The following is a 144179-nucleotide window of genomic DNA, read 5'->3' on the forward strand; positions in this document are numbered from 1 at the left end:
CATGGTGACTCTTTACTGACCTAAACAACTCTCTGAAGACCCTGGGGCCATTACGCTCCTGCTGGGGTAAAACTGACTCTTTTACCACAGTGGTGAAAGCTGCGCAGCAACTTCACAAAGATCACTTTGCCCCTCAACACAGCTTCATTCCCTACCAACATGCTCTACCATCAGGGGACTTCTTACTTTTCTTTAGCTACCAGCTAGACATCAGCTTGTGGTTAGCTAAGCCAACTCTCCTAAGAACCAACCTCATAGGAAAGATACACTTCAACTGAATTTGGACTTTATTTCTCCTATCTCCCCTTGCCTGGAACAACAGTGTAACCAATCTATCATTTACAGTAGGTTATTTCTTTATTGGCTTATTAAGAGACACATCCTGTATGCTATTGGCTTGTGAAATTATAATTCTCAGTGAACCTACAGTAGATAAAAATTAGCAACAATTTCAGTCTCGAGCATAATCTGCCTCAAAAGACATCTCTATCTCTGTGTCCATCTCTATCTCAATATCTCTTCCTCAGTGGGTACACAAGAAATTGGTAACAGTAATTGCTTAAAGTAAGGAGTTAGGGGTCAGTGAGAGATTTACTTTTCACTATTTATCTTCTTATATTGTTTGAATAGTCTTTTCTTAGGGGATATATATGCAATGAATTCCAAAACGCTTTATAAATCATACAGCATTCTACAGTTATTAGGGTTTTATTGTTAACTAGTATTTACTAAGGCTTCCCAGGTGACACTAGTGGTAAAGAACCCGCCTGCCAATGCAGGAGACATAAGAGACCCAAGGGTTCATTCCATCCCTGGGTTGGGAAGATTCCCCCCAGAGGAGGGCGTGGCAATCTACTCCAGTATTCTTGCCTGGAGCATCCCGTGGACAGAGGAGCCTGGTAGGCTATACTCCAAAGGGTCACAAGGAGTTGGACAGGACTGAAGCAACTTGGCACGCGGGCAAGCACCAGCAAAAACATCTCAAACATTTAGCCTTTGTGAAAATTTGAATGAGTTAACTTACTACTACATATGTTAGAATATGAGGCCGTTTTTTCTTTTTAAAGTCACCCTTTGGCATATTTAATGACGTTGGAAAAATACTCAAGGTGAAAAATATAAAAATTGTTCAAGTGTCTGATTCCAATTTTGTGTGTTCCCTGTGTAAACATAATATATAAAAAGAGACCGGAAAGAACCATCCACAATGCTCTGGCGGGGAGAAGGGAGACATCGTGTTAATTTTAATTATATTTTCCGATATATACCACGTTTTTTACAGCAAATTAACAAATGCTATTTGGAAAGAAAAAAATCACCATTAAACCTTAAAACTTGGCCAGAAATGAATTTTTTTTAATTTCGTGAGAATGACTTGTTGCAGACCAAGAGGACATATGGCAACAATCAAGAACAGTGCTAAGGGAAGACTGGAACCCTCCTTCCAGGCCCGGAAGTCAGTTACAAACTACAAGGAGAGGCAAGCGAGATGCTGGCCTCCACTATGGCTAGAGCGACCACGAAAAGACACAGGAACTTCCGGGGCGGAGCTCTCTGTTCCTTTCCCTACCTTGGGGGAGATGTGGGCTGCTGGCGCATTGAAAGTTCGCGATTGCTTGGCTGCTACTTCCGTCACTCTGAGACGGTGCTTGAAATTGGGAGCGACCATGGCAAAGAGCAAATTCGAGTACGTGCGGGACTTCGAGGCTGACGACACATGCTTGCCCCACTGCTGGGTGGTGGTACGACTGGACGGCAGGAATTTCCATCGGTGAGCGAGCTCGGCCCGGGGTGCGTGCTTCGCAGGCGTTTCCGGTGAACGCGGCCTCTCCGTAGCCGCCCGTAGCTCGTGGTTACCGTGGTAACGCGGCAGCCAATGACTGCGCGGCTTTAAGCATCACTCTGTGCTGGCTACAAGTGGCTTGAACGCGAGTAGTCTGGATAGTTAAAATGAGACAGGTTGCTCCCCTGGTGACGAGCTGTCCATTGGCAAGGCTTTGGTGGGAGAAGTCACGCTTGGGCGCTTTATTTCAGCTCTTCAACCGATGGCCAAACTGGTTGTTAGGTATCTTTGAGGGCTTGCTGTGGACAACGCTATACAGAGCATATTCTTGTTTCATTATAAGTAACAGGGCACATGGACTGGATTCAGGAGGGGAAAAGTCAGAAAAAAACAAAGTAACAGAAAGATGGGAATTTCTTTAAAAATACTACTTTGGTAATGATTACTGTAGTTAAAATTTATTGAGCAGTCCAAGGAGCCAGGCATAGTTATGTTTGTTACCTCCCTCTAACCTGCAGGACAATCCTATGAAGTAAATTTATCCCCATTTCACAGAAAAGGGAATGGAGAATTAGTATATATGTTCCTTTTTCTCAGTTGGTCAGAGCTAAAAAAAAAAAAAAACAAAAAACTGGAGCTGTTAACGAAATGGATTGGGTTGTGGCTCCTGGATTGTTTGGACTCACAGCACTATTACAGTGTCTTCCTTTATGAACAGCCTATTTAATCTGTGTATTAATGACAGAGTCTCTTGCAGCCATGCCCTTTTCCCTTTTCTTTTTCCCATTTGAAGGTTTGCTGAGAAACACAGCTTTATAAAACCTAATGACAGCCGTGCTCTTCATCTAATGACCAAATGTGCCCAAACTGTAATGAACGAACTGGAGGATATTGTGATTGCATATGGACAGAGTGATGAGTACAGCTTTGTGTTCAAGCGAAAAAGCAATTGGTTTAAAAGAAGAGCCAGGTAATTATGTGGCCTAGCTCCTTCAGAAAATTTCCTACCAGCATCTGGCTTCTGCTTGGGCTTCCCTAGTGGCTCAGCTGGTAAAGAATCTGCCCGCAATGCGCGAGACCTGGATTCGATACCTGGGTTGAGAAGATCCCCTGGAGAAGGGAAAGGCTACCACTCCAGTATTCTGGCCTGGAGAATTCCTTGGACTATATAGTCCATGAGGTCGCAAAGAGTCGGATAGGACTGAGTGGCTTTCACTATCTTAATCATAAACTTGCAGACTGTAGTATTTGCAACTGCAGAATGTGTGTGTGTGTGTATGTATGTCTATATATGTATATATACACACGCACACACATTGGTAAACTGATAATATGTATAGAAGTTGACTGTTGTACTTCCATATGTTATCTGGGCATTGTATGCTGCTTCCATTTCACATCACCTTAGCTTCTAAGCTGAACATGAAAACTAGAAACAGAAACTAAACGTTTAAGTAAGGAGGATCTCAGTACAAATTAGATCTCATATTTAATTTGGCGGTATGTTGAAACTTTCACAGAAAACAGGTCATGTAATGAATTGGTGTGTTTTTAAAACAGTGATGTCCCTCCTCCCAAGACTTGAAGAAAATCCTCTTGAACCATCAATTCACATCACATCCTATAGAAAACCATTTGATAATAGTAAACTACTTTATAGGACTAGAAAGAGAGGCAGGCTGCATTTTAAATATATAACTGAAATATTAAAATAGTTTTTCTTGACTCAATTTATATTATCTCTTGGCTCTCCAGACAGTTTGTGTTATCACTGTGTTGCACCCACAGACCCTGTCATGGCGTTGAATTAATACCATGTATTTTCTTTTTTCTTGCTCCACCCAACCTGCCTTCTGCAAGTAAGTTTATGACTCACGTGGTTTCCCAGTTCGCCTCCAGCTATGTGTTTTATTGGCGGGATTACTTTGAGGACCAGCCCCTTCTGTATCCCCCAGGCTTTGATGGAAGAGTCATAGTGTATCCTAGCAACCAGACTCTAAAGGACTATCTCAGCTGGCGGCAAGCAGATTGTAAGTGAAACCAAATAAACAGATGTATTAATAGTTACATCACTAATTCGTTATATTAGAGGTGATGCTCTGAAATAGTTTTGGCTCGTGTATTTTGTTTGGAATGCAGTATTTCAGGTTTTTAAAATTAGTTGAAAATACTTGAAAAATTGGGTATTTTTATGTAAATATTCCTTATTTTTAGCTTTTTTTTTTTTTTTAAATCAGAAGATCTGGCAATACTAAGTCTGTATTTCCACTTAGTATTGGTCAGACCCTGTATAGTGACTTCTGCCTTTATACACACACACACACACACACACACACATGCATACACATGTGCATGTACACAGGAGCCAGTGTGCCTCTACTTCTCTGTTGTTCCTCTGGGATCACCTACTCTGCTTTCCACATTTAGGTTCATGCTGGCTTTAGTGGGTATTTGAGTTGTAACCCTGCCTTACATGATGAAATATTTGTGAGACTTTTACTCATTTGATGTGTCTTGATTTTTCCAGAAGAGTTGGAAAAGAGGTGGGAATAATACACATCAAATAACTTTGAAAGTATTCTTTAGCTTAATGCACAAGTCAACAGACTTGTGTGAAGCATAGCTGAAACGAAAGGATAAAACTGTTAGAAAATAAGTTTTTTTTTCTGCTTCACTGCTTCCCTGTATGTTCCCTGTGTGTGACTTTTGACAGGTAACTAAATGTTTCTGAGGTCTCTGTACTTTAAAGAGGAGAGAGATTGGGCTCTAGTACTCTTGGAAGGGTGAATATTAAAAAAAAAAAAAAAAGATTCTATATCCCTACACAGTGTTACTCTGTTTTCCTTACAGGTCACATCAATAATCTTTATAATACGGTGTTCTGGGCACTTGTACAGCAGTCTGGCTTAACACCATTACAAGCCCAAGAGAGATTACAGGTATATAGATCTTACTGCATTAAGACTTCAGGGGGGACAGTTTATGATCTCTCATGACATTTTGCCTTCTTTTTAAGCTCTTAAGTTTTTACAGCTTTGTTTTGAAAAGTTACAAAGATCACACTAGTAGCAGATCCGCTGCTTGCTTGCTTTGTGACTGTGGGTAAGCTGTTAACCACTCCCTGAGCCTCAGTGTCCTCTGCTGGAAAATGGAATTAATGGCTCTACACTCCCACATGGTAATGCTTGGCTGGAGCTTGATATTGGCTGCCCTCTATACAGGGCACATGCTCGTCTTTTCTGTCAGCCCCACCTGGCTGCTGGGGACCTGGAGTTTGGGGTTAGGACTCTTGTATATCATTAAGACCCCAGACTCTGGGGAGTCAAATAATTGTACTCAGATGTTTTTGTTTAATTTTACCTCTCTGCCTTAGTTTTTCATAGGTAAGATGTGGACAATAATAGTTCCTACCTTACAGGTTTATAGTGAGAATTTTAAGTGGCATGATGCATGTAAAACACACATAGACTAGTACAAAGCACACTAAGTAACTAATAAATACTTTTGTTATTAGATGCTATTTTATTATTAGATGCTACTTGCAGGTAAACTGTGAAATGAGATGTGTTGTAATAACTCCTAATACAATGCCTGGTACATTATAATGACTCAGTAAATGGTTGTCATTATTAACAACAGTGATAAAGATGGGTAGCAATAATAGGAAGACTGGTAGATGTAGCCAGAGTTTGGAAGCGCTGAATTTAGATTTTGATTCTTATTCTTAAGTGTAAGAGCACCGTTGGCCTTGGAAACTTTATATAATCTTTCTAAGCTTCTGAGCGCTCATCTCTAAAATGGAGATGGTTATGAGCGTCAAATAAAACATACAAACTATCCAGTACAGAATCAATGCTCTTAACTATTAGTGCCTCTCACTCCATCACAGTAGTGATTGGGGAAGCCAGTTACTTGCAACAGAAGAGAACTTTATGGACTTTTGTATTTAAATAAGATTTGAACTGCTCTTAAAATTCATTAATACCTATATGATGTTTGATGAAATGCTTCCGTTTCTTGATTTGTTGCTAGCAGTTTAGATAGAGAGTGGAATGGATAGGTGGAGCTAGGGGAGAGAAAAGACCTACAGAGCCTTTTATATTTGTTTTTATTTCTTCAGGGAACTCTTGCAGCAGACAAGAATGAGATTTTATTTTCTGAATTCAACATCAACTACAATAATGAGCCACTGATGTATAGGAAGGGGACTGTGTTGATATGGCAGAAGGTAATGCTGTTATGTATAAGGGAAAACGAAGGTCAGAAAGAAAGCCTGTGCCTAACCCATGCTTTGTCTTGCCTGCTGCCTGCGTGCTGATGTGACTCCAGTCATTAGCACAGATTAGACCCTTTCCAAAACGAGATGCTATAGATTATTATTATGGATGCTTGCTTCGTCAGTTCATCAGTCAAGTTTGTGATCTGGACTCCCCCCTTCTGTAAGCAGAATTGCAGAATTTTAGAATTTATTTTTTTGTGTCATAAGCTCTCCCCAAATCCAATCAAACCCCTTTAACAGGTTTAGTGCCGATAAGAGAATTTTTGCATTCAAAGAACATTTAAAAAAATCCCACACTGGACCATTAAATGGCCCACCCATCCCATGAGAACTATAATTTGAGGAACTGATGTTGTATGTGAAGGTTCTGTCCCTTACAGAATGTTTGAGAGATTCTCTAGACAGTCATAGTTAACTTAATATTCTGTCTCCTTTCATCTAAATCCTTAATTCTACCAATATTTTCTCTCTGATCCAGCTCCTGGGCATAATGATGTCTCTAAATTTATTTCCTTCCGTCTAAAGTATTTTTTTCTGAAATGAATGTTTTTAAGTATTAAGGGAGTAAGTATCCTAAGAGCTCAGGATCTCACTGGCAACTTCAGCTCTTTTATTAGTATTTTTTAAGTATTTGTTCTTTGGACCTACAGGTGGGAAAGCAGAAATATCTTTAATTCTATGGTTATTGCTAACAGGTAACAAAGAGTCCCTTCTGTGTTCCTAAGATCTCCTCTCAGAATAGAGCAGCATAACTGTTTAAAAAGTGTTTTTAGTTGTAAAGAAGTTCAGGCATAGTAAGATATGTATCTGTCTGAAAATATATATTTGTCTGGGTTGGCTAAAAGTTTATTTGGGTTTTTCGAAAAACCCAAATGGATGTTTTGGCCAACCAAATATATAGCCCACTTCTCCGTCTTCTGTCCCAAAGCCACTCTCTAGTTAACAATGTCAGTGTTTTAACTTTACCTATAGGTGGAGGAAATCACAACAAAAGAAGTTAAGCTGCCAGCAGAAATGGAAGGAAAAAAGATGGCGGTGACCCGGACCAGGACTATGGTGGTGCCCTTACACTGCAATATCATTGGGGATGCTTTCTGGAAGGAACATCCAGAGATCCTGGATGAAGACAGCTGACCCTTTGCTTTTCAGTCCTGGCGTGCTTAACCATCTCGGCCCCCAAGTCTCCAGGCCTTTGCAGGCCCTAGCATCTGTGCCATGCAGAAGTGTCCCGGGAGTGACATGCCTCTGATTGGGAGGGGAGCAGAGAGAAAAGGGGTGGATGTGGGTGGTGTATCTTGTTCTGCTTTAAGTGGAACACCTTTTTTGCAGTGTTCAAACGTGGTTCCTTTGGTAGAAGTACATTTAAAAAAAAAATTGTGGTACTCTTTTTATAAAGCAAGAACTATGTTATGCCTTGTAGATGAATCATTTTTAGATTGTGGCATGGGTCTTACAAAAACCTGTCAAGCTTTTTTCACCTCTGCTAGAAGATGAGCCCAAACTTTACTGTCACCTGCTCTTTCTTTACCACAGAATCCAGTGACCCCGGTCACCTCACCTTTCCCAGCCACCTAATTGCATTCGTCTTTGGCAGACCTGGAACTAGTATAGGTTGATGCCTTCCCAGTGCCTCTGAATGCAGGAATTCCAGGGCAAACTCAGGGCTTTGTGCCATTATCCAAGTTGGCAACCTGCGCTGAACTAACGAGTTGTAGCTTGGGTGTCCTTCATAAATATTGCGTGGACTGATGTTGTGGAGTTGTCAGCATGACCCTCCTCATCTCACCAGGGGCGGTGATCACAAGGCTGCTTACTCTTTCTCAGGAGAAAGAGAGTTACATGTCTATATGGGAGAAGGAAAATGTGAGATTGAATGAGCCAGGAGGAAGATACTCTCTGTCGTCTTGGCACTTCAGTTTTGAAAGTCACCTTCCTGTTGGACTTCCTGAAAAAGATTCTCAGGTAGCCTCTGTATAATAAAACAATGGCATTTGACTTGGAGAGCAGAGGGACCAACACTCATCTTTGGGTCACAGGTAGTAGAGGAGCCCTAATGGTTCTACCTGCTGACGTGGAGTTGGGCGAGGAGCCGCAGGAACTGCATGTTGCTCGTGGCCTTCGAAGCGAGGAGGCAGTGGGGATTGTTGGTAGAGAACTCACATTTCCTTTTATGTTCATTTCATATTTTAGAGGGAAAAGATTAATTTGGCTCTATAAAGAATTAATTAAAAGCCCACATTAACAGTGCCTGGTCTTACACTGTAGAATTTACAGCCAAGAAAATGTATTTTTGAAAGAGCGATGACTGGTCTCATCTCACTAATTGACACCCCATCTGTTGATGCCTTTTTTTCCCTCCCTGTTCTCACTCCACGGGAATAGGAGACATGGCTTACAGTTGGTAATTGATAAAATTTCTTTGAGAAGAAAAAAAATAAAGGTTTCAACTCCCTTGGCCTGATTTTTCTTTTTTCTTTTTTTTCATACAAATTCAGTATATGAGTCCAACTTCCATGTGTGAACGTCCTTACATAAGCCAGGCTCACATCCCTTCATCACAGTGGTGGTTCACAGACTTCTGGATACAAAAATTTACTTGAAATGCTCTTTTAAAATGCCAGTTCCAAGCTCTCTCCCCATGAAGAGTTTGGGATTCAAAGACTTGATGGGTGTAGTCAATATACCACACTTTGGGTAACTATACTAAAACCTAGACTTGTACGTCTAGATACACTGTGATAGGCCAAGTAAGGCAGTAAGAATGTAGCTCTTGATTGGCAAACATAATAGTAAATAAATTTCAGCGTTCTATATCAAAACAAGTATAGATAAGTAGGTGTTTGTACAAATTTTTAAGACAGCCACCCAAGAAAGTTTTGTTTTCTGTGGGTGTTATGTGATACTACAAAGGTATCACTTGATTTTGTTATAAGATAGGACATGTGCTTGCTGGTTGAATTGCCAGCAGTTGGCAGGAGCGAGGTTTGTCTTGGGGAGGGTGGTTTTGAGCGGAGGAATATCCTGGGTTTAATATTTATGCTGTAATACCTATTGAATTAAGTAATGCTGTCAGAAGAGGTAGTATCTGGACCTTTGATGTAGACTACACTATTTTAACATCAAGAAACAAAAAAGGTTCTGCTAAACAGAGGCTCTAAAGTACAGCCAGGTTTTATAAATATGCCATCCCAGTTGGATCCTCCTTTCCTCCAGGTGCTTAGCAATACTTAGAAGATCAGTGGTGGTGAATTTTCTTTAATACTAGCATCTTTCTGGGGTATGTGTAAATTTCTTTTTGCCTAGGTGTAAGAAATGCAGTACTAGGGTCCACTCATCATCCTTCACTCTCATTGTACACTTAATATTCCTAGAGCATTTATTACGCCCCATATGCATATCTTTCGTTCTTCAGACAGTTCCTTGAAACAGTTTCTAGCAAAGAGTCAGACACGACTAAGCGACTGAACTGTTTGTATCTCAAAAGAATGTAAAGCTCAGAGAAGCTAAATAGTTGGAGCCCAGGCGTCTGAACTCCAGTGATGCTCAGCATTAGAACAAATTGGGACATTCCTTGCCCTCTTCCTCGGCTTCCCTGATAGCTCAGTTGGTAAAGAATCCGCCTACAATGCAGGAGACCCCGTTGGATTCCTGGGTTGGGAAGATCCTTTGGAGAAGGGATAGGCTACCCACCCCAGCATTCTTGGGTTTCCCTTGTGGCTCAGCTGGTAAAGAATCTGCCCACAATGCGGGAGACTTGGGTTCGATCCCTGGGTTGGGAAGATCCCCTGGAGAAGGGAAAGGCTACCCACTCCAGTATATGGGGTCGCAAAGAGTCGGACGCGACGCAGCGACTTTCACTTTCACTTTGCCCTCTAGCCACTGCTTCCCGCCAGTCCAAGCTACTAGTAGAACATAATACCAGAGAACCGAGAAACACCTGGGGAGCTTGTCAAGCTGACGGGCCCAGCCTCCATCCCCAGGGAATCTGGACTATCAGCAAACACCTAAAGTGATAATGATATTGATGGGAAAACGCTGCGTTAACACAAATGAACCTCTTCCCCCGCACGCTGATGCGCTCCGAGCCCCGGGCGAGTAGCTGCCGCGCACCACACCCCTGGCGGCGCAGAGCGCAGGCAGATGCTGCCCCCTGGCGGCCGCCCGGGCGCAGTGAGACACCCCGCGCCGCGGCTGCGCAGTGACGCCCTCTGGCGGCCCCGCTCCTTCTTCCCATCGGCCTCGGCTTGCGGGCCTTTCAAACATGGAGGAGCGGGAGCGGGGGGCGAGGTCGGCTCGCGCTGGGAGCCCCGCGCGCCCGCCCAGCCCGCGGCTGGATGTCAGCTCTGACAGCTTCGACCCGCTGCTGGCCCTGTATGCGCCCCACCTGCCTCCCATTCCCTACCCCAACGCGCCCTGCTTCAACAACGTGGCCGAGTACGAGAGCTTCCTCAGGACCGGGTTACGGAGCGGCGGGCGCGGAAGGGCGCGGGGCGCGGCCGCCGGCTCAGGGGGCCCCGCTGCGGCCGCCGGGCCCTCGGGCAGGACCCGCCGCCGCCCGGACGCCCCCGCCCCGGACCCCGAGCGCATCCAGCGCCTCCGCCGCCTCATGGTGGCCAAAGAGGAAGGGGACGAGGCCGCCGACGCGCGGCGGCGGGGTCCGGGTCGGAGCAGGAAGGCGCCGCGCAACGTGCTCACGAGAATGCCCTGTGAGTCCCGCGGGCGGGCGGGGGCCGGGCCGGCTGTCCGGAAGGCGGCGGCCCTGCAGGCGTGTCCCTGGTGACAGCCGCTTGGCGCGGACCTGTGTGTGTGTCAGGGGGAAGGTCTTGGTGAAGGCTGAAGAGATAACCAGCGACCGTGGGGAGGGTCAGCTTGAGGAATTCAGGGTCTGTACGGGCAGTGAGGGAAGAGTGGCAAGGCTGTAGAGGGAATAAGTAGCCCTGGGTAAGATCTGCATAACATGCGTAAAGGTGATGGGGGCCACAGAAGTGACCACAGAGGTGATGAGGAACCTGCTGAAATCGATCTGCAGGAGTGATTGGGGGGTGGGGGGTGGCCGGGGGATTCTGGAGAGGTGGTGAGCCTGGAAACGGGACATCATGGGGAAGGTTTGCAGAGGGTGATGAAGTCTTGGGGCCACGCATGGTGAGAGGAGGGAGGGCACAGCCAGTATTAGGGGAGGGAGAGTGGTTCGGTCAGTGAGATTTGTGGGTGATGGGACGCAGTATGAGGAAATTGTTCAGATAGCACAGGGGACATAATCTCATGACCTCTGCACATTAAGTGACAGCTCGTTCTCAGTGCTGTAGGCAGAAAGGGCTGCAGGGTCTTGACATACATGTGTTCACTGGAATGCAGCAGGCACAGAAGGCCACTAAAGGGCAGACACTTTTACAGCTTCGCTGCCGGGGTGAGTGCAGGGACTCTTGTCTGTCAGGCTCCTATTACCATATGCACAGGTTATTTTGAGTTCTGAAGGTGTAAATGGCACTAGGGGATTTCTTGCAGCCTCCTAATAGTTCCTTAGAGTAAAGCTGTAAATAGCAGAGATTGCTAAGTGTGAGTTAGGTCTTGTATAAACGGAATAGAAACAGCCCAGGGTCATATCTTTGTCATCTGGCAAGCAGTTCTGACATCTGCCCCATGAACACAATGACCTACTTAGCCATTCAGAGCATCTGTATCCTGATAACTAAATTGTGGCATTATTAAATCACTGCCTTTGGAATGGAGGGTTTTGCTACGTAAAGGAATATTTTGTTTATTTCCTAGAAGTGTGTTAAGAGAGCAACATCCTAAAAAACTGAGTGCTGTTAGGGGTGCCTTTGTGATTCCAGTGCCAGAGCATCACTGCCTAAGCTAGGGTTTACTCCAGTTTGCTTGCCCAGTAGTGACACAGATTATGCGTGTGCCTAAATTAAGAGCAGTTTGGGGGAGCTTATTTTGCCCGTAGTTTTTGCCACTATCAGATCTTTGAAATGCCCTCCAAGTCTCAGATTGTAACATTTATTTCCATTTTGCCAAGTATTGCTTTGCTGCCAAGATTTTCAAGACAAAAGAAGTATTTCTATGTGGTCAGTGGTTTTGGCTTTACTGGTGGAGCACTTTGCCATATTTTTAGGATGAAAGAGTGTGAGGGCCAGCTTTATCAACTTTCCACAATTAAATGTATGCCTGGAATCAAAGTCTCAAAATGTGCTCTAGGCATTGAAAATTTTAATCCTACCTCTGGAAACAGTTGGATGTATATGGTAGAGATGAGTAGATATCACAAAAAATTGATGACCTTCAGGAAGCAAAAAAAAGTATAGAAGCAGGGATGAGGATTAGGTTTTTTCCAAAAAAGAATTGATATAGAAGTCAGCTTTAGGTCTTGAGGTTAAGAAAGGGCATGCTTGACGATAACAGCAATTACTTAAAAATAAGGCTGTTGAGCATGTAATATATGCTAAATAAGCATATAAGATATGCTAAATTACATATAGCAAAATTCACTCCTCAGGTGAGTAAAAAGGTTGTGAATTCATCACCACATTCAAGATACAAATCAAGGAGTTCCCCAGTGATCTAGTGGTTAAGATGCTACACTTCCAATGCAGGGGATGCAGGTTCAAACCCTGATCAGGAACTAAGATCCCACATGCTGTGTGGCAAAAAAAATAAAATAACATGTAAAGTTAAACTTACCATAGGGCCTGGCCCATACTGAGGGCTCAGTAATTGGTGATAATATTGGTGACAGTGATGCTGCTGCTGCTGTTGATGTGAAGGAGAGGAGCTTGGAGACTCTTGAAGTGAACCAATAGTATGATGAGGCTCTGGACTGTATTGTTGGTTGTGGAAACAGAAAAGAAAGGTCAGGTCTTAGTTATTGAGAATCTCTTGTCTGGACTTAGTATTGGCTATTCTGCTGCTGCTAAGTCGCTTCAGTCGTGTCCAACTCTGCAACCCCATAGATGGCAGCCCACCAGGCTCCACCGTCCCTGGGATTCTCCAGGCAAGAATACTGGAGTGGGTTGCCATTTCCTTTTCCAATGCATGAAAGTGAAAGTGAAGTCACTCAGTCATGTTTGACTCTTCACGACCTCATGGACTGCAGCCTACCAGGCTCCTCCGTCCATGGGATTTTCCAGGCAAGAGTAGTGGAATGGATTGCCATTGCCTTCTCCAAAGGGAAAGATAAAAGAGTGGGGTTAAAAATGACCTGAATTTGGAAGGATGTGGCCCAAGGGTAATGGCAGTGGAGAGCGGGATTTGGAAGAATAACTTCTTCAAAGATAAGGCATAGATATAGTTTTAGAAGCCTGGCTCATATCCATTTGGAGTTTGTCACAAATACTGCTGAGAAGAGATTCAAAATGTGCCTTGTGATTCTGAATGTGGAACTTTTTTTATCTCTTGGGATTTTTCTCTGCTAGGTGGTGTGCCAGTGTTGTATTTTTGATCACATGAGAGAAATATTCCCTGGAATTATACCTTGTTAAATCTTTGGAAGAAAAAAAAATCAAAGGTACAGATATGAAGGTTGAAAACCTGAGTTTACCATTTGTTTAATTAGAATAAGAGATTTTGTTAAGGTACATGCTTGTCCTTTCTCCCTGATTTGGGGGTGTGTGGGGAGTAATGCCCCTGTTTTCTTCCAAGTTAGAAAAAGAGTGGCCTTTCCAGCCTTTGTGGAACATATGTGTATGGTGGGAAAGAGGAGTGAATGTGGAAGGCAAGTAGAGTAATTTAGGCATTGTGACCAGTTTCTAAGAAATTTAATTATTGGAACTTATTCATTACATGAAACTAGAAGTTACCTAGTCTAACCTCATCTTATGAATGGGGAAACTTGGACTTGTAGAGAAAAAGTTGCCCACCAAGTTCACACAACGAGTTATAATGACCTAAATGTTGTTTACAGTGCTTGATTTGACACCATCTGTAACATGTATCCGGATATGTGTATATACACACACCTTAGTATGTCAGAGGTTCACAGAATTTTAAAATATGGCTAGAGGAGGGATGGATGGTGAAGGTCAGGCCAAGGTTCTCGTGTTCCTTTCTAAGGCCACTGTTTATGACACTCTGCCTTCTTGCTGAATCTTCAATCTGACAACCTCCTATTTCTCATCTACAAAGTCACTTAATCCAAGAGTATCTTCTTTTATTAACTTATCCCTGCCATCTTTTATAAGCCAGTTCGTGAGTGAGGGGTAAGGAGGTTAAGAGTAATCACCTTAGGTATCCAAATTGAAGTGCAAGACACTTGTTCTATTTTATGCTTATACTAAAAATAAAACATATATTTTTGTTTGTTTACTATCAATGACAATAACTTCCAAAGAACTGTGCCTTTCAGACTTGAGGGGAAGAGTGAGATTGTGTAACTGTGAGTGTGTGTGTGTGTGTGTGTGTGTGTGTATGTGTGTACGCATGCATGTGCAGTTTTCTTTAGGGAGGTTTTATGTAGTACAGTCACCATACTGTGATGGCTAAATTAATATAAAATAATAAAAATAAAGCTCAGTCTTGCTTTCAAGCTCTGAAAAAAAAAAAAAAGAATCCATCATAATAAAGGCTGAAGATTATAGTCCCAACATTCTTTATATGAATTGTCATACTCCTCTTTTCATATGATGCTTATCAGCAATTTCATTGGAGTCAGATACTCGGCAGGTGCCTTTACATCAGTGAGGCCTGGAATACAACCAGGCCTCCTCTTCCTCATGTGAAAATAATGTTCACTGAAACGCTAGTGGCCTAAGAGCATGGGCTTCTGCGTAATGTAGCTTAGACCGAGAGGGCCAAAAAGCCATTCTCTCTCAGATGAGATTGCATGTGTTTCAGGGTGGACGAGTCACACGGTTCGTTTCCTTTAAACCTATGACCAAAGTTCTTGGTTCTTTGGAAGGCTCAAGCTGGATGATATGCAGTTCATGAGATTTATCCTGAAAAAAGGTTGTTATACAAGGCAGAGAACTGAGAAGAATCTAGCTGCTGATGTGCACATTTAGTATAGTGTTTTTTTGCCCCCAAAAGTTTTTAAATGATGCTGCCTCTTAGAATCAGAGACATCATAGAAATAGCATATGGGGGTAGTGAAACATTTGGATGGTAGCCACGCAGGGGGTTTATCCATGTTCCGGGGAATCTTGTCTCATTTCAGTGTACTGTGCCTGCACTTGCCATGCTGCCCACTGGGCCTTCCTGCTCCTGTGGTGTGGTTGCCAGTGCCATACCATGTTGCCTTGTGTTGCTGGAGATGGCTGGGTGGTCTTGGTTGTTAATTCTGGGAATGAGAGCAAGTATTCATTCTGTGCTGATGGTTCTTCTTGTTTCAGTGCACGAAGGCAGCCCTCTGGGTGAACTCCATCGTTGTATCCGGGAGGGGGTGAAGGTGAACGTTCACATCCGCACTTTCAAGGGACTTCGGGGCGTCTGTACAGGCTTCCTCGTTGCGTTTGACAAGTTCTGGAATATGGTAATTAAGCCTTCCTCAAGGAACTGGAGCACCTCCTAAGGATTAAATCTTTTATATATCTCAAGGACTTTATTCAGCAAAACCTCCAGAATAACTTCCTGGAAGCCCTAGAATCTTTGAACTTTCTTGGACAACAACAGAAAAGTTCTTTTTATTGTTTTCCCTAAAGGCAGTGGCTTTCACCTGGGATGATTTTACGTATGCCTCCTTCCCAGGGACATTTGGCAGTGTCATTTTTTGATTGTCATGACTGTGGGACAGAGTACCACTGGCACCTAGTGGGTAGAGGCCAGGGCTGCTGCTGCGCACCCTACAATCCACAGAATATCCTGCCAACAACAGAGAATAATCTGGTCCAGAATGTTACTAGTGCCAGGGTTGAGAAATCTAGGGATAATTACTTATTTCTTCTTTTAGTAATTTTATATTGATTTCTTACTGGTTATTTTTCGTTTGTTTAAAAATATTTATTGACTTCCTACTTTGGCTGGGCATATAGGTACAGAAATTTCAGGAAGGAACTTAAACTGCAAGTTTTGGAAGGAGAGATGAGGATAGAGGGGAAGCAGCCATATTAATAAGCCAGACACTTTGCATGGTGTTTGCTTATGAAGGAGTGTATCATGCGCCCTCAGTCTTCTAGAGGCTTACTGTCTATTTACTAGACAGACATTTGAAGAGAAAAAGGACACACAGCACAACTACGATATGAGACCGTTAGAGTAGGAGCCACCGGGCCTTTCTAGTGTTTCTTTCCATATGATCTTCCGTCGCCAGTTTTTCTTCTCTTTGTGCTTTATCTTCCTCTGTGCATGCCCCTTGATAAGCACTTGCTATATGCCAGATCCTGTACAAAGGACTTTATATATAATAACTCAGTAAATGAGTTGTAAGTCTATCACTGTTTTATTTCACAAATGAAGTAACTGAGGCTGGAAGGTTGGTCCCAAAAATCACACTCTTAGTAAGTGAAAGGGACTGTAACTTTATCTTTTCTGGCTTCTGAGACCATGTTTTAAACTGTATGGAGTCATAAAACTTGGATTCAAATCCTAGCTTAACGTTTGGTGGCTGTGTAACTCGAGGCAAAGTAATTTCTCTGAGCCTTAGTTTTCTCATTTCTAAAATGTAGGGGGAAAATGTTTTATTATTGTAAGTTTACCTTTGAAGGGAGAGATTTAAGAGAATATATTTGACAGTGGTGGCAATAACAATACTGTCAGCTTATGTTTGTAAGATGATTCACACTTTTCAAAGTCATTTCTCATCCATGATCTCATTTGATCCTAATGGCTGTCCTGTAAGGTTGATCTCTCATCAACAAGAATTCACCGGCATTTCTGTGTATTACCCTGGCTAGTCTCTTCATTGCTGTCATAAAGCAGAGAGACTGAAAAGGGAAAATCAGCAGTAGTGTTCTTAAGGTGTGGTCTGAGGCTGTCCTGCATTCTAATCATGGGGTTTCTGGTTAAAACAGAAAGTTCCTGGGCTTCATCCCAGATGTACAGAATCAGAATAGCCTTAGATTTATATTTTGCCACATTATTGACCAGAGGATTTTTGCAGAAACTAATGCCTGTGGTGGTAATGCATCTCTGGTCAGTAATGTGTTAATAAGCTTCCTAGATTATTCATGCTCCCTGAAATTTAAGAGCCTCTACCCTACATTTGCAATGGCCCCTTACCATAGGAGAACCCCATCTTACATGGTCGTAACAGCTTGGCGTTCCTATTCAGAGGGGACCGTGTATTACCATTTGTTCCTGCCCAAGAGCTGAGTCACCTGTTAAGTTTAGACTGGTATAATTAGATGGTATTCTGCCATTTAAATTTTGTCCTGAAAGCTATAAAAATAATATTTTGAATGATACCATATTTTTCCTTCCTTTGGTCTCTTTTTCTCCAGGCACTTACTGATGTGGATGAGACCTACCGAAAACCTGTTCTAGGCAAAGCATATGAACGGGATTCTTCGTTGACTCTCACCAGGGTAAGCAGTTTCCCCTGACTTTGAGTACCCAGTGTGCTTTCAAGCTTAGGAATTAAGATCACTGAGCCTAGGGACCAGGATTTCCCAGCAGTAAAGCCTTGTTGCTGTCAACCAGGCATGCTTGGACCAAGATCTTCATTAGTCTCTTCTCATGCATCCAGTGAGTAAAAAATGAGTCCGTATTTCTTACTTGCACATTGTTTGAGCAACAAGTTACCTCATCAGGTCTGAATGTCTTTCAGTTTTATACCATAGAAAAAAATGGGTACTTTTCCTCTTGACATACTTACTGTTTTATCTGAGTTATGGCTAGAAATAGAAAATTTGTTACTTTTTTTTAAAATTGCAAAGCAGACAGTCTACAGAGCATGATTAAGGAATCTAGTCTGTCCTTTGTATATTGAAAAAAAGAGATGTTGAAAACTGAAGAGAAGGCTAATACTTGTCATTGCTTTCCTTGCAGCTCTTTGATCGACTAAAACTGCAAGATTCCTCCAAGAAGGAAACAGATTCTAAGTCTGCAGTTGAAGACTCCACTCTCTCCAGATACTCCCAGACATCCACATGGAAGGTGGCTTCGGTGTGGGGAAGAGGAGACACCGACCGGAGTTCACGCAGACGTTCCCGCTCCGTCCCTTCTTCCTTGCAGGCGTCTGCAAGGGAGGAGTCCAGGTCAGAGCTGTCAGGGAGGACTACACGGACAGAAGGGTCCAGTGCGGGGGGTACCTTTTCCAGGGCTACCACCCTTTCCAGGGGCCCGTCCCGTAAGAAAAAGAGAAAGCCCAAAGTGGATTACCAGCAGGTTTTCACTCGACATATAAACCAGATTTTCATTCGAGGTGAGAACGTCCTGCTGGTTCATCTTGCACAGTGACTGGCTCAATCTCACTTGAGCTTTGGTTTTAGAAATACAGTGCATGAATTGCTGCTATGCTTATCCTAGTGTCCCAGTGTAACTCGAAATTGGAGTGATCCCTCTGGTCCAGCATGTGCAGAGCATAGAGCCAGGCTCAGGCCCTCTGGGAGATGAGGTCCGGAAGGGAAAACAGAGCTTGAGAGGGTGGTGGGTGTTTGCATTAATATCACAGCAAAAGTTGTACAGAGCATGGTCCATGCATCTGATTTGGTATCACGGTCTACTGCATACACTCAAACCAAATATAAGATCTTGAATTGGGGAGCATGGTATGAATTGAATTGACTCCACAGACACTATAGCATGGTGAAGGACAAAGCCTCCTCAGGAAGAATGATCTCATTTCTAAAAGCTAGTGCCCTGAGTACTCATCAACTTGTATCTAAGAGTAGCAGTATAAATTGCCTCGAGCCCTTCATCCGCACCTTGTAACTGACCTTTAAGTTTCACTCTACACCACTCTCTCTTGATCGAGGAATGTACTTTGCTATCTCTTAATATCTGTAGGATATAAGAAGGCTGCACATGTATGTAAGAGTGAAATCCGGGTGGGTGGCATGCTCCAGTGAATGCTGTGTCTTCACCCCTCTCCATGTTATGGGAAGAAATAGGGGACCTTGTTGGTTTTCCTCTTGCCAGAGGGAGTTTCTGCAGATGGTGTACCAGTGGGACTGGAAGATGCGCTTGTCCTCTTCTTTCACTTTTGTGGCATGGTGCTAGTGCATGTGCCTGCATATTGCCCCCTGTGTATAGTGTGACCTGTCCTGTGAGCTTTATAGCAGGAGGCTGTCACCTTCATGACTGGCTGCAAAGAGTTCTGCATGAACTCAAGAATACACACACATCATGTGGTTGAGAGTACCCTTTCCGGGCAGGGCTGGCCCTGCCTCGAGTGTCTTTCAGGATGGTTTTCCATGAAACCCGGGTGGAGTGTTATTCCCTTGTGTCAGGCCAAAGAGGTTCTCACAAAGTACAACAGCAGTGTCTGTAAGGGACACGTTAGTCAGCCCGGCTTGAGTAACCAAACACCAGACCACCTGCTACTATTTCTACTTGAATCATATGCTTTTTCAATCACCAGTGCAAAATAGGCTATATCTCGACACAGACTGTTAGGCAATATTGACCTTTTGTTTTGTTAGATTATGTTAGGTTTTATTTTAGATATCTTACATTCAAAGTGAGAATGAGAAATAGCTCGCTAGTTAAAATGTTTGAAAAGAAAAACTTCCTCTGCTGTATTTGTTGTGTAACTTAAATGAGCCTTCTGAGAAGCAGGTGAGTCACGCTCAGAGAGCTGAGCCAGGACTCCTGGTCCTTCGACTGGCTGGGCCTCTGGAGTGAGAGGAGAGCAGACTAACCCCTCTGTGCCTCAGGTTTTCCCTATCAGACACCTACCTCACAGGGGCACTGAGGAACAGAATCTGGGGAAGGCATTTTAAAGTCTTTTAACATACTTAAGTGCCATGAGTAATTTTTACTCACTCTGTTTCATAGCTTGCTAGAAGTTCACTGTCTTATGAGCAAAGTAGGTGCTATATAATATAAGAACGTAATCTCTGTAGGTGTTAGCAGTTATGATCTTCTTGTCATCAGAAGGCAGTGATATCTTCAGGAACTACTTTCCATGTTCCATTCCTTTCTCCTAAGGGACAATGGAAGTTCTCAGAAGAATATCTTTAGTGAAAGAAAAGTAACAATTTTTTTGCTGCTCTCCCATATCCCAGCCCTCACCCTTTTCTGGTTGTGATGAGAGGGAATTCCCCTGCGCTTTGGGGGTTTATATTGCCAGCACTGAAGGAAGGATGTGAATCTAAAAACAGCACATCCCTGAAAGGGAATCTGTGGAAGTTGTTTTATTTGATTTTGTTTCAAAATGGGTTTTAAGTATACTCTTTAGAACCAGATGAGATGCACTAAACATTTAAAGAGGTTCTAGGTTACACATGCAAGTGAACAATTATCTTTGGACACTGCCAGTCTGAGTCTTTTTAAATAGTATGTTCTAAAATCAGTCGTCTTGTTAATCATCAGGCACCCCACCTTTACCCCTTTACCGATCTCCCCTGTTTGGTTGTCCCCATCTGTCTGTCTGTCTTGTCCCTCATCTGGAAGCCGTAATAGTTACTAAATTTTCACAATAAAGGAGAAATTTGGAATTAAATGGAATATAATCAATTTCTATTCATCGTAGTGCCTGATTAAATCTAACCTGACTTATTTTAAACACATGCTCATTTCCTTGTTTGCATATAATTTTCATGTGTCCATATAACGATTGATTTACTGCTTTTCTGCCCAACTTAACAATTCTGACTCTAAAAATTATTTTAAAACTGTGTGCGATCTGTCTTACGTGCCCATATTCCCCATTTATTGGTTTGGACAGTGATTCTGGGATGATTACTGTCTAGTAAATGTGATATTTTGTACAAAGCATGATAATCATTATTTTATAGAAGTAAATTTTTAAAATTATTGCCTTTTCTTTATTATTGGAGAAATTTTTCAAAACGAAGGAAAAACATATTCTAAAAATGTATATGCTGCTCAAAAATGTGATCATCTAAGACATTTTAACAAATTGCTATGGAAATAACTGAAGTCTTCCTCAAGAGAAGGCAAGGAAAGAAAAAGGGGAAGTAACAGCCAGAACGGTAGATTTCTGGAGGCCCCCCATCAGCTCGCCAAGGGGGCCCTAAACAGCGGATATACACCACAACTGGCTTCTAGTATTCCCCAGGGATTTGAGATTGAGACTCTAGTTCTTATTTTTTTTAACATTGAACTGAAGTTCTTCAGAGTGATCTCTAGACAAGGGAGCGTGTTTTCAGGGCAGACCTATGAACTTGTTGAGGTCTTCTCAGGGGTATCCAGGTTTGTTAGAAAGTAACAAGGGACTGAGAGATGGAAGGTGTGGCTTCACCCCCAGGAGGATTTCATGGGCCAAGATTTGTGCACAGAGGTGGTTCTACTGCTTCACCACTAGGAGAGGCTGCACTTTAGGTTGTTTGTGCTGGTATTTAGGAAGTATTTCTGCTTTCTTTCAGAAACCAGTTACAATAGAGGTGGGCGGTTTGCGAGATGGTTAGCTAGAGTTGTCAGTGGCAGGTGGCCCTGGACCAGTTGGTTTCTTCCTCTCTCTGCATGTTGCGTGTCAAGTCAGAAAGCCTAGAAACTGTTAGCATTAAAGTCAAGGTGCATAGGAACCCTTGCCAGTGTCGTTAGTGAATGAAGAAGGGCTTTACCTATCTTCATGGTGAAAAGGTCCAGGAGTACCTTTAGGGATTATCAGCCCCAGCCTCAGAAGCCTTACACAAACCGAGGTGTACTGCCTGTACCCCTTGAGAAAGAACCTAACTTGATGCAGAGTGGATATTTGTATTTCTATTTGTACTATTTTCATAGCAGCAGACATTGGCAAAATCATGAAATAGAATCTGTTCTGTAAATTACTTTTAAAAATTTTCTTTTATTTTTGCCTTTAGGAACAAATTTAAATTATTCAAAGACAGCTAGCTGTCACTGGTGCTGCCCCAAAGCTTTCTAATCCTTTATGTATTTTTATGAATGAAATGGTTGCTGTGGGAAGACCAAGATTCATCTAAGAGTGTCATGGTATAAACAGAATGGTTTGTAGTTGTTTGAATTTTTCTTTTCCTGTGCCAGGTATAGAATGCAGTCGACCCCTTTTCAGTAGCTTCTGTTCATCAGCTTGTGTGTTTCTGGGTAGCAACTCCCAGAAGGCTTTTCTTAGTGTTTGTGAAGAAAGAAAATCTCATCTAGGCCTATGTTACAAAGGTGGATGGTCTGTCGTTACTTCCTGGCAAATTGAGTTGATGGATTTAAGATAAGCCTTTGGGGTTCCTCCATCGTTTCCTGGGCTTTGAGGAAGGGTTGGGCCTCCTTTACTCGTGGTGTTTTGAGTATGTTTCAAATGTTTGTAAGTTCTCTTGCACTCCTCTAATAAAAATGAAAGCTGTCTGTCAAGACATGGCTTTGGATGGTTTGGAGATCTATCAGGAAAAAAAGAAGTACACCTGAGACCTTCAGTTGGTCTTTTATTTATTTAGAGTAAAAAGTAGTTTGATAAGCTACCAGAGCCAGTGCTTCTTTAAAAACATTCTCTGAAGAGATAGGAACTGTCCCACAGGAAAGCTATAAAAGCTATTCCCAGTACATTGCAATTGCTTTTGATTTTTAATCCTTTGGAGCAAATGTCTGATGTTATGTTTTTAGAGCTGTGGGGGTAAAATGTATTTTTAAAAAATTTAGGGGTGTTACTGAAACAATGACTGGCTGAATTATGTGTGAGCTAAGCTCTAGGGCAGCTGTCCAGTTCTTTTTCTGTTGTCCCGACAGTAAAGCAGATAGTAAGTGATGTCTTGAAAAGTGATTTGCTTATTCCATCCTGACATCTAAAGGCATTAGGCTCCTATTTGGCAGCCCTGGGGAAACCCCTTCGCACCGTGACTGATTACCTTGTTTTTTAGACAAGGCTAAACCTGGATGACTCTGTGTATTAATAGTTTCACTCTTCATATACCAGCTGCTACAAGAAAAACCGTGACTTTTAATCTTGTCTTGAAATTACTCCTCATTGTTAAATTCACCTAAACCCTTCCTGTATATGGAGGGTTGCTGCTAGTAACATCAGTTTGCAATGTTCTGCTTTCAGTATTTGTCATACAGGAGTCTGGAAACTGTAATAAATATGATTGTCTTAATAAACTGGCTGCTTTGTCTCTGCTAATTGAGGAGGGATGGGCGGAAAGGAGGTGGCAGGGGAATCTGTTACCCATGAAGACACCCATCTAGAAAGTTAACACGTCACAAGCCTTCTGCAGTCTCATTGTTGTAATCTTGTGCCTTTTCTTTAGCAAAGCACATGTATCTAGATCATTATCCAAGTTTATTTGAAGTTCACACTTAGAAAAGGAACTTGGCCCACGTTTGTGAATTCTCTTCTCTAAGCCCCAAGCAATGGTCATTGCCCTGTGAATTTATCCTATCTAGTAGCTCACTGGTGTTAATCCACTCTCTTCACGACCTGCTGAGATCACCATTGACTCACTCCCCTTGGAGGATTTTACCACATCTCGCTGATTGACACACTTCCAGGAATATCTGAATTTGCCACTGGCTCCTCTGTGCACATACAAGAAGTTGATCTGCCCAGAGATTTGCCACATTGATTACTTGACATCCTCTGTGTGCTTCTAGCCCTGAGTCACCCAAATAAGGTGGGCAAACAAAAATGGCATTGATTCTTAGAGGGGGGAACCTCAAGTTAACTGTAAAGACCCAATTCCCTACTTTCAAAGGATACATTAAATTTGACACAGTTGACATACAAGAAGTTTGTAGCCATCACAGTGGAAAAGAGAGGCAAGACCCACATGTTCCAGTTCTGGCTCTTGCTTGTTTGTTTTATATCTCAAAGACTTGTGATTAAATAAAAATGTCCTCGCTAATCAAAATAGTCAGAAGAGTCTCCTAGCTTGACATACAAAATATTCAGTGATGGGTAAATATTGGCAGGGAGTGGAGGCCAGTGGAATGAAATTTATCATCTGTTACTCTCCTTTTGCTTTCTGGATAGGAGTGGCAAAGAGAAAACAAGTGCTTTGTCCAGCCCCGTTTTCTCCTTGGATAGACGTGAAGGGTATTTCAGTCTGCTCAGTTACCACTAGATGGCAGTAGCTTAAAGAGAACTGCTTAAGTGTAGAATCCCAGAAGGACCTGAGGCTCCAGATCTCCAGTTACTGCTACCATTTATTGCTAAACACTCGCCAGTCTGAACCTAAGTAATCAAGGAAAAGCAAACTGTAATCAACCCAAGTGGCAATATAACCGTCTCTTACCACTGCTGAATTTCCATAATGTGAAAGGAAGCCTGATGGCAGCCATTAGCCAGTGAAAGTGCCTAAGGAAGAGAGAAACAGTGTCCACTATTTTAGGGAGTCTGCTGATATTCTCACATGGTGGAATTCCTCATTTCTTCTCAGAATGCTGTCAACTCCACCTGTCCCCTTCCCGCCTGCTGGCGGGAGATTACTTCAGAAAAACTGACTTGATTCCCCTATTTCTCAGCTGCTGTCTTGCTTTTGGAAACAATTCACTTTCTCCCAGTGTTAATGCCTGATGCTCCTTTATGAGAGAGGTTGCATTTCTCTTGTGATTCCATAACCAGTATAAAACCTCCAGTCCAAGGCTGCAAGCAAGGAAAATTTCTAATAGACACAGAAAAGTGTGGTGTTTTAGGCTGTGCTCTGGGAGCAGGAGAAATAGGTGGGAAGTGCTGGTAAGTCTCCCAGCACTTCGCATCAAGGCCTTCAAAAGACCTTCTTCTCTCTCCATCAAGGAATAATTTTCCAGCAGCCTCTGGTGAAGAGGAATATACAAGTGCCAAACCTATTGCATGCATTACCTTGTTCAGATAAAACCACAGCAAGGGGGAGATTTTATCCCCAATATGTGTGTGAGGAAACTGGAACAGATTAAATAAGTTGCCAACATCTCACCTGGTAATAAATGGTAAATTTGGGGTCTGTCTCTCTGACTCTTAAGTTTGTTGCTAGCCAGTTGTACCTTAAACATATCAAATTTCTCAGGCATTGAATAGGAAGCTTTGAGGACAAGTGGAGTTAATCCCCTTAGATTAATCAGAAACCAGAGAACTGAGTTAAACTAGAGCTTTTGGTTTTTCACATGTCTAGTTCCTTTTGCCCAGTTCTTTGACTGAAAGTGGACATATACACAGGGCTTCATGGCTCCCAGGAAGGACTGTGGCGGTGGGCACCCCCAGGGCAGTGGTCCAGCTGTGGTAAGAGTGGCTGCCAAGTGAGGACCATGTGGTATTTCATTTCACCCACCAGTTGGTTTGGCCCTGGAAGGGATATCAACCTAATAGTCTTGTTAAAAAGCAGGTGGGACAGCTAGTGATCTTTCCCAAGTCTTAAGAACGCATGTAGAAAGCCTGCCAGCCCTTTCTTTCCAGTGTTCTCCAAAACCTGGTAAGAATGCTTTCTGCAGGTCTTGACTTATTCATCTTATTAAAACAAAACAACAAAACTTTTCTCAGTGCTAAACTCTGGATGTGCTAAAGCAGGACAAAAGGATTAGCTGAAGGCCTGTAGTCTTCCTAGAAAGATTGACAAGCTGTTTTGTAAAATTTCCCTTCAACTTGATGATGTGTTAGTTTCCAGAATATGACAATCCTAGAAGAAGCCCTTATCTTAGATGCTTACTAGTGGTTTCTAAACCTCAGTTTCCTCATCTCTAAAATAGGGATAATACCACCTATCTTATAGGGTTGGTGACAAAGTGCTCAGCCCAGACAGCAAGTTTGAATGTCATTTATGCTATGATGAGCTTGCTGTGTGATGCTTAGCTGCTTTCTTTACTTCCCTGTGCTTGTGTTTCACGTCCTGAGACCAGGCAAACAAGTGGACGCAGCACAATGCTGTCATCCTTTTTTTCTAGCACACAGACAGACCTTGAAAGATTGTTCTCAGGCTTCCTGAGTTCTCGGCACCTCCTCAGTTGTTTCTCCCTAGGTTAAAACTTGAGGATATCATCAACTTCTTCACCACTGGGAGAGTGTTGTGCTCTCCCAGGAATGACATTAGGCTCCACGGGACATTCATTAGTTGGGGTTACAAGAGGACCACAGGGCACTGGAATGGTAATTTCCTACATGCGACCCCAGTGACCCAGAGGGAGCTAGCTCAGCTGGTCTGAGCATGTGGTTAATGAGGGAAGGGTCATGGTTTCACTCCTGTGTGGGCCAATTAGTGTCACGTGGAAAAGCATGCTCCTGGGGCCCCAGGCAGCAGCTTTACACTGTGGCACTGGTCTCCAGGATGACTGTATGGCCATCATTGCTATCAGAATCCCAACCCAAAACGTACATCTTCCTTATTATTACATAGCCCATGGTTTCCAAGACTTGGGTCATTTGCAGAGCATCTCCATGATTTTTCCGTTATCCCAAGCAGACCACTGTATTTTTATTTCTTTGATGTTTTTCTACACATTGCCTCACTTTTTTAGCTAATACTTAAAAGGAAGCCGTGCGTTACTACCATCAATGCAAATTAGGGAAATTTGCCTTAAATTGAAAGTACACATAAAAATAAATAGGCAGTAATTGAAATTAAACTGTTTATCTTCAGATTATAGGCAAAGACCTCCTAGGCCACAAGTGATCGATATCCTCCCATGTGTTAATAAATGCATGGATATAAACTGCATGTCTTACATAATAAACATACTGTTCTGTAATAAAATGACCAAGTCAGCAAAAACAATATTCTAAAGCAATTGCTTCCATGGGAAAAGTTGGGATCAGCGACTAGGGAGTTTCACACTTGATGAAATTATTCTTGCAGAAATTTCAGCACCACAAGTCTTTCTAATAGTCTTTCTAATAGCCATAAATGTATAACTATAAAACCTATAGTCTGAACCAATCTGGGGTTTAATTTATATCCAGCTCTTGCTCAAAGTCATGGCTTTTGTTCGCAGTCTCCACTGGCACTATCATTAACACCGTGCTTCTTACACATCCTTATCATTATCACCCATTTTATGATAAACAAAGCACAAACGTGCAAAGCGGATGTGTTGACTGCACAACATCTTTCTTCCCCTCCAGTCATGAGCCAGTGCACGCTTATCTCCCCAGTCAGCCAGTTCCTTATGGAGATCAAGATGTAACCAGTAGTGGTGCTGGTAATAAAAATGTATTCCTTAATTAATTGAGCATGTTACATCCAATCCAGTTATGAAAATGTGCACTGGAGGACAAATACACATAAAAAGACACATAGCAACACACATGGGCCTCTTCAGGGTTAAGAGGGAGCCTGGCCACTTCTGTAATTTGAGGCTCCCAATGCATTTAAAAAGCAAAGAAATATCAAAGAGTTGTAAATGTGTACATTTGTAAACTTTGGGTTGAATGATGGACAGCTTCCAGTCCTCTCTGGACCTGTGAGAGGGCTCATAGCCTCACTGGGAGAGAATCCCAGTCTGTGTGTGAGTTCTTTGAGTGTGAAGTCCCAAGTCCTTGCCCCAAGGTCCGGAGATGAGCCCCACATCTCATATAGAGATCTGGATTCAAATATACCATAAGGTAGAGCATAAAATTTTAGCCACGTGGAAACATGAAGTTACCAGGGACATAGAAGGGTTGGAAAGTGAATAGCTTTTTCTTTCTTGTGTCTTCATTACTTTGTGGATTCTTGCTGCGACCACTCCTGTTACTTCAGTGCCATTTGGGTCTTCCCACTTGGGTAGCTTTCTCATCATTCTTAGAAAGCCATGAATTAGTAGCAAAAGGGCCAGACCATTTTATAAGTGCCAGAAGACTTACTTAGATTTGTTGTTGTTTAGTCACTCAGTCGTGTCTGACTCTTTTTACCCCATGGTCTGCAGCATGCCAGGCTTTCCTGTCCTTCACCATCTCCCAGAGTTTACTCAAACTCTTGTCCGTTGAGTTGGTGATGGCATCCAACCATCTCATCCTTGTTGTCCCCTTCTCCTCCTGCCTTCAATCTTTCCCAGCATCAGGGTCTTTCTAATGAGTCGGCTCTTTGCATAGGTGGCCAAAGTATTGGAGCTTCAGCTTCAGCATCAGTCCTTCCAGTGAATATTCATGACTGATTTCCTTTAGGATTGACTGGTTTGATCTCCTTGCAGTCCAAGGGACTCTCAAGAGTCTTCTCCAACACTGCAGTTCAAAAGCATCAATTCTTTTGCAGTCAGCCTTCTTAATGGCCCAACTCTCACATCCATACATGACTACTGGAAAAACTTAGATTAGAAAATCAAAATACAAGAAGTGAGAATGCAGTATATCAGCTTTCTTCCACTGTATGTGGACCCACTGACTACTTTAACCACAAGAACTACTTTGAATGACTGCATGTGCACACACACACACACAGACTCACAGTAAAGAGAAAGCAGACGCCTCCATGCCAGGAACATCTATAAAGTTCTCATTGCATGATTTTTGCTAGATCAGTAAGATTGTGTGACTGGGGAGTGTTATATGAAATAGTGTGAAAATAGTATTTCCTTAAGACTAATCTATTAGGATTCCGTTTGTACGGCCTTGTTCTAAGACTGATGCTTACTTTGTGCTCATTGTTTCTGAGGGCAGAAAGCAATTAGTTCATTTGAAACTCCATGTGATGCTTCTGAGGCCTATGGTCTCTTCCCGACCCTCGCCTGGTCCAGTTGTCTCAGCAAGGCATTTCACTCCTCCTCCCCATCCCCAGAGTTTATCTGAACATATCTGTGGCTCCATGAAAAGTATTTTGGCAGAAGCTGCTCTGCCCTGGGCTGACTAAGAGTCATCTGTCCTGAATGGCTCACAACTATTTTAACTTAATTTATTTTTATAAAATTATATATAGAGAGATAGTCACATTAATATACCCTTAAATATTAATATATATGTGTCATTTTAATAGAGACCAACATTATGACACCAAACCAAGAGTCAAATGGAGATTCCAACTTCAAAATGGTTGGGAGAAGCTGTTTTAAACCCTCTCATGGCAAAGGAAGCACAGAGAAGGATTCTGAATGTTTCCTTCTAGATCTACCATCCATATTATTCCTTCTAGGATATGACCCTCAGTGATCACACTTCAAATCTAGGCTCTCTTGCACTAAGTGAGTATTCAAAACTGAATACTAACTCTTCGATTTGAAAAAATTTCAGCAAGGACCTGGAGGACCTATCTCAGGTCACAGATCTTACCAGGAAGTAACATGCCTGGGGACTTTCTGCACAGGACTGCCCAGATGGTAAGCTGTGGCATCTTGACTCATATAATTTGAGGCCTTCTCAGTTCTTGGAACCTGTGGGCCAGTCACTTCCAGCCACAAGCATCAGTGGCTCCATCAGGGTGGCTGAATGGAAAAAGGTACAGAGGTGTGGCCCATGGCTATATGAACATCAAATCTGACAGGCCCAGTGACATCTGGATTGTTATGCTCCCAGTCGAGCTGAATGCAGCAGCTCGGAAGTGGCTTCACATCTCAAAAGCCAGTGGTATCCGTTTGCCACTGCCCATTACGAGGACAAAGGCATGGGTTAGCTACTGAAAGAGTTAGTGTTCCAGGAGTCCCAGAGGCCAGCACCAGCTACATTACTTGAAGGGCTCCGTGAACAATGAACAAACATGTGGGGCTCCAGATTCAAAGTTCCTTTCAAGATGGTGACCACAGAGCATTCAGCCAAGCATGAGGTCCTTCTAAGTGCGGGTCCCCGTGCAAGGGCATAGGTTGCACATGACATGGGCCCTGACAGAAGTGTGGCACCGGCCAAGGTGGAGACAGCTGGAAGCTCAGCAGGAGTGAGGAGGGGGCAGGGCGTCCTTGGCAGGACATCGCTGACTCGGTCTTCACACACGTTGGATTCTTTCTTCTGTTGGGAACTGACATGCCCTTTCAGTGGTATCTAACCTACCTGTGCTTAGTAACTATTCTAACTTTGCATGACTGGTGTACAAATTAAAGCATTATCATTGTTTTAAAATACTTTGAGAAAGTTCCCAAAGATTTTAAATTCATTCACACAATCTCAGGGAATTTCGACAGCACAATTGTCAATGTAAGGAAAAAAACTGTTAGATTCTTTAAATATGACTCAAATGTTGTAAAAAAAATTTTGGAAGGGTTTCAAAAAGTTTTTTACTTTCATTTATATCATCTGTGTGAACAAAGTTTATTGTTAGTGATGGCTATCAAAAATTTGAAGAGACTATGATTAGAAAGTCTTGATTGAATTAAAGTCTTCATCAGGAATTGCTATTTCAAGCATAAAATCTGATATTAAAAACTATATTCATAAAAAGCAAATGCAAATTTTTCATTAAAAATTAAAGAGATTATTTTTTAGAAATTTTATACAAATTCAGTATTTAATATCTTCCCTAAATTTGGAATTTTATTTTCTTATAATTATATAATAAAAAGAGTAATGAAGGCTTTTGCCAAGCCCCATAGAGATGCCCAAGTCCCTCCGCATTTACCCTAGGGTGTGCTTTAAAATACTATCATTTCCCTATGTGTGCTATGAAGCAAAAAATGGGAGAAGGCACAATCTAGCCAGCAGCTCTCCCAAGGAGTCTGAAGCAAGTCATTTGCTTTGCCCACTGGTGGTAATAGAGGCTATGGGGATTGACTTGAAAAGTCAAGGCATAAAACAGGATCCACGCATAGTGACAACTAACAGTAATTCATAGAGCTGTTGAAATGAAGACATGAAACACTGCATGTCAAGTGCTCAGAATAGAGCCTGGAATGTAGGAAATAGTGAAAGGCATTTACCGTTACCTGGCACCTTAGATAACTAGTAAGTTGACAAATTCTGTTGATTTGTATCTACAATGCCTTAGCTCTGTTCTTTGTTGTTATTGTACAGTTGCTAAGTCACATCTGACTCTGTGACCTCATGGAGTGCAGCATACCAGGCTTCCCTGCCTTTTACTATCTCTTAGAGTTTGCTCAAACTCATGTCCATTGAATCGGTGATGCCATCCAACCATCTCATCCTCTGTCTCGACTTTCCCCTCCTACCCTCAATCTTCCCCATGATCAGGGTCTTTTCCAGTGAATCAGCTGTTCACATCAGGTGGCCAAAGTATTGGAGCTTCAGCATCAGTCCTTCCAATGAATATTCAAGGTTGATTTCCTTGAGGATTGACTGGTTTGATCTCCTTGCTATCCAAGGGACTCTCAGAAATCTTCTCTAGCACCACAGTTTGAAAGCATCAGTTCTTCTGTGCTCAGCCTTCCTTATGGTCCAACTGTCACATCCATACATGGCTATTGAAAAAACAAAGCTTTTACTAGATGGACCTTTGTTGGCAAAGTGATATCTCTGCTTTTGAATATACTGTCTAGGTTTGTGATAGTTTTTCTATCAAGGAGCAAGCCTCTTTTAATTGTAGGGGTACAGTCACCATCTGCAGTGATTTTGCAGCCCAAGAAAATAAAATCTGTCACTGTTTCCATTTTTTCCCTTCTATTTGACATAAAGTGATGGGACCAGATGCCATGATCTTCATTTTTTGAATGTTGAGTTTTAAGTTAGCCTTTTCACTTTCTTGTTTCACCTTCATCAAGAGGTTCTTTAGTTCCTCTTCGCTTTCTGTCATTAGGGTGGTATCACCTGCATATCTGAGGTTGTTGATATTTCACATGGCACTCTTGATTCCAGCTTGTGAGTCATCCAGCCTGGCATTTCTCATGATGTATTTTGCATCTAGGTTAAATAAGCAAGGTGACGATATATAGCCTTGATGTACTCCTTTCCCAATTCTGAACCAGTCTGTTCCATGTCCAGTTCTAACTGTTACTTCTTGACCTGCATACACATTTCTCAGGAGGCAGGTAAGGTGGTCTGGTATTCCCATCTCTTGAAGAATTTTCCACAGTTTGTTGTGATCCACACAGTTGAAGGCTTTAATGTAGTCAATGAAGCAGATGTAGATGTTTTTCTGGAATTCTTTTGCTTTTTCTGTGATCCAACAGATGTGGCAATTTGATCTCCGGTTCCTCTGCTTTTTCTAAATCCAGCTTGTAGATCTGGAAGTTCTTGGTTCATGGACTGTTGAAGCCTAGCTTGAAGGATTTTGAGCATTGCCTTGCTAGCATGTGAAATGAGCTAAATAATTGTACGGTAGTTTAAACATTGTTTGGCATTGCCCTTTTTGGGAGTTGGAATGAAAACTGACCTTTTCCAATACTCCAAAACCTTCCAATACTTCCCAAACTCCAATTGTTGAGTTTTCCAAATTTGCTGGCATATTGAGTACATCATTTAACAGCATCATTTTTTAGGATTTGAAATAGCTCATCTGGAATTTCGTCACCTCCACTAGCTTTGTAGTAGTGCTTCCTAAGGTCCACTTGACTTCACACTCCAGGATGTCTGGCCTGGGTGACTTTACTTTCCATTTCTCTTGTTCCGCAGTACCATGTTCAGCATTTTATCACTGCTCATCTGACAGTTGTATTTGCCTCTTAATTTGTCTTTTAGCTTCTGTCATCTTCATTTTTGAACCCTCTGGTTCAGTTAAGATGCTTTAAGCAGCAAGTAACAGAATATCCAACTCAAGTGTGTTCTTCCATATATTAAGATGTCCAAAGTTTCCAGAGTCGGTTCAGCAATTCGACAATATTAGGCCTCAGGTTTAGGGAATGTGTTCATGTGTGTGTGTGGCTTTGTTTGTTTTGTCTTTCCCCTCATGGTCTCAGTTTGGCTGCAGTGGCTCCAAGTAGCACCGCTACTCATGCTAACATCCAAAAGCATAGAGAAAAGTCGTGTTCTCATTGTGTACCTCCTTATCCACGGTGGAAATTTCTTCCAGAAAGTCTCTTCAAATTCCTCAGAACACATCTACCTTAAACCAATCATAGGCAAAGGGCAATGGGATTGCAACAATTGGTTTAGATTTCTCATCATTTATCCCTAGGCCTTGGTCTGCTTTCCTTGAGCATAGTACTAGTCCTGTACTCAAACAGAACTGGGATTCTGATAGCCAGGAAGGAATAACAGCTGTTGAGTAAATAACCAGCATTTTCAGCCAGTCCTTCGTACATGCCTCTGGCAGATTCATCAGGGATTTCCTGCTTGAACAAGAGCTCCCAGCAGGCCCTTTGCCTGGAATTAAGTCTTTTGTCCCTAATTTAGCCAGTGAGGTCAGATGTCACCAGCAAAATGCCCTTGGAGTATCCTATATACTTTTCCTTCATAACTCCTTATCACCTATTGTAATTAAACATGAATTTAGGGAAGTTTTTGACTAGTATCTCCACCCAACTAACTCTAGAATATAAATGTCATTAGGACCAGATGTGTTTTGCTTACCCTTACACTCAACACCTAGCAATTCTTGGACAATTCATTCTTGAGTGAATGAATGCCTATACCTGTCAAAAGGGAGCAAGCAATTTCAACAGCTAGATATTTAGACTAGCAAAAACAGGTTTCTACCTAGCTATCAAAAGAGGTTGAAAGAATTTGGTACCTCAGCATCACCAACATTTTGTTAAAGGACTAATTGCCAAGCCCCTTGTGCACGTGGGACCATTAGTAATTCTGTAGCTATGCAAATTAAAACAGTGATGTATGATTTATAGCTTTAATAACATTCTGAAGGCTCTTAAATTTTAATCACTTGCAACATCCTTTTTAATATTCAATTACTTTATTAACTAATTAGGTCACTTGCTGAAAAAGCACATAAGGCTTGTGCTATTTTAATATCAGCTGAGCCTCACAAAATACCTTTGAAATGGTGCAAATGGTTTATTTATTTTAAACAGATCATTAAGATGCTATAATTAATAAACCAATTATGAAAAAAGGCCCAATAGTGATAGATGCACAAGTACAATAGCACTGTCCAATGGGTTAGTCATTTTTATCCACATACATCAAGGGGCTACACTTAAGTGAAAACCCACTGTAAAAAGTGCCTTCCTAAATAATTAATGTGTGCAATGACTGATAACCATATCACGGCAAACCTGACTTGAGGCTTGTTCATTACACAAACCTGTAATGTGTACTTTGGTTTCATCTAATGACACTCACGATGGAAAATCCACAGCACACTAAGCTTGGTGTTTCTTGATTACTTACAAGGGCTTAATTTGCAGACGGAGCTGGGCACTTCACGTCTTATCAGTGCTTTGGAGTGAGCCGAGCCTCCCAGAGGAGAATCAGGAGACACATGCAGGTTTGGCGGCATCCCTGGATATTGATTTCTCAGCACTGTGTTAAGGTCTTCAAAGCAAACAGTGTGAACAAAGAAAGCTGAGGCCATGCCTGTGGGGGTTCTTCACCCAATATTCTCAAAGGAGACCATGGATCATAGTACTAAGTCTGCTTGTCAAAGGCACAGAGATGTTGGGGCTATGGCTGAGGATAAGTAGGAAGCAGCTTGGAATTGAGTTTTATTTCTAGGATCAGGGTGAGGCAAGAAGAACCAGTTCCTTTGACTGGTTTGGGAAAGAATGCTGGCACTTAGAGACTAGGTGATCTTTCTTGCTTCTTGTTGTTTAGTCACTAAGTTGTATCCGACTCCTTGTGACCCCATGGACTGCAGCACACCAGGCTCCTCTGTCCTCCACTATCTCCCAAAGTTTGTCCAGATTCATATCCATTGAGTTGGTGATGCCATCTAGCCATCTCATCCTCTGCCACCTCCTTCTCCTTTTGCCTTCAATCTTTCCCAGCATCAGGGTTTTTTTTTTCCGGCTAATAACAATATAATAATAAAACCATAATAACCATCGTGTACTGAGTCCTTTTTGTCTACTCTATAAACACTGTTGATCACCTGTATCATCTGTTGGATATTTCAGGGTATTTGTTGAGTGAACATTTATTCACTGAGCACGTCCTAGGACCAGGCGCTGTTCTCGGCACTAGAGATCTTGGGATGAATGGGATAGACAAGTCCCTTGCTCTCATGGTGCTCACATTCTATTAGGGAAGAGAAACAAAAATCATACAGCACAAGGGAACAAAGTATAAACAGCCACTTTAGCCAATGCAAAGTGCTAGGGAAAAGGCCAACCAGAAGATGGGAGATAGTAATGGCAGTGACTGAGGCAGGTTCTTGTGACAAATGGCCGAGGGGGTGGGGGGCGGTGTTGGCCAACTCAAACTTTGTTTCCTCCCCTCCCCCACCAACTCCCACTCCCGGTTTCACCAGTTGTTAAGGACAATGGGACATGGCATTATTATGCTGCCGTCATTGGCATCGCCATTCTTTTTGCAGGTTTAGGCTCGTTTTTGCAGTCAGACCCCAATATGAACTTGTGTGCATTTTATTGTTAGTGTGTATGTTGGTAGGTGAAAACTACACAGAGAGATATTTCTCTTCCCTTATGTCTTCCTGCCACTGTCCTGCTCTGCAAATGGTTACAGCTATGTTTATGTATTTCCAGCCTGTTTTAGCACCTACATGATGTGTTGATGAATCTTTAAAATATTCATAAATTTCCAGATTGTCCCATGGATGCTAAATTCTTTGGGAAGAGCAACATGGCCCAAACAATGACATGAGTGCAGCTCAAATACATGGAGGAAGTATCATCCCACCTGGGGCCCTAAGGGAAGACCTCAAAAAGAACCCCTATAATCTCTGTCCATTATAAACTTAAACAGTGTTCTAGCAAAGTGGGATCTTAGCTTGTGAACCACTGGGCCTTTTTAAAATATATATATATATCCATGAGGACCAGTATGTACCTGACTCCCAGCACCAGCTCAATTTATCTCTTAGAGGTATGTTGAGAACATAATTTTTGAGTAAGATAAGAAAAAGTTTAACATAAGCAGGCCCCTTTATTAGTGAATAATCACTTTTGTGGGTGAAGTTCTTTTGGAGTCAAATGAGACTTTGTTCTTTCCTTCTTTTCCAACCCACAAATGGATGCTAATCATGAATGTAAGTGAAAGGAATACACTATTGATACTCTGTATCAAGGAAGAGAAGCGCTGTGAATTTTGCAGTGAACTTGGACAAGAAAAAGCCAGTTCTGTATCTCTTTCTTGTCCTTGAAGGAGACTAGAAGGTCTTTTCAGAAGTCTTCACAAAAGTTTCTATTTTACATTCTCATTGCTTTCTCTACCTATCACATGGTTCAAAATAATTTTTTAAATTTTTGTTCCATTTAATCACTAGTATTATAACAGCACTATAATCTGTATGTCATTGCAAATGTCTATTTCTGCCACACTGAGTATTAATAGATCTTTTCTAAGAAACTGGATTACTATAAACTGTTTTATAAAAAGATTAACTCTGAGTTATAGATGAATACTAGGAAGATTTGGGAGCCCAGTCCATTTGTGGCTTAGGTCTTCTTTCTTTTTTGAAATTTGGAGCTGGAGTACGATGGTTGGGTTTTGAGATCTCCAAAGGACTGTATCAGGGCTTCCCTGATAACTCGATAAAGAATCTGCCTGCAATGCAGGATACCCCGGTTCAATTCCTGGGTCAGGAGATGGAATAGGCTACCCACTCCAGTATTCTTGGGTTTCCCTTGTGGCTCAGTTGGTAAAAAAATCCGCCTGCAGTGTGGGAGACCTGCGTTTGATCCCTGGGTTGGGAAAATCCCCTGGAAAAGGGAAAGGCTACCCACTCCAGTATTCTGGCCTGGAGAATTTCATGGACTGTATATAGTCCATGGGGTGGCAAAAAGTCAGACATGTCTGAGTGACTTTCACTTTCACTTTTCAAGGACTGTAAAAAACAACCTATGATCCTTCCCATGTGAGGGCTGCCTCTTGGACACACATCTTTATTTAAGAGTGGTATCTTCAGGGTTTTCTACCCTCTTGCACTCAGGGATAGATAGAAGAGAGAGCAAGTGTGCCTAGAGAAAACAGTTCACAAACATACCAGTAGTGCAAGTCCTAGTCTTAACAACCCCTTTATCACATTTGGTAGTAATCACACTTTTTTGACTGAACATCCTATTCATAAATGGTGTTTAGTGTCCCACCCCAAACAGACATCTGCTCTATTGTCAGTCTACATATTAGTCATTAGTAAAGTCCAAAATCACTGCAGATGGTGATTGCAGCCATGAAATTAAAAGATGCTTACTCCTTGGAAGGTATGACCAACCTAGATAGCATATTCAAAAGCAGAGACATTACTTTGCCAACAAAGGTCCATCTAATCAAGGCTATGGTTTTTCCAGTGGTCACATATGGATGTGAGAGTTGGACTGTGAAGAAAGCTGAGCACCAAAGAATTGATGCTTTTGAACTGTGATGTTGGAGAAGACTCTTGAGAGTCCCTTGGACTGCAAGGAGATCCAACCAGTCCATTCTAAAGATCAGTCCTGGGTGCTCTTTGGAAGGAATGATGCTGAAGCTGAAACTCCAATACTTTGGCCACCTCATGTGAAGAGTTGACTCACTGGAAAAGACCCTGATCCTGGGAGGGATTCGGGGCAGGAGGAGAAGGGGATGACAGAAGATAAGATGGCTGGATGGCATCACCAACTCAATGGACATGAGTTTGAGTGAACTCTGGGAGTTGGTGATGGACAGGGAGGCCTGACGTGCTGCAATTCATGGGGTTGCAAAGAGTCGGACACGACTGAACGACTGAACTGAACTGAACTGAAAGTTATTTTTCTATATTTTAGACATGATAAATACAAATAGATACTCCATTCTTGTCATGCCTCATAGATCTTCTGGCCTTAATCTGGGCCTGTGTGAGCCTACCTTTGAAGATCACTGCTCTGAACAATTGAGGTAACTTGAGGTAAATGAATAAGTGTTCTTGAAGAAATGTACCTTATGTTGATGGGGAAGAGATCCACCTCTAGGAACACTTTAAGAGCATTTTTGGGCTTTTCTTGCATAGGAATCTGGATGGAAAATGCATTAAATAGAACACTCTGGCCTTTGACCTTCCCTGGAGTTTCTCTTGGGATCAGTGATCAGAGCTTTGAAAAGAGATCTGCAGTTATTCATATGCCAATGTCTCCTCAAGTTCTGCCCCATTCATATTACCATCACAATTTTTACCTTCTCAAAGTACCATGGTATTTTTATTTTAGGAATAGTTGTATTTAAATTTTCTCATTTTCACTTAAATTAAAAAAGGTCTTTTATATCACTATCATAAATGTAAAGTCAACTTTGCTTGCCATAAATAGTGAGAAATTTAAAAAAGAAAAAAAAAGCATGTAATTATTAAACTTTTCAAAACCACAGTGAGATACCACCTCACACCTATGAGAATGGTTATTACCAAAAAGACATGAGACAACAAGTATTGTCGAGGATATGGAAGAAGGGGAAACTTCGTGCACCATTGGTGGAAATGTAAATTGGTATAGCCACTATGGACAAGAGTATGGAGGTTCCTCAGAAAATTAAGAATAGAACTACTGTACAGAATTTTACTTCTGGTTTATATCCAAAGGAAATGAAAACAGGATATAAAAGAGATATCTGCACTCCCAAGTACACTGCAATATCATTTACAATAGCCAGGATATGGAGACAACCTAAATGTCTATCAATGAATGAGTGGACAATGCTATGAAATGTATGTACAACAGAATATTATTCAGGGGTAAGAAAGATGGAAATCTTGCCATTTGTGAAAGCATGGATGGAGTGCTAGGGCATTATGCTAAGTGAAATAAGTCAGACAGAGGAAGACAAACACTGCACGTTATCACTTGTAGTGGGATAAAAAAAAGTCAAACTCATACAAACAAAAAGTAGAAAAGTGGCTGAGAGGTAAGGGAAATAGGGAAAGATTGGTAAAAGAGTACAAACTTTTGCCTATAAGATGAGTAAGTTCTGAGGATCTGATGTAAAACATGGTGACTGCAGTTTATAACATTGTATCGTATAACTGAAGTTCAGCTCAGTTCAGTTCAGTTCAGTGGCTCAGTCATGTCCGACTCTTTGTGACCCCATGAATTGCAGCATGCCAGGCCTCCCTGTCCATCACCAACTCCCAAAGTTCACTCAGACTCACGTCCATCGAGTCGGTGATGCCATCCAGCCATCTCATCCTCTGTCATCCCCTTCTCCTCCTGCCCCCAATCCCTCCCAGCATCAGAGTCTTTTCCAATGAGTCAACTCTTCACATGAGGTGGCCAAAGTACTGGAGTTTCAGCTTCAGCATCATTCCTTCCAAAGAAATCCCAGGGCTGATCTCCTTCAGAATGGACTGGTTGGATCTCCTTGCAGTCCAAGGGACTCTCAAGAGTCTTCTCCAACACCACGGTTCAAAAGCATCAATTCTTCGGCACTCAGCTTTCTTCACAGTCCAACTCTCACATCCATATGTGACCACTGGAAAAACCATAGCTTTGAATAGACAGACCTTTGTTGGCAAAGTAATGTCTCTGCTTTTGAATATGCTATCTAGGATGGTCCTAATTTTCCTTCCAAGGAGTAAGCATCTTTAAATTTCATGGCTGCAATCACCATCTGCAGTGATTTTGGAGCCCCAAAAAATAAAGTCTGACACTGTTTCCACTGTTTCCCCATCTATTTCCCATGAAGTGACGGGACCAGATGCCATGATCTTAGTTTTCTGAATGTTGAGCTTTAAGCCAACTTTTTCACTCTTCTCTTTCACTTTCATCAAGAGGCTTTTTAGTTCCTCTTCACTTTCTGCCATAAGGGTGGTGTCATCTCCATATCTGAGGTTATTGACATTTCTCCCAGCAATCTTGATTGCAGCTTGTGCTTCTTCCAGCCCAGCGTTTCTCATGATGTACTCTGCTGCTGCTGCTGCTGCTAACTCTGCATATAAGTTAAATAAGCAGGGTGACAATATACAGCTGCTTAGATAGTAAAACTTAAATGATCTCATAAAAAAATGTATATGAGGTGATGGATGTGTTAATGAAGTAAGTGGGAGAATCCTTTCACAATGTAAACGTGTATCAATTAAATTGTTACAATGAACGTGTTAAATATCATACAGTTTTGTCAATTATACCTCAATAAACCTCTGTTACCTTTTATTACCTCAATAAAGCTGGGGGGAAAAGCCTTTTAAAATGTCCCTTCCCCCCAAAGAAGAAAGAATTTTCACATGCTACCGAAAATCACCAAACCAACCCAAACAGAAAATCCAAAGCACCACGTGTTGGAAAGTATTGCCTTAAGCTATTTAAAAATTAACTTTGAGGGCTTCCCTGGTGGTACAGAGTGCCTGAAGAACTGTGGATGGAATTTCATAACATTGTACAGGAGGCAGTGATCAAAACCATCCCTAAAAAAAAGAAATGCAAAAAAGGCAAAATGGGTAAGCTAAGGAGGCCTTACAAATAGCTGAGAAAAGACAAGCAAGAGGCAAAGGAGAAAAGGAAAGATATACCCATCTGAATGCAGAGATCCAAATAATAGCAAGAAGAGATAAGAAAGCCTTCCTCAGTGAACAATGCAAAGAAATAGAGGAAAACAATAGAATGGGAAAGACTAGAGATCTCCTCAAGAAAATTAGAGATACCAAGGGAACATTTCATGCAAAGATGGGAACAATAAAGGACAAAAATGGTATGGACCTAACAGAAGCAGAATATATTGAAAAGAGGTGGCAAGAATGTACAGAAGAACTATACAAAAAAGATCTTAAAGACCTAGATAACCACGATGGTGTGATCACTCACCTGGAGCCAGACATCTTGGAGTGCGAAATCAAGTGGGCCTTAGGAAGCATCACTATGAACAAAGCTAATGGAGGTGATGGAATTCCAGTTGAGCTATTTCAAATCCTAAAAGATAATGCTGTTACAGTGCTGCACTTAATATATCAGCAAATTTTGAAAACTCAGCAGTGGCCACAGGACTGGAAAAGGTCAGTTTTCATTCCAATCCTAAAGAAGGGTAATCCCAAGGAATGCTCAAACTGCCACACAATTGCACTCATTTCACATGCTAGCAAAGTAATGCTCAAAATTCTCCAAGCGAGGATTCAACAGTATGTAAACCGAGAATGTCGAGATGTTCCAGCTGGATTTAGAAAAGGCAGAGGAACCAGAGATCAAATTGCCAACATCTGTTGGATCATAGAAAAAGCAAGAGAATTCCAGAAAAACATCTGCTTCATTGACTATCCTAAAGCCTTTGACTGTGTGGATCACAACAAACTTGAAAATTCTTCAAGAGATGGCAATACCAGACCATGCCGGGGTCCAGCCCCGGCTGATCCAGGGTATTCAAAGGAGAGACGGCATCGGCAACCTATTTATTTAAATATTCATCAAAGATATAAAAAGTAATAGAATGAGGATAGCTCAGTGAGGAAATTCAGTGGAGAAAAGCAGCTGAAATAAGGATAGCTCAGTGAGGAAGTTCAGTGGAGAAAAGAGGCTGAAATAAGGATAGCTCAGTAGGAAAATTCAGTGAAGAAAAGAGGCTGAATAAAATTCCAAAGCAAGGAATTTACGTCAAGGCCACAGGCGTCCTCCTGTTCTCCCGAAGGAGAGGAGACACTAAGGCCTCCTCAGTCAGATCTTAGAAGCCCAGGCAAAATTAGTAGGCTTGACGAGCTTCCCGCCTCAGAGGAAAAATTCAGCCAGAAGGTGAAAGAACGACATGGGGAGACCAAGTTTCGGTGAACGAGGCCCGCACTTTATTTTCCAAAGTAGTTTTTATGCCTTAAGTTATGCATAGAGGATAATGGGGGAAGGGGTAGAGTCATGCAAGGACCGCAGTTCCTGATCCTAATCGAAGCCAGGCTTTCAAACTTATCATATGCAAAAGTTTAGTTGATTTACATCATCTTCTGGCCAGGAGGCCTGTTAACATTTTAAGAAACTTATTTTTCTCTAAAGGTGATTATTCTAAAGTCAGGCGCCAGCCTCTAAAAAGCATTGGATAAAGTTGCATTCCTGTAGGGCAAAGGTGAGGTGGGCTCAATCAAGAAAAGAATTAACTCAAGGGTCCAAGGTTACAAACATTGAGGCTACTACTTACATTTCTATACACCCATTATATCAATCAATACACTGCCAAGGACACAGTAGGTAAGGGATATGGAGACTTAGCAGCAAACATTGGCCCAACAAGTGAAAAACCCTTCACCAATACAATTTCTAGTCAATCTTTTAACTGCTCAAAGGAATCTGTATTTAGACAGTTTAGAACATCTCATGCCTCTCCCAGTTGGGAGGCTCTGAGCAATCACATGTGGCCAGAAAAACCTATTCAGGCAGGCTAGAGGATTTCCAAAGGAGTTTGTAGGTTGAAACACTGTCACACCCAGGAATTATTAACTGGAGCTGTAAGCTAACTCTTTTTCAGAGAGAGGTAGTGGGGGACAGCCCCCCGTAAAGTCAGAGGTGTAGGTGAAAGCACAAAGCAGAAAGTAGGCAGACTCTGGTTTTGGGGGTAGATGCTCGAGAATTTCCAGGGGGACTCCTGAGGCTCGATCCCGCCTTTGCGTATGCCAAGCCTCCTTCCTCATGACCTTTGCCACGGGCGGAGCTCGCTCCCAGCAAGACCACCTTACCTGCCTCCTGTGAAACCTATATGCAGGTCAAGAAGCAACAGTTAGAACCGGACATGGAACAATAGACTGGTTCAAAATTGGGAAAGGAGTTCAGAATTACATCAAGGCTGCATATTTTCACCCTGTTTATTTTACTTATATGCAGAGTACATCATGTGAAATTCTGGACTGGATGAAGCACAAGCTGGAATCAAGGTTTCTGGGAGAAATATCAATAACCTCAGATACGCAGATGACATCATCCTTTTGACAGAAAGCAAAGAGGAACTAAAGAGCCTCTTGATGAAAGTGAAAGAGGAGAGTTAAAACCTGGTTTAAAATTAACAAGCAACTCCTACAGCTCAACTCCAGAAAAATAAATGACCCAATCAAAAAATGGGCCAAAGAACTAAATAGACATTTCTCCAAAGAAGACATACAGATGGCTAACAAACACATGAAAAGATGCTCAACATCACTCATTATCAGAGAAATGCAAATCAAAACCACTATGAGGTACCATTTCACACCAGTCAGAATGGCTGCGATCCAAAAGTCTACAAATAATAAATGCTGGAGAGGCTGTGGAGAAAAGGGAACCCTCTTACACTGTTGGTGGGAATGCAAACTAGTACAGCCACTATGGAGAACAGTGTGGAGATTCCTTAAAAAACTGGAAATAGAACTGCCTTATGATCCAGCAATCCCACTGCTGGACATTCACACTGAGGAAACCAGAAGGGAAAGAGACACGTGTACCCCAATGTTCATCGCAGCACTGTTTATAATAGCCAGGACATGGAAGCAACCTAGATGTCCATCAGCAGATGAATGGATAAGAAAGCAGTGGTACATATACACAATGGAGTATTACTCAGCCATTAAAAAGAATACATTTGAATGAGTTCTAATGAGGTGGATGAAACTGGAGCCTATTATGCAGAGTGAAGTAAGCCAGAAGGAAAAACACCAATACAGTATACTAACGCATATATACGGAATTTAGAAAGATGGTAACAATAACCCTGTATGCGAGACAGCAAAAGAGACACTGATGTATAGAACAGTCTTATGGACTCTGGGAGAGGGAGAGGGTGGGAAGATTTGGGAGAATGGCATTGAAACATGTAAAATATCATGTACGAAACGAGATGCCAGTCCAGGTTCGATGCTTGGGGCTAGTGCACTGGGACGACCCAGAGGGATGGTATGGGGAGGGAGGAGGGAGGAGGGTTCAGGATGGGGAACACATGTATACCTGTGGTGGATTCATTTTGATATTTGGCAAAACTAATACAATTATGTAAAGTTTAAAAATAAAATAAAATTTAAAAAAATTAACATTGAAAAAACTAAGATCATGGCATCTGGTTCTATCACTTCATGGCAGATGGGGAAAAAATGGAAACAGCGACAGACTTTTTTTTCTTGGGCTCCAGAATCACTGCAGATAATGAGTGCAGCCGTGCAATTAAAAGATGCTTGTTCCTTGGAAAGAAAGCTATGACCAACCTAGACAGTATATTAAAGAGCAGAGACATTACTTTGCTGACAAAGGTCCATTTAGTCAAAGCTATGGTTTTTCCAGTAGTCATGTATGGATATGACAGTTGGACCATAAAGAAGGCTGACTGCCAAGGAATTGATGCTTTTGAACTGTGGCACTGGACAAAATCCTTGAGAGTCCCTTGGACTGGAAGGAGATCAAACCAGTCAATCCTAAAGGAAATCAACCCTGACTATTCATTGGAATGACTGTTGCCGAAGCTCCAGTACTTTGGCCACCTGATGTGAAGAGCCAACTCTAGAAAAGACCCTGATGCTGAGAAAGATTGAAGGCAGGAGGAGAAGGGGATGACAGAGGATGAGATGATTGGATGGCATCACTGACTTAATGGACATGAGTTTGAGCAAGCTCCAGGAGATGGAGAAGGACAGGGAATCCTGGCATGCTGCAGTCCATGGGGTTGCAAAGAGTCAGACACAACTGAGCAGCTGAACAACAACAACAGTGGATAAGAATCTGCCTGCCAATGCAGCAGACACAGGTTCCATCCCTGATCTGGGAAGATCCCACATACCACAGGGCATCTAAATCCCGTGAGCCACAACTGCTGAAGCCTGTGTGCCTGGAGCCTGTGCTCCACAGCAAGAGAAGGCCATGCACCTCAGTGAAGAGCAGCCCCCACTCACTGCAACTAGAGAAAGCCTGCACAGCCATGGAAACCCAGTGCAACTAAGAATAAATAAATAATTTAAAAAAAAACAATATATTTTGTAGACTTTCCTTTAATTGGTTTTCCTGGCTCTCTTGACACGTGTAATCATGCCACAGATTATATCCTGAGCTCCGTGAGATGTTTTCCTCTTCCATTTGGAAACTGTAGACTGTGCAGGGTGTAGCACTGTGTGTGCTAGGCTTCTCAGGCGCCTTCTAGCTCTGCCACTGATTGCCGTGCTGTGTGCCACAGGACCTCGTTTCCCCAGTCACCCACTGACCTGCATCACTGAGAAGTCTATATTCTCAGCTCTGTCAATGTCAGTGGTTCTCCTCCCACATCATAGGTTTCTGGTTTGTGTTTTTTTTTTAAAGATCTCATCTGGTGTTAGTGGTGCTAACAATTTGAGAATCAACTTGTATATTCTCTGGAAATATTTAGTCTCAGTTTTTTTCCTAGCTCTATCAAGAAAGTTATAGGACCTCAGTTTCTCCTTCTGGAAAAGGAAGCTAGCCTAGTATAACTGAAATATGATGGGCAGAAGAGTCCTTTGTTTTCTGGAAAAAAAAAAAGTATGCTGCACAGAGAAGGAAGAACCAATCTGTATAACAACCAACACCCAGATGGGCGTGAGTCTGGCAGCCTAGCTGTGACATTTCCTCAGGGCTGTGTCCTTAGTGCCCTGGGCAGTGAGTCAGCAGGGCCCGAATGTTCAACACATCTGCTGTTGTGGAGGAAAGACAGCGGATCAAGCACAAGTCAAGGCAGCATGTGGGAAGCAACTTCAAGTGCAGCTCTAAGGGGCCACATGCCACACCTCCAGCAACCTGGGTAACAGCGCAGGCTTGGGAGTTAGGAGAGCTGCCAGGACCATGGGCCATTTTCTTCAACTCTACTGAGCCCCTGTTTGCTCCTAATCTGGAAAATGAGGCCTACACTGTGGATTTGTGTGTTATTTCAGTAGCACTTGATAAAGAGTGTAGGCTCTTCTCTGACCCTTTCGTCTTTGAGCATGTTTGGCCTGCAAGAGATGGTGAGAGGCCCAAGTCTGCTGTTTCCTTGGCTGGGTTCAGTTTCCACCTGACTCTTTGAATGTGTCCTAGTGTTTAAAGACTCAGGTCCATATAATTACACTCCACTTTACATATATTTTATTACGTGCTATACGTAACTCTATATGTTTATGCATATATAGTTGTGTAGGCTTGTATACGCAAATCCATGACAACTTAAGGGATTTTCAAGGGCAATTCTGACACTACCCAATATCTGTCATATTCCTGCTTCTACAATCAAACCCAACACAAGCTGTAACTTCATTGTATAATAATTTCAACTGACAGGACATCATAAATTCAATGGGAGAATGCCCAAAAACTTTTTAGCATAATGCCTGGCACATAGATGATCATAAAGGTTAATAGAACCTTGATTATAATATTATTATTATTTTTCACCCAGAGAGGAAACTATCAGTTGTAAGTGCCTACTCTGTTATTATTGATATCATTATCCAAGGAAAGAGAGAGTGATCACTTCCCCTATGTTCCTCAGTCTTCACAGAGAAGTATGGGTATTTCAACAGACATGCCATGAGTCCAGGTGAAGGCCTCCAGGATCCCAGTTCAGTGACTGGAGAACAGACGCTGAGTGTGCCTGCACTGGGGGGTGGTCTCCCTTGGTTGGTGCATGTGAGCAGAGCCAGTGGATAAACTCTGGAGAGGTAGCCTGTAGTTAGATGGCCTTGAATATCTAGACTTGATTCAGTTGGGAATGTTATGAGTGGAGAAAGATGCATAAGATTTCTGAAATGAAGGGAAGATTAGAAACATGGAAACCAGTTAGGAAGCTGTTACAAGGTGTTTGTGAAAGTCTTTCTGAAATCAAATGAGAATGGTGGCAGAGGGAATGGAAAAGATGTTAGTAGGTTCAGAGCTATGTTAATCCTGTGTATTTCCTGAGCAGATCTTGTATGTTTTATTGTTCTTTTTAGCTACAAAGAGTTATACAGTCTCATCTTTTCAAAGTTTTTGATGTTTTTGCCCATCCAATAACAAATTTTGAAAATTCCTTTTAAAGTATAAAAATATGTAATTTTGAAAGCTAAAATAGGACTTTAAATAATGACTTAGAATTACTGAAGAATTTGATCAACCACACTGATGGCTGATTCCTGAGAATGCACCTGGGAAGCCCATAGAAAATCCTCAGCATGGGGCCCATACTTGCCATATAACAATAAAAATAGTTTTCTCTGCCTTGGCAGATTGCTCCTAACTGAAACCCACTGAACCTATTATCTGCCACCAAACAGTTTTGGAACATGGTGTGGTAAAGGGGGAAAAAAGAATAATAAGAGGTTGCTTCACATATATGTTACGAGGGGTGAATGAATAATACTACTTACATGTTCTGAGTTTAAGCTATTTGTTAGTGTTTAAGATATGCAGTTGTACATACGAGATGCATGATAATTTCTTAGGAAAATTTTTCTTTAAAAACAAAAATTGTTTTTGTAGTTTTTGTATGGAAAATGCTACAAATATAATTACATCCACTTGATAGTATGGCATTAGAATTCCTTCAAATAAATGTCTCCCTTCCCATTCAGAGTTAGAGATTATTATTGCATATCCAAATATATGATTTCCTACTAGTTTGTGACATAGAATATTATCATAGTTACATGAGCAATACAACCTGTTCTTCCCTTCTAAACCACTTTCCTTTATCACTGAGTCCATCATTTGAAGTTTTTGGTATTTGACTTTGCATCTGTAATGTGAGCATATTAAAGGGGGTGGTAGATGTGGTGTCGATTTTTATATAGTTTTTTGGGGAAATGGATCTTACATTCCTACAAATAATGTAATAATTTCTGTGTAAGAATTCAAGGTAATGTTTTATTTAACAAAGGAGTTGCTTGCACAACTGAGAGATTACAGAATTTTTCCTTTGTATTTGATACTATGGGTTCTCTCAAAGACAACCAAAATTCTCAATTTGTGACCGAATACCTCATTTGTAGTAAAACATTTTTCCTGGCATAGGGAATGGGTGGGTCTTAATTCCCATTTTTAAACGTATTCCCATGGTATGCATTTTCACTTATTTTCCAGCCATGAAATGAGAAAAAAATCAAAACAAACAGAATAAAGTCTAAGCGCTTTCTTCTTGAAAAGACCAAGGGGGGAAAATGGAACCCAATCAAGGGCCCCATATCAAGGTAAGATGAACCCAAATCCAAAATAAGCCAAATGACACTTCCTAAAAATTAAACACAGAATTATTGCATGATCCAATAATTTCACGTCTGAGTATATACTAAAAGAATTGAAAGCAGGAGCTTGAACAGATATTTGTGCACCCATGTTCATAGCAGCATTATTCCCAACAACCAGTAAGTAGAAACAGTGTACGTTTAACAGGCAGAATTTCATTCCTCTTAAGGCTGACTAATATTATATTGTGTATACATACTTTTACAACAACAACAACCGAAAGTACGTACACAAAGTAGAATACTGTTCAGCCTTGAAAGGAATGAAATTCTGACATACTTTAAACTTTGGATGAACTTTAAGACATGCTAAGTGAAATAAGTCAGACACAAAAGGACACATACTATATGAATCCATTTATATCAGGTCTCTGCTGCTGCTGCTGCTAAGTCACCCCAGTTGTGTCCAACTCCATGCGACCCCATAGACGATAGCCCACCAGGCTCCCCCGTCCCTGGGATTCTCCAGGCAAGAACACTGGAGTGGGCTGCCGTTTTCTTCTCCAATGCATGAAAGTGAAAAGTGAAAGGGAAGTCGCTCAGTCGTGTCCGACTCTTTGCAACCCCATGGACTGCAGCCTACCAGGCTCCTCCATCCATGAGATTTTCCAGGCAAGAGTACTGGAGTGGGTCGCCATTGCCTTCTCCGTATCAGGTCTCTAGAGTAGTCAAATTCAGACAAAAAGTAGAATGGTGGTTTCCAGGGGCTGAGGTGAGGAGCAAGTGGGAAGTTAGAGTTTAAAGAATACACAGTTTCAGTTGGGGAAGATGGAAAAGTTCCAGAGATGGATGGTGATGATGGCTGCATGATAATGTGAATGTACCTAGGCCATAGAACTGTACACTTTAAAATGATGAAAATGGCAAATTTGATGTTATTTTACCACATTTATACACATAAGTTAACCACATTATACACATAAAATATATTATATATTTTTTTACCACAGTTTAAAAAGATAAGCCAAATAAAATAGAGAAGATAGTTGAATTGAATTTATGAGAATTTCCAATTTTCCCAATTGCCCTTAATATTCTCCCAAATATATATGTAAGCAAGTACTTCAGTGAAAACAAAGTGATGGGTAGACATTTAGTTGTGAAAATGCAAGTTCTCTTAGGTCTAATATCCCCTCATCTAGGATATAATCTCAAACAAGTTTTTCATGCATATATCCCTCAAGAAATCTCATCAATAAACTAGGGAAGTGTGGTCCTGATCACACAACTATTAGATGGGTGCACCACTTACTTGAGGGCCTCATTTAGATTGGTTATCAATACCTGACTCCAACCTGCATGGGGAGTGAGGGATGCCTTTGAGGGATCCAGCAGTTTCCAAGTTACCTGCAGACACATAGCATTTCCATTCTAAATAGTCTCTAATTCACTTCAAGTCCATTTTGTATCAACTTGAGCCTGATATTTCCTGCCTTTCCCATCTGGAAAAGCAAAGGCTTTCCCTGCCTTTCCTTTTGTCGTTGTTGTTTAATTTTATTTGCTTTTGGCTGCGCTGGGTCTTTGTTGCTGTGTGGGCCTTTGTCTAGTTGTAGTGAGCAGGGGCTACTCTCTAGTTGTTTCTTGTTGCAGAACACGGGCATGCGGGCTTCAGTAGTTGCTGGCACGTAGGCTCAGTAGTCATGGTTCCCGGGCTTTAGGGAACAGGCTCAGTAGTTGTGGGGCAGGGGCTTAGTTGGGCATGTGAGATCTTCCTGGACCTTGTGGATCTTCCAGGGATCAAACCTGTGTCTCCTGTACTGGCAGGTGGATTCTTCACCACTGAGCCACAGGGAAAGCCCAAGACTCCTTTGCTTTAAGAGTCTTGGCAAGTATGTGGTTTAGTAGAACACAATGGAAGACATTTTTGAAGCATAGACATTGTAAGCCTCAAATCAGGCACTCAGGAGAAAGAAGTAGTACATAAGGAGTGTGGCCACCAGTCTGGGGAGAGTGTTAGCACGAGTACAGAGCTACAAAGACATGAGTAGCTAACAGTGGATTGTTAACCTCCCAAACTCAATTCAATGTGACAGTGACACTTCACAGCACATTGCATCCAATCTCATTTGAAGCTGACAAAGATTGTTTCTGCTTTACATCTATTGGTTTATTAATGGTCTACAGCCTCTTAAGCAGATGCATATTCATTAGGTAGCCAGCTGTTAGGAGGTTCCCAGATGTCGAATATAACTGTGTCTTGGAACATTTTTTTTTTTTTTCCTTATCATGAAACAAAGTAATTGAGGCCTTATTAAAGAACTAGTTAATTACTAAAGCGATACCTTATGGCACCCTTTTTATCATTCAAATTTGAGAGCTCTTGGGATATCTAAAAATTTGGAGAAGAGACAGCATTTAAGAGCCAATCTTTATTATATAATAGTAAATATATATAGGCAGATATTTTACATGTGGAGATAATACATACATACTTTTCCATGTGGGAGAAGTTAAAAGTAAGTGAAACGTTCCTAACAACTGAAAAATTTCAAAGTATCCTTTCCTTTGTTCAATTAGGTCCAAAGGACAACACTGATAAGCCTACTAAATTAATTAAAGTTACTTTAATATTTCTTTTATCTAACTTTATCACTTTCCTATAAAAGACGACTTGAAAAATGGGTCTTTGTGAAGCATGTCTCACTTACGCTTTCATTAAAGCTCCTATTTTTTCTGTCAAAAATAAGATAGTTCAATTACTAGCAAGCAAACTAGGATTTTCAAATTGCCAAGTATTTCTAAATGCCCTTTATAGCAGTCTGTATACTGCTATACAGTATACAGGAGAGAGACTGTGCCATATATATATGTATATATTTACATATATATATGTATATGTGTATATATATATATGATTGTGTTGTTGATCTCTTAATTTCAAATGCATTGAAAAACCCTCCATTTGTACTCTCCTCCTTTCACATTTACTCTTTTTGATGTCATATTTTACATCAATTGTTTTATATATCCCTTAGCTGCTTATTGTGGATATAGATAATTTTACTGCTTAACCTCCCTACTTAGCTTTGTGTATGGATGATTTCCTGTCTTTACTGTATGTTCACCTGTACCAGTGAGCTTTTTCATTTTGTGATTTCCTTATTTCTAGTTGTGGCATTTTCTTTTTTGCCTAGAGAAGTTTCTTTAACATTTGTTGTAAAGCTGGTTTGGTGGTGCTGAACTCTTTTAGCTTTTGCTTATCTGTAAATCTTTTGATTTCTCCATCAATTCTGAAAGAGAACATTGCTGGGTAAAGCATTCTTGGTTCTCAGCTTTTCATCTTTCATCACTTTAAACATTATACCCCTCCGGCTGGACTGAATTTCTGTTGAAAAATCAGCTGATAGCCTTATGGGAGTTCCTTTGTATGCTATTTACTGCTTCTCCCTTGCTACTTTTAATATCTAATTTTTGTCATTTTGATTACAATGTGTCGTGGTGTGTTCCATTTTGGGTTAATTCTATGTGGGACTCTTCACTTCCTGGACTTGGGTGACTATTTCCTTTCCCAAGTTACAGATGTTTTTAGCTATTATGGCTTCAAATATCTTCTTAGACCCTTTATCTCCCTCTTCTACTTTTGGGACTTATGAATGGAGAAGGCAATGGCAACCCACTACAGTACTCTTGCCTGGAAATCCCATGGACGGAGGAGCCTGGTAGGCTGCAGTCCATGGGATTGCTAGGAGTCAGACACGACTGAGCGACTTCACTTTCACTTTTCACTTTGATGCATTGGAGAAGGAAATGGCACCCCACCCCAGTACTCTTGCCTGGAGAATCCCAGGGACGGGGGAGCCTGGTGGGCTGCCGTCTATGGGGTCGCACAGAGTTGGACACGACTGACGCAACTTAGCAGCAGCAGTAGCAGCATGATATGAAGATTAGTGTACTTGATGTTGTCCCAGAGGTTTCTTAAACTGTTCTCATTTCTTTACATTTTTACTTTTTTCTGATCAGTAGGAGTGATTTCTATTACTCTGTCTTCCAGCTTGTTGATTCATTTCTCTGTATCATTTACTCTACTGTTACATCTTTCTAGTGTATTTTTCCTTTCAGTTATTGTATTCTTCATCTCTGGGCTTTTAAAAAATATTTTCTAACTTTTTGTTAAAAACTTCTTTGTGCATCCATTCTTCTTCTGAATTCTTTGATCATCTTTAGATCATTACTCTGAACTCTTTCTCAGGTAGATTGCCTATCTCCACTTCACTTAGTTCTTCTGGGGTTTTTTCTTTTTCTTGCACATGGAACATATTCCTCTGTCACCTCATTTTGTCTGAGTTGCTATTTGTTTTATTTATGTCTGTGGTTAGTTATGTTTCTTGACCTTGGAGAAGTGGTCCTCTGTAGGAAGTGTCTTATGCATCCCAGCAGTGCACTCCCCTCTGGTCACCCAAGCTAAATGCTCTAGCGGTTCTGCCTAACAGGGATGTGTGGGACCTTCTGATGTGGCGACTGACCATGTGGGTGGTCTGGAAGGCTTGGCTGGCCCCTCACTTGGTTGATTGCCGGGCCCTGCTTTGTGTGGTTGCTGCTGGCTAGAAGGGTCTGGTCACTAGGTGGCTGACTTTTAAACCCTAAAAGGCCCTGGGTCTAGTGCTAACTCACTGGTGGGTGAAGACAGGGTTCTGAAGAAGATTCTGGGGCTGTTGCTCACCCACAGGTAAGCTAGTGCCAGACTACTGTTGGCAGGCAGAGCTGGGTCCTTGAGTCTGGCTGCAGGGCTCAGGGATCCTAGAGCTAGTATCAGATCACTGAGGGTGGGATAAAGAGGAGGGGGCTGGTTCCTAGCACACATTTGGGTATGAGGCCTGGGGTATCCTGAAGCTTTTTGTTGGCCTGCTAGTGGAAAGGGCCAGGGCCCAGCTGGTCCCAGGGCAGGATCTGGCCTGCTCTGGGTGGACTGGGTCTGCAGGCTGTGGGATTGTGGTTTTCTTGTGCCTGGTGTCTGCCCCCTGGTGAGTGAGGCTGATCCAGAGGCTAGTTTAGGCTTCCTGGAGGGCAGGGCTGGTACCTGGCCACTGCTGGGTGGAACTGAGTCTCAGCCCTCTAGTGGGCAGCAGTGTGCCTAGTGGGTGGGTCTGGAGGTGGCTGTGGGCTTGAAAAGTCTTTAGACAGACTGTCTGCCGATGGGTGGAGCTGTGTCAGATCTTGTCCCGCTCACTCTCTTCCTATTTTTCCCTTCCTTCCTTCATCTTACTAAATTTTGCCTGGATCTATATATTCCTTTCCGGTGGTCAAGGACTCCTGCCACTATTCGGCTGGTGCTCTGCAAGATCTTCTGCATCTGAAGATATATTCCTGATGCATCTGTGTAAAGAGATGTGCTCCACATCCACCTACTCCTTGGCCATCTTGTCTTCCCCCTCCAGGGTCTTTCTACTCTGGCATCTTGACCCCTGAATTTCTCCAAATGCCTTATAAAAATCCCGTTCTATACCTGTGAATTCAGATAGTCCCTTAAGAGCACCTTAAATCTAGAAAATCCATTTCTACTTTTATTTGGTGACTGAGCATCTCAATTCTATTTCTCAAATGCAAGGATCACAGGAGCTAATTAAAAATTGCCAAGAGCACATAATCTTTAGAAAATATTGCAGTGCTCTTTTTGGAAATGGATTCCCTAAACAAGTAATCCAAGGCCATCCAACTGTACTGTGGCTTGTTCTTTATATGTCTTCCCATCCCTTAAGGAGCCTTTGTGTTATGCTACTCCAAATCTATTGGGATTTCCTGCCTTTGAGATTTGGTTAATGTCCTACACAAGTTATATCACTATTTCTACAAAAGAAGTAAAAGGTTTTATTCTTCAGAAGAGATTAGTTTTTATTTGCTCTGTGGCTCATATCCTGCTGGTAACCTTTAGAAAATGTAAATAGATTTCAGTGCTTACTTAAAAAACATAGTAGTTAACAGCCATTTACTAGCTGTCTACTACGTACGGCATCTGGCCCAATGTGGTCAGAGATCAGGGATATGCAAGGAAAACCGACAGTATCTCTGTAGGACATGACAGTCTTCAGATTAAAAGCTCTGAAATATTAATAGAGGAGTAATGTGGGATAGTAGAATAAAATTGGATTTGGATTCCAAAAACCTATCCCAGGAGATGTGGTTTCAGTCACAGCTTTGCTCTCCTGGAGCCTGTTTCCTCATCTTTAACAAGGAGATAATAACTGTTTTACCTTCTTCAGTTCAGTTCAGTCGCTCAGTCGTGTCCGACTCTTCATGACCCCATAAATCACAGCATGCCAGGCCTCCCTGTCCATCACCAACTCCTGGAGTTCACCCAGACTCACATCCATCAAGTCAGTGATGCCATCCAGCCATCTCATCCTCTGTCGCCCCCTTCTCCTCCTGCCCCCAATCCCTTTCCAGCATCAGAGTCTTTTCCAATGAGTCAACTCTTCGCATGAGGTGGCCAAAGTACTGGAGTTTCAGCTTTAGCGTCATTCCTTCCAAAGAAATCCCAGGGCTGATCTCCTTCAGAATGGACTTGTTGGATCTCCTTGCAGTCCAAGGGATTCTCAAGAGTCTTCTCCAACACCACAATTCAAAAGCATCAATTCTTTGGCACTCAGCCTTCTTCACAGTCCAACTCTCACATCCATACATGACCACTGGAAAAACCATAGCCTTACCTTCTTAGCTTAGGACTGTTATGAGTATCAAGGAGGAAATGACTATGAAGCCATTCTGTAAACTAATATGCAAATGCAGGTTATGACTATTTGAAATACTCAGCTGGTCTTTCTTTATAAATGCCCCTGAGGTACCAAAATTCATATCTTTCACATATAAATGCACTATTAATGTATTTCTGATTCAACAATAAGTATCAAACTATTGCCATACAGTTTGCCACTCAAGTTTTTAAAGTGAGCCCTATGATACTCTGTAATGACTTATATGGGAAAAGAATCTAAAAAAGAATAGATATATGTATAACTGATTGACTTTGCTGTACAGCAGAAGCTAACACAACATTGTAAAACAACTATACTCCAATGAAAATTTTAAAAATAAATAAAGTGAGCCCTGTGACAACCATGGCAATGAAAACAGGCTAGGGCTTCAGAATACACTGTCTCTGGTGGTCAAAGTTCCCTCTGAGGAACTTTTGAGGAAAGTAATTACTTACTTCAGCCCTCAAAGCACCAATTATTTTTTAAAACTTTTAAATGCTTTAGCATAAATTATTAAAAGATTATAAAGTGTACATTTTTAAAGGAAGGGATTTGTGACTTTTTAAAATTGAGGTATAGTTGATTTACTGCTGTACAGCAAAGTGATTCAGTTATATGGACATGACTGAGTGATTGAATTGAACTGAACATTTAAAATATATATATATATTCTTTTCCATTATAGTTTATAATAGAATAGCAGGAGACCAGGGATCGATCCCTGAGTCCAGAAGATCCTGTGGAGACGGGAATGGCACTCCAGTTTTCCTGCCTGGAGAATCCCATGGACAGAGGAACCTGGCAGGCTACAGTCCATGGAGTTGCAAAGAGTTGGACATGACTGAGCGACTAATACCAGTCCAGACTATTGAATATAGTTTTCTGTGCTAGGACCTTGTTGTTTATCCCTTGTACACATGAAAGTTTACATCTGATGACTCCAACCTCCCACTCTACCCCACCCCTCCCTCTTGGCAACCACTATTTTGTTCTGTCTGTGATTCTGTTTCTGCTTCATAGAAAGGTTCATTTGTGTCATATTTTAGATTCCACATATCACGTGGTATTTGTCTTTCTCTAACTTCACTTAGTATGATAATCTTTAGTTGCATCCATGTTGCTGCAAATTATTTCATTCTTTTTATGGCTGAGTGGTATTCCATTATATATATGTGTGTATATATATAAATGTATATATACACATATATTTATATATACCACATCTTCTTTATCCATTCATCTGTTGATGGCCATCCATATCTTGGCTGTTGTGAATAGTGCTGTTATGAACATAAGGGTGTGTATATCTTTTTGAATTATGTATTTGTCCAGATATATGCCCAGGAGTGGGATTGCTGGATCAACAGGTAATTCTTAGTTTTCTGAGGAACCTCCATACTGTTTTTCACAGTGACTGCACTAACTTACCTTCCCACCAACAGTGTAGGAGGGTTCCCTTTTCTTCATACCCTTGCCAGCATTTGTTATTTGTAGAGTTTTTAATGGCAGCCATTCTGATCAGTGTGAGGTGTTACCTCATCATAGTTTTGGTTTGCATTTCTCTAATAATTAGCCATGTTGAGCATCTTTTCATGAGTCTCTTGGCCATCTATATTTCTTCTTTGGAGAAATGTCTATTTAGGTCTTCTGCCCATTTTTATATTGGTTGTTTTCCTTGTTGTTGAGTTGTATGAGCTGTTTGTATATTTTGAAAATTAAGCCCTTGTCTGTCACATCATTTGCAAATATTTCCTCCCATTCTGTAGGTTCTCTTTTCATTTTGTTTATGGTTTCCTTTGCTGCTGAAAAGCTTGCAAGTTTGATTAGGTCCCATTTTTGTTTTTCTGTTGCCTTGCCTTGGGAGATTGACTGAAGAAAATGTTGGTGCCATTAATGTCAGAGAATATTTTGCCTGTGTTCTCTTTTTATGTTTAAGTCTTTAAGCCATTTTGAGTTTGTTTTTGTGTATGGTCAGAGGGTGTGCCCTAATTTCATTGATTTACATGTGGCTGTCCAGCTTTTCCAACACCACTCGCCAAAGAGACTTTTTCCTATTGCCTCGTTTGTTGACGATTAATTGACTGTAGGTATGTAGGTTTATTTGTGGGCTCTCTAGTCTGTTCCATTGATCCATATGTCTATTTTCCTGCCAATATCATGTTTTGATTAATGTAGTTTTGAGTAGTCTGAAGTCTGGGAAGATTATGCCTCCTGCTTTGTTCTTTTTCTTCAGGATTGCTTTGGCAATTCTGGGTCTTTTGTGGTTCCATATGAATTTTAGGATTATTTTTTCTAGTTCTGTGAAAAATGTCATGGGTAACTTGATAGGTAGATTGCCCAAAGCACCTACTGTCACCATGTCCTTGCTATCTCCCCAATCCCTTTCCTTTCATATGGAGCTCTAGATACACCCTTCTAAACTTCTGTTACTTATCCACTTGGAGTTTTCACATGCGTAGTTATTAGGGCTGGCTCCTTCTCATTATTCTTCAGATCTCTGCACGAATAAACACATGGAAGAAAATGTGGGTAGTCGTTCTCTGGTTAAGTGGCTTATTACCATATCTCAGTCTTGTTTCCCAGCTGGGTGGGTTTGGACTTTCTACAATTCTATCATGACTGTTTTGGGACTGTTTTCTTTGATTTAATTTTTAATGATTAAGTGAAATATCATGAAAAAAAAATCTAGGAATACTTGAACACAGTCTACTACCTAATACTTTAGCTACATTTTAGAAAATACAGTCCAATAAAACAGGTTTATAAATTACCAGACACTAAAGATCAACTCAGAGACCTTCAGCTTTGACCCATTTACTCTTTCTTCTCAAAGGATGGTTGAACCTTGAAAGGAGGCTCAAAAGTTTCATAATTCACTAAGCACTCAACACCCAGTCTCTCATTCTAAGCTTTCCCAAAAAATATAGAGCAGGTAAGAAACTTCATAATTATAAGAAGCTAGTAAATATACACTATGTATCAGAAGAAATAATCTCAAAATCTGAGCAAAAGCTCTAGTGTCAACGTCCAGAGAGCAATTTCATGACAGGCATTTTACTTGTGACTAAAGTGAAAGGCAAAACTAAATTCTTTGTACCTCAAGTAAATCACCTTATAATCAGAATAAATCAAGTAAATGGATACATAGTTACCAGGAAATACTTATCTATTAATTCTCAACAGATAGCAGCAGTTCCCCAAGTGTGGCCAGAGGACCACTAGAAAGCCCTGAGACCCATTCAGGGACTTATGAGGTTCCACCTTTTCCAACCAGTTATTTCTGAGGCCGGATTTTTTTCATGTATTTCCACCAAAACAACATGGCGTAACAGATTGAATGCAGAAGCAGGTTAAGAGAATCCAGCTGTGTTTCATTAAGCCAGGTAATAAAGAGAAATGTAAAACAATGCCACTCTTCCCACAAATTTATTTTGAAAAACATATTTTTTAATAAAAGTGTAATTTGGGAGATAATGGGCTTATTACAGTAAAACCAATTGATATTTTTAAAGACTTCTCAGTTTTTAAAAATGTTAAGTATTTTATTTGTATTTATTTTTGGCTCAGCTGGGTCTTCATGGCTGCATGTGGGCTTTCTCTAGTTTTGGTGCCTGGGGACTACTCTTTGTTGAGGTGCACAGACTTCTCATTGTTGGCTTCTCTTGTTGCAGACCACGGGCTCTAGGCACGTGGGCACAGTAGTTGCGGCACGTGGGCTCGGTAGTTGCCTCGTGTGGGCTCTAGGGCATGCGGGCTTCCATAGTTGTGGCTCGTGGGCTCTAGAGCGCAGTCTCAGTAGTTATGACTCAGGGGCTTAGTTGCTCCACATCATGTGGGATCTTCCCAGACCAGGGATGGAACACATGCCCCCTGCATTGGCAGGTGGATTCTTACTGTGCCATCAGCAAAGTCCCTAAAGTTTCTCAGTTTTTATTTCAAATACAGTTAATATCATTAGCTATGACCCACATAAACAAAAGCTCTTTGGGGTACTCATTAATTAATGGCATTAAAGGGATCCTGAGGTCAAGCTACTCTATACACCAACTATAAGCACTTTTATCTCAAAAACAATGTGTTTGGAGCATATAAAGAATACAGATGCAAGATGGACAGTTAAGAAAAATCAAATGGAAATGTAAGGTTCCATAGTCCAGGACTCCATTATTTAATGTAATGACACTTTATTGTTTTTATCTATTTTTTTGGCTGAGCCGTATGGCTTGTAGGATTGTAGTTCCCTGACCAATAATTAAACCCAGGTCACCACTACAGTGAAGTGCTGAGTCCTAACCACTGGACTGCCAGGGAATTCCTGACATTTTTTAAAGAGTAACAAATTATAATTGCCCATCAGAACTTTCAAATCCATCCCAAATTCCTGGGAAAGTAAACACTGAATTGGCTGCACGCTGATTTCCCACCTACTGGGGTAAGCCAGGGCAGTGTGACAGGGTGCCAGGAGTACAAGGCTGCCACTATCATAGAAGGAAGACACTTAAGAATTAAGGTTATAATGAGGTAAAAGTACACATAAAATTCTTTTTAAAAAGTCTTTATATCAGACTGCTTCTCTGGATGTTAGAAGAACAGTAAGATCTTAGTCAACAAAATTGCAAGAAGTCGGTAGAAAAGTTGAGATCTCTACTGCTTCTAAAAGCTGTGAACATTTAACAAGGGTTATTTGTGTGGCAAATCAAGAGCTCACTTTCATAGTTCTCCCCCTTACATCTGCACTAATGCAGTAAGTAGGAGTCAATACATTAACAAAACAGCTCATTTACAACTTTGTTAAAAATAATTAAATGCAGGCAAATAGGAAAATCCTCAATTAGAAATCAACTTAGTCTCTCAGGCTTTAATTTTTATTTTTGGTTGTACTGGATCTTCGTTGTTCTACGTGGGCTTTTCATTGAGGTGGCTTCTCGTTGTCGAGCACAGGCTCGAGCGCGCGTTTCCGTAGCTGCAGCACACAGGCTCAGTAGCTGAAGCTTCCGTGCTCGAGTGCAGGCTCAGGAGCTGTGTGGTACCAATCTAGTCGCTCCCTGGCATGTGGAATCGTCCCAGGTCAGGGATTGAACTGTTGTCCCCTGCATTGGCAGGCAGATTCTCATTCACTGTGCCACCAGGGGAAGTCCTTCTCATGCTTTCTTGAAAAGTGAAAGTGTTAGTTGCTCAGTCATGTCCGACTCTTTGCAACCCCATCGACTGTAACCCACCAGGCTCCTCTGTCCATGGCATTCTCCAGGCAAGAATACTGGAGTGGGATGCCGTTTCTTTAATTACACTCATATTCTAGGAATATGAGGTTTTGGGGTTTGACATATGGGTTAAAATGACATGTGGTGAAATGGTTGGCACAGTGACTGGCGCATAGGAAGTTCCTGACATTGAAGCACATTTACATAAATGATAAAGACGAGACGCAAAGAACAAACATTTACAGCATATATGTCAGTGCTGCTGATCTCACCATTTAATTACTCAACACTTTTAAATTTTAAGTTCATTATAGAAAAAAATATGAGGGCTCAGAAAAGTCAGATAAATTGATCAAGGTGTCACACAGAAAGTGAGAGGTTAAAACAGGATTAGATCTGCTTCCAAGTCCATGCTCTTTCTACAATGCAATGCTATCTCCTAGGACAGCACACAAAGCCAGTTTGTTTCAGAAATCTATTCACCATTAAGGTGTGTTCTGTGCTTAGGACAGTTAGCTTTATTTCACTATTTCATAAATACTTGAGAGAAAAAAAGTATTAACTCTTCCTTCCAAATATAAGTACCTATAGGCCTCAATTTATTAGTGACTAGCCCCTAACCAATAGCATTATGGATATCATTCAGGCAATTTATTAAAATTAAAAAAAAAGTAAACATCCCAAGTACTATACAAGACCACTGTATACATTTATGGTTCCTGAAGATCATAACAGAGAAGTAAAAAACATCTGAAGAGGGAAAAAAAGTAAATCTGGAATGGCAGTGGAGATTCACACAAGTGTATGTAAATTGCAAGAACAGTAACTAATTCTCCTTCACTCCCCCAAATATTAAGCAAATATTCAGAGATAAATCATTAAACCAAATGGAACACCAATGAGGCAAGTTTTGTTTTCTTTACATGGGCTCTGAAACAAAAACTACTAGTGAAACAGCAAACTGTATGTTGAGACACAGTAATAACTGAGGTAGGGGCTCACTTCTGTCTTCAGAAGTACAACACTGGAAGAAGCCATAGTATAAAAAATGCTTGAGATAAATCTCAGTTTTATTAAAAAATTTTTTTTAAACACAAAAGTTTAGAAACAAACTGTTTAAGGACCGTATATATTTGAGAAGGTGATGCTATACTTCTCAATTTAAAGAAAAAATTCAAGATTACAGATTTCAAATATCAATGAAGATACTCTCCATGCTGCTACCAGAGCCTGGTTTGATTGCTCTGAAGTAACCGCACTTGAAAGCTCCTATTCTTTGAAACTAATTTAAACACACTGAATTGTTGAAAGATTAAAAACCACAGTCAGCTAATTACACTCTCTCTCATCTCTTATTCAGCAAATGAATCACTTTTCATTACTGCTTAGCAGAAGTACATGAATTTCTGCCTAATTAGAAATGTTGTAGATGGAACATTAGCAAAAATGGAGCAGGTCAGGATATCTTTGCTGCTTCATTTTTAATTCCTAACAGTAGAGTCTGATAGGAAGGAATAGAGAAGTCATTAAATAATTTTAAATTATTTATAAAAATTACTTTACCCAAATTATAATTATTTTTTCCCCAAACGGTCTCAAATGTCTAACATAATGAAAGAAAAAGCAGTTCAACATTGATTTTAATGAACATTTTAATGTTATGTATAACAGAACTTTATGAATACAATGGAAACAAAGTTTCATCAATTTAATTTAAAAAATTTCAACACAAAGTGGGGAGGTAATAATTTTATACCTATATTATTCATTTTAAAAAATATTCCCAGCTTGAGGGTGAAACAATTTTGCATTCCAAACTCTAGAATCATGATTTTCATGTGAGCTTAATGCAGAATTACAGCAGGAAAACAAAAAACATCTTAATTAATTTCCTTTATTTGCATTAAATCAATAAAATCTTTGACTGCTACAGGTCTCCTTTAATAATATAGATATTTAACTTGCCTCTATTGGAACCATATTGCTAATGCCATATTATATACACTCAAAACCAAAACAAAACAATACTGTATAAAATCTAAAAGCCAACATTGTTGAGTTCTTACATTTATATTTAAGGTCTTAATGAATTTTCACCTTTTCAATTTTTTTAAAAGACACCAAAAAAAATAAATATTTTTCTCTTTTGACTGTTCCTGACTATTACGTGGTGGCTACAGGGATAAACATGGAAGGGAAGTCTTGCCAAGTTAATCACTGCAAAGTGTAAATAATGACTGCTAAAACCAAAAATACTGGAGGTTTTTTTTTTTTAAAGGAAACCATAGAGCAGTCCCGAAAAAAATATTTTTTCTAGTTCTGCACAGGATAATTATAGCAGAAGAAATGGGAAAAGTCCCATAGCTGTCACCAATTGCTTAAAGAGGTTTTGTTACAATAAAAATTTGGATAGTATAATAGCAGTGTTGTTGGAACATTAGCAAAAGTATATACATTCCAGTTACCTTTGATTTAGCCATAATCACATATGTATGCCTTTTTTGGACAAAAATATATATTTTTATAAAAAACTGATCATCCAACTTTAATGATTTCATATATGGACTCAAGAGTGGTAGTAAAAGGAACAGACCCAATTGTGACAAGGTGATTCAGGGACAGAAAAATCAAGTTCTTCAGGAAAAGAAAAGTATAAAATTAGAGATTCAAACATGTTTATTCAGCCCTATTCTAGTCTTCCCACATATTATGATATTAAAATTGGCTCTTCAATTTATAAAGGCTTTCAACAATTTCACTACCCCATTTGTGGTCTCACTGGAAAAATGTTTCAGACTGCCTCATCTGAAGTGCCCTTGCCTGGCCATCTAAAATACTAGACATTTCACTTTTTTTTTTATAAAACAGCCTTTTTGGCTCTTAATGTAGGTTTATTTTAATTAATTGATAAAAGAAAGGGGAGTTGATTAGCATTTTCCATCCCAACATCACCTATCTACACCGCTAAAAATCCTTCACTCAATCTGTTCCTTTATATTCTCTTATTTGCTAAAGTTGGCGAAATTTGCAAAGGCATCTTGCTTGGGTTGCATAGTTCCAGAAGTCATGGCTAAGTTGGGCATGCCCATTCCCATTGTGCCTGTCAGGCCCATCCCTGTAGTTGACATCCCTATGTTCATATTCATGCCCATCATGCTCTGGTTCATCACTGGACTATTTCCAAGAGGGGCCATCCCCATGGTGCCAGTCATCACATTGGGCATGCTCATAGGCATGGGTCCCCCCATCAAAGGATTAGTTTGAGGCCGGACAGGAAGCATGTTCGATGGAGAACTGAGGTTTACAGCTCCGAAACTTTGGGTCATCATATTCATAGGCTGTTGCATATCTAACAGAAGAAGAGAGACAAAAGAACTTTACCATTCTGAATAATCTTAGACTTAGAGAGCAGAAAAATAATACAATCTTCCTGACCATCAATACTTGTAAGCCTCAATAAAATTACTTCATAGTGATTTTATAAGAGAAGTCAATTGTCAATTAACTTGTATTGATTACTCTTGAGAAATATTCAGTGGCTGTCAGCTCTGGTTTCCCCAAGATGTAGAAACAGTAAGAGTGGCCTGGGGGAAAACATCAGGCAATTTAAAATCATTCCTATAAAATCTATTATTGAATCCAACGTAACAAGTTGTCAAGAGCTATTGTGTATCAAAACCTTTAAAAAGGTTTTATCCTTTGACTTGCTCTATTTTTAGAACATCATACTAAGGGAAAACAATCACAAGTACAAAGATTTACACAAAATCATGGAGTTATTTATGGCAAAAAGCTGGAAACAATGGAAATAGAGGAACTGCAGAGTAACATGATGGATAACTATAAAGATTCAAAAGTCATACTTTCTTAAGAATATTCAACATAGGAAAAACAACAATTTAATGTTGAATGTGAACTCCAAGAAATATAGACATAACACTCTAAAGCATTAAAAATGCGGTTAGCAAAGATGGAATGTGAAGAAATATCAATTAATAGTGATTATCCCTGGATTATGGAGTTCAGATGAGTTTTGTTTCCTTGACATATCTGCCTATGTTAAAAACAGTATTTTTTATTTTAGTGATCAGGCTCCTAAAACTCACCATCATACAATAAATGTTATCATGCTAAGACCAGAATACAAAGCAATTTAATGCGACAGAAGGGATACCAGATCTTATGTGAAAAAAAATCTTAATGTGAACACAAAGCTGCCTTCAGTACGTTTTAAAGTAGTCCTGGCATAAGGGCAAAGGATTACAAGTACACAAACAAATGGATGTCTTGCAGTAACTTACTCTGTTGTTGAATCATTGTATTGAGTGATGGCTGCTGGGGTTTGGAAGGCTGCATACCAGGTAGTAAGTTGTCTAGGCTGATGTTTACACTGGGGTCAGACCAAGTAGAGGGCAGGGTTTTGCTGACTGACTTCTGGACCATATCTGTATTCTGATTATAGAGAGGATTAGGCTTCTGCAGCACTGTGCTAACATTTTGCAAAGGCTGGAAAATAGAAAAATGCTCTAAAAATTAAGTATCTTATCTATAAAGATTATGAAATGGCAATTTAATCACAGTAACTCCAAATACTGATATATACTAGACTTTGTAATAAACTTCTGAAACTTTTAATGTTCTATATTAAGGTCTTCAATACCCTTCCTGTACCACTAGCCTCCCATAATATTCCTCCTGAAGTCCAAATCATATTTGGAGAAAAAACTAAGATATTTATATTAACAATTATCCTCCCATCACCCCAAGTCTAGCAGCCACCATCCCAAGGTAACTACTAACTTCAGGTTAGTACAACTTTAAGGAAATACAGAAGTGGAAATTTATTCTTACAAAATGGAATTCAGGGTATAAGTTCTCATGCTAAAAAAAAAAAAAAGCAAAATCATCAAGACAGCAAATTATACTCCAGAAAACCCGACTGATATATTCTTGCTCCATGTACATTTCTATTCCCTAAAGTGAGCAACACTAGTGGAACTTGGTATAATATGGACCAATTCAGGAGAGATTCAGGAAAAAGCAGCAGAGGTACCTGGTAATTACTACCAGAATAACTGCAGCAAGGACAGAAAAAGGGAAAGAGAGAGGAGTAGGAGGAATAATTAAAAATGGACCAATGCAAAGAATCACAACACAGATGCAATTAAGACTGTAAATAAGTAGACTGGCTTTATGATGAGACCATACGAAACAAACACTATAAAGAATAAACTAGCTTGGGCTTGTTCAGTTCAATTTAATGGCACTGGTATGGGTTTTATGTCCTTTGTTTTTAATGTTAGGTCTAATATCTGTCATACAGATGAGTCACCTTTCTGTTTCTTTCGTCTCTTCCTTCATCCTAACACCCCAAAGAAGATAATCTACACATTAAAGTGAATAATTAGCATCATAAGCAAATATTCTGAATAGCCTGAGTCAAAAATAGCAAGTTCCTGGTACAACTCAGACAAATATACACTTGTTTTAATTCTAAGTGAGTATTAGGTGATTTAGATTTAATTTTTTAAAGTGAATTACAAAGTTCCTATTCAGTTGTTTTTCTTTATGAAAGTGAGAGTTGAAAGCCTATATAAACATTATATAATGTATAGGAGGCCCAGAATAGGGAAGAACATTATTTTAGAGAATAATCTTCTGTATTAGCAATATATCTCTATTCCTTCTTCTTAAAAACACTTTTTAAACTATTAAAATAAATACTATTTGTTCAATAAAATTTTCAGCAAATGCCTCCTCTGTGAAAGGTATCACACTTGGCTTTGCAGGGACAGCCAGATGGGTGAGACAGCCTTGCCCTGGAGAACCAAATGACTATTCCAGGGGAAAGGGCATAATGCAATGTACAAAAGTAATCTATGTATCACATACTTATTTTTCTGTTTTATGCCAATCTTCCGTTAGATTAGTCACAGCACCTCAAAAATTATGAACTACCATTTCCAAGGGAGGCAGGTAACTTACCTGTGATCTTGACATGGGCAAACCCAGCCCTACGGTATTAGTGCTCATCATGGAGAAATTCATACTCTGGGAAGATGTCATGGTTGCCTGTGATGAGCCCATAAGATCAAATAGGTCTGAAGAATTTGAGGCAGCTGGAGGTGGGCCTAAAGCTGGTTGTGAGCTACTGACAAGCTCTACAGCTGGCTGTGAGGCACTGCCGAAGAGCTCGCCACTGGCAGCAACAGGGACTGATGGGGCTTGGTTGAAGGCACTCCAGTCACCAAAGTCTCCATTCCCACTTGTTGCTGTTACTGAGAAATAAAGAATGGTAAGGGTAAGAAAGTTTCGGAGATGCTGAGAACAAATGTAACAATCTACCAACTGAAACAAATTAGAGCTGATCTGTGTCCATCCAAATTAGCATCTGTAGGTACCATCTCCATCTGGACATCATTTTTTCTCATGAATATTCCATGAGTGTTATTTAACAAGGTGGCAAAGAAAAAATAAAAACTTCCACATATAAAGTAAAATCCATCTCTGGCCATTGGCAGGTCTAAGGTAACACCAAGAAATGATAGAAACCAAAAGCATGCATATCAACTATGTTTCTAGCTAAATTAATATGAACTAGCCTGCTGCTGCTGCTGCTAAGCTCCCCTCAAAACAAGAACAAAACTCTAAACTGGTTAAACCTTTTGCTGGGAGGGTTCATTCATTATTTGGAAAGGGTCAAAGAGAAAAGCAAGCTATGACTTATACCATCTCATGGAAATAAAACCCCAAATTCATTAAAACATGAAACAAAAATGCAACGAAATTAAGAGTAGGACTAGTAAATTTCTGTAAGAAGTTCTCACCCATTTGGCCATGCTTCCACTTAAAATATAAAGGCTACAGAGAGCTATGATATTATAACCTTAGAAAACTGCTCACTTCAAATGGAACTGTTCAATCTATTTACGTTAAAAAGTGGGGCAAGTCTTAAGAGGGGAACTCATGCTAATTTTTTTTAAAAAGGAACAAAACTATCACTATGCTTCAAAGTATAATAAGTTTAAGAACTTAATGTATTTAATAATATAAAAATTAATAGATTAATTAATAGACTGAAATATTTTAGAGAATGGACTCTGTCCCTAACTGACTGTGTGGCCCTACTTAATCTTCTATATGCCTTACCTTTGGATTGAACCTGTGCCCCCTGCAGTGGAAGTGCAGAGTCTTAACCACTGGATAGCCAGGCAAGCTCCCTGTGCCCTACTTTTTAAAAAATCTAAGTTGAGAGGATTAAATAACTTAATATATAGTAAATGCCATTTAAGGTTTGTTATTGTTACTTTGGATTAATTGTGAAAAGACAGAGGTGAGCTCAAGTGTCACTCTTTCCTTCAGGAATGCCATATAAAAGTGTAAGTCAAGCTTCTAGAAATTCTGCATACAATATTAAGTATTTAGAACACAATAAAGTCAAGTTATACTTAAAAAATTTTTTTTTAAGTTAGTCTATACAAAATAAACAAACCTTACTTCAAGAAAGGGACAAAGAGATACATATGAATTAATGGAAGTTGAAAAAAGCAAAGGTGAAGAAAGAGCTACATGTGAACTGTCCTCTGAAAGTGAATAGTGTGCAGTTCCGAATTAATCACACCATTGCTTTGCTATCTTCACTTACAACTTGGAAATGCATTTTGTCTAGCCTAAAAGGTAAGCAACCACCATAATACTGTATCTCATTATGCTAAATATCAAAAGAGAACAATAACATTAAGTCTTTACAATTATATTCTTCTATTACCATATTATATTATAAGCACCCTCAAAAGAGAAAATAATTCATTAGAAACCCCAAGCTGTATCAACAATTTAATGTAAGAACTGGGCTAATATTCATTACCTCAGGGTTTTGCTAAAACATGTCTTTGATCTTCTTTACAAAAACGACTGAATTAAGAGTTTTACAATTAGTTCTATATATTAAACAATTTAAATTAATTTAAGGAAGACTGCTGGATAAAGGTAAACTGTATGCTGATTTTCTATCTGCTTGATCTAGAAAAGAGAGTAAGAATGGAAACTGGGGCAAAATGTGTTGCCCCTTCTGAAAACTTTATCTGAAATGATTAATCATGAGAGGAAGAGATTTCTAGTGAGGCATATATTGTTCAGAAATGATTAATCATTGTTCCAACAGTTTCAGCCCCTTGCGTAATGGTGATCAGGTTATATTAATCACATGCATACAGATGAAGAGATGCATCACTTACCAACATTAACATATTTGAATTATCTGCATAGTAGGCAACTTTATATACATAAAAACTTTTGAGAATTACACAAGCAGCCTGTAAAACTGGGGCAATGTTTATTTTCCACTTTGATTTGTCTAAAGTAAGGTATTAATGTTTAGAAGTCATAGTCACACTTTTAAAATGAAGCACTTCATTACTCCACAATGCTAATTTCTGGGAAATACTTGGAATTTATACAAGTTGTCCAAATAACGCAATTCACATTAAAAACTATGTAACTTTCTTCCTAAATCCTCACAAACCTAAACTAGCTGTTACTAAATATAAATTTTAATCTAATTAATAATGGGGACATACAACTCTACTTAAAATAAGACCGAGTTTTTTCTCTTTGCCTCACCTCATACTTACGATTTTTATATGTAAGTTTTTTATATTATCTCTCAAATTTGAGACTGACCAGATTTTATAGAAAAAACAAACATTAGAACCAACACTTTACAACCTAAGAGACACTTAATAATGAACTTAAGACTCCATTCTACACATTTCTATAGACATTATAAAGAACCATGACAAGAAGCATTATTCCCAATCTTAGAAAAGGTAGAGGCTCATATATATGGCAGAGGCAGTAAGATAAAACATATTAATAAAAAAGGGAAAAAATACAAGCCCTTCACTCAATACATGATGTTTAAGTCTGTATTTTGCTTAGATGTTAAAACTTTTTTGCCATTAAAAAAAAATTGAGGTCTAATTGATATGTAACATTCTGTTAGTTTCAGGTAGACAACATAATGATTTGATCTTTACAAATAGTGTGAATCGATCACAGCAATCTAGGGTATTTTAAAATTTCTTATTTAACTAACATAGAATGAGGAAGTTTTATTTTCTTCACATTCAAGGATATGTCAAAATGAAGTTCAGTTAGTTTTCATAAAAATTCTCTTAAGATACCTAAATTTCAAAGAAATGAATTTTGGCAAAATAGTCTGCCCAATTCCAATGTCCCTGAATTTCATTCAAGAAAATCATTAATATTTTCTTTTGCTAAGATGATATTTACACTTATTCACACTCCTACCCACCTACCCCCACCCACTTCCTCCCTCCAGAGAAAACGAAACAAGAGTCACTTATGAGTGAGGAGAATTTTATTTAGGTGTACCTGAGTAGTTTGCAATGAAATTAATTCATTGGGCACATTTAGGATACTGCTGCTGCCGCTGCTGCTAAGTCGCTTCAGTCGTGTCCGACTCTGCGCGACCCCAGAGACGGCAGGCCACCAGGCTCCCCCGTCCCTGGGATTCTCCAGGCAAGAACACTGGAGTGGGTTGCCATTTCCTTCTCCAATGTATGAAAGTGAAAAGTGAAAGTGAACTAGCCTAATAAAATACCTTTGTGAATAAATTCTTTGATAAGTGGGAATTACAAATACTACAAGTAGAAAAATGGCCGAAAGAAGCAGATAGGGAACAGGGTGGGGGAAGAGCTGTTTTGGTAACCTTTTCATTGCCTCTAGATATCTGGCCAGTCAAATCATATCATACCTTGGGAAGGGAAGTTGCCTGATGCAGCAGCTGAGCCAAAGTCAGCAAATCCTCCAAATAAATCAGCTGAGCCGCCTAGAAATTAAATATGAGGGAAAAATTGTTAGGACCACAGCACAATTGATAGCAGTTTTATTAGGAATCTATTTTAGCACAGTACTCAAAAATTACTCAATATATTAGACCCCAAGACCTATCATAAAAGCTAGTTAGCTAAAAAAAAAAAAAGCTAGTTAGCTGATCTAGCTTTTTATGCCACCATGTTCCCTTTAAGCTATCACCAACTCTCTAACACCCTCAGTTCTGTATCTACTGATTGATACAACTGTTATTAAAGTTATCCCTTACTTAAACACTTCACAAACCTAATGTAGGCATACCGATTATCTGGCCAATCACGCCCTATATAAGAATCTTAAATGGATGCTAAAACCTGGGAAACATGTTTCAGGGTAATAGGATAATCACATATTCTCAAATCATCACCCTACAGATTATTTAAAAATAAAAAGGGATGAAGCTATTTTTACAATGCAGAAATTAGATGGATACCATCTTAAACAATGTCAGGTGCTCAAACTTAATGTCACTAATAATTGGAGAAAATAGTACTCATAGGCCTTCTACTTTAAAGGACTAAAAAAGAGATCATCACCCATGTAGAAATTTTCCCAGAATATTTAACCAGAATCCAATCATGAGGAATAAATCAGACAAATACAAATCGAGGGACATTCTGCAAAACAACTCTCCAGACTTTTCAGAACATGTCATCATAAAAGACAAAAAAGACTGGGACCACTCCAGATTAAAGAAGCCTAAAGGAACATGACAAGTAAATGAAATGCATGAAATGAGGTAATTGAGATACCAGGGAAATGTGAATATGGTCTATTATACAGTAATACTGTTTTAATGTTAAATTCCCAAAGTATGATCATTATATTATGATGATAATGATGGAAAATGTCCTTGCTGTAAGGAGACATATACTCAAGTATTTTAGGGTAAAATGTCACAATGCTTGTAATTCTCTCTCAAACAGTACACAATAAGAAAAAAAAAAAAAAAGAACTAGAAAGAGAAAGAAACTGTGACACATTTTCTGCAGCTTGGTATTTAAAAAAATAGAAACAGGAAAAAAAAAACTTTGAAGTTGATCTGCACAGAAGTCAGTTTTAATAACTACAGGAAAAACAATGAATGCAATGATTTAGGTGGACTTTTTTTCTCCTACCATTTACTTGCAAATACTTGCATTTTTAGTATTTGAAAAAACAGTAGCTTTTTGCTACTTCCAGACTCGTGTTTCTAAAGAGGTGAGATTCAAATCATAAGGCTGCAGGTCAATCTCTGCTTGCATAACATCACATTCTCATACAAATTTTCACTTGTAAACACTACATAAGTAAGAATATTTCCTTTTATCTACAATTTGAAAAGTAAATTTTAAATTCTACTTCCCAATTCAGTTACCAAGGAAATAGCAATAGTCAACCGATCTAAAACCTTAAATAGCTGTCCTTGTTTTTTGTTTGTCCTTAAAGATTTCACCTCTTAAAAGAGTCACAACCTTAGAAATTTAGAGCGGCAGTTCAATTATAGTGCTTTTAGTGTTATGTGAACATTATATAGGTTACATCACAGCTGCTTAGCCTGCAGTGCTTAGAAACTAGCCAGGTGGGACTAGAACATCTGGGCTGCACTCAAACACCACCAGGGACAGCTTCCAACATCTGGTGCCATTTCTGAATTGTCTTATCGCTGCAAGACATTCTGCCCCATCTGCTACACTCAACTGGGTTAATTAAACTAGAACCATCTCCCCTTCTTAATAAATGGCCAGCAGTAATGGAACAAATCAGTTTCCGATACATGTATACTTGGTATTTCTTTTTAATGCACATTTACTATAGTCACCTATCAGCAGGTCTAATGAATTCCTCATTTCTTCACCTCATAACAGATGCACAAATTCACATATATACCCATTCACCATGAACTAATAACTTCCGTGAAGGCCGAGGTTCTCTACTCTGAGCAACAATTACAGCTCACATGTCTACTTCTGCTTTATCTAAAGATAAATATCACAATGATTTCTCTCTAAAGGTACATATGTCATAATATATACAAAAGATGATGTGTACAAAAGATCAGTGAGCTATATTTTTTAACTATATAAACAAGCACCTATGATCCAAGTATACAGTTAGGTAACAGAAAGAGAATCTTTTATTATAGCATTAAGGGATTATTAATAGAAGGAAAACTGGGGATTATTTTCATTTTCTTCATTTAAGCAGTGAATAGATATCAATATGTAATTTATTATGCCAAATAAGTTAGGGCTTTTCAAATCTTATCCAGTCCGGGCTACAAAGAAAATTCATGCTGTGAAGAAAAGCACTGAATACCGTGAAATCGTAACTTCATACTGGTGACATGTTTTATTTTTGTCACATCCTGAATTTAATATTTCAAGTGATAATCTATTTTAGTTATTCTACTGCTCTACCTTCTAACACCTAAACTAAAATTATACAATGTTCATAATGTATCTACAGCAAATATTATTATTTTCTCCAACCATACTATAGGGAATTTAATTTCAAATATCACTAATTTAAGAACACTGGAGGGGAAAGAATAGAAACACAAATATAAATATTTTACAAATAGAAGCCACCTTTCCTTGAAAGGGATTTAACTCTTCTACATCTTTTCAAGTACTGCAGATTATGCTTCTACTTATGTTTTACATAATGTGATCCTCAACTTTGGAAACTATCTCAGAAATTAAAAATCTTTTATTTCATTTAGAAAAGTTTCTCACTCTGAGAGGGACTATCCATACCTATATGCATGTTGTTATGCATACCAATGCTTAAATTTAACAAAATTTCTATATTTAAGCATTTTTCTAGATAACATCTATCTAAGGGAATTTAAATAAGAATAATGTACCAAAAATTGCTGCATGGGGAAGACTGCTAAATTTCACAATAAGAGCTATCCTTCAAGATTCCCACATGAGAGGTGTCATTATAAATGAACCATTTCCATCTGCCTTTTCAGGGCAGCAAGGAGGTTATTTACAGTCACCAGCTGGGAACATGTATTTCCAAAGCAATACTGTGAACAGGAAAAACACAGCTGAACTAGACAGTGCTTCAACTACAAATGGACATTTTCTTTAACAAAGAATTTAATCTAGATTATATTTTGAAAACTTTTGCAAGAGGCATTTTAATAATACAAAATGAAAATGCAAAAAATTATAAATATATGATGAATAACTAATATAAATAAGTTTTTTACAAAAATAAGGATAAACAACCCCATTTTTTTAAAAAAAGGACGAAGGAAATGAATAGACAAGTTACAACTGGCATATAAAACATGAAGAGTTTCAAATTCAGTCATCAAACATGTACAAAATAAAATGAAATATTATTTTTCTCCTTACCAAAATGCAGTATTTTCAAAGATACTATTTCACTACTTTTATAACAGAGAAAAGTTTGGAAACAAAACCTAATGTCCAAAAAATAAGACGCTGACCAATCAAGTAGATTACAGCATATTTAATGTTAAGATTATAAAGCGATTAAAGGTATGCAAATATCAACTATCGTTAAGGAATGGTCATGAGATTTTAAGTGAAAAAGAAATTACAAAAAATGTAATAATGAAAAAATCTTTATCTAGAAGCCTGAAAAAGATTTGAAAGATAATGCTTAAATATACTGACTGATAATATAGAAAATATAAAATAAGAATATTCACCCCAATTATTAACAGTTAACTTTATCTCAGTTACAGTGAATTATTTTCCATAAAATTTCTAAAATGAGCATAATTAATTTTAATTAGTGAAAACAGAATATGGTAAAACATTTTATTTTTAGTAAACTTGGTTTAAACTAGAGACAACTCCCATGAAAATTCTAATATATAAATTGGTTTGTAACAACCAGTAACTTGGCTACCTTCTCCAGGGGATCTTCCTGACCCAGGGATCAAACCCGGGTCTCCGGCATTCCAGGCAGATGCTTTAACCACTGAGCTACCAGGGAAGCCCATATCCATGTAAATATCCTCAACTAACTAACTGGATAGAGGGTAACAGGTTAAAATGTATATAAAGTGAAGATTTTGGATTTGATGTATGTTATTCTTATGTATTTTTTTAACTTAAAATCAAAACATATTGCAAGCCTTGTAAAGTCTTTCTATTTTCTCTTCAACCTCATTAATTGTACTAGAAATAACTTATAGAATAGTATGTTAATCAAGACCTAAATTCATTAATTACAAAAGGGACAAAGGAGACAACGTAAACTTTTAGGACAAGATATACTAAAAAATGAAACAGAATGACTCTTGGCATTATATTTGTAACTGGCTTATTTTTTAAATATAGCAAATATACTATACATAAAAGTCATCAAAATATTATTTGAGTACAGATCTTAAAAGAACATCACCAGAGTGGGATATTTATCAAGACAGTCGCAAATAAATCTTGATAAATGGGTTTCATATGTCTATTTTTAAACTTGGTTGATATTCCACAATGATTTTACCACATATACTTCTAAAGATGCTAACAAGAAGGATGTAACAACACGTAAAAAAAGAAAATCCATTTTCTCCAAGGAGACATTTTTCTGGTGAGTGGTACAGAAGTCATATCTGCTTAGGTTTACAGTTCATGCCCATATTACTTGCATGATGGCACCATTATAAACACAGGCACATCTGGTAAATGACACCCAAATGGCATACCAAACAGCAATGCTAGTATGGTAGATTCTTTAAGACTTTCTCACATACAGGTGCTATAGATTTAAAATACAATTTTTTTTCCACTGCTGAATTCAATTTAAAATGTATTATTACTAAAAATATTTAAATAGAAATTCATGGTAATGAAATTCATCTTACTGATTGGAGGGGGTTCTGCACAAACTGGTTAAACAAACTGTTTCAAATAGGAGAGAACTTTAAAAAATAATTAGGTTGTCAACCCACTATCAGATGGTTTTTAGAAAATATTAAAATAAAAAATTAAGACAAGAAGTATTTCGGATTTCATTCAGACTTTGTCTCAATTACTGTATTAATATTAACTACTACTTCTATTTAATTAGTCAATCTACTATTAGCACTGGAAAAGAAAAATCACTCAAAGGTTTCTTGCCAAGTAAAGGAAGCATGTTGGATTTAGTAATTCTCTCTATTCAAAGCAATCCTGATAACACCAAGGAAAAGCTGGATTCACGCATCTGACCTTCCTAGTTAATTCTTTTCTGATTGCTCCATTAAAACTTTCCACAGATGCATGAAAGGGGCTCTTAAATATTTCATATCAGGAAGTCCAAAATAGTTGATATTCTGTAACACTAAGTCTCTACTATATGATTACATGCTAACTACCAGTTAATACTACAGTTAAAATCTTCAGCATACAAAAAGACAGCACATAAATTGTTAAACAACTAATGTGGTTGTTTGTAACTTTGGGCATGACAGTTCAATAGAGTTTAAAGAATAATTTTAGGAACAGTTATAGTTACAGAAAAAGAGAGACTGGAAATTGAAGAATCTCAGACATTGGTTTGAACCAGACACCCTAGTAAGTTAACACCCAATCTAAGAATTAATTTTATGGTAATAGGTAAGGAGCGGGAGAAAATAATCCCACTGTAAATTATTAAATTAATCACATGTACTAAACTATCAGTGAGAAATAATTTTCACCATAAACATCCACTTAAACTCTAATGTAAATTTTAAAATAATTAAGTTTTGAAAAATCATTACACACAACTACAAACAATAGATTTACTTTGACATTTCTATGCCTATCTTGCCAGTTATATTTTAATGTGAAATGGACTTTAAACAAAGATTTATTAAGCTACTTTGACTTGTAGTAGTTTATTATGACCCCACAATCCTCAAATGCAACCCTAAAAATACCAATTTTCTTGAAAACAACTTATAGGGGATTAATTAAAAAAAAATCTACCACATATTAGAAATCAAATTGAAGAAATCATTGAACTTCTCTGTGAGAAAATCATGGTGAATGGACTATTATTCTTTTGATATAGCCCTCTTAAAATATGTAAGGTAGATAGTCACACACTTTCACAGAATGCCCTTTTCCTCTGTATATGTGTAACTATTTGTGCCCTTTACTAAGCATTATATCAATACCTTAAGCACCCAGGCCAGTGTCTGGTTCAATAAATGTTTACTGAATAAATGAATGAAAAGTGTAAATGAACTCTGCTGCTGCTGCTAAGTCACTTCAGTCGTGTCCGACTCTGTATGACCCCATAGACGGCAGCCCACCAGGCTCCCCTGTCCCTGGGATTCTCCAGGCAATAACACTGGAGTGGGTTGCCATTTCCTTCTCCAATGCATGAAAGTGAAAAGTGAAAGTGAAGTCATTCAGTCATGTCCAACTCTTGGCGACCCCATGGACTGCAGCCTACGAGGCTCCTCCGTCCATGGGATTTTCCAGGCAAGAGTACTGGAGTGGGGTGCCATTGCCTTCTCCGAAATGAACTCTAGGCATGGCTAATTTCAGAATATGAAAAGACAGTGAAATGAGAAGAGCAGTATATTTCACTTATAGAGAAAGTAAAGGGACCCCAAATACTCAGTTCTAAGGAAATTGAGAGATTACTGAATTATCAAATACTTAAGTACTCGTTTTCCTTATTTTAGGCAATTAAATATTTCCTCCTAAATAACGCTTAAGGCTCATTAATTTCACTTTAAAAATAAATCTACTGTAAGAAAAATTTTTTAGAAATTTTCATTCCATCTCTTATTTGCCATTAAAAAAAATTACTCTGAAACCAACCAAAAGCCAATGTCGAAGCTTACCTGTTGACTGGCTGGTGCCGTCAAACAGATCGACAAGGTCACCAGATGACTTGCTGCTAGGCACTGAAGTCTGGAAACACACACAGAACTAATAAACTTAGGAAACAAATTTCTACCACTTAAAAAAAAAAATCTGCTCTACTCATCTCTAATTCTCAACTTAGACACAAAAACCTGTAATTATCTGAATAAAGGCAGATTTCCTTTTCTGAAAAAAGAAAAGTGAACTTGAATCCCTTTAAAGAGATATTTTTAAGTAATTATATTCCTAACTTATCCACACTCCTCTTTCCCCTAACTCCTTTCTTTTCGGAAATCAGATGAGTTTGGCATGTCCACTACTCCTGGATTACTTTCTCAATTCTTTTCTTACTGTATTTCACTATGAGAAAACATACCTTCCAGATCCCACTCAAATATTAACGCAGAATCATTTGAGAAGCACACACACACACACTTTATACGCATATATACATATACACATATATACACAATATGCTGAATCGTAATTACCCAGGGTGGGATCCTGGTCTGTAAAGTCTTACAAAGCTCCCTTGGTAATTTCAATGTGTAAGAAGGTCTGAGATCTACTGGACTGGAGGCCAAGATCCCATCCAGCTCTACAATTTTATGATTCTGTGAAGTTTAGCAACACTTTGTATATCATATTTGTCAGTATAATTCTATATTGGTTTGATATACTGTGACATATGTTTTATATTTAGTTTCCAAACTGTGGGGCTAGAGTTGTAATTTCTTTCTTCTCCATAGTCCTAAACACTCTAATACATAGGTCCAATATTTTCAATGTAAACACACTAAATTAGAACAAAAGTGCTAGCAGTAGGGAAATACTGTAAATAGTAGGCATATTAATTTGAGGTTCGAAGATTAAAACACTGTATACTGTGGTTCAAAAAGGCCTTGAGATTGAAAGATATCTGAAGTGGTTGAGTAACTTTTCAAGAACTTCGAGTTCAAGACATCTGTTCAGCAGTAAAAGAAAGTCAAAAAGCGTATATACTACAAATATAAAATATTTTTGGTGTGACATACATTCAGGCTGTACTACAAATTAATATTTAAAATCTTTTTAGATGAAAAAAGTTTGTTTATTGTTTTAAAAAAATATACAGATTGAATGATTTTCCTCATGCAACCTTAAATGAATTCTCCATATGACAACCATCGTGTATTTGGGTTTTAATTATGACTACCAAATCTTACAGAGTCATCAGTAAACTAACTGTATCTACAGCAGGGGAAAGCTAACACACAAAGAAATAACAGCGCCATTTCCCCATTTTAACTGCAACTAAAGTTGAGTTATAATTTTGAATTTTGAGGTTTTCATCAAATCTATAAAGAGGACAATATGAGTGAAACACCAGAAAATATTTGGGAAAAGTTGACACAGTTCTTGCCACTAAGTAGGACTAGCTTTATTTTTAGAGTCACCTGCAATTCACAGAATACACTAGCAAAATATTTTCTGTAGGCTACATTTGATGAGCAGGTACAAACTGTGAGAACACTAGTAGGGGTACAGTAACAAAACAACTCTTTAGCCTTTTGGGGTAAACCTCCCTCTGGCAGATTTCTGCCCAAAAGACTAGCTTGCAGTCAGGTATCTGGCAGCTAGTCAGGTATCTGGCAAGTGGATTTCATTTCTTTGGTGGAAAACAAAATGATGATGGTACATGAAGTAATGCTGCCACTAATCAATACTGACCACAAGGCAAATTAACCTCCCATCACAGGCACCATCCCTGTATTAAACAAGACCATTTCCCCTATATATTAACTTGTCATATATATACATTATCATTGCTTACAACTTCCAAACACTACCATATTTTCCTTAATGAATCTGGCACTTCATACAGTGGTAGTGTCTAGTACGAAATAAAGGCACTACATTCTGATTCACAACTTTTCCCAAATGAACCAAGAGTGTCATTACTATTTCCACAGAAAGTGCACAGATAATCATTCAGCAACTGGACAGGTTTCTTCCTCCAAAGAGATTTCTTATTATTAATGACTGAGTAATATATGCCAGATGATCTATAATTAATAAGATTACCTAGAAATGCCTGAGACTACTAATGCAATAAATCTAAAAGTAATTTTTTAAGACTAAAATTCTGTATAATGTGTAAACTTGTGCCATTCGCACCTTAAGTGAAGACTGAGGTGTATGAGTTGAAGCATTCTGATCTGGACTTGCTTTGTCCCCCGTGTAATGTGCTGCTGCGCCAAGATCAATGGTTTTGGAAGGATTTGCTGTGCGCTTGTGTCTTGTGGTGGTGGTCTCTGTGGCCTGTGTGATATGGATATGCTTTGTCGTCACAGTCTCCTCTTCATCTTTGAATTCACCTTTGGGAGATCTGCCTCTTCTTGCTTTCTTTTCCTCATCACTGTCACTAAAAGATATTAAAAATGAAGGAAAATAATAAGACAAGAGATTATTTTTAAATGGAGCCTTCAGTGATTTGAGGTAAAGAATTTCAAATGCAGTCACTCCAAAATTCTGTACTTTGACTTACTTGACAGTGATCAAGACAATGTTATCTAAGCTATCTGAATATGATATCTGTGCCCTGGGGAGGGGAAGTGGGAATCCATCAAATTCCCCAGGTAAGACTAAAACACTGCTACAAAAAAGCATTTACATAAATGTGTACAAATAAAAAGGCCTGAAATAATTCAGGTGCTTATTTATAATAGATTTAAAGTTCAATTAAAAAATAAATTAGCTGTATATTATCATATCAGAATCAACTAATGAGACCCTGGGAGCTCAAACAACTGCAAGTTACATTTTTTTGAAATGGATTTTGTGCAACAACTACAGTTTCATTTATATAACATAATTCTGTCAGTGACTCCCATATACTAAGCAAATATATAATTATAATTTCAATGGATATCTTCTAAATATCATCCTATCTGAATTCAAATGATTAAACTCTCATCTGTAAATGCAGAAACAGGAGATAATGCACTTTACAACAACTGTGCTCTAATTTACTATATATAGAATCAGGAGATCAAACTTTTACAAAACTATGGAAACTGTTCTACAGAAAATTTAAATGTATTTTAAATGTTTTGAAATAATTCTTTTTTGGGCATATTAAAAAAAAACTTATTTTCCTTAACAGTGTGAAAGTAAAAAAATAAAATAAAAATGCAGAATGAGTAAAAAATGCATATTTCATATGCCACGAATTAAAAATGTCAGCAATAATGTATTCTCCAGTAATGATGTATTGAGGTGTTTTTTTCTGGTGCAAGTAAGACAGAGAAATTACCTGAAATATGTTCCATTACCTTTATTTCTTAATTTTAGAGTAGGTGGTTTAAATTATAAATATTCTGAAATAAAATACTTAAAATTCTCCTTAAAATTATGAGTATTATTACTGATGCAAATTAACTAAGACTAAAGCAATTTCTACTTAAATATAAATCAATTTGGAGCCTGTATAAATCAAGAATCAAGAAGAATGACTTCCCACACTGAGTAAAGGGGTTAAATGTATTTTTATCTACAAGCATTTTAAGGAATCTACTAGTTCTGATTAAGTATTCAAAAGCCCTTGTCACTACCTTCTTAGCAACAAATAACCTGAAGATTCCCATCATCAGTCCTGTATCTAAAACTGAAATTTCTTACCTTTCTCATGTTCAATTTGATTCCAGAGCAAGATAACTTCTTTACAAGTTGAGAACAGAAACCTGACTAGCACACAATGAAATGGAAGCTTCATATATGATCAGTGTTCAAGAATTTCTAAATATAATGATGAATGAAAAGTCTGAAATTCTGATAACATGCCAAAGAGGTCCCATGCAACTTTGTCTAAAAATCCATTCTTCTCTCACAAATACTCCAAGATATAAAGTCCCTAGCGTGCTCTTTAGTAACTAAAACAAACAACACACACTGAATTTTCACTCTTTTAAATCTGAATACTCTATTTAAAAGATTTAGGAACTCTTAACAGATCCTGTCTTAGAGGCAAATGTAGGGGAAAAAAAAATCAAGGGAGAAACAGGAAGAAAAAAAAAGAACAGGAAGACAAAAACAAAGAAAAATTGAGTATGGAGGGCAAAGAGAAAGTAATAGAACAAGAAGGTACATAGTTAGATCTCTAACCAGCCTACCTACCTGACTGCCATACTTCTTCAGGATATAACAAGAGAAAATGTGGCCATTATGTTTTCTAAATCAAACCAAAAATGTAAATGCTAGGGCCACAAGAACACTAATGAGGGAAAAATACCACAGAGTATTTGAAGTAGGCATCATTTTCCAAAGTTCAACTATTTATTATTACTATATGCATATACTTTCAGTATAAAAGAGCTAGAAATCTAGTTGTAAAATATATTCAAACTATTAAAAATAAATTCTGGTTCTTCAAAGACCATATTCCATAAATAGACAGGAATTCCATAGATGAACCTTAATAGTTTCAAAATTGTATTTTTATTTCTTTTCCATGACCCCTAATCTGAACTGTCAAAGAGTTTTTTAATAAGAGAAAAAGAGATGGTACTTAAGTTAGATGAACTCACTTGAAGTTGTGGTTGCATCTCTGTGTAACTATAGGCAAGTTCCACACAGATGATTGGGCCTTAGGTTTTACTTCCAAAAATTAAGGGTAAAATCCTTGCTCTAGACTACCTACTAGCAATATGGTGAGACACAAATGACAAAAATCTTATAAAATTTGCTTTGCAGATTAAATGCTATATATTTTACCCTCTTAACTGGCAGAAAGACTAATTAATAGCTATACTGATAGGTAAGAACAAAAAGTGAATGCTAAAAAGTTCCAAGACCTATTCTATGTGAAACTAAATACAAATACCCCATCATCAGAAAATAAAATCTACAAAAATACAGGTGATGTGAAAATATTTTAGCTCAAAAATCAATCTGGATTTTTTTTTTTTTCTGGTATACAGTGACACAGAACTAAATGAAATGTCGCAGAAAGAATTAAATTTCAACCCCCTTAACTTCTGTTTTAAACCTAATATACTAAACTTCATTATCCCTCAGCAATACCTTAGGTCCCTGGATCATCAGATGCTCAAGTACAAAATAAACCATCAAAGTTCTTACTGGAAAAAAAAAATCCAATTAAACAGCCTGAATAAAAACATATAGGAAATGTGATCAAATTTAGAAATAAATGGACACAGACAAGGAAAATGTGCCAATACTAAGTGCAAACAATGTCTGATCTACCATCTTATAAACAGCTATACTGTATATATTATGTATGTATGTGTATATATATATATATATACACACACTATATGCATAAATCAGCATATACAGAAACTGGAACAATACAGAGAAAATCTGCACTCCCTGGGAACTGCCTGGTCATCCAGTGGTTAGGACTCGGCACTTTCACTGCCATGGCCTGGGTTCAATCCTTGGTTGGGGAGCCAGATTAGTATGTCCCTATGCAAGGACAACAGTTCATAGACTATTCTATATTTTCACACAAGCACTTTTAGGGGAGTGAAACCACTCTGTGTGGTTCTGTAATGGTGGACACTATGCATCTGTCAACTGTACAACACAGTGAACCCTAATGCAAACTGAAAAGTTTAGTTAACAATACTGGTTATCAATTGTTAATAAATGTACACATGAATGCAAGATGTCAGTAACAGGAGAAAGTGTGTGTGTGAGCACACGCTTGTACTCAGAGAGGTGGGGTTATGTGGCAGCTCCCTGTACTTTAGGCACAATTTTTCTATAAAACTAAAAATGCTCTAAAAAATAAAATCCATTAAATAAACAAACAATAAAAGCTGAATTTCAGATAATGCCAACACTCAAACAAAAAAACCCAAGACCCAACTGCATAAATTTAGTACCCTTTCCGAGAGACCCAGGAGACAAAGTGTTAATACCTGCATCTTTCTGGAGAGTCTTCTCTATCTTTCCTCCGGAACTTGCTGATGGTGTCATCAATTGTGCTTCCAATTTTATCACTCAGTTCACCTAATTTATCACTGAATGGAAAAGCACTCTTGTTTTTATCCCACTCCTCATCCCATTTTGATTTGGGCTCAGGATCGTATCTTTCACCTATATAAAGCATTAAAAAGAAAAGCGATTCTAAGGACATTAAATTCAAAAAGGGTCTATAGTCCTTATTTCTGAAGCTTTTCCTCATAATAAAATAGTTTTCAAAGGAAAACAGAAAGCTCCCACAGTGCTGAATCAACACAATTACAGCAAGGCACAGCATGGAGTGCCAGTCATTAAGTGGCAGGAATGCAGATTCAAAAGCTTTTGTTTATGAAAACTTATACAACCTTAATGCAAAGCACAGCATAGCCAGAAGTTCTTAAGGGCTGTTGAAAGGAGTCAAAGAAAACACAAAAACCAAAACAGGATGTATAAGCAAAAGAGAAATGGAAATCTTTTTGGTTTTATGTGGTTTTGTGGGGTTTTTTGTTTGTTTTGGCCATGAGGCACGTGGGATCTTAGTTCCCTGACCAGGGATGGAACCTGCACTCCTGCAATGGAAGTGCAGAGTCTTAACCACTGGACTGCCTGGGAAGTCCTGAAATCTTTTTATTTTTACAGAAGTCGCTTACTGCATTATATTTCATTCTCATCTCTTAATGGTTTTTCAATTATTAGAAAAGTATCAGGACAGCAACAATCTCTTAAAAGACACAAACTATATAGGAAACACTATTCTGAATGCTACATATCTCAATAGTGTAAAGACTCATAACTGTCATTCTTTACTATCAAACTAGAAAAATAAATGTCTTTCATCACCTGGGAAAGCACCTTTCAATTATTTTAAAGAGAAAATAATATTCTAACTACCAAAAACTATACAGACTAGAATGATGAAATATGCTCAAGTGGTTCAGAATAGTGATGATCTATTCAAACACCAAGTCCAAACATATGCTGGGACTGGCAAAACCTAGGGAGCCTCTGTGTGAATTTGTGAATTGAGTCAGTAGATCATTGGCAGTGGAAAAAAGCCCCCAAATCTGTTTTAGTCCTTGTCCTTGAAGACCTAGAGGAGAGATAGGAATTGCAGGTACTAACTGGAACCTTTTCCATTTCCATGTCCAAACTTAAGAGCCAAGAGTAAAATGTCAGAGAAATCACGTGAGGTTAAAAAGAAGAAAAGACTGAAAACTAAGCAGGGTGCAGAGAAAAAGGAAAGACCGATAGGAAACAGCAAAATAATCAAAAGGTGGATAATTGAGCTTTTATCTTAAAAGTTGGTTAAGAAGTTCGGATGGCATACATGCCCACTGGAGATTGAACAAAACCATTTTGTTGAATTACTAAGTAAAACTACAGAGCAAAATTTTCTGTAAGAGTCTGAGGATTTAAAAATATGTCTACTAAATCTGAAAGTGATCACCAACTTAAAGAGAACATGACAAAATGTTTTCTAAACAAAATTAAAGCCAGGATGGTATTGTAAAAGTGAGTAGCTTTGCAACAATGTATATGTACACTTCAGTAACAATGTGATGAACTAGGCGTTGAAAAAAACAAGTTTATAGGAAAAAATGAAAAAAGCACATGAAAACTAAAGTGATTAGCATGGTAAACATCATACTGAGAAAATGTCAAAGAGACTGCATATTGGCAAGACGTTTTCTAATGTGAAAATGAAAACCATGTAAAATAGTTAAAGTTGACTACTTAAGTCTCTGAATAATACATACAGCATTAAAAACACCGTATAAAAGAAACCAATGCAGGTACACAGGACACTGAATTCTATCTCTAATGCAAATGCTGTAATTAGTTCACTCTGAAGTCTAAAAACTTATTCAACTGTCTAAATGCATCTAATTATATATTGCGCTGATTTAAAAAAGGACTACTAGCAAGTAGAATGAGGAAATAAGTGGCAAATAGCTATTTCTGCTAAAAACCACATTGATCTGCTAAAGCTACCTTGAAAAATCTAAAGAATAGAGTATCTATTGAATACGTGGGTAAAAAATAAAAGACTTCTTACTTCCCTAAACAAGAATTCCAAAACATATTTATGTAATTTAAGAGTAACATTTTTGCCAATTCAAGGACTGACTAGTATGTGATATGAGACATAAAAGGAATTTTTCTGCCATTAGAAACATTAGCCTATTAAGTGCAGTACTTTCTTTAATGGCAAGAAAAGCAGAGGAGCAAAAGAGTGAAGATATTTTATAGATACAAAGTAAGAAATAGAAGATTTTTACATGTTTACAATGAAGAATCATGAGATATCAGTGAAATTCAAATATAAAAAACAGCTATGGTTGTGGGTGGTTAGAGAGTTCCAATATGCAGCTGCTAAGTATACAAAGCATTGGCCAGTCCCTTACACAAAATGGCAAGGGACTGTCAGCATTCACAGAAGACAGAACGAGTCCAAAGGAACATACTGTGAAACAGAGTTCTTACTTTCTGTATCTGTTTCAAGCACCTACCTAGTGACCTATTTTAGGAAAACTATATTATACATTAAAAATAAACATGAGAGATGAATGTTCTAGCTGTCCTTAAATATATTAAGAACATATATCTGACAGGCCTAGATGAAAAACTGTTGGTATCGTTACCTTTTTCTACATCAAATTAACACAGTGCTTAATTAAGGGAGGGAATTAAGGATGGACTAACTTGCAGCTCTATTTTTAGCCAAAAATATAACTAAACTGGTTTCGAATTAGCAGGATGAATCTCCTGATCAAACTTTTTTTAATTGCTCTAAATGATTAAGTTAGAGGAATCCTTTTCTTCTTAGAATGGGAACTCCAAGAGGAAAGGACATATATCTATTTTATTCTTTGTATGTCAACTCAAAGTTTGGTCATTCAATAATGCTTAATGATTAAAATCATATTCTTGAACCACAAAAGTAAAAAAAACAGATTCACAGGATCCAAAGGAAACAAAATGAGTATTACATATGTCTTAGTATCATATATATTCAAAATAGCATTTCTGTCTTCTGTGATTCTTAAAATATACCCAAGAAGCTAAACTGATGTTCAGGTGCTAATCTGTCTTTGATACTCACTGTATCTGAATCCTCCAACACTGTCTGAGGAAACCCCAACATATTTGTCTTTGTTCTTCTTGGCTTTCTTTCGCTCTTCACGAAGCCTGTCATCATCCTGGGCAAATTCAACCAATTCTTTCACCTTCTGGCGAATATTTATACCTTGATCCTTGCCATGCTCATCTGTGAGGATGGTAAGGGAGAAACAAAACCTTAAGAATTCAGTTAATATGTATTAAACCTTTTAACACACACACAAAGACATGAAAATTTCAAAGTAAGAAACCACCTTCAGTATTTTTAAATTAATAAAAAGAGGCAAACTGTGTTACTGAATTTTGTCATTTCCTCATCAAATCCTAAGTCTTGAGATGCAATTCTGGCTTATAAGAGCTTGCAGAAATGAACTAAAAAGGACCACAGATAACGGTGCCATGCAAAATCAATTAAAGATCCACTAAAAAGGATTACTAACAATAATCATACAAAAATGGACTAATATCCAAAAGTGTTATTTTCTCTTTCTATAGTATTTTAACAAAACAAAATCTACATTTTAATGACTGAAAAGCACCTAAATGCCTTCCTCTCCCCAATACAAGTTTGAAAACACGAATTACCAGGATTTAGTATAGCTGAAAAACTGAAATTTTAAAGTGCTTTCAACTGGGGTACACTACAAAATGAAATGTGGTTCATTCTGTATCCTCTTTCACATTCAAAACACACTCTGGCCTTGCTGCCTTTGCACAGTAAATATTATTTGGTGGGAGGAAAAAAACCCCAGCTTCAAACAGATGTGTGTGTTTTGGAGCTCTAACCTTTTCTTCCCATATGATTAAAGCTATTCCTTTATGGACACCACAGGGGACCAGTCTCCAGTGCATATTTTAATATAAACCCGAACACTCATGTTGTGTTGGTTCTGTTGTTATTAGCCAGTCTTTTCTGCAAGTTCTTGTCTTCACTAATTAATACTCTAGGGCCCCACGTCTTGGATTCTGCACTCGTCACACAACCAGCAACAGTCACATTCTAATTAGAGCAGAGAAGCTTCTAAGCTGGTTCAGGTGACTGACAACTCCAACTACTGTTTTAATTTGCTTATAAGGTTTTTCTATTGCTCACCTACAAAGTGGTAATTTTCCAGGGATCGCAAATCATAAATGTGTTCTCTGGCACTTGTAACAACACGCTCTGATCCATTCCTTATGAGGTAAGCTAGGAGCAGCAATGACTGTAAAAATACAAAGCACCAAATGATTTAACGAAATAAATTCTGGTAGAGCTCTGGTAAATAGCTTAAAAAAAATAAAATCTAACAGCAAATAAATAATCTGTATGTGTGTGGGGTGGGGGGAGCGGAGGGGGGGAGGGCATTCTTTACCATACATTAGACTTTAAGTACATTTAAAACCTTGTATTTTCAATTTAGAGTTCCTCTTACACCAAGCATAATAAATAATTATAAACTGTCCACTGGATACATGTGTCAAAAGATTTAAAAAAATTAATCTTTTAGGAAAAAGATGTTAGGAAAAATCTGAATGTATGATATAAATGAACACTAAGCTTTTAGAAAGCTGATTCAGTTTTACTGTTAAAAACATTAAAGAAAATAATTATTGGTAATTATATGACCTCAGAGCACTTTTCCCAGATAAAATTTAACTTGGGAGGTTTGTGATGTGGCTTTTGTTTAAAAAACTTACTGTCAACAAATATGAGAAAAAAACATTAAGAATTTCTTTTTGAGGTGATGAAAAATGTTCTGATTTAGACAGTAGTAACAACGCACAACTTTGTGAATGCACTAAAAAATCACTGAATTATGAATTCTGAACTTTGTTTGGAGCAAACCTCACATAAAGATGATTAGACCTATGAAAATCTAGTTAGGCTGGAGAACTGAGGGACAAAAAACCCTCATCTGAGCAGGAATTTAATCTTTAAAAAAGTAGTTTACTCTAGAATTATTAAAACAAAACCCTCTAATTATAAAAAATTATAGGAATTTAAACTATTTCATCACTACTACTGTACAAGCTAAAGAAATGACAGTAAACGTTTTCAGAAACAAACAACATCAAAAACATGGAACTAAATAAAGCCACTAATTTTTAATGCTGAAAGCCAGAAATGTTATTTTTAAAGCTTCATATATGAATATTATAACAACATTTTGGAAAGCATAAAAAAACCTTCCAAGTAGCAAGAAAATATAGTGGAGGTGGAGGAACCGATTACTATCTTGTTTAGAATTCTACACTATATGATGAGATCAGAATTAAATGAAAGGAATCTAACAGAAGGGTACATATCTGCAAGTTTTAAAATGTTAGAATTTTAATGATTTAGAATTTATTATATTTAAAAATAACACATTTCTGGTGCACAATACTGTAATACTACTGGAAAATTTTTATGTAGAGATGACAAATGATATTAGAGGGTGGTTTTATCTTAAATGCTCAAACACTAAACACAGATACACTATAGATTCATTACTTTTGATATGCACAAATATATGAATAGCTGTTTATGGTGATTAAAAAATACAACTCAAATAGCAAATCAATTTTTTATCTGTTTTAGAATATTCTAGTCTAGGATTCAATGTCCATCATAATCACTTATGTATGTACACTTTAAAATTTCATGTCTTCTACATGTCAAGTAATAAATACAGACTAATACCCATACCTTATAAACTCTTCTCCAATTTTTTTTGTTGTCTTTTAACATTCGTGACCAAAGCATGTTCATAAGTTCTGGAAATTGTTCATACATAAAGGTAGCCCTGAAAAAAGAATAGTTTTCCTCAAGAGTTTGTAGTATGTTGATTTGACAGTAGATGGCAGGCTTGTTCTAAGTTACTGTATTTTCCTAAAGAGCTTTAAAAAATAAGTTTAATTTTTAAAAAATTTAGATATGGTACCTTTAAAATGTCTATTTTATATAGTATCTAGCACATAAATCCCACTAATATCATATTTCATGAGCCCTTCATTCAGTGGCATAGTCAGCCAGATGTTTGTCAGGAAAAAATTTTCCTAGTTTTAAGTCATTTTATATGCATTTGTCAAAATTTTACATAGTTAAGCTACAGAAAGTCTCTAAACTTCATTGAAAAAGAAAAATTTTGTTTACTTTATTGAGCTAATATTTAAGAGGAATGGATCCTCATAAAATTTGCTGCACTGATATCTGAACGATTATATGCAAAATTTATTATTATCTGGCAGTTGAACAGTTTAAAATTGAAAGCAAATTTCACATTTCTGGGTAAAGATAGTTGCATTCTTTCTGCACTGCTGAGTCAAATTATCACTTACTTGGCAATCTCTCCCATGAGTTGCCCAGAAGGTCCCCAAGGATCGTCATTCGTTGCTTCTCGAACCTTAGACTCGATCTCTGAATAATTCATAACCACATTGGTGCTGAAGACAAAAAAAATGCACGCACATACACACAAAGATTAGCATCAAAACTGAGAAACACATGAAAACTTAATAATGACACTACTGGGTGTCCTAATGAGATACCTCTACAGGGTGGGAAAGAAAACATCTTTTGTGCACAAGCTACCCTTAGGACACTATATAACACATTTAAGTTATCTTTAGGAAGATTTTACTATTCCATTAGCCTTCAAGAATATAAATGAGAGATTACATTAGAGCTGGCATAAGTCCAGTAAAAAATGGCTTTAGGTCAAATTAAAAAGGAAATTGAACATGCTAAAGTCTATTATAAAACTAACTTGTCAGTTTGCTGACCAGACCTGGTTTACATTCAGTCTTAGGTCCCCTGTTTACAGAAATTCTTTAAGTTAATGAGCAAAATTATATAGAAGCTGAATGTTATTTATACTGTATTTAAATTAAAACACAATAAAAAATCAAACACTAAAGATGTCTAGAATCACTATGGATTTTAACTGTAATCCTTGCCTTTTTTAATTTACTGTACCACATTCATTTTCTATGTCACTGTAACCCTTACTTTTAATGGCTACATAATATTCCATCAGAGGATTATATGACAATGTATTTAATTTTCACTTAAGACTTCATCAGTGGTCCAAAACATGGGTTCTAGGAGTCAGAGAGATCTGACTACAATTACTTTGTGATCTTTGGCAAAATTATTTTACTTCTCTTACTGTTTCCTTAAACGTAAAAATGGGAATAAGGAGGAATATTATTTACTACCTCAAAGAGTAACATATCAAATGGTATACCACGGTACAGTGTCTAGCTAATATCCCCTATTAGAATTTTAAAATATTAAGTAGTATTTTTATTATAAAGAACTACCATTGAAAAAAGCACCTTACAATTAAGATATGAGATGGCAAAACATCTGGTTGTTAAAAAAGAATTTCTCATGCTTATATGGATTTAAGAATTCAAAGACATTCTGAGGAATAAATACTTTAAGAATGTGACATACTGTAGTAGTGCTCATTTGACATAGAGAGCTCCAATTATTACAGAAAAAATTATTGTATCAGATGCCTGTGAATTTGGTAATTCGTCCACTTAGTTTTAGCAATAGTCAAAAAGTGAGAAATTGCTAACTGTTATGGGCTTCCCTGATGGCTCAGATGGTAAAGAAGCTGCCTGTGATGCAGGAGACCCTAGTTCAAAGACTAGGTTAGGAAGATTCCCCGGAGAAGGGAATGGCTACCAACTCCAGTATTCCTGCCTTGGAGAAACGATTCCCATCACAGAGGGGCCTGGTGGGCTATAGTCCATGGGGTCACAAAGAATCAGACACGACTGAACAACTAAACATGATGTGACAATGACATTAGTTATATCTACCCCACTTTTGTTATATGGTTTTTCAGTTATCAAAAAAGTTCTGTTTTTTAAGTAATGAAGGTTTGTTAATAACTGGCACTCAAATCTCTCACATATAAACTTCAAATTTATTACAAATACTTCAATTAATAAACAGTATTAGTTCAAATCTTAAAGGAACCATTATGCATAAATGACTTGCCAAATCACAAAACTAATCTGGCTTCTAGGTTTACATTCAGTTCTATTAAAGTAGAAAAATGAAATTTATTACTTTCTTTCAAATCTTAGAGAAAGCCACACTGGTTTGATAACATAAATACAAATTATTTCCCTAGCACTAAAATAAATCCATGGTCTCTACTGCCTCTTTAAAATTTAAGACTATTAGTGAATGGACTTTTATAAAAACCCAGTGATCATTCTATTGGCAATTTTATGTATAAATATAGAGAGATAACTTTTTTCCTAATTTTTGCTAACAGTGGAACCAAAAGAAAATCAAGGCAGCCAATGGCATATCTGCAATTTAAGATGCCACGAAATAACATATTTCAAAATGCTTTTGTTTATCTTACTGGTTGAAGAATGCATGCGTTAGGCAGTTAATAGTGTCAAAATGCAGCATGGGAATGAACAATAGCAATTAGGATTATAATTCATCCAAGCATTTCATGACCAAGAAAGCACTTGAAATTGTTTGCACTGTTTAATTTGTTGAAGAACGAGATGAAAAGAGTTAATCTCTAGTCCATGTACATGAAATATTTTTACAAGAGCCTTCATAAATGCTGCAGCTTTCAGAACACTACTTTCCTTGTTCAAGTTACAAAAGCCCATGGGTCAAATGAGAAAGGTCCTGTTTCCCTAACCCTTCACAAGATCCTTAACTGAAGGCCTGTGTGTTTGAGCCCTGTGTGTTTAAGAGGAAGAGGTGGCAGAGAGCCAATATCTTAAGAATCTCCTATTTCCTTGGTTGAAAAACAATGGGAACTATGTAAAAGGACAACTTGCCATTAGAACATACTCACAGTATAAAATGGCAACAATATGGAAAAATACAGCAACAACAGTAACAAAAAGTAACCAAGTTAGAAAACTCCATGAAAAGTATCAGGCTCTGTTTTGAAACCATTTTCCAATGAAAGCATTGCTTTCCAGAAACTGAAACCACTCAGGATAAGAATCTAATGAAGAATTCCAAAATGAAGTATTTTAAAGCTACACTTAATTCAGGAACAAATGTAAACTAAAACAAAACAACACTGTATAGTTTGGCCTTATTCCAGGTTACTTAAAAATAATTATTTCTTAAAAGGTAAAAATAGCATTTTGATCCTTCCCGTCCCATGTTTTCTATTGCCCCCAATCCACACCCTGCCCGTAATTCTAGCGACCTTTTTAAGAAAGGAAAAAAAGTCCCCGCTTTCCCTCATAAACGAAAAGCTAAAAAAAAAAAAAAAAAAAAAAAATCATGTCCAGATGTGAAAGGAAAACACAGCTAGCTTAATTCCTAAAACCTATGACTGACATAAATGTTTTAAGAATGGGTAATTCAGACACTAGAGGGGGATCTCTCATCAGTTTTTTAAAACACAGAGAAATCAAACAAAGGTTGAGGATCCGCTCTGCAAACAAAATTACAGGAAATTACCAGGGAATGACCAGAGTGAAGAACATTAAGAAGCTGCTCATGTGCTGAAGATTTTTACCTTAAAGCAATACAGAACTACTGCTTTTTATAAGGATAAAACCCACAATTGAAATCAAACCACTTACACACTTTCACATTTGCTCCTTATAACATCCCAGCAATAGGATACAAGACTGACTACCAGTCCCCAAGAGGAATACTTAACTCTGAACAACCCAGCACTACACCCAATCACTGGATTTTCAATTCGAACTTCTAAAAGTTACACCCTCAAGTTCTCTACATACGCTTCTATGGCTATATGAACACAGTCAATATTCATTCAATTACTCAATTTGTAAATAATTAGTGTTCATTTTGGTCCTCCTCTTTATTCCCCATTTTCTGCTTATTTCACTGGTCACTACTGATAAAATACCACATTATTTTACTTGGTAATAGTTTTGGTCCAGGGTTTAGAGGCAAAATTGGTTCAAAGTAAAAGCTAAAATGGAGTTTTGACCTACAGATGGTCAATGATTCTTCTAATGTCCTTAAAGAAGAAACAGTAAAATAACAGACAAGAAAAAACTTAGTCTTATGGTATTTTTTTCCTGCCAAAAATTCAAGAATATTCTTTGCTAAAACAAAACTACAAACCAAGAGAAAAGGTAAAGTATAGGTATAATCCAGTCCTAACTGCTAACAAAGGATAATGAAAATTGAAATTGATTTAGTAAAAAGTCTTTTTCCTAGCCTGCTTAATTTTACATTAAAAAAAATAAAATCAAATGGGTCCATATTTTTAATAGATTCTACTGTTTGTTTCAAAGTTATTATAAAGACTATTCATTCTGAATTCAGGAGAAAATATTTAGCAGTATTTTCTATTAGACGGTTTTCAATTTGTGTTTTTTCATACGAACATCCACACTTACATATACGAGAGAGTCAGAAAAACAGAGGCAGAGACGAGACAAACACAGCATTCAAAGTAATGGTTTTAAATAATGTTTTTTTTTTCCTTCAAACTATTTTCTTTTTCCTGTATTTTCCAAAATTTCCCCCATGAATATTATATTGTAACAAAGAGGAAAGTATTAAAATGCCATTAAGAATACAAATGAGTACTATATCATCATTAGCAACATTTTAACTATTAATAGGCAAATAAGCATCATGGTATATCAAATGAGTATTATTTGTACTTCCAATGTCCAACTGAGCGACTGAACTGAACTCAACTCAACTGAATGTCTTATTATTATCAGACTAATAATTGCAGCAAACTAGTAACTACACATATGTATGTACACATACTAAAATATGTATACCAAATGCTACCTGTGTAAAACCACAGGGATCAACTTAGGTACCTAATATTGAAATTAACTTGCTTAAAAAAACACTGTATTAGAGAAGAATGATTCTAGACATTAAAATCTATATTTAAAAGTGACCTCTCAATCTTAATGCCACAGATTTCAGAATATACTTTTATGATATAGGTAAAATTATAATGCTCCCTCTAAAATCCTAATCTTTTAAAAACTTATTAAAAACAATAACATACTCTTAAAATAAACACTGAAAAAAGACAGTTTTCTCAGGTAACAAGTTACTTAAGCCAGGAAAATCTGTTCCTTTTTAAAAATGTTTCTAACCAAAATAGCAGGGAAATAATTTTAAGAATACCTGCTCTAAAAGCTAGATAATGGACCATGTGACATTCATTTTTCATCAGGGGATGATGGTCTTCACCACATTATCCTTGCTTGCAAGCTGAACAATTATAGGTTCAATACTCGTATTTTAAAACCAAGTTAGATGTTACTACAGTTCTGTGAATGGTATCAAATGTATGGTCAATAACCAAGAAGTCTAGTACTCCTAAATTTGACAAATACATATCTCTCATTTTTATCAAAAAATCTTAATGTATAGAAATAGGGAGGGGAGGTGGGAAAATTGGTTCATCTACTTGGCTGGGTATTTGCTACCCATTTAAAAAAAAAAAAAAAAAGCCCTTTCTGGATCTGAAAATGAAACACAAAGCAATGAGTAATGTCCTAACACAAGTAATGATTCAGTACAGGAATTAATGCTGCTAAAGCCGATATTATCATGTTTGATTACATAGCATCTTAGTTATAAAATAGCTACAATGCTAAAACAAAGAAAAAAACTACAGTACTCCCTCCATAAGAAAACTGGTAAGTTAACTACTGAAAAGTACAGAAGTAACAAAATAACAAACCCAATGCTTGCCACTTTCTCTTCAGCCTGCCATTACTAGCAAAAGTCCCTCTACCAAAAAATAATTCAAAAATTTGAGAGAGGAGGAAGGGAAAAATATTTAATAGCATCTCCTTAGTAGAGAAGTTTAAATAAACTTACACTCAGGATGAAAAGACTAGTAAACAGCAATAGATGTTAGGATTTTGAATTTTAATTAAATGTAGCCCATTTCCTATTATGCCATAATGCTGCAGAATCAGAGAATTAATAATATCACCTAAGCTAAAAGTCTACTAGTTAATATAGTTAATATGTAGGATGACATCACAAGTTATGCTACAAAAAGAACTAAATGCTGAATTAATATTTTAAAAAATATATTCTTGGTCATGGAAATTACATTTCCTTTGGTTTTACTAAAATTAAATACAAACTAACCAGTTAAAAAGGAGGAAACCAATGTACCCCTCTCTTAAACATACATATTCTTAAAAGCAATGTAAAGAAAACATCAGTTTAAATAGGAAATAACTGAGACTGAAAACATCTAAAATCTGAGGCTCTCTTAACCATGCTCCTGCAGTAACAAGATTTCAGAAAAGACTAACCAAGCTACTTAAAAAAAATGACCTTATATCAATCCACTTCCACTTATAAATATGTACTGACAGTATGCTCATGTGCATATTATTTATGATCACTTATTTACACAGAGGACTGTGCTGATTATGTACCTTCTGTTTTCCTTTTCACTTTTCAAGAGAAGAACATTAAAATGCTAAAATATTTAACCTGCTACTTTTAAAAATAATCAAGAATAACAGGCACTGAAATATTGTATCTTATTCTTTAGCTCTCACAGTCAAGAAACATTAAAACCAAATAAATATTAAATAGCAATTTATCAGGTTTTATTGAGGGAGGGAGTCCCATAATCATTTTTAAAGCTTCTAACTTTTAAAATAATTCTGGATACTTAAAGATCAAGTTATGAAGATCATACTATAGCCAGATACTGAATACATTTGAAAAATACGGCACAGGCAGAAAAACTAAATCCAAAACTCAAGCAGCCTGCCTATATGACATTAAAACCACAGAAAATGTATTAATGTTCAAAAACACCATATTAATTATTCTCTTTCCACATAGTAGTAGGTAATAGAAAAGTTGTTGTTCAGCCGCTCAGTCGTGTTGCGAGCCCATGGACTGCAGCATGCCAGGCTTCCTTGTCCTTCACTATCTCCCACAGCTTGCTCAAACTCATGTCCATCAAGTCGGTGATGCCATCCAACCATCTCATGCTGTCTTCTCCTTCTCCTCCCACCTTCAATCTTTCTCGGAATCAGGGTCTTTTCCAATGAGTCAGTTCTTCACATCAGGTGGCCAAAGGATTGGAGTTTCAGCTTCAACATCAGTCCCTCCAATGAACATTCAGGATTGATTTCCTGTAGGACTTACTGGTTTGATCTTGCAGTCCAGGGGACTCTCAAGACCACAGTTCAAAAGCATCAATTCTTTGATGCTCAGCCTTCTTTATGGCCCAACTCTTACATCCATACATGATTACTGGAAAAACCATAGCTTTGACTAGACAGACCTTTGTTGGCAAAGCAGTATCTCTGGCTTTTTAAAATGCTGTCTAGGTTTTTCATAGCTGTTTTTCCAAGGAGCAAGCATCTTTTAATTTCATGGCTGCAGTCACCATCTGCAGTGATTTTGGAGCCCGAGAAAATAAAGTTTCCATCATTTCCCCATCTAATTGCCATGAAGTGATGGGGCCGGATGCCATCATCTTCGTTTTTTGAATACTGAGTTTTAACAGAAAAGTACCCCTGATATACTTTTAAAAATTCTAATTGTTTTAAGTTGTAAGAAAATTAAGGACTATATACTCTTTTTTAATCAAAAGCTATTATCACATCAATCCTACTACCAAATTCTTTGATGCATACTGAGTGATGCTGGCCTTCAATTTCAATAACAGTTCAGACCAGTACTATTATGGGGTTGGAAAACTGAAGTATAGAATTTTAATCACCTGTGGTGTTTTCCTATTACTGAACACTGTTGACAGATACAGCTCAATATTCTTACAATCTTAACTCAAAATTTTACACTGCATTTGTACTAAGTACAGATAAAGTGGAAGGATAAATTCTACAAAACTATTTTCTATAGAAATATTTTTCATTGCAGTGGCATGGTGGGGCGAGGGGGGAGGGCAGGGAGTAGAATGAACAGAGAACAAATGAAGCATTACTTTGAAGGTAGAAGAAGCTATAAGAATAAACCCCTAACACTGTTGAAAGATAAACTGAAGACCTTTGTGTATAAAAATGCAGACTCTTGACAATCTCCCAAATTCAATCAAGAATTAAAGTATCCTCTGCATATTATATTTCCTCAATACAAGATAACCAATATTTAAATTAACCAAATTATATTTCTTAGGTAAGCAACTTTTGCATGGCAGAACATGTTCCATAAATTTCTTCTACTGATTCCATATAGATTTGATTGTGTCATCAATCCAAGGTACCACCAAACCCAATGCGTTCCTCTTTAAATATGTATAAAACTTCTATTTTCTGTCTGTGAATTTTATAAGGCTCTGCCACATTCAATACCAATACTAAACACAGGCTTTCTGTGAATTGTTTTTCACAAAAAAGCTAAGGTGTTACCACAGCCTGAGAGTTGGAACACAACAAAGCTCAGCTCCAAGATGGATACCAGTGACTGACTTAGCTAAGTGACTAGTTTCCACACATGCAAGTCAGATTTGGATCATAATAAAATTAAACATTATTTCCTGTTAACAAATCCTCTTTAAGAAGAGTTTAAAACTCAAAACTCTGAACAGAAAAATCTATCAAGACTCTACTGTATTTTAGAAAGAACGGTTACAACAGTAGGAAATGTAATGCAAAAAAATTAATCTAAGAACTTTTATCAGTAACTGACACTAACCAATTTATAACGTACTTTCTCTTTTAATCTCTAAAAACACCCATTACAGATTTTCAGTATTCCAAATGATATCTTTATCTAAAGATTACAAGCTCAAAACCAGCACTCCAAAGCCACACAATTTCACAATGAGTGTTAAAAAAATAACTTAGTTCCTTGCTTTAGTAAATTTACCGAACATTCCCTGAAAATTTCCAGTGTTCATTATCAGTTTGCATAAGCCAAAACGAACCAGACCCACATCTAATATCTCTGAGATTTCTGATTTTTTCATCATTTAAGTGTAAAGTGGTCCTAACAGTAACCAGTATAAATAATAAATCTTACGAATTTCCTCCCCCCCGCAAAGGAAAAACACAGAAAAATCATTATTCTATGGTTTATGCAGAATTCAAGGTCAGGAAAGGGCAAAGTCGTTAAAGAAACCAACATTCCAAATTTAGTTTCAAATAGCAAACTTTGTACCAGACTAGAATGTATAAATAAATTGATCACGGAAAAGATAAAAACTTAACAGAAGCAGTAACTAAAATACCTCATTTTATACGAAAGATCATTAAATATTTATGGTCTTTTGGGAAACACATTAGAAACCACATATAATTTTATTTCAATGCCTCAAAAAAATATAGGAATTGATCCAAAAAAAAAAAAACAACCTTAAATTGGGATGGTAGTTGGATTTCTGCCCCTCAGAGTCTGTCATTTAATTCTTTTTTTCCAAAATGTACCACCCCTTGATCACTACTAGTGTGACAAACTGGCAACTTTTCAAGGAAGTAGTTTAGTAATTTATGTAACAGATGTGCAAAGGAAAACTATATGGATCAGATAAGTCAAGAAAAACATCCTGATGTCCACAACTAAATTATGACCTGTAGGAGGAAGAAACTATAAAACTATTTCCCTTCCTGTACAACATCAGAGGTTAGCAATACCAAATTAAATAATCCATTTGATGGCAGCCCATATTCTGACATTAAAACAGGCTTGGGCTTTGACTCTGACTCTAGGAACTGGTCCAAAACACAAGGCCACACTAGAGGAAAACACTGTACAACCACTAATTTTCACAATCTGCTTCATCTCTCATGGCTATTTTGTAGAAAATATGTATAGTAATTGACCAGTAATTTAATAGAAATGAATATGGCCCATATCTTATCTCTGATCCCTGGATAAATCAACCACTTATGTGTCTCAGCTACCTAATCTGAAAGGTAGTTCCTATGTATTACTGAGATTAAATTGAATGGCATGTAAAGCATTTACCACACATGGTTATGTTTCTGCCAGAATTTATCATTTTTAATTTGAAGATATTCTTTATATGGCCCCTTAGAATATACTGGCATTAATACTTATTACTTACCTATGCTATTCATTGTTGTGGAACTTTAGAGTCAAGGTAACTGGCAGCCTATCTGACCCACAGTATGCATGCTGAAATGAAGAGTTCAAAGATATAACTACACTTCAAGGCAGGATGACTATTATTTTAAAATGGCCAAAGATCTGGAAATGAGTTTCTCTAAGGGACAGGACAAGTATCAATACAAGCCATTTTACAAACAGAGTTTGTATTCTGAAGTTCACTCTCTTTAATCTCAGTACCACCAACCATGTTCTAGGGTTTTAGTTTACATTAAGCAGCAATTTCTCCTATATTGGTAATCTGATATCATCTGATAATGTCTTTAACATTTTTTTGGATTTACTAAACTAACTCATCTGTATCAGCTACTAGAGTCAGACATTCCAAAAGCAAATTATGGCAAAAACAAAAGATGTTTAAGCTATTATAAAAAGAAACTTTCTCAGCATGAAGTTTATATCTACAATTTAGATACTGTAAGTTGTAGAATTTTAAGCTTTCAAAATGCCAAAAACAAGGTCCATGTAACTGATTCCATGAAGTGTCTACCTGAACAAAGGATGTTAGAAAAGCCACAACAACCAGTTTCTCCATTCAGTTTCCTGTGTAACAGCACAAATTATTATCCTAGGAAGTGTCTGGATATTCACAGGTCTTATATGGAAGCCCTTCTCTCTAGCACAAGTGCTGCTAACATGAACTGGACAGCAGATGACAGGATTAGAGAAAAGCTTTCCCAATGTAGGCTAGTCCCATGATGCTACAAGTTATTATTTCCAGAGAGGCACTCTGGCAGCAATAAGATTTGAGGAGGGTGGCAAAATGGAAGACTTTTATTGTGTGTGGTTCAAGAAAGCAGAATGAGAAGCTGCTCCCAAAATGCTACAGCAGTGTGCTTGGAAAAACAGCAACAGAACAGGCAGAGGCAGCCACCAGTAGGAAATTCTTCCCTTCATAGCCGTAAGAAAGCAGCTCTCACAATACAAAATTGTATGAACACTAACTACCAACTATATAAAAACACGTGTGCATGTGGACAAAGCCTAAAGTTAAAAAGCCCATAAAAAGTGTTGGGGTGGAGGCACACATGTAAAATTTCATTTATACAATGACAAAAAAAAAAAAACTAATTTGGGGGGGAAGAAAAATAGTACTTGTATATACAACTTCTTTACCCTTGCTAGGGAAGTGCCCGCTGGCTGGGCTGATTTAATTCTGCCGAGGATCGGCTTCCACTCCCCTGGCTCAGCAGCCTGTATGCTGTGCACAGATAAAAGCTTTCTGAAAAGACAGCTACGGATAGAAGGCCAGAAGATAGAAGTATCAAGTTACTCTCGGGCCCTTGGCTCCGAAGGACACTGCTGCCTCGAAAGGAGCCTGTTCCCAAGGAATGAATGCAAGCCCCAACCCAAAACCATTTTCTATTTCCAGATGACTGTTTTTTTCTTTTAACACATATCTCTGTAACTGTCAAGATTTTCCGTTTTTATTTTCTTCTGAAACAGTACTCTAGTGTTTTGCGAAAAATACTCTGGGAGACATTAATAGGTGTTATGTGAGAAATGTGTTCCATGGTGAGGTTTAGGAAATGTTACATAAAACAAAGGCAACTTTATTACTGCAACACTTCTTGGAGACTTTACTATTCTCATGTGCATTATGAGTCTCCAAGAGGGGACTATATTAAATATTTCTGAAACTTTGGGGACAACATACCTTTTCCCTGGAGCATTTCCTAAGTGTCCCAAGAAACCCATTTCAATGTATTTTTAAAAAATGGCCCTTTTCCCCCAAACTTCTAAAAATATTGTCAGCTGATACCTTTTATTTTACCATTGTTTTTACTTTCTATTATTTCTTATCTTTAATCTCATGAATAGTTTTTCCTTTAACCTTTTATGTTTTTAGACTGTTGGTTGGCTTTCAGCCTTTAACCTTGCTTTACTTCTTACCTAGTTTTATCATACTTAAAAAACAAACAAAAAACCTTGATCTTTATTGTTAATGTTAGTTTTCTTTTTCTTTTTTTAATATGGCCACGTCACGCAGCTTGAGGGATCTTAGTTCTCCAATTAGGGATCAAACCGTGGCCCCGGCAATGAAAACCCCAAGTGCTAACACTAGATCGCCAGGGAATTCCCCAGATATTATTTTAAGTCTCATCTGTTTTACTCTTTTTTAACCCTTTCTGCATTGGGTTTTTTAAATGTTTAAAACTTTATTCCAACCTCTCCAAAGTTTTCACTTTATTTTAGCTTCAATTTTTAATTTCTTAATCTTCATTTAATAACCATGTTAAATATCTTATTTAAATATCTTTATTAGTTAAATAAAGTTAAATATCTTTATTTCCTGCATATTTTACTGATTTTATGATATTTTATGAAGCACAGCTAAACAAAAAGAAACACAGCAAAGAGCTCAGGAAGAGATAGATGACCTCTCCCCACGGGCCTTACTCTCACACTAGTAGCTGCTTTTCTAGGCTCCCTCATGCAGACCTAACATTTTTCACAAGGATCAATATCCATATGAGATACCCCAATAGTCCCAAAGTGGAAAAAATGACTATTCTTACAATTTAGAGCTGCTTTTTAACAAGAAAACGTCTCTATGTATTTTAAGAGGTAGCAACACGGAGGCAGCTTCACCATTTTTCACCCTGATACATTATCTCAAAGCACATGATAAAAGCTGGGCAGGCTGGGTGCAGTTGTTGGGATGTTCGGAGTTATCTTTGGGAGTCTCTTCCCACAGTGCCTACTTCCTATTAATTTCCAAAACCTGTTCATTCTGCATTAAAAATATAGGTACTCACCTCCAGCCCAGGCTCCCACAAAAGCATATAACAATCTCTCCAATTCAGGTGTATTATCCTTTCATTCATCCTCCAAAGCAAAACAGATTCATCTTCCTAGTGTTTAGTGTTGGTCATGTTAGCTTACCACAAACTCATTAAATCCATCTTCCCCGAAACATCTTCCTCCTCCTGTGCAGTGGACAGTACCATCCAGGGTTATAGTTTGAACATCTCTATTGATTACTTCTCTCCCCTCTTCTAGCCAGCATCCAATCCATTCCCAGGCCTTTTCAACTCCGTTTTCTAAGTATCTCTCAAATATGTCCATCTGCTTCTCCCACATGCACCCCCACCACCTTAGTCCACTACCACCATTTCTCACAGGGATTATTGCCAACAACCATGTAACTAGTCTGCTTCCCATCTATCTCCCAACAGGCCAGAGCCAAAGTGAACTCCTGCTGAAATAAAAATCTTATCTATCTGACCTCCCATTTTAAATCCAGCAAAGATTTCCTTACTACCTTCAAGATGAAGTCCTCAATCCTTCATATGAGATACCAATTTATTTTTTCAGTCCCACCACTGCCATTCTCTCCAGGTCTTTGCACATACTTTCTTTTGGTTTTTAAATCCTCTGCCCATCTATCCCATCCCCCCACCTAATTCCAACCTTATCAGATTTTAGCTTAAATGTTACTTCTTCCAAGAAATCTTCTTTCAACTTTGGGGAACTGCCTATATGCTCTACATAGCAAAGAACAGTATGTGCTTTCTATTACCTTGAACTAAAACTAAAACTGGGCCACTATGTAATGGGCATGTTTGTTTCCTTGCTTATCTCACCTTCTAGACTGAAAACATCCAGAGAACACAGATTTTGTCTTTCTCACTTAAGAACCTCAGTACCTGGAACAGGTTTGGTGACAGCAGATGTTCAGTAAATATTTATTGAATAACTGAACAAAAGGATTGTAATTCTTAAATATTTTCTTTCCTCTGACTAAAAAAGTCCTAATTGACTTTTGATAGTAGTCCTCAACCAATCTCTCCAGCCTTTTCTCCCACTACTTCTGTTTCATTTACTTTATGAGATAATCATATTGTATTACTAGTTGAAATTTAAGCATGCTTCCCTGGTGGCTCAATGGTAAAGAAGCCACCTGCAATGCAGGAGACATGGATTCGATCCCTGGGTCAGGCAGATCCCCTGGAGAAGGGAATGGTAACTCACTCCAGTATTCTTGCCTAGATAATTCCAAGGACAAGAGGAGCCTGTGGTACAGTCCATGGGGTTGCAAAGAGTCAGACACAACTAAGCAACTAACACTTCACTTTACTTTCTTACCTGACTAACTGTTCACTCCCGGAATCCCCACCTCTTCTTTGAGTTAAAATCAACCCTAGTTTTAAACAAAGATGCAAAAATGAAGTCTTCCTGACTCTTTCCAACCCATAATCTTCCTTTCCTATGAAGAAATAAACATTACATTTATAACTCTTATGAATTATATTCTGCCTTGTACAACGGCTATAACTGAATTTAATTTCCTTAATATGTTTAAAAAGCAAGTAGAGTTGACTATTTGAGGACTCAGTTTATTTCCTTGCCAAAATATATTTTTAACACCAAAATCAATATTCATAGCACTTTCATGGTCATTTGTCAACAGTGTGCAGCAAAACTCTCAGTTACCTGTCTTACAGTCCCAGATGAGGTCAAAAAGGTGACGCTCTCGTTTCAGTTCTCATACTGTAAACAAATGTCCTTTCTCTGGTTTACTCAGTGCCATATTTTTCACATCTTTATGATTTCTCTTGATTTTGTTGTTTAACATGGCCCCCAAGCTGAGTGCTAAAGTGCTGTCTAGTGTTTCCAAGAGGTTATGATGTGCCTTATAGAAAAAATATCTTCATATAAGACACGTAATATAGTTGGCCCTGGGTTCAATGTTAATGAGTCAACAATATATGTAATAAGGAAAGCATCTTTAAACAGAAATACACATAAAACAAGGTTACATACTAACTGGTTGATGAAAATGCTGTGATCAGAGGCCCACAGGAACCTAATCCTGTATTTCCTCTAAGAACAAAGATTCAGTGTTTGCAGTAACTTTTAAAAACATAACTACCTCAATTAATCAGTACTGACTGTACTATATATTATGCATTTTTGTTTCCCTCTCAGTACCTAACAATGGATGCCTCACATAAAATGGAATATTTAATAACTGACCGGTGAATACATAAATGAAATCTATGATCTCTTGGTAACAGAGAGTATCAGACGGGGGGTGCAGGGTGGGGGGGGGGATGGAAGATAAGGACTTTGAGATTAAGATATGAATAGAGAGGACTAAAATAAACACCCGCTGATCAACATATACATATACACAAACAGAATGACATGAGAAGTAATAACCTCACAAAATTTCTTTTTAAAGAGCTGTCACAGATGTTTCAATCCCAGGCTTTTTGGAGTCAGTCTGAAAGATTTGTTAAATTATTATAAGCCCTAAAATTAGCTTACTGACCCCCAGCAAAGACTTTAAAAGGTAAGATACCTCGGCCTAAGACTTCTGTGTCCCATATAAATATATGAAAAGCTAAATATGAAATTTAAGGCTAAAAAAATTTTGTTAAATCTCGTACTCATGCTCAGTATCAACTGAATTTGAAAGCATCGTGGATTTCACTTCTCCAGATGCTGGAATTCTAATACACAAGCCTTCTTTTGCACGGCATCTTGTTAACTGAAACTCCTACATATTGTACCAGGCTCTCACTTTGCACAATCTATTACCACAGAAGAACAAAGCAAAGCAAATACTGTATAACAGTAATTCTCATGTATTCCTTCCAAAGTAACACAAATAAGAGGCAAACAAACACATTTTATTGCCCACTTTACATTCCATTCCATAACTGTCATGCTATACTCATGATTTTAACCAGTGCCCCTTTCTACTCATGTTCCCACCTCAACCTCCAATCCATTATTCAACTCAGCACCAACAGTAAGGTAACATAGATGGGATCACTTCACTCCTTTGCTTATCAAAATTCCACTGTTTAATATACTTAAAATAAATCCAAACTCCATGCAATGACTAACAAATCCCTGAGCCTACCACTCTTCTTCCACATGCTCCTGCCACACTGTTCTCTAATATTCTCACCAGCTCCTTATTTGCTCACTCCATGAGTGAAACACTCCAAGGATAAAACACTCTTCCTTTACTCTGTGTGCTCTAAATTCTTTACAGATACCATATCCTCAAAAAGGCCTACTGCTGCTGCTGCTAAGTCGCTTCAGTCGTGTCCGACTCTGTGTGACCCGACTCTGTGCGGCAGCCCACCAGGCTCCTCCGTCCCTGGGATTCTTCCAGGCAAGAACACTGGAATGGGTTGCCATTTCCTTCTCCAACGCATGCATGCGTGTTAAGTCGCTTCAGTCGCGTCCAACTCTATGCGGCCCTATGGACAGCAGCCCACCAGGCTCCTCTGTCCACAGGATTCTCTAGGCAAGAATACTGGAGTGGGTTGCCATGTCCTTCTCCAAAAAGGCCTACTATCACCACCCTAAATGAAATAGCCCCATTCACCACTCTCTACTTCAGTCCCTTTTCTTTGTAACACTCAAAAAATGTAATTATTTTGCTTACTTTTTCTTTTTAGTTATTTCTCCCCACCAAAACTTGCTTACAACTGTACTTTAAGTATCTGAAAGAGTTCCAAATGCTCAGTGAACAGTCATTTAAGTGAATGCATGCATGCACACATGCTAAGTTGCTTCAGTCTTGTCTGACTCGGTGCGACCCTACTGACTGTAGCCAGCCAGGCTCCTCTGTCCATGGGATTCTCCAGGCAAGAATACTGGAGCAGGTTGCCATGCCCTCCTCCAAGGGATCTTCCCCACTTAGGGATTGAACTTGCATCTCTTAAGTCTCCTGCATTGGCAGGCGGGTTCACCACTAGCGCTACCTGGGAGGTCCTTGTAGATGAGTAAGCCAGGTTATTGTGTGGCTTCCCTGCAACCTTTAGTGTACTTCATTCTCCTTGTCATACGGGTAATCTGACATGAGAAGCAGACCTATAATTTGAGTTTCCTTTATTAAGAGATTATCTAAGTATTAAGAATATATAACTCATTCATGAAAAGATTATCACCATTTATTCTAAAAAACTCATATCTTAAAAATGTTATCATTCTAGGATTGTTTCTCTTGTGTTGCCAGAATGCCTCTGTATCTCTGCCCCCTCGTCCTCTCTGGCTATCTCTTTCTGAAAGTGATGGATCTTCAGCCAAAAAAAAAAAAAAAACCTTATCGGTCTAAAAGGAATGTTAATTATATATTGGTATTGTTTTCAGCTTATTCCTTATATATCTCAACATAGCCAAAAGGAGATTACCTATGTTAAATTCCAACACCAGGGCTATATCTCCAGCAAATTTCTCAAGTTCTTTTAACTCTTAATGTTCATAATACTTGTATTTGTTTTAATTATTTAATATTATATAATCTTGCTGCTTTTTACATTTATACATACATAATTTGTTAATTGTTCAGAAAATGAGATTCTCAACATATGGACCAGTTCCTTCCAATTTAGGTCAAAAGGATTTCATATTCCAACTGAGTTGGTTTGGGGGTAAAGTAGGCATTATGTCTACACTTAAGATAGATATCCTAAGATTATCTACAGAAAATTATTATTCAATACTTATTTCCACAAATGTCACAATCAAGTATTTTATACTTGCTTGCTAAATAAAGTGCCAACATTCAGCACTCTAATTAGAATAGTACTGCCATAATTAAGTGAGACTTAAATTACTCAGTAATCAGCCGCTAGTATAAACAATTCAAAAGCCAAACAGGAATTTAGTATGTGAATTACAGGTTGTAACATGAAATACCATTAGGAAAAGTACATTCTAGAGGGCACTTTATTGACATAATCACATTATCTACAATATATATACTTGTACAGAAAATGCTTTGCTATTTGTCTTTTCATACTTAAGTGATTTACAGAAAGCAAACTGCATTGTTGGGGAGAGAATGGCAATGTAGCACCCTTCACAAATCTTTAATTATCTTAAGGTTTAAAAATATGAAACAAAAATGTAAAACCTTAATTATTCAAAAGAAAAATACCACCACCGCACTTCCAAAGAGGTCTTTATCCCATGTGCCAACTCTTTTACTGTAGGTGGTCCTACACATAGGGAATTCTAGCAACATCTTAACTGTGACAGAAAAATCTCTCTGGTCCACCATACATTTCCTTTAAAAATGTGTCCCATTGCTAAAAACAACCAAAACCAGGGATCCTTGCAGAAATCGCCAACTCCAGGGCTGAAGTAGTGAAAATACAGGATAAGCTTGAAGCAGCTTGTGCCAGAATGTAAGAAAGTGCTCAGAAAATAAAACAGCATGACAAATATAATCATTCCTCCATTAAAGCAGTAAAGAGTTTTAATACAGTGAACATTGTATGTTATGCTTTTAGATACAGAATGCATCAATTTTAATGTAAAGGAAGTTTATAGTTAAAACATGATATTTAGGCTCACCTGATGTCTTATAATTAACGTCATTTTATTTCATAATTAAATTACAGTAAAAAGGAACAATTAGTAATATAATGTATGCAAATCTTATTCTTTTGGTACATCAACCACCACACCCCTTGCCTCAAACCAGGTTAGCATGTCAAGCAATCTTATTCATATGAGTAAAAAATCCTAAAGGTTAAACATTTCAAGCAACTAACAGGCCAATCACAACCTCAGTGACTCTATAGGATTATTCTAGTTACAAAGTGTTCATGAAAAATTAGTAATATTATTATTTTTAATGACAAGTTAATAAAAGCTAGTAAAATGTTACATTTAGATACAACAGTAATATTCTATTTATGACTCTGAATAACTAGAGCACAGATTCCCACTTGCCAGAATAACTTTTAGAGAAATATTCAGCATAAAACATTTATTTGAAAATTGTTCTGGAAATACCAGTCATTACAAACTCAACTATATATGTTATGACACACATTATCAATGCAAGCACAAGTTTCTCAAATGCCATTTCTAATAAATTTTGAAAGCATATGCTACTGAGGTCCATATTTTTTTTAAGTACAGGAATATTATTCCTATTCAAAAACCAGAAACAGTCCTATTCTGTACTTAAAGCAGCTTTAGACTTGCATTGTTTTGTGTATAAGTTTACTTGTGAAACTATCTTTCCTATTGCTGACAACTGCTTAAGGTCACTTAAATAGGTTATTTAGTAAATCAATTTCTTCTCAAAAAACAAAGGACAGTGTGATATTTATCTTTATCAAGAGATGTGTATGTTAAACTGATCTCAGAAGCAAATCAAACATCCCAGGGTATTAAAAAATGGATACAGCATAAGAATTATTAGCATTATACATCCCAATTCTAGTTTTTACAGGTACAACAAAATAGTAGCTACTAAAATAACTTTAATAGTAAAGATTTTGTTAAAGGGGTTTAAAGTTTATTAAAAAGTTTGGCCAACTTTTAAATTCCTACTCTTTGGAACTAATCCAAGGAATGAGTTTTTGTTCACCTTTATCTTTTAATTTTAGGTTACAGCTTTTTAAAGTTACCTCATGATTAAACAAGACCAAAGAACCAGAATTTATTGATAACACAATGGTAAACCTTTTTATAATATATTATCTCATTTAATTCTAACAGTCCTAGAAGGTAATAGATCTTATCCCCAGACTTATGCCTTCCCTCAAATTACTCCTTCCACCCCTCATTTAAAAACAAAATTGAAACTCAAAGAAGTTAGCTCAGCTTGGGCATACTCATAAAAAATTATCTTTTAAAATATGTGGCAACCTATTTAAAATATCCTATTAAGATAATTTTATTAACTGTATTGGGCTTCCCTGGTGATTCAGTGGTAAAGAATCCATCTGCCAGTGCAGAGGATGCAGGTTCAATCCCTTCTTTAGATCCCCTGGAGAAGAAAATGGCAACCCACTCCAGTATTCTTGCCTGGGAAATCCCATGGACAAAGGAGCCTGGTGGGTTACATACAGTCCATGGGGTCGCAAAAGAGTCAGACACAACTTAGTGACTAAACAACAACAATTATTAACTGTATTATGAGACTTCTTCAGGAAAGTAATGTAAAAGAAAGCACCAAAATTAGTTAAGCTTAAAGAAAAGCATAAAACCCTTCTAAGAGGAGAAAATGATGAAACATCCTACACTGGGAAATATGTGAAAATTACACCTTTGTAGACACAAATGCTTGACATTGTACAGTTTGACCACATCACTTATAGGTATTTCCACCTCTATGTGATTAAGTTCAGATGTACTGCCAAATATCAAACACGAAGTGGAAGAATATAAGAAATCCTATCAATAGAATAATGAGAAATCCTGCACCTCAGCAGTGAAAGTTTGAGTTTATAGAACTACCTGTAAGTGAACTCTAATACTTGATATTTTTAAATTTTAAGTGTTATTAAAAATTTTTAAATTAAGTAAGCAAAATTTTCTCCCACTTTCATCCATGATTAAACTTAGATTTACCTAAGATCGATTAAACTTAGATTTACTTCAAATGACTTTCAAATCCCAAAAACTAGACTCAACATTTCTGACACTACAGAAATTGTTCCCAGAACATAACTACTAAAATTTTGAAACCTATATAATTTATTTCCCCTCAAACTCTCAAACAAACACACACCATCAAACACCTGTGCTTTATCTAATCTGGACTATCTGGGGATAGAAGGGGAACTTCCTTTTGAAACAGAACAGCTTCTAAGACAGTATCACTGATGTCATCCTCTGCTTGGAACCATTCAGCAGTAGGTTCTTATTAGCAACCACATCATTTGACCTGTGTTTCAGATGTTTCATTCTATGTTTAATACCTTTTTCGGCCTTAACATCCTTTCAGTAGATACACATTTCTGAAATACTGAAATACCAGGATTTATCTACTTCATTAAGCTTTTGCTCAGTCTTAATTGTTCTTTCCATTCCCTGAATTTCTACATATTTACCTATACCACAAATCTGGCTATCATACCATCTTATATTATTCTGTCTTTTTCATGTGCTTGTCATGTGCATCCACTTAACAGAACCATAAGCTGCACTGGAACCATAAGGTCTGTCACTCAGTTTACAGTGCTCTACAATGCTCATGGTAGATATTTAATAAGCACTCACTGAAGGATCCTTGTAAGATTAGTAAGAATATCAGTAATGTACTTTCAGTTATTGTATACTATTTAGATATTTACAACCTACGCCATCCTCCTTGGATAGGCACATACTGAACTAAGGAAAATTATTTTCAAATTACCCAATTTAAGCTGAGTGTAAGAAAAGTTGGAAAACTTTGGACATATATCAGGGATTAATACAACACAGCACTACAGGCACAGCTAACTGACATAAAGATCAAAGACTTGAGGGAAGTTTATTAAAGCTGTGGGAGCTGATTACAGGGTAATTTTGAACCTATGATACAGCTTATGACTGTCATGAACTTTTTTTTAGGATTAATTACAATGAGTAAGTTCATTATAATAGCTAAGATTTCCTTTTCCACTAACAAACAACTGTTTGCATCTCGATCATTGAAGGGCATCCTACTTATAGACAATATTCAGAGGCTAGAAAAATTTTCTTTTATGACCAGTATATATAGGGAAAAAAAGAATAAACGCTTATTGAATTTGATTCAGAAGCTTATAAACTTCTTCCAAGTACTTTTTAACTGGTTTAAGTAAAACCAGTAATTCACCTTTATTACAGTAATGTCTTGTACAAGTTAGCAACAACTGTGAAATATATGTTCTAAAAGCTGACACTAGACTTAAATCTAGACTCCATTTTCTATATGTGTTATTTCAGGCAAGTTTCTGGACTTCTCTGTGGCCAATTTTCTCAATCACAAACTAATATTAATAATAATGCTGTCACTATTGTTCCTGGCACATGGCAAATACTCAATAATGATTTATTAGAAGTATCTGGACTTGCCCTCAAGAGGCTTACATCCCAGAGGCAGCAGATGGACAGATGTAAATAAAAGTAGCAGAAGTGGCTTGTGCTAAAATAATAGCAGAGCAGCTTGTGTGAATGCAGGCATCTTATTAGACTGACACGGAACAGTGAATGAGGGAGAGTGGTGGGAGACGAGGTCAGAGGGAGCTGCAGAGCTAGACCAAGTAGAGGCTGGTGAGCAGCAAAATAAAAAGTGGCTGGAGAGTTCTGAACCGATGTGACTTAAACAGTTTTAAAGGATCACCCTTGTTGCTATGTGCAGATTACAGGATTAAAATTTTTATTTGGCTTCATGAGAAATGAAATACACTTCAGAAACCCATTCAGTACCAAACTTATAACTATAAACCAAACATATCATACCACTATGGTTTAACTGTTAATATGAAGTTTTAATCACACAATCTTAAGTCACTTAAAAATTACAAGTGATGAATGTTCTTTAATGATTGCTAATATTGCATGAAAATAAATAGCAAGAAAAACAAATTGAATTTTCAATGTATATCTTCCTTCTCTTACAAAAATAAAGGCTATCTAAGGGAATTCCCTGGTGGGCTAGTGGTTAGGACTCCACATTTTCACTGAGAAGGTCTGATTCAAGGTCTGGTGGGAAAACTAAGATCCCACAAGCCACGATGGTACAGCCAAAGAGAAAAACAAAAGCGGGGCCAGGGTGGGATGAGTCGCCAGTATCTAGATAAGAATTTTTTTTTTTGAGTGAAAAATTTTACCTGATGAGTTTGTGTGGAAGTTATAAAAGTTGGGCTTCCCTTGTAGCTCAGCTGGTTAAGAATATGCCTGCAATGCAGGAGACCTGGGTTCGATCCCTGGGTTGGGAAGATCCCCTGGAGAAGGGAAAGGCTACCCACTCCAGTATTCTGGCTTACAGAATTTCATGGACTCTACAGTCCATAGGGTCACAAAGAGGTGGACATGACTGAGTGACTTTCACTATAAAAAATTATTCATAATTAGAATTATGTATAACTTACTCTCCAGGTGTGTGCATGTGTGATCAGTTGTATCTAACTCTTTGAGACTCCATGAACTATAGCCAGCCAGGCTCCTCTGTCCATGGAATTTTCCAGGCAAAGAATACTGGAGTGGGTTGCCATTTCCTTCTCCAGGGGATCTTCCCAACCCAGGGATCGAAACTTACTCTCCTGAGAATTTATAAACTAAGCAAAATTCCTATGTCAAAAGAAGACACTCCAAAACAGGGCTAACTGGACTTAAGTACAAAACACGCCTGGCTATTGTTGCACATTAACAAAATTATTCATATTTAATAATTCATTAGCTAGATCGATCCACAGTCATGAGGAGCTATCAACTGGTTCCAACGTGGGAATGCATTATGTTACTCTGCTGCTGCTGCTGCTAAGTCGCTTCAGTCGTGTCCGACTCTGTGCGACCCCACAGACGGCAGCCCACCAGGCTCCCCTGTCCCTGGGATTCTCCAGGCGAGAACACTGGAGTGGGTTGCCATTTCCTTCTCCAATGCATGAAAGTGAAATTGCTCAGTCATGTCCGACTCTTAGCGACCCCATGGACTGTAGCCCACCAGGCTCCTCCATCCATGGGATTTTCCAGGCAAGAGTACCGGAGTGGGGTGCCATTGCCTTCTCCGATTGTTACTCTACCTATATTTAATTTTCTGGCTAATGAACTCTGGTAAGCCAAAATGATTTCTTACCAACTTGGGACAGTGTATCGAAAAACTGAAAAGCACACTGTAACATGCTTTCCTTGTAAATGTGTGCTCACTCAGTTGTGTCTGACTCTTCACAACCCCATGGGGACTGCAGCCTACCAGGCTCCTCTGTCCATGGGATTTCCCAGGAAAGAATACTGGAGTGGGTTGACATTTCCTTCTCCAGGGGATCTTCCTGACCCAGGGATTGATCCCATGCCTTCTTCGTCTCCTGCATTGGCAGGTGGGTTCCTTATCCGCTGAGCCACTTGGGAAGCCCCCTTTCTTGTATATACTGCTTGTCTACTATCAGAGATTATGAATTGGGAATCACATTTTAGAGTTACTTTTCTTGATTCTGTTCAGTTTCTTTAAGGATAGATTGTCCACTTCAATTTGCCTTCATAAATCTTTATGTATTTTAGAAGAAATATTTTATATTAGCAGCATCTTTAAAACCTTGAGAAATACAAGCTGAAAAAAAATGAGCAGATGGAAATTGCAATATGTCTTTCCAAAGACTTTATTCCTCAATGTGTCTTTCAAAAGCGTTTCTGTAATATGCTTTACAATATTAAAGGCATTTGTGATTTGCTAAACACAACACAAGGCATACATAACAGAGATATTTTTATGAGTTCTATGGGTTGCTTAATGTGTCTATTTAGGTGAATACACATTGAAAATAATGATTTATGGATTAAGACACAGTTCTTACACACTTGTAAATAATTTAGTTTGACATTTTCTTTATTCCTTCAAACACTATATCTTTTGATTTTTTCTATGTTATAAATTGTTATAAATTATTTTGTGCTTTGCACAATAAAAGTAGCATTTCAAGAGTTTATTTTATGTCAAGCACTATGCTAAGTGTTTCAAATTTAATCCTCACAAGAACTCTGTAAAACAAAATACCATCCCATTTTATAGATGGGAAAGTTTGGAGATATTGTCCTAATCCTCAGGATCACTATTTCTTAGTGATGGACTTAGGATTTCAATCCAGTTCTGATCTCTGAACCACAAACTTCTTTCCAGATTCACTCAACACCAGATCGAAGTGCCTAAGTATAAGACAGTGCATATAGCTAGAAAAGTAATATAAAAATATATACAGGGACTAGCATACATAATTAGACTTAACAATGAAAGGTCATAAGAAGTGACACCTTAAAAAAAAAAAAAGATAAACAGTTAAGTATACTGTCCTAGAATGTTAGGTAATGTCAGCTAAGACTAAAAAGAGCTAATCTTTATACATAAGACTCATTAAAAGTACTGCAAATGTACTTTGACTCTATGAAGTAGTCCTGTTGTCCCCAAAATTGGAATTTGAATTTATCAAGTGAGTAGATACAATTACCAAATCGCAAGACATATAGACGTTAGAGAAACAAACAACTGTATGGGAACCAATTAACAAAATCCAAACTGAAGAAAGTACAAAAAACTTAATTTCTTCAACAAATAAATAGTATGAGTGCAAAAAAAGACCGGGATTGAACCTAGACAAAAAGAGAATCAAGAGATACACCCACCAACTCAGAAACATCAAAGAGGAATCATGAGGTAAATGAGAAAGGAATGATGACTGGACATTCGATATAAAGTAATCATCTTTTTTAAAAGGTATGATAATCTGGTTATAATAATAAAAAAAAGATGACTCTTTACCTTTTGGAGACTGATACAAATGAAATGATACATTATCTTGAATTTGCTTCAAAATAATATGGAGTGGGGATAAAGCAAGACTAGCCAAACTTTGAAGCTAGGTCTGTGTAAGCAGGGATTCACTACCTCCATTTTTGGATATATTTAAAATTTTCCAAAATAAAAGCCCCAAATTAAATTCCAATTAGATCTAAATATGAAACATAAAATAAAATTTCTTCACAATTAAAAAAAGTTAAGCTGCCTATACTCTTTCTTTCCTAAAGGAAATATTAAATAAACATTGGAAATAGGAAGAAAATAACACAAGAGCACAGAAAAAGGTTCAACTATGAAGCCTTACTGTAAAACCCAGAAGTGTTAGTTAGAGGTACTTAAAATTTAAAAAGCCAAATACTTTTAGTGGATTTATCAGTAAACAGACGAAAAACTGCTTGAAAACACTAGGGCACAGGAAAACGTAAGATGCAGCTAAGAGCTTTTTAGCACCTTGGCAACAGTACTAACTAGACTAATTTAAACTACAGAAAAATCACTCCTAAGATATGCTCGCAAAAGGTAAAACTCATCTTTCTTGGGAATTAAATTCTTAGTATTTACTTGTGTCCAGTTACTAGAAGAGAGGACGACAGGATAATGATTTTACTGTTTCAGCAATAACAACTGGTTTAAAGAAAAGTTGATATGGAGAGACTAGAAAGCTGAAAATCACCTTTATTTTTAAATTCTAAGAAGCAAACTGAACACAGATTTACTAGTAAGATAGGGAAATTAGGGGGAATACATCTGAGGACTGAAAGGGAAAACCAATGATAAGTTCAAGTTGTAGTGGCAATTTTTTTAAAGACAGGTATTGTATTTTTCAAGTTCAGAAAATACAGTACTATTCCAATAAATAATAAATATATTAACTGTTGAAATAACTGAATGAAATATTTTCTATTAAAAGCAAGGGGTTCTCCTTCTGGGGTCAGCTAGACTAAAATAGAAATTTGCACGATTCTATTATGTTATGCAAACATTTAGAAACTAAAAATATGCAAATACACCAACAAAAATCATCTTAAAGGGGAAAAAATGCAAGCTAATGCTTAAGAGAATAACTTAAAATGGACAATCTATAGCAATTGCTAGCAGTTTGAATCACTATCTTAAAGAGAGTAAGGGCCACTGATGAAATAGATTTACCATTAATGTTACTCCCTGCATGAAAGAGAAGTGTTAGCTGGCCTTGAACAGGAAGCAGTAGTAAGTGGTTTGATTCTCCACTACCAGGTTACCTTCACTGCATTTCCAAAATTTGAAGAACACAACAGAACTACAGCAACTTTCAGTTCATACCAAAAATGGGGTAACAGAATATTAAAGTGCTCAATTTTATTTCATCATCACATGAAGAGAGGCAGGTCAAAGGATGACAGTGGTCAAGCTAGTCCCAGTTGGTGGGAGTGGTGCCACTTATCCTTTCCTGCCACAGCTCCCTTTAATGCAACTTGAGTACATGTGGGAGGAAACTGGCACTCCAAGCTCTGGTGAGCTTTTGGTTTTATCTGCTTTTCCTCAGTTCCACAATGTCCTGCAAAACAGAGGCATTTAATACCACGAGCAGGTTCAAAACTTGTGGAAAGTATCTCCCTAACCCTCCGTGAAAGTTTTCAAATTCTCAAAAGTCAATATTTAAAATATATCATTATACTTAAGAACTGCCATCATACTGGATCTAACAGTAGCTTCAGAGGACACAAGAGCATTTTTCCTTCTGAAGTATAAACCTCATTGGGTAGGGATATATACTAAATAAAAAGTCCTAATTTTCCAGTCATGGATTGCACTTTATTTATTGCATAAAGCAATTAAATATAACATTTATTGACTGTCACATAGAAAAATTGTCTTTTCAGCTGAAACTGTCTCTGGTGGATAATGACTTTCTAAAATGTATCTGCTGTTATGAAATACTTGCTCCATTTTTCCCCTGACAGAAATTCGTATTTCCAAAATGCCAACAAGGTTGGAAAAAGTCATTCTAATACAATCCCATCATTTTAAAGATAAGGAATCCAAGCTCTGGAGAGTCTTATGATTCTGCCTCAAATTATACATATGGCTAATTTAAAAAGCAGTATCAGAAGGTGAACCCAGGTCTCCCCAAACCTCTAGCCAGGGCTATATCATATAAAGCCTCATTTCTATTCAACACAGCTCTCAGAGCAGTCCTTAATCACTTTATTGTTTCCCCTTTTGCAAGTTTCCTCATCACCTTATCCCCTTGATAATCTGAATAGCTGTTCTATGGATCTGTTTCACTTCCATTATGGCAATTTAAGATGAATGGTCTAAATGGGCATAATGCCACAGGTACTGGTTTTGTAAAATGTTTGTATTTGGGGTGGATGACTATTTCTTTTCTTCCAATGAAAGATGAAAATTAAGTACTCATCAGTAAAATAACCTCATGTTCTAATCCTAATATGTGTCAGACACCACTGAAAGTTTTTTAAAAAGTCCTTGGTGGCAACATTCTTACATGTTCTTGAGTAACTTGGTTTAAGTTTCCACTCTTTTTAAAATCTTTTAAGCTACTTATTTAATTGGCTGCACCTAGTCTTAGTTGCTGCATGTGGGATCTAGTTCTCTGACCAGGGATGGAACCCGGCCGGGCCCCCTGCACTGAAGCCCCAAGTCTTTGTCACTGGACCACCAGGGAAGTCCCCAGGTTTCCATTCTTATTTGGGTAGTAAAAAGGAAGACTGAAGTTATTTTCCAACAGCAACTCTTCCATTAGATTGACTTGATAGCTATTTATGTGACAAATTTAATCTGAGGTACTTGAAACTTAGTAACAAAGGTGAGAAAAACAACATGAAAAGAACAACAAGAACAAGAATATTGCCTTGATTTGTCTCCTGAAAAAGTGTACCTTGTCTTCAAATTTTTGAGTACCACAAATTTAGTCCCCTAAGGTAAGAAGGTGTTTTAGTGATTTTTTCTTCCACCGACCTCTGGTTAAGAAACAGTTCTGTAGAGATTTTTGGATCTTCAAAGACTTTAAGCTGGTATCCTTTACACCATATATAAAAGAACAACCAATAAACCTGGATTAAAAAAAACCCAAAAAACAAAAACATGCTTTTATTTTTACCTTTGGAAAGCAAAGGATATATAAATAGCAAAACAAAACCAAAATAAAGGACCGAGGACTTAATGGTCAAATAAATGGTTGACAAAGCAAAACCACCAAATCACTTTTCAAACATGGAGCTTTTCTCTTAATGAATTTTAATATTACTCTTGATGTAGAACATGTGCTATAATTATCAAAAGCATACTGATCTAAACTTACTGCATTATGGCCTTTATATGCTATTTAAGTTCTTCACCCTTAATTCTCACAACATTCTAAGGTAAATATCCATCACTATTTTCATATTTCACCTGAGAAAACTGGGACACTTCAAGGGTAAGTCATTTGCCAAGGTTACAGAGCTTGAATCCAGCTCTGCAGGTTCAGAAATCTGTGCTCCTTAGGCACTCTACTGCATTCTCAGTAGCACAGAAAACTTGAAAATACAGTCAAACTCCAAATTCTATCTGATGCATTATCCAAGCCACTGAATTTTTTCTTAAGTATAGTTGATTTATTAGTTTCAGGTGTACAAACAGTAATTCAATAATTTAACAGATTATACAGTTTAAAGTTATTATAAAATGGTGGCTGTATTTCCTGTGCTGTACATTATATGCTTGGATCTAATTTATACATAGCAGTTTACAATAAGTTATTTTTTGGGGGGTCAATAAAGCCAAGAATTTGCCATCCTCACTCCCTGATTTTAGACTGGATGAGTGGCACAACTGAACAGGTTTTGCCATTACACTTATTATATCATCGCTAAAACCTGAAAAGAGGGGACTAGTTAAATTCTTAAACTTTACTTCCTGCTGTTCTGGAAGACCTTACTTAACCACTGTTATAATGTGTATGATACATTCAATGTAAGTGTTAAGGTTTCCCTAGGGTAGTAAGATACTAAAGTGATCACTTAAATCTTAAAGACTATCAGCTAGGCATTAGTCATTTTACCTGTCTGTACTTACAAGTAGATCAACAGGATATAAACCTTGGTTGTTTCCTTTTTTAGGAGACATTTCTTGTTAATTCAATGATTAATTAAACTAAATGGAACAAATGGCCCTCCAAAAATGAAATGTAGTGGAAAAGGAAACAGAGGAAAGGAATCACAGTAAATTACACGGTGACCTACTCTCACTAGTGTTAGAAAAGCAAAGGAGAGAGTCTGAGTAACTTCAGTCTGACCACAATGGCCACTTGTTACACCTACCACCCACTACAATACCTCAGGCTCATTAGGAATTAAAAGAAGCTCAGCAAGGTAAAGGACACATCCCAACCAGGCCTAAGGTCTCTACAACCGCTGAGGAGCACAGGGAGCCACTGAAATAAGTTTCCCCAGCCTCAAGTTTTCACTGCTGCCCAGGAGGCAAAGACCAAAAGCCAGGGGCCAAGACAGTTCTCCGGCCAGGGCAGTGACCCAGCTCGAGACAACCCTGCCCCCGCCCCTGATCAAAGTGTCCGCGCCTAGAGGGGTGGGGTAGCTGCAGGGTGAGGAAGGCCTGGATAGGAGATAAGGGGACTAAGATGTTTCGACAGAGAAAAGGTCCCTTCGGTTGGCGGATCGGGACGCGGCCCCAGGCCGAGAAGAGAGTCTCCCGCCGCCATGATAGGGCCGACCCATCTGGGGGGCGTGACGCGGACGGCCCGGAGCGCAGAACCGGCTCCCTTTTCCCCCCGCCCCTCCCCCGCGTGGGCCTCGGCCACAACTGCCCCCCGATACTCACGCTTTGTCCACCAGCTCCCGCACCTTCCACATGTTCAACATCTTGCCCAAGCGGGCCGGGCCTCCACCTCCCTCTCCTGTACCCCACGGACCCCGGAACACTTCCGCGCCGGGGCAGATCCAGGCCGGGGTCGCTGCCGCTGTCCACGCCGCCTCCGCCGCCGCCCGCCGCCTCAAACTCCCCCAGTCAGCTCCTTCTCTTGCCACAGCCGCGGCGCCGCCAGTGACACGTCGAGACGCGGGGGCAGAGGCGCTGCGTGGAGCGGAAGTGCCTGACTTTCCGCCCGCTGCGCACGGGGCACGCTGGGACTTGTAGTTCTCTGTGCGCCAAATTAGGCTGAAAGAGTTTCAGAGGAAAGCTAAAGTTAGAATTCTTCGGTAAAAATGCTCTCTGGATTCTCCGCACCCCTACACAGTAGTCATATATAGATGTGAAAGTTGGGCCATAAAGAAAGCTGAGAGCCGAAGAATTGATCCTTTTGAACTGTGGTGTTGAAGAAGACCCTTGAGAGTCCCTTGGACTGCAAGGAGATCCAACCAGTCCTAAAGGAAATCAGTCCTGAATGTTCATTGGAGGGACTGATGCTGAAGCTGAAACTCCAATACTTTGGCCACCTGATGAGAAGAAATGACTCATTAAAAAAGACCCTGATGCTGGGAAAGATTGAAGGCAGGAGGAGAAGGGGACGACAGAGGATGAGACGGTTGAGTGGCTTCACCAACTCGATAGACATGAGTTTGAGCAAGCTCCAGGATATGGTGAAGGACAGGGAAGCCTGGTGTGCTGTAGTCGATGGGGTCGCAAAGAGTCGGACATGACTGAGTGGCTGAGCAACAACAACAACAATGGACAGAGGAACCTGCCAGGCTGCAGTCCGTAGGATCTCAGTCGGAAACGACTGAAGTGACAGCGTGCACGCGATGACTATAAGAAGTATAATTGGCATATGAACTCCTCATTGACAGAAGTAATTCTGTATTTGGTTCCAAATGCCCAGATATATTTCCTTCCCTGGGCTTTAGTTTCCATCCTTGTACATTGAAAAGGTTGTATCTTAAAACCTATTCCATTCTAATTCTACCATACAGTGCTCTTATATTTAGACAGATACTTAATATCCTTGTTAGATACTTACTATAAAGTTCAGAACCTCAGTTCACACTCCATGGGAAATTGTAGAAAAACAACATTACGACATTATGACGGGCCCAAGAACCTGACAGGTGTATATTCTCAAAGTGTAGATACACACCTACACGGCATTCATTATTTTATTGCAATGATTATTGTCACTTTATTTTTCACTTACTCATTTTTTGACAATGTTCATGTTAGAGCCACAAACACTCTTAAAGTTCATTTGGTCAAACTGCTTAAATTTTACAGTTCTTTACATTCTACAAATTTTTATTGAACATTTTCTATGTGAGAGGAGTGGGGAGAAGGAGAGGGAGATGACAGAGGATGAGATGGTTGGATGGTATCATGACAGAGAGTAAGGCGAGAGAGTTGGTGATGGACAGGGAGGCCTGGTGTGCTGCAGTCCATGGGGTCGCAAAGAGTTGGACACAACTGAGTGACTGAACTGAACTGAACTGAAGGAGTGGAGAACACAGCTGGGAAGAAGACAGGCAAGGCCTCAGCTCTCTTGGATCTTAAAGGTCTTTGGAGGAAAACATAGTAATCAAGGAAACATTTAAGATAATTGCTGATAGAAAGTGAAGAAAACAGAAGAGAATGTTATAGAGAATGATGTTAGAGGAAAATAGTATTAGGGAATATTTAGGGTGTCTTTGAGGACATTTTTTTTAGGGGGGTAGGTAGGATGTTAGTTCCCCCACCTGGGATTGAACCCACCCCGCTGCAGTGGATGCATGGGAAGTCCCCTGAGGACATTTTATTTAAGCTGAAACTTTAATGATAAAAAGGAAATGGCAAAAAAAAAAATTTTTTTTAACCTGCAAGAAAAGAATTTCTATTGAGGACTGATTCACAATGGAGACATGAAATCGATTGCTGCTAGTTATGAAGCTAGGTAAAAATGATCCCAAATCAAGAATCTAGAACACCTGACCCGTAGTTAGTTCTTCAGGTCAAATCAGTTCCTCATACTGCATCCATTAAATAACTGGAAGGAGCTCTGGAAGATTTCCTGAGAAGTCTGTATGCAGGTTCAGAAGCAACAGTTAGAACTGGACATGAAACAACAGACTGGTTCCAAATCAGGAAAGGAGTATGTCAAGACTGTATATTGTCACCCTGCTTATTTAACTTATATGCAGAATACATCATGTGAAATGCTGGGCTGGATGAAGCACAAGCTGGAATCAAGATTGCCGGAAGAAATATCAGTAACCTCAGATATGCAGATGACACCACCCTTATGGAAGAAAGTGAAGAAGAACTAAAGAGCCTTTTGATGAAAGTGAAAGAGGAGAGTGAAAAAGTTGGCTAAAAAGTCAGCATTTGGAAAACTAAGATCATGGCATCCAGTCCCAACACTTCATGGCAAATAGATGGGGAAAATGTGTAAACAGTGACTGACTATTTCTCTGAGCTCCAAAATCACTGCAGATGGTGATTGCAGCCATGAAATTAAAAGACGCTTACTCCTTGGAAGGAAAGTTATGACCAACCTAGACAGCATACTAAAAAGCAGAGATATTACTTTGTCAACAAAGGTCTGTCTAGTCAAGGCTATGGTTTTTCCAGTGGTCATGTATGGAGATGAGAGTTAGACTATAAAGAAAGCTGAGTGCTGAAGAATTGATTCTTTTGAACTGTGGTGTTGGAGAAGACTCTTGAGAGTCCCTTGGACTGCAAGGAGATCCAACCAGTCCATCCTAAAGGATATCAGGCCTGGGTGTTCATTGGAAGGACTGATGTTGAAGAGGAAACTCCCTTTGGCCACCTGATGCAGAGAGCTGACTCATTTGAAAAGTTCCTGATGCTGGCAAAGATAGAGCGCAGGAGGAGAAAGGGATGACAGAGGATGAGATGGTTGGATGGCATCACCGACTCAATGGACATGGGTTTGGGTGGACTCAAGGAGTTGGTGATGGACAGGGAGGCCTGGCATGCTGTGGTTCATGGCGTCGCAAAGAGTCGGACACGACTGAGCTACTGAACTGAACTGAACTGAAGATCATAGTATCTGGTCCCATCACTTCATGACAAATAGATGGGGAACAATAGAAACAGGGACAGACTGTATATTTTGGGGTTCCAAAATCACTGCAGATGGTAACTACAGCCATGAAATTAAAAGATGCTTGCTCCTTGGAAGAAAAGCTATGACCAACCTAGATAGCCTATTAAAAAGCAGAGACATTACTTTGCCAACAAAGGTCCGTCTAGTCAAAGCTATGGTTTTTCCAGTAGTCATGTATGGATGTGAGAGTTGGACCATAAAGAAAGCTGGGCACTGAAAAATTGATGCTTTTGAACTGTGGCGTTGGAGAAGACTCTTGAGAGTCCCTTGGACTGCAAGGAGATCCAACCAGTCAATCCTAAAAGAAGTCAGTCCTGAATGTTCATTGGAAGGACTGATGTTGAAGCTCAAACTCCAATATTTTGGCCACCTGATGCAAAGAGCTGATTCATTGGAAAAGACCCTGATGCTGGGAAAGATTGAAGGTGGGAGGAGAAGGGGACGACAGAGGATGAGATGGTTGGATGGCATCACCGACTTGATGGACATGAGTTTGAGCAAGCTCCAGGAGTTGGTGATGGACAGGGAAGCCTGGCATGCTGCAGTCCATGGGGTTGCAAAGAGTTGTACAGGACTGAGTGACTGAGCTGACTGACTGAGCTCTAGAACGGCTTTCAGTAAGACTTCAGGATTTCACCAAGACAAGTTGAAAGAATTGCCAGGCAGAAAAGTATAAAAAGCACAAATCAGATCAAAACTGTCTGAGAGCTTTGTCAAGATAGGAGTGCTCAGGCAGACAGAAGTAAAGTGAGTTGAAGAGGTGGGTGGGGAGGTGCACGTAAAGAGATAGGCAGAGAAATAGGGCTTTCAAATGAGAATTTTGTGTTTCATGTTGGATAGATTGTCCAGCTCAAGATTTGAAGGGTGGAATGTGGCCAGGGAAGATAAGAAAGAGAATCTGCTTTCCATAAATAAGAGCTCAGCAAGTTAACTTTCAAACAAGCAGGTCCAGGGTACACCAGCAGAAAGAGCCTGGCATGAAAATAACGGCCTTCCCTGCCCTAGGCCTGTTTACACGTTCATAGTAATTCATGATCAACCAGAGTAACCCAATGAGTACGATGTTGTCACCTGCTTTGCCTGCTCCAATAGCAAGTTTGAAAGTGTCTAGACTTATTCCAATGTTGTCACCTGTGGTCTGTTCACAGTTGACCAGTGCCATCTAGAATATAACACCAAAAAACCTGCCTGTCTACCTTTGACTCAAAAGAGCCTTTAATAGAAGAACCAAACAAGGAGAGTTTGTTGAAAAGTGGTCTGGTCTCCAAAGACTAATCATTTGCATTTTAACAAAGTGTTCCATTTTTACCCTTTATCTTGCAACTTTGAGAGCAGTTTCCATAGTAACATCGTTGTGGCAATTTAAATGTGTCCACAGTAGAAAAATAAACAAGAAAATGTCCCACCTACCCCTCTTCAGGAAAACATATTTTTTACTAAATGGGCTTTTAATGAGGCCAAACCAGCACAAGGTTTGAAAGCAAATGTACTCAGCAATGTTACTTATGTGTGAGGAGCAATTATAAGTATGCTTATCTCCTATGGCTGGCTCCTTGGTGTGTCTTTCAGAGGAGTTTAATTCCTAGCACAGGGCTGTGGCAGCCATGGGAAGGCACCTCCCAGATCTTTCTTCAGGAGAACCCATTGAGGGGAGTGTGGATAGCTAACAGCTCCAGCAGCCACTTCTACTTCTTGGGAATGAGGTGCAGCATTTATGCCAAGGCTGTGCTGTCAATGGGCTACTCCCAGGCAATGACTGAGCAAGGTGTTCTGGAGCCAGCCAATGCAAGACTCCTTTGCTGAGCCAGCAATTTCCTTTGTCTCCCCTCTGCCCCAACCTGGCCCTCATTTCCTCAGTTTTGCTGCAACTGGACAGATTATCTTCCAACCCAATCTTCCTTCCTTCTCCTTTCTCCCTTGACAGAACTTCTTGTAGCTTGAGACTCTTCCCATATACTCTTGTTCCTTCTTCCATTTATCCTTTAATAAATCTCTGATCTACACTTCTAATTCCAGCTTGGCTTCGGCTTCTTGCAGTATCTAAACTGAAACAAGAGGCAGAGTTATACCTTGGTTTCAGTATTTGACCCAGTGACTGTTGTTTTTGATCACACATAACTGCTTTTCTCTAGAAGTCAAGATATTTGATTTCTGATATTAATATGAGGGTTGCCACAAGAGCTAGGCAGATTTTGTATTGTACAACCCCAGAGCCCCAATTATATGTAATACCGTGAACTGTCAGTCAGTTAACCACAGAGAGAAAGTATAAAGTAGTGGTTCAAGAGTGCAGGATCTGTACTCAAACAAACCTAGGTCCAAATTCTGTATCTGCTATTCAGTAGCTTGGTCATTCTGGGTAAGTTAAGTAAACTCATAAAGCATAGAGGTTGTGAATTGGATCTCTGGAGCCAGATTGCCTGGGTTTGAATCTTAGTTTTGCTACTTACTAGCTGTAAATATGTGACTTTGGAATTATTTGACATCTCATATAGCTCAGTCGGTAAAGAATCTGCCTACAATGCTGGATACCTGGGTTCAGTTCCTAGGTTAGGAAGATCCCCTGGAGAAGGAAATGGCAACCCATTCCAGTATTCTTGCCTGCAAAATCCCAAGGACAGAGGAGTCTGGCAGGCTACAGTCCACTGGGTTGCAAGAGTCAGACACGACTTAAGTGTTATCTTTTCTTTTCTGTGACTTAGTTTTCTTATCATAATGAGGAATAACAGAAACTCATCTTAAAAACTTTCTCAGACAATTAAATAAGCTAATGTTTAAAAATAACTTAGAATAAAATCTAACACAAAATAAACACTCAGTAAATGTTAGTGATCCTCCTGCTACTTGGGCTTCCCAGGTGTTGCTTATGGTAAAGAACCTGCCTGCCAGTGCAGGAGATGTAAGAGACCCAGGTTCAATCTCTGGGTCAGGGAGACCCCTGGAGAAGGCATGGCAACCCACTCCAGTATTGCCTGGAGAATCCCATGGACAGAAGAGCCTGGTGGGCTCTGGTCCATAGGGTTGCAAAGAGTCGAACACAACTGAAGTGACCTATCACAGCACACTGCTGCTACTACTACTATTACTGCTGCTAGTAATTATATTAATTCGCAAAATTTATTCAATATTACAAGTATTTAGTAAGCTGCTACTATGTTCTACACACTGTGTTGAGTGGTGAGGTGGTGGGCATACAGTCAGAGATAAAACAGACATACTAAACAAGCAAATAGATTTGGTAAACATAGTAAATTCAAAGTGATAGGCTTAGGATTGAATGAGGTAATACAAATAACTCATTTCACATTGTGTCCTGCATGCAGTAAGTCCTCACTAAATTCTACTTTATCATTATTATCAGTCTGTTATGTGGATCTCTGGCTTCCCTGGTAGCTCAGATGGTAAAGAACCTGCTTGTAATGCAGAAGACCCAGGTTTGATCCCTTGATTGTGAAGATCCCCTGGGGAAGGGAATGGTAACCCACTCCAGTATTCTTGCCTAGAGAATTCCATGGATAGAGGAGCCTGGCGGGGTACAGTCCATGGCGTCGCAAAGAGTCAGATAGAACTAAGCAGTTACCGCTTTCACTGTTTTTACTTTGTGGATCTCAACTTTTTCCTTATAATGAGGGGTTGGTCTATCAGAGTATCCTAAGCCTAACCAGAGTAAGAGAATTTATTGACCCAGGAGACAGAGGAGTTCAGAGATTGAATTTGCCTCAGGATCTTAGCAAATGACGGTCAGAACTCTCTCTGATTTTCATGTTCCTTTATTGCAGTTAACTTTCTTCTAGTTGGCAGGAAATAGGGTATTAGCTTGTGGAGAATAGATTCCATTTTTTGGTTAGGCAACCAATGGGAAAGAAACACTTTAGTCTTTCATCCACTGAGTCTAATAGCACAGGGAATGACTGACTGGCCCAGTTTGGCTCACGTACCTATCTTGCTGCCATGCATTGTGCGATCATTAGCCCTAGGAGAACTGTGTAGAGTGAAAACCAAAAGCTCTCTGAGGAAACTGAAGAAAGCCATAGTTGTTTACATAGACAAAAAGCAATAGTTGTTAACTACTGTAAGTCTAAGGTAGGGTCTGCGTGAGTGTGTGCGTGCTCAGTGGTGTCCAATTCTTTGCGATTTTTTTTTTTTAATTTGGTCTACATTACAGAAAAGTTGGGTTGTGGAGAGCAAAAGAGAAAAGAATGCCATGGAGGATAACTGAAAAGAAAAGATGGCAGTGAAGAGGAAGGAGTTAAGTGGAGCCACAGTGTCATGTCGCAGGTAAGCTGGTAGCAGGGCATGCCCTCATCAACTCTCTGTTCTGGTCTTCTTGGCTGAAATGCAGTTTCCTTTCAGGACTGTCAGCAGGGCTCAGGCGGATCTATTCAGAGACCCTGGTAGGTGCTCTAAAGGGCCAACACATTCCATTCTTGCAGTCCTTCTGCAAGAATGTGCAGGCGCTGGCAGTAGTGAGATGGGGGCAGAGGTGCTCTTGGAATCATTTTTCTGTCTTCTGGGGTGCTCTCTCTCCTGTCCCCTGACCACAGGCGAGCCCAGAGTAGGTGCACTGTTTCTAGTGGCTGGATCTCTGAAAACTCTATTCACAGGAAGCCAAGGTGCCATCAATGAAGCAACTATGTGGCTTGTGACTGTGGGAATTTATCTGGCTGTCAAGTCAGATTCAGGAGTGACTGGGGTGGATATCAGAAAGGATGGGCTGGCTGGTTTCTGAGGCAGAGTCTTTCTGGAAAAAGTCAAATGTCCTGGGAAAGCCCCCAGATGTCCGGACTTCACAGGAGACTTTGCTGATCCTTGAACTCTTATCAGTTTAGTAAAAGAATTGTGCTCTAGGAAGAGCACACTGCAGCAGACACCAAGAGTCAAACTGACAAATTGCTGCTCTTTAATAAACAGAATGAATGTGGCTAAAGACTGGGAGTAGGGCAAGAGGTCAGTCAGCACAAGTCATTCCTTTCTGGTAGGAAAGAGTTGACATTTGGTGTCTATTGGGCATCATGTGCAGTGGGGTTAAACAGATAACCAAAACCTGTTGTTATCCAAGAGGATTATAGTCAAATATGGAAGACAGAAAGTGAAAGTGAAAGTGAAGTCGTGTCCGACTCTTTGCGACCCGTGGACTGTAGCCCACCAAGCTCCTCTGTCCATGGGATTCTCCAGGCAAGGATACTGGAGTGGGTTGCCATTTCATAAACAAATAAGCAAAAGCACTGAAAGGTATTTATGAGGCAGTATAATGGGGGAGGGGTACGGAGGAAGGTCAGGGCACTGTCTAAGGTATCGGTAGAATTTGGTTTTCAACATAAAGCTGTGTGATATTGACTAAATCCTGGTGCCCTTGTTGGAAAATAGGGCTGAAAAGAGTCCCTGACTCAAAGGGTTGTTGTAGGCGGTGAATGAGATCGTTCAGTTCAGCTCAGTCGCTCAGTCGTCTGACTCTTTGCGACCCCATGGACTACAGCATGCCAGGCCTCCCTGTCCAACACCAACTCCTGGAGCTTGCTCAAATTCATGTCCATCGAGTCGGTGATGCCATCCAACCATCTCATCCTCTGTCATCCCCTTCTCCTGCCTTCAGTCTTTCCCAGCATCAGGGTCTTTTCAAATGAGTCAGTTCTTCGTATTAGGTGGCCAGAGTATTGGAATTTCAGTTTCAGCATCAGTCCCTCTAATGAACATTCAGGACCGATTTCCTTTAAGATGGAATGGTTGGATCTCCTTGCAGTCCAAGGGACTCTCAGGAGTCTTTTCCAATGCCACAGTTCAAAAGCATCAGTTCTTCAGCTCTCAGCTTTCTTTATAGTCCAGCTCTCACATCCATACATGACTACTGGGGAAACCATAGCCTTGACTAGACGGACCTTTGTTGGCAAAGTAATGAATCTGCTTTTTAATGTGCTATCTAGGTTGGTTATAACTTTTCTTCCAAGGAATAAGTGTCTTTTAATTTCACGGCTGTAGTTACCATCTGCAGTGATTTTGGAGCCCCCCAAAATAAAGTCTGTCATTGTTTCCACTGTTTGCCCATTTATTTACCATGAAGTGATGGGACCGGATGCCATGATCTTAGTTTTCTGAATGTTAGGCTTTAAGCCAACTTTTTCATTCTCCTCTTTCACTTTCATCAAGAGCCTCTTTAGTTCTTCTTCACTCTCTGCCATAAGGGTGGTGTCATCTGCATATCTGAGGTTATTGATATTTCTTCCAGCAATCTTGATTCCAGCTTGTGCTTCATCCAACCCAGCATTTCTCATGATGTACTCTGCATATAAGTTAGATAAGCAGGGTGACAATATACAGCCTTGACATAGCCCTTTCCCTACTTGGAACCAGTCTGTTGTTCCATGACCAGTTCTAACTGTTGCTTCCTGAGCTGCATACAGATTTCTCAAGAGGTAGGTCAGGTGGTCTGGTATTCCCATCTCTTTAAGAATATTCCAGTTTGTTGTGATCCACACAGTCAAAGGCTTTGGCATAGTCAATAAAGCAGATCATTCTGTTATTTTTGAGATTGCATCCAAGTACTGCATTTCAGACTCTTTTGTTGACTATGATGGCTATTCCATTTCTTCTAAGGGATTCTTGCCCACGGTAGTAGATATAATGGTCATCTGAGTTAAATTCACCCATTCCAGTCCATTTTAGTTCACTGATTCCTAAAATGTCAATGTTTACTCTTGCCATCTTTTGTTTGACCACTTCCAATTTGCCTTGATTCATGGAGCTAACATTCCAGGTTCCTATACAATATTGCTCTTTACAGCATCGGACTTTGCTTCTATCACCAGTCACTTCCAAAACTGGGTGTTGTTTTTTCTTTGGCTCCATCTCTTCATTCTTTCTGGAGTTATTTCTCCCCTGATTTCCAGTAGCATATTGAGCACCTACCAACCTGGAGAGTTCATCTTTCAGTGTCCTATCTTTTTGCCTTTTCATATTGTTCATAGAGTTCTCTAGGCAAGAATACTGAAATGGTTTGCCATTCCCTTCTCCAGTGGACCACGTTTTGTCAGAATTCTCCACCATGACTTGTCCATCTTGGGTGGCCCTACATGGCTCATAGTTTCACTGAGTTAGACAAGGCTCTGGTCCATGTAATCAGATTGGTTAGTTTTCTGTGATTGTGACTGAAAGCAGACAGGCTTTCAGTCTGTCTGCCCTCTGATGGAGAAGGATAAGAGACTTATGGAAGCTTCCTGATGGGAGAGACTGACTGAGGGGGAAACTGGGTCTTGAGCTGATGGGTGGGGCTGTGCTCAGTAAATCTTTAATCCAATTTTCTGTTGATGGGTGGAGCTGTGTTCCCTCCCTGCTATTTACCTGGGTGAATGAGATGGTATACATTAAATTCCTAGCACACTGATTGACATGTAACAGATTAAATAAGATCTGTTATCATTGCTACACTGTTCGTATCCAGAGATCATGGGTGATGTGGAGAGGGTACTAGAATAGGTTCATTAAGTCTTAAAATAAATATACATTGATATTTGGGCATTTATCCCATTGCTAAAGCTGAAACTCCAGTACTTTGGCCACCTCATGCGAAGAGTTGACTCACTGGAAAAGACTCTGATGCTGGGAGGGATTGGGGGCAGGAGGAGAAGAGGACGACAGAGGATGAGATGGCTGGATGGCATCACCAACTCAATGGACGTGAGTCTCAGTGAACTCCAGGAGTTGGTGATGGACAGGGAGGCCTGGTGTGCTGCGATTTACGGGGTCGCAAAGAGTCGGACACGACTGAGTGACTGATCTGATCTGATCCCATTGCCAAGAACTGTACTGTGAAAACAGACACAAATTTCTGTTCTCACGAAATTTAGTCTGAGGGAGTAGACGGATGTTAAAGAAATCATTCCTTGGTAAATCTGTCATTGTATGTGATAAAGAGTGCAGTAGGAGAAAAGAACAGGGTGGTCACAGCTAAAAGATCCCCTGTTCTACAACTAAGACCTGATGCAATCAAATAAATAAATATTTTTTAAAAAGAAAAGGAAAAAAAACCAAGGTGCTATGAGAGAATGTAATGGTGGTGTTTCCTTCAGATGGGATAGAGAAAAGGGCCAGGAAAGACCTCTATGGGAATGAGACATTTAAAGTGAAGGTGAAAATACAATTTTGAGTTAATGAGGTGGAGAGGGGAAGAGTACTCCAGACAGAAAGAACAGCCTGTGCCCAGGCCCAAGGCCGCAGGCAGCTTGGCTTGTTTCTGGATGTGAAAGAAGGCCCAGTGGTGGGAGCGGGGACAGGAAGAGTGATCAGAGATGAGCCGAGGAGGTGAGCACGGCTTGCTGGTGATTTCCTGGCTCAACCCACTTCCATGGATTTCTCTGCCTTGCTCTGTGCCCTCCTGACCTCTGTGCAGTTCATCACCTGCATTCTTGTATGTCAGGTTAAGAACATGGCCTTTTAGATTTCTATCTGCAGTGCAACAAGAAAGTACAAACATGCTATAGTCACTTCCTTGTCACTTTATCTTCTTCCTGCTGCAGCCCCGTTTCTCTGCTCTCTTTAAAGAGGGTTGTCTTCTTCACAAAGAGGCTCCTTGTCATTGCTTCTCAAGTCACAGTGGATCACTTCTTCCTTCTCAAAAACTCCTTCTCTCTTAGCTTTCATGACCCCATAGTCTTTTAGGCCTACATGTCAGCTACTTCAGAAATCCTCTGTTCCTCTCCCTGGCTTGTAGATGTTGAAGGGTTCTCTAGGGCTTCTCTCGCACTGCCATTGCTGACCTTAATTATCTCTCACCTGAACTACTGCAAATGCCTCCTAATTTATTCCTCCAAGATCTTTTCAATTCTTATATCAGACCATGTTACTACTTGCACAAAATAATTCATTGGCTTACCATGACACTTAGAATCCAAACTTGAACTGTAAGAGACCCATCTCTGGTCCAAACAGCCATATCCTAGAGGAAATACTGATGCTCTGACCTTCCTATGAGTTAAAACTCAAGGCCACTTCTAAGAAAAGGGTGATAGTGGACCATGGGTTTAGCAGGTACCCCTAAAATCTGTCATTGATGGTGTGAAAATGAAAGTGAAGTCCCTCAGTCGTGTCTGACTCTTTGCGACAACCCCATGGACACCAGGCTCCTCCGTCCATGGGGTTTTCTAGGCAAGTGTAGCAGTGCCCTTTTATTAACACTTAAAAAAAAGTGTTTATTCTAGCCAGTCCTTCCTAGAATAGGTCTTCATTGTTATTGACTGGATTTTTGTAGCATTCTGGACTTTCAGTTTAAGTTTGGAAAGTTACCAAGGTTTAGTTCACAATTTGTTTATAAACTCTCCCTTGCAGTAGGGTTACTTCTGCTACTCTTTTTCTTGATGTATTGATTTGACTCGGTTCTTCTTTTTCATGCTAAGTATCTATTCTGGTGGCATCTTGTTATTGTAGAAAAGGAGTGTTATGAGTTTTGTTTTGTTTGATTTGCAAGAAGTTTCCGATTATGGAAGCTGCTTTTCCTGTGTGTTAGCAGTTCTCTTAAATTATCATTTGAATCTGAAGGCTTCTTGTGGGTGTTATCTAAATCGAGTTCCTGTTGGGCAAGTATAGCATTAGAATTTCCTCATCTTTGATGATTCATCCTGAAAAGTAGTGGGTCACTGGTCTGGCCTGGGAAGCCTAAGAACTGACAGACGAACGCAAACACCTACTGGGAAGGGAGGGAGTAGACAAAAAGATAGCAATGGTTATTATCTTTTTGAAGTACAGATTCATTTTCTTTCGTCAAAGTTTTCATTGGAAATGTTTTTATTGTTTTTTTAATTTTCAATAGTAAAATATGTTCTTGTATCCTTATATATCTATCATTTGTGTCAGTAATTCAAATACTAGGTATGTATCCAAGAGAAATGGAAATCTACATCAAAATTATTGTGCGACAGAGAACTATATTCAATATCCTTTGATAAGCCGTAATAGAAAAGAATATAAAAAAGGATGTATGTATGCTGCTGCTGCTAAGTTGCTTCAGTCGTGTCCGACTGTGTGCCACCCCATAGACGGCAGCCCACCAGGCTCCCCGTCCCTGGGATTCTCCAGGCAAGAACACTGGAGTGGGTTGCCATTTCCTTCTCCAATGCATGAAAGTGAAAAGTGAAAGTGAAGTTGCTCAGTAGTGTCCAACTCTTTGCGACCCCATGGACTGCAGCCTACCGGGCTCCTCTGTCCATGGGATTTTCCAGGCAAGAGTACTGGAGTGGGGTGCCATCACTTTCTCCGATGTATGCGTATATATAACTAGATCACTTCTCTGTATAGCAGATAGTAACATAACATTGCAAATCAACTATACTTCAATAAAAAAATTATTGTGCAAGAATGTTCACAGCAGCTTTATTTACAATAGTCAAAATCTAGAAACAACCCAAATGTCCATTAGCAGGATATGGACAAATTGTAATATACCACTTGAATGGAATGCAACTTAGCAACAAAAGGAAATGAACTATAAATATATTCAACAATCTGGATGAATCTCATAGACACAGCAGTGAACCAAAAGAAGCCAGACACAAAAATGTATGAACCCATTTATGTAAAATTCTAGAACAGTTTAAATTGATCTAAAGTGAAACAAATTAGGTCTGCTTGCCTAAGGTGAAAAGAGGGGTGGAGACAGGAGAATTAAATATGAAAGTGACATATACTCAACAAGTGAAACAGTCCAAAAATACATAAAGGAAATTTAATTCTTTTCCATTTGCTTTCACCCCACTAAGGTAATCTTGTTAAAGCATGATAGGTATTTTTCTATACTGTCTCCGTGTTCATACAAATATAAACAAATTTATGTGCACATATGTAAGTTTTGCTTTAGGATCATGCTATACTTGGTGCTTGCTTTTTAAAATATCTGCTTAATAGTATATTATAAATATCCCTTTAGTTCAATAAATACAGATCTAACTCATTTTTTTAAATACAAGTGTGAGTCCTTGTGAATCACACTTAATGTGAATGTCCCATAATTTATTGAACTATTTTCTTATTGGTGGATAATCAGGTTGTTCCTACTTTTTATTTTTGCCACTGTAAACAGTATTGCAATAAAATAGATCTTTGTACATCCATCTTTACATATGGTGGTTAGAATAGATTCTCAAAAGTGGGGCCAGGGGAAGATATGTTGCATTTTTTTTTTTTTTTAATTTAAGGATGTTGGCAAATTTTGTACCAAAGAGAGGACAGCAGTTCTTACTCTCACCAAGCAACATATTGAAAAGCCCACTTTGTCACATCCTTATCAGCACTAGATGCTATTGCTCTTTACAGTTTTTGTCAATTGTATTGATGAAAATATGTTGCCTTAATTTCAGATTACTTCTAACTGTGGGAAAAAATATGCTTTCATACCTTATATAAAAATCCCTTTTAATGTCCCTCCCATTTTTTAGTCCTGGTTCTTCTTGGGCAGTATGGCGCACACCCATCAAAGTTGTACTTTCAAGACTTCCCTGGTGGTACAGTGGATAAGAATCCATCTGCCGTTGCAGGGGACATGGGTTCAATCCCTGGTGTGGGAAGATTCCACATGCCACAGGAGACGAAAGCCCATGTACCACAACTACTGAGCCCGAGCGCCTAAAACCTGTGCTCTGCAACAAGAGAAGCCCCGCAATGAGGGGTCTGTGCACCGCAACAAAGAGTAGCCCCCGCTCACCACAACTAGAGAAAGCCAGAGAGCAGCGACTAAGACCCAGCGTAACCAAAATAAATGAATACATTTTAAAAATCATACTTTCAGGTATACTGGGAGATGAGAGGAAGCACACATGGCAGGGAAGGAGCTGTTCCCATTCTTTCTGTTTTTCTTCTACTTCAAATATCCAGCCTACTGGGGCAAATGAAATGAGTGCTCTACCCAGAGATATGAAAGCAATTCCAAGCTGTAGCTCTGTGGCCCGGGGCAGAGACACCACTCTTTCTGGTGAAACAGAACTCAAAAGGGTTTATTTCAAGAGAATGAAGTCAATGAACCGTTCATGGAGTCAAGGTCAGGGCAAGGGTATTAATAAGGATGTTGAGTACTGGGGACTAGCAGCAGTGAGGACCCATTACTATCAGTTTCAGTTGTCTGCTGCTGTGTAACAGACTGCCCACAACTTGGTAACTTAAAAAAATACCCACCATTTATTTGCTCACAGTTATTCAATTTGAGTAGGGGTTGGTAGAAATGGCTTATCTCCACTCTCTACTTGATAGAGTTGGCTGGGGAAATTCACCTGGAGCTGAGTGAGGATCCGAAATGGGTGCATTCATACATCTGTTGCCTCTGTGCTGGAGTGGCTGGACTGGTGAGTGTTGGACTAGGCCTATATCTCTTTCTCTCCTTATTTAATAATTTAGCCTGAGCGCTTATTAGGTGTCTGGGTCCCAGGAAAGTCAAAGTGGAAGCTGCTGGGCCTCTTAAGGACTTATCCCAGAACTAACAGAGCATAACATTTGCCACATTTTCCTGGTCAAAGCAAGTCAAAAGGCAAGTCCAGTTTCAAGGGGAGGCAAACTGGCTACTACCTATTAAGAGGCGGATCAGTATGAACATAAAGGGTTGAAATGAATCATCGGTAGCTATTGTCTCAGATAATCTTCATTTCTTCCTTGGTGGCTCAGATGGTAAAAAAATCTGCCTGCAATGCGGGAGACCAGGTTCAATCTCTGGGTCAGGAGTATCCCCTGGAGGAGGAAATGGCAGCCTACTCCAGTATTCTTGCCTGGGAAATCCTATGGACAGAGGGACCTGACAGGCTTCAGTCCCTGGGGTTGCAGAGTTGGACACAACTGAGCAACTAACTCTTTCAGATAATTTACCACATGTGCTTTGGTATAAAAAGTCAGAGGAAGAAAGTAGAATTTCCAATGAGATCTGGCACTGCGGAGAAAGTCTATTTTACAGGAGATGTAGTAGTTGAAATCTGCCAGAACTGTAGGGCTGAGGCAGGGAGAAGAAATATCCTGATCTCTCTCTTCTTGCTGCCTGTTTCCTGCTTGTAAAAGGGAGTCTGGTTTATACCATCCACAGATATGCACCCCACCTCTCCAGAAGCAGATCAGAAAAGGCTATTGAATAGATTGGGAATGGGAAGGCCCTTGAAGACAAAAAGCATACTTTTTATTATCCTTTTTTCATATTAGAATATGAGTTTAATCAATGGAGAAGAACATCCACCTTGATCATGATGGATTCCCTGGGTCTAAGAAGTATCTGGCACCTCAATAAAACATATTGAATGAATTGAGTTCATTTATCTGAGAAGGAGTCATAAATTTGACCTTGCTTCTTTCTGATACTGCAGAGGAAACATCTGAAAGATGGCAAGATGGAGGTTAATGAGAAATGAGATCAGCTTTGTCCTAAGACTGTAGCTTCACTTTGGGGCTGGTCATGGTATAAGCATGATGCAGATTTCCTAGAGACTGATGTGGAGTGCTCCTAGAATACTTTAAGTCTTAACAGCCAAACTGACCTCCCTGGTGGTTTTCTGAACATTATTCTTTTCTTACTGGGTTCCCTGATGATGGTTTTCATGTATGCTAAGTCATTTCAGTCGTGTTCAACTCTGCAAATCTATGAACTGTAGCCTGCCAGGCTTCTCTGTTCATGGGATTCTCCAGGCATGAATACTGGAGTGCGTTGCCATGCCCTCCACCAGGGGATCTTCCCAACTCAGGAATCAAACCTTCCTCTCTTAAGTCTCCTGCATTAGCTGGCAAGTTCTTTACCACTAGCACCACCTGGGAAGCCCCAGGTGATGGGTTTGCTGCTGCTGCTAAGTCACTTCAGTCATGTCCGACTCTGTGTGACCCCATAGACGGCAGCCCACCAGGCTCCCCCGTCCCTGGGATTCTCCAGGCAAGAACACTGGAGTGGGTTGCCATTTCCTTCTCCAATGCATGAAAGTGAAAAGTGAAAGTGAAGTCACTCAGTCCTGTCTGACTCCTAGAGACCCCATGGACTACAGCCCACCAGGCTCCTCTGTCCACGGGATTTTCCAGGCCAGAGTACTGGAGTGGGGTGCCATTGCCTTCTCCAGTGGTGATGGGTTTAGATTCCATGAATTAAGTGATTTATTTGTCTTCCTTAGTGTAGCGCCTATAAGAAGCTGGAAGTTATTTTTTTTAATTGAGATATAATTCACGTAGCATAATATTTGGTCTTCTAACATTAATTCAGTGATTTTTAGCATATTCACATTTGTTGCTGTTGTTCAGTCTCTCAGTTGTGTCTGACTCTGCGACCCCATGGACTGCAGCATGCCAGGCTTCTCTGTCTTTCACTATCTCCTGGAGTTTGCTCTAACTTATGTACTTTGAATCGATGGTGCCATCCAACCATTTCATCCTCTGTCGCCTGCTTCTCCTCCTGCCTTCAATCCCTTTCAGCATCAGGGTCTTTTCCAATGAGTTGGTGCTTTGCATCAGGTGGCCAGAGTATTGGAGCTTCAGCTTCAGCATCAGTCCTTCCAATGAATATTCAGGTTTGATTTCCTTTAGGATTGACTGCTTTGATCTTGCTGTCCAAGAGAATCTCAAGAGTCTTCTCTTGAGAGTCTTCTCTTGCTCACAGTTCGAAAGCATCAATTCTTCGGGGCTCAGCCTTCTTTATGGTCCAATTCCCATATCCATACATGATTACTGGAAAACCATAGCTTTGACTATGCAAACCTTTGTTAACAAAGTGACGTCTCTGCTTTTTAATACACCATCTAGGTGTAGCTTGTCACAGCTTTTCTTCCAAGGAGCAAGCGTCTTCTAATTTTATGGCTGTAGTCACTGTCAGTAGTGATTTTGGAGCTCAAGAAAATAAAGTCTGTCACTGTTTCCATTGTTTCCCCATGTATTTGCCATGAAGTGATGGGACCAGATACCACTGGTTTTTTGAATGTTTAGTTTTAAGCCAGCTTTTTCCCTCTCCTCTTTCACCTTCATCAAGAGGCTCTTTAGTTCCTCTTTGCTTTCAGCTATTAGGGTGGTATCATCTGCATATCTTAGGTTATTGATATTTCTCCTGGCAATCTTGATTCCAGCTTGTGCTTCATCCAGCCCAGCATTTCACATGATATACTCTGCTGCTGCTGCTAAGTCGCTTCAGTCGTGTCTGACTCTATGCGACCCCATAGATGGCAGCCCACCAGGCTCCCCCGTCCCTGGGATTCTCCAGGCAAGAACACTGGAGTGGGTTGCCATTTCCTTCTCCAAAGCATGATAGTGAAAAGTGAAAGTGAAGTCGTTCAGTCGTGTCCAACTCTTCGCGACCCCATGGACTGCAGCCTACCAGGCTCCTCCGTCCATGGGATTTTCCAGGCAAGAGTACTGGAGTTGGGTGCCCTCGCCTTCTCCGGATGTACTCTGCATATAAGTAAAATAAGTAGGGTGACAATATACAGCCTTAATGTCCTTCTTTCCCTATTTAGAACCAGTCTGTTGTTCCATGTCCAGTTCTAACTGTTGCTTCCTGACCTGTTTACAGATTTCTCAAGAGGCAGGTCAGGTGGTCTGGTATTCCCATCTCTTTAAAAATTTTCCATATTTTGTTGTGATCCACACAGTCAAAGACTTTAAAAGCATAGTCAATAAAGCAGAAATAGATGTTTTTCTGGAATTCCCTTGCTTTTTCTATGATCCCACGGATGTTGGCAATTTGATCTCTGGTTCCTCTGCCTTTTCTAAATCCAGCTTGAACATCTGGAAGTTCCTGGTTCACGTATTGTTAAAACTTAGCTTAAAGGATGTGAACATTACCTTGCTAGCATGTGAAATGAGTGCAATTGTGCAGTAATTTGAACATTCTTTGGCATTGTCCTTCTTTGGGATTGGAATGAAAACTGACCTTTTCCAGTCCTGTGGCCACTGCTGAGTTTTCCAAATTTGCTGGTATATTGAGTGCAGCACTTTAACGGCATCATCTTTTAAGATTTGAAATAGCTCAGCTGGAATTCCATTACCTCCACTAGCTTTGTTCGTAGTGATGCTTCTAAGGCCCACTTGACTTCACATTTTAGGATGTCTGGCTCTAGTCCAGTGATCACACCATCGTGGTTATCCAGGTCATTAAGACCTTTTTTGTACAGTTCTTCTGTGTATTCTTGCCACCTTTTCTTAATATCTTTTGCTTCTCTTAGTTCCATACCATTTCTGTCCTTTATTGTGCCCATCTTTGCATGAAATGTTCCCTTGGTATCTCTAATTTTCTTGAACAGATCTCTAGTCTTTCCCATTCTATTGTTTTCCTCTATTTCTTTGCATATTCACATCCCACTGTGTAATTCCCGAACATTGTCATTAAACACATATTTATTAGCAGCTATTTACCATCTCCCTCTCCTCCCAGCCCCTGGCAACCACTAATATACTTTCTGTCTCCGTGCCTTTGCCTATTGTGGACATCTTATATAAATGGAATCATGTGATATGTGACCTTTTGTGTCTGGCTTCTTAAACTAAGCATGGTATTTTCAAGGTTCATTCATTTATGGCATATATCAGTTCTTCATTTCTCTTTCATGGCTGAATATTATTCTGTTGTATGAATATGCCGTATTTTGTATATCTATACATCAATTGATGTGCATTCTTTCTGCTTTTTGGCTAGTTTGAATAATTGTAATGTGAACATTTGTGTACAACCTTTTGTATGTACATATGTTAATTTCTTGAGTATAAACCCAGGAGCAGAATTGCTGAGTCACATGATACTTTTTTGTTTATCTTTTTGAGAAACTGACAGAGTGTTTTCCAAAGTGGCTGCACTATTTTACATTCCTACCAGCAATGTATGGAAGGTTTGTTCACATTCTCTGTAAGGCTTGATTATAGCCATCCTAGTAGGTACAAAGTGGTACCTCATTGTGCTTTTGATTTGTGTCTCCCTGGTGGCTAATGATGTTGAACATCTTTTTATGTGCTTATATGCCGTTGTTTATCTTTTCTGAAGAATTATGTATTCAAGTCCTTTGCCCATATATTCATTGAATTTTTTGTCTTTTTATGGTTAAGTTGTAAGATTTCTTTGTATATTCTAGATATAAGTCCTTTATTAGCTAGATGATTTGCAAATGATTTGCAAATACTTTCTCCCATTCTATGCATTGTCTTTTCACTTTCTTGATATTCTCTTCAGAGACAATGTCCTCTGAAGCACGACATTCAAAAATTTTGATGAAGACCAACTTATCAATGTTTTCTTTGGTTACTTGTCCATTTGGTGTGGATTCTAAGAAATTATTGATTATTTCAGGGTTCCAAAGCTCTACCTCTGTGTTTTCTTCTAAGAGTTTTATAGTTTTAATTCTTAGATTCAGGCCATTGATTCATTTTGAACTAATTTAATATAATGATACAGGGACCAATTTCATTCTTCATGTGTGAATATCCAGTGTGAATGTCCCAACACCATTTGTTGAAAATATTATTCTTTCCCCAATGACATATTTTAGTTGATTGATGATAACTCTCAGACGTTATTCCTAATGTCAATAATGATATCTAGAATTATTTTTTTGCTGGCTCCTAGTTTCCATAAGGAATTTTTGTCTTCTCCAGTTTGAGTACTTTTCTTTCAGAGGTCATTCCAGGATCTCAGACTTGTATTCTTTTTTCCCCATGTCTACCTTTTAATTTTTATTTTATTGTTTTATTGGGGTATAGTTGCTTTACAATTTTGTGTTAGTTTTTGCTGTACAGTGAAGTCCATCAGTTATACACATAAGTATATCCACTCTATTTTAGATTTCTTTCCCATTTAGATCACCTCAGATCATTGATTAGAGTTTCCCGTGCTCTATAGCATGTTCTCATTAGTTATCTATATTATACATCACAGTGTGTATATGTCAGACTTGTATTCTTGATTAACACACTGCTGAACCCACTAAGGGAAGTGGCTGAGGAAAGACAATGATGTAAAGTGACTGAGGAAAGACAGTGATGTAAGTTCCAGGCCTAGTCCGAAAGCCCAAGAGCCAGGAGTTCTGATGTCGCTGGCAGGAGAAGAAGGATATTCCAGCTCACAGGCAGAGATAGCAAATTCACCCTTCCTCCACTTTTTTGTTTTATTTGGGTCCTCAACAGATTGGATAGTGTCCACCCACATTGAGGAGGGCCATCTGCTTTACTCAGTTCACCAATTCAAATGTTCACCTCTTCTGGAAACACTCTCAGAGACATTCACAGAAGCAGTGTTTTACCAGCTATCTGAGCATTCTTTAGCCTAGTCAAGTTGATGCATAAGATTAACCATCACAAGGATTAAATGAGTTTTAATAGATTCCTATAGAACTATACATTAGGGGAATAACTGAAATGCTTTACAGATATAAAGAAGGCAAACATCAATGCTTTGGCTAGGCTGTCTGAAAGCAAGCTTTGCACTTTAATTAGCTGAGTGACCTTACCCAATCACTTAAATATTCAATTTCCTGTTCCATTGAACGGAAGTAATAATGCCAAGTCTAACGACCTTTCTGCATTATCATGAGACTGAAACAATGTAGTTGGTATAAAAGTGCTTTGGAGAACTTATTATTCTGTGCATTGCTTTCATTCTAAAAACTGACCTTGAATTGTTTATAGTACCAATTTATCCCTGTGTTTAGAGCCAGCCCCAAATAATGTTTACCATAATAAAATATTAACACGAGATTTCTTACCACTTAGCTGGGTAAGGGCCAAGCCCTGGTACTTACCTTAGAGAAAGTGGTTATACAGTATTTATTAACAACCAAGCCCTCAGGGATCTCTCAAATACTTTTGGTGCTGGGGTAAAATGTAACTGAGTGATATCAACCACAATCTTTTACTGATGTCTTAGAATACAGAGGAAGTATGTTTTTAAAAAAAGTCTCAGATGACCTTATTTATATTGTGGTGGGGCTGGAAGACCTAAGCCTTCATACCCTCACCGACATACTTCCTATCCGCCCCAGACAGTTATGGAGAGGAAGATGGTTTGCCTAAGGAAACCATATTGAGGGGAGGGGCCAGTGAACCCCATCAAGGAACCACGGTAATTCAGAGCCCTAACTCCAGTGTTGGGACAGATACATTTGCAAATTATGAAGCATTTTGGTACAGTTCTTTGTAACCCTATGGAGTGGTTTAGATTTAACTGCCTCTGATGATTAATGTTAAGCTTAGGGTAGATTCAACAGTTATTGACAGGCCAAGATAGACGATTTTTAACTGTCACCTATCATGTCAGAGAGACACCAAAGAGGGCTGGACACCTGGAGTACCAATATCCCGCTCCCCTACTCTCCTCCTCCTTGACTTCTGAGTGTTATGCCAGACTGTGTAACTCAGAATTTGAGATATTTTCTCTAGTGGCAACCCTCTCCAATTTTCTTGCCTGGAAATTTCCATGGGCAGAGGAGCCCGGCAGGCTACAGTCTGTGGGGTCGCAGAGAGTCAGACATGACTGAGCAAGAACACACTCCCTAGTGGAAAGGTCGGGGAAGAGGTATGACCTTGCAAGAACAGTCCCTGTAAGGAAAGGTGGGTTTTCTAGAGATTGGTAGAGAAAAGAGCTGTTTTCTCATCTGAGAATATGAGGGTCCAGAAACAACGATAGGATCTAGGGGGTTTCCAGGAAGGAAATTCCCTTTATGAAGGGTTTAACCTTAGCAGCTTTTCCTTTTAATCACAGACAGCTATAGTTAGTATTTAGTTTTATACTATTTCCCTCACACTCTGTAATTCCCTTTGGCTTCTGCCAACTCTTCAGTAAAGTTTGATACACAGCTTCTTATCATCTGTGCCTCAATTTCCTTATCTGAAAATGAAGATAATATCTACCTCTTAGGTGAGGATTAAATTAATTAATACATGTTAATTAACATGCTAATTAACAAGTCAAATTAGGATACCAAGCAGCATTTGGCTCATAGAAATGCTTCGTATATGTACACTGCTGTGACTGTTACTACCATACCTTCTCCTCTTCCTCTTCTCAGAGGCCTTTCAGATATCCAAAGAGGCCAGAGCAACTTCCATTTTTTGAGGCTGCCGTTGTATTAAAAAACAAGGAAATTACAAAATATGATTGCAAAATACTGGTATGCTTTAAACATTTACATATCACAAATTAGTGCTTTGCAACACACACATGCAAAATACAAGCAATGAAAGTGTGCTTTTAACAGGGTAATTACCTGGTATACAAATTGCATACTATGGGTGCTGTAGCTCAGGGATTGCATACAAGCCTAAAGCTGAAAGGCAAGGCAAACATCAGTATCTCCCACTCCTGTCAGCCTTTTTCTATCTTTATATGTAACCCCACTTAGAAAAGTCTGTAAAGGAAAACGTTAGTCCTTTCATAAATGAGATGTCAGACCAAAAGGCCTCTATGTATCCCTGTACTTCCAATCCTTTGTGTTCGATTCGAGGCAGATTCATAAAGGGAAAGTAAAGGCTCTCTTTCCCCAGACCCCTCCCAACACCTTTGCAGATAGAGACGTGGCCAGAGAACAAGCAGCTTGAAGGAGCAATCAAGCACATGATTCTGGAAGGGACAAATCATTAGTGTCCACCTCCACCTCAACTCTTTCCCTAACCTTCATGAGGGAGATAAAAATCTGGGGTGAGAGATAAACTGACATTCTAGTAGCTTTAGTAATGCTTGGTTGTGTAGAATCACTGGTGAGCCAGGCTTCAGCTTCAAGGGCTGATCCTTTCATTGTTACTTGTCTTGATGGAGATCTTTTAAAAATGGAGTCTACTTCCCTGTGTTATTAAAAAGAGTGTAGTGAAAATAAAAACGGAACCAAAGCATACTCTACAAATGAAAAAAGATGGATGCCATTTTATTTGAGATAACATGTGCATATGAATCATGTCTGAAGAGTTTTATTTTGGCAGAAAGGAATACCTAGAAACTAATAGCATAAGATAAAGAATGCACATATATTTTCCACACTATCTCTGTTTTCTTTATACTTTTCAAATTGGTGTAATAGCTCTACGTATATTACTATGGAGGTGAAAAAAAGGCTCGGTATTCATTACTGTAAAAATGAGCCTGCAGGAAGTTCCCTGTTGGTCCAGTGGCTAACAATCCTTGCTCCCAGTGCAGAGGGCTTGGGTTTGACCCCTGATCAGGGAACTAGATCCCACATACCACAATTAAGAGTTTGCATGATGCAACTAAGAGCTGGCACAGCCTAATAATTAAATATATGAATTTAAAAAATGAACCTGCAGAAGAAACATGACTATAAACATTTCTTTTGTATGAGAACCATTTAGTGTGCTTTTTAAAAAAAAAAAATAAAAATGAAGAGTACAAGTAGAGGACAAAGCAAAAGAAGCTCTTAAAACACATTTCCATAAGAACAAAGAAAGAAAACAAAGTTTTATTTCCAGATAATAAAAGACCACTCCCTCTTGACTCAAGTTTTGGCCATGATCCCATTCTCTTTTGAACCCCCAGAGGCGGAGTGGTGTAAGGGAAAGGGGATATATATAGTAGATCTAAGTCCTGGGTTTGTCTCAGGTCCTTACCAGCTTGTGGTTTCAGGCATCTCTAAATCTTCTATTCCCTATTTGTAAAATGACCCAATATGTCCCCTGCTCCAGGAATATTATAAAGATGAAAGGCAGTAGAAATTTGTGACTATGCATGTAAATGGATGATGTTGCCTAGTCCTTGTCCTGAAAGCTTTCTATTACTCAACAAAGGGCAGTCGCTGTCATGTGTTAGTTGCATTTTGTTTCCAATTGCCTCCCTTAGTATGTTGATCTTCCCTGTTTCCATCTCAGTTGTTTGGCTATTGGCCAGTGGGATACATGGCCACCCAGTCATTCATTCATTTACAGTTTACTTTATATGCCTTTAATTATGGAACACTTAAAACATACCCAGAAGTAGAGAGCTGGTATTCATCACCCAGTTATCAGCATTAACTCATTGTTGCTCTGTGTGCTTCCTTCCCCACTGAATTATTTTAAAATGGATCCCTGACATCATATCCCAGGTGGTGAAGTAGTAAAGAATCTGCCTGCCAATGCAGGAGACACAAAAGAAGTGTGTGCTATCCCTCGGTTGGGAAGGTCCCCTGGAGTAGGAAATGGCAACCCACTCTGGTATTCATGCCTGGAAAATCCCATAGACAAAGGAGCCTGGTGAGCTACAGTCCATGGAGTCTCAAAGAGTAGGACAGGCCTGAGCACACACTCACTTGACACC

At 38.8% G+C, this 144179-nt stretch overlaps 3 protein-coding genes across 9 annotated transcripts; 2 read left to right on the forward strand and 1 right to left on the reverse strand.

The window, feature by feature from the left end:
- The first annotated feature begins 1543 nt into the window (after positions 1-1543).
- On the forward strand, positions 1544-8517 carry THG1L (tRNA-histidine guanylyltransferase 1 like). 4 transcript variants are annotated; one of them, XM_061424197.1, is made up of 6 exons: positions 1544-1771; positions 2577-2753; positions 3644-3813; positions 4634-4722; positions 5904-6011; positions 7035-8517. In XM_061424197.1, the coding sequence occupies exons 1-6, from the start codon at positions 1581-1583 to the stop codon at positions 7194-7196; spliced, it is 897 nt and encodes a 298-aa protein (XP_061280181.1). In that variant the 5' UTR covers positions 1544-1580; the 3' UTR covers positions 7197-8517. The 4 variants fall into 4 exon arrangements, with proteins under 4 accessions (XP_061280181.1, XP_061280182.1, XP_061280184.1 ...); XM_061424198.1 differs by lacking the exon at positions 1544-1771 and adding an exon at positions 1779-2065; XM_061424200.1 differs by lacking the exon at positions 1544-1771 and having other exon boundaries at positions 2665-2753; positions 3648-3813.
- Positions 8518-8948: 431 nt separating this feature from the next.
- Positions 8949-49677, forward strand: LSM11 (LSM11, U7 small nuclear RNA associated). 2 transcript variants are annotated; one of them, XM_061424203.1, is made up of 5 exons: positions 8949-10768; positions 15389-15528; positions 17435-17518; positions 17982-18190; positions 47802-49677. In XM_061424203.1, exons 1-5 carry the CDS (start codon positions 10324-10326, stop codon positions 47836-47838), a joined length of 915 nt encoding a protein of 304 aa, XP_061280187.1. In that variant the 5' UTR covers positions 8949-10323; the 3' UTR covers positions 47839-49677. The 2 variants fall into 2 exon arrangements, with proteins under 2 accessions (XP_061280187.1, XP_061280186.1); XM_061424202.1 differs by lacking the exon at positions 47802-49677 and having other exon boundaries at positions 8957-10768; positions 17982-23165.
- Positions 49678-59193: 9516 nt separating this feature from the next.
- On the reverse strand, positions 59194-119024 carry CLINT1 (clathrin interactor 1). Of its 3 annotated transcripts, XM_061424196.1 has the most exons (13): positions 101456-102089; positions 98635-98705; positions 88946-89050; positions 88314-88410; positions 86739-86847; positions 85629-85793; positions 82483-82660; positions 78716-78962; positions 76537-76606; positions 69631-69705; positions 65838-66130; positions 64154-64358; positions 59194-63201 (listed from the first exon to the last, which is right to left on the reverse strand). In XM_061424196.1, exons 3-13 carry the CDS (start codon positions 89035-89037, stop codon positions 62855-62857), a joined length of 1878 nt encoding a protein of 625 aa, XP_061280180.1. In that variant the 5' UTR covers positions 89038-89050; positions 98635-98705; positions 101456-102089; the 3' UTR covers positions 59194-62854. The 3 variants fall into 3 exon arrangements, with proteins under 3 accessions (XP_061280180.1, XP_061280178.1, XP_061280179.1); XM_061424194.1 differs by lacking the exons at positions 98635-98705; positions 101456-102089 and adding an exon at positions 118762-119024; XM_061424195.1 differs by lacking the exons at positions 98635-98705; positions 101456-102089 and adding an exon at positions 118762-119019 and having other exon boundaries at positions 64154-64304.
- Positions 119025-144179: the final 25155 nt, after the last annotated feature.

The sequence above is a fragment of the Bos javanicus genome, chromosome 7 (assembly GCF_032452875.1).
Source record: "Bos javanicus breed banteng chromosome 7, ARS-OSU_banteng_1.0, whole genome shotgun sequence".
NCBI classification, from domain to species: domain Eukaryota; kingdom Metazoa; phylum Chordata; class Mammalia; order Artiodactyla; family Bovidae; genus Bos; species Bos javanicus.

What these genes read in the sequence shown, in the direction of transcription:
- CLINT1 (XM_061424194.1), bottom strand. Translation starts at nt 118,802, where the DNA reads ATGTTGAACATGTGGAAGGTGCGGGAGCTGGTGGACAAAGC. An exon ending in CGGGAGCTGGTGGACAAAGC is followed by an intron (nt 89,051 to 118,761) that starts GTGAGTATCGGG and finishes TTTTGTCTTCAG; the next exon opens with CACCAATGTGGTTATGAATT. An exon ending in CTCATGGGAGAGATTGCCAA is followed by an intron (nt 88,411 to 88,945) that starts GTAAGTGATAAT and finishes TTCTTTTTTCAG; the next exon opens with GGCTACCTTTATGTATGAAC.
- LSM11 (XM_061424202.1), top strand. Translation starts at nt 10,324, where the DNA reads ATGGAGGAGCGGGAGCGGGGGGCGAGGTCGGCTCGCGCTGGGAGCCCC. An exon ending in CGTGCTCACGAGAATGCCCT is followed by an intron (nt 10,769 to 15,388) that starts GTGAGTCCCGCG and finishes TTCTTGTTTCAG; the next exon opens with TGCACGAAGGCAGCCCTCTG. An exon ending in TTGACAAGTTCTGGAATATG is followed by an intron (nt 15,529 to 17,434) that starts GTAATTAAGCCT and finishes CTTTTTCTCCAG; the next exon opens with GCACTTACTGATGTGGATGA.
- THG1L (XM_061424197.1), top strand. Translation starts at nt 1,581, where the DNA reads ATGTGGGCTGCTGGCGCATTGAAAGTTCGCGATTGCTTGGCTGCTACT. An exon ending in GACGGCAGGAATTTCCATCG is followed by an intron (nt 1,772 to 2,576) that starts GTGAGCGAGCTC and finishes TCCCATTTGAAG; the next exon opens with GTTTGCTGAGAAACACAGCT. An exon ending in TGGTTTAAAAGAAGAGCCAG is followed by an intron (nt 2,754 to 3,643) that starts GTAATTATGTGG and finishes GCCTTCTGCAAG; the next exon opens with TAAGTTTATGACTCACGTGG.